Here is a 144,179-nt window from a genome sequence, read left to right as displayed (position 1 = left end):
GTTTTTATTAATTTAAAAAGAATTATTTTAATTAAAAAGTTTATTTTTAATTATTTAATAATCTCGAAAATATTTTATTTTATGATTTGGAAATATTAGGGCATATTATTTTATAAAAAGATAATTTTTAAAGTCAATGGTATTTAAGGAAAGTCAAAATACTGGTTTGACTAGGAAAGGGATCATTAAGGGTAGTAAAGGAATTTTAAGTAGGAGGGATATTGAGAGGGGGTATAACTACCCATCATATGCCTAAGGTGGAGTGCACCCAAAGGTAAACTATCTCTCTCTCCTCTTATTTTATTTTCCCCTTAATTTTTCCCCTTCCCCTTATTTTTAATATATTTTAGCTTCAATCACCACCCACACACCACCACACGCCGTCGGCCACCACCACACGTCGCCGGACCACCGCCATAGCCACCAGCAGGCGCTGGCGACAGTAGTGGCACCACCAGCAGGCGCGGCAACAGTTGGCTATTGTGTCGGTGCTACGGTTTTTCGAAAAAAAAAATTAATTATTCTTTTCGTTTTAATTTAATCTAGCCTTAATCTAATTATTGTTTTTGCGGATTTTTCACCGTATACCATTGAGTTATTTCGTAATTCACCATATACCACACAAAATTTTCTAATACACCAAATACCACTCAATTTAACATAAATGTCACAACATGCCCTTTCCGTTAACTCAATTAGTCATTAACGTTAATTGTGCCACGTGGCAGCTAGTAATTGGTTACCTTTTAAATTATTTAACTTTACAATAATTATTTAATTAATTATCAAAAAATTAAAAAAAAAAACAAGAAAACTCTTATCCCCTACCTGGTCACTGTAACCCCAACCACCACCTCCACCTGCCGCCGGCCGGCTGCGCTTACCCCTCCCTTCACCTACCCAAATGCTGCCCCGCTCTCCCCCCAATCCCCCTGTGCCGATGTTGCGACCCACCTCCACCCCCAAAAATCGACCCAACCACTATTCCAGAACTCCCGATTTTGCGGTGGTCGATTTTTGGAGATTTCGGGGTGGTCAATTTTTGGGGGTTTCAGGGTGGTTGGGTGGTTGGTTTTAGGGGGTCAGGTGAGGATTGGTGGCTGTGGGGGTTGTAGATGGGGGTCCGGTGGTCCTGCCAGGGGAGGGTTTTCGTGGGAGATGCGGGCACGGCGGTTCAGGGTATGGGGATGAGCGTCGGCGGGGGGTTTTGGTCGGATTCCGCACCGACCAGGGGGGTTCTGGTCGGATTCCGTGCCGCCGCGGGGGATGTCGGGATAGGGTGGTTGCTAGCTGGAGGACGTTGGTGGTGGCTGTTTTTTTTTTAATTCTTAATTTAAGTAATTAATTAGATAATATTAATAAGAGCCAATAATTGAAAATCACGTGGCACAATTAATCTTAATTAATAACGGCGTTAACGACAGACTAACGGCAGTTACTAAAAAAAGCATTATGTGTTAATGTACATTAACTTAGTGGTATTTAGTGTATTAGAAAATTTTGTGTGGTATATGGCAAATTACGAAATAATTCAGTGGTATACGGTGAAAAAACCGTTGTTTTTGGGTTTTATGATGATTCTATGATGTTTGATAATAAGTATTTTGTATATAAATTTTCAAATTTGGTTTTGAATTAAAAATCCCCAAATTGAAAACCCTAGGTTTCTAAATTAATGTTTATTGATGGAATTTGATTGTGGTTGATTAAAACTATTGAAATTAATGTTTTTAAACTAAATTACAGCAATTTTATAAGTTTTAATAATGCTGGAATTTTTATATATAAGCTATAATTATGTTTCTTGGAAGGATTTTTAACTACCCATTAATTGGGAATTAAAGTAAGGGTTTTTAATTAAATTTCTGTTTTAGAGGGTTTATGAGTGATTTAAAGAGTGTATATATTGCTGGAAATTTGTGTGGAAGAAGTATTAATACTTCTTTGTAATTTTGGTTTGTAAGAGACTTTCAAGTGAGTGATTTTATTTAGTCGTGGCAATTTTGAAATCATATTCAAGGTACATTCGCGTCGTACTTAGTAATTATTTGAATATGTAGGAGCATGCTAGGATTTGTTTAATTAATTCCAAGTAGTATAATGATAGGTGTTGGTTGAAATTTGTTGATTGGAATGTTGTTGGTAAATGATTTGTGATATGTGAATTATTTATAGTGAATTGGTGATTGGAATGAATTATGTTGGTATGTTGATTATGAACCACACTTTTATTATTAGCATGTTAGAGAGCATGTTTAATTAAACTAAATGCTTAGTTTGGTTTGGTTTATAAAAAGGGAATTTTATTATGGTTCATATAATTTTTATTGATGCTATAAGCATGGAAATTGAGCTATTTAAGTGTCTTAGTACACAGGAATAAATTATATTGCGGTTCTTATATGCACTTAAGGTGTTTTTAACACCGAGGGATAGAATTTGCAACGCATTATGCGTTTAAGGTGTCTTTGACACCAAGGTAGATTAAAAAGGGTTCAACTATTACATTTATGTGGTCACTAATTGTTCAAGAATTAAATTGGTATGTTTGATTGCTTGAATAAATTATAATGTTTGATTGTGCTATGGTTTGAGAGTCATCACCAAGTATAATAATATGTAAAGAAACGTAAAATGAAAGAGATTACACACCAAAACTCTTGGAACATATGTACCTTGAGTATGAACATATGGGGGGAGTTATGGGGTTTTATATTTAACCATGACTTCTACTGAGAGTACAGGACGTTGTATTTTCCTTTTTATTTATCTTATGTGCAGGAAGTCCAGTCACTTCATGTGACATTTGCTTACCCGGTTAGCTCCCGGTGTAGTTTGCCTCAATTTATTTGAGACAGGGATTTGGTTGGAAACTCGTTCGATGTGTAATCAAAATAAATTAAATGAACATTGGTATTGGTCTAGTTAGGTGTTGAATGTTTTGTATGCTTGTAAACAGGTGCAGCACGGTAAGTTGTGTGATGATAGGATGAAAGCATGTTAGTGTGTTTTATTACGCTTATGTACTCAGAATTGCTGATTGTGTGTTTGTATGTTTGTTTAGCCTTGTCTTTACCTTGGCCCTACGACGACCTATTTCTAATGGCGAGTAATGGGACAAGTAAAAAGAAGCTTTTCAGGTGATGAAGCATATTCATGAAGGGCATGAGTGACGAGCGAATCATGCTTAGTTCTCGTAGGAATATGATGTTTTTTACTTGCTTTGAATATTATTTATTTTATTCTGTTCATGAGACTAACGCAAAGGTTCTTTTTTTAAATATTGTTTGGTTTTAAGGGCCTGCAATGGTTCCAAGTTGTAGTTTGACTTTGGTTGACTTAGTTTGATTTTACTTTGGTTTGGTTTGACTTTTTAGGTTGACTTGTTTTTAAATGGTTTTAAAGATAGTCTTCTGCCGTGTGAGTCTTTGATATTTGTCTTAGCCGTTTTCACGGTGGCGGTAATATCTTAGATTTTCCTATTTTGTATTTTTAAAAGGGCAAAATAGGTATTTTAAAAGAAAGGAATTTCTAGGGTGTTACACAAACATATTCCAATTTTGGGTTATGGCAATTCTACCACCTCCTCACCTAATCCACCTTTCCATCTCAAGAATGTCCTCTATGTTCCTAACATAATTAAAAATTTAATTTCCGTTAGAAAATTTGCTTGTGATAATTCTGTGTCTGTTGAGTTTGACCCTCTTGGTTTTTCTGTGAATGACCTTCATTCGAGGACAACTCTAACGAGATACAATAGTGTAAGGGACTTATATTCGTTCTCAAAATCTTCTGCTATATATGGCAATAATCTATCTCTAGCTGTAATTTCTCCTTCAACTTGGCATCATAGACTTGGACACCCCGGCGAACCTGTTTTGATTTTCTTAGGAAAAACAATTTAATTCGTTGTAATAAGAGAAATAGTTCTCAATTTTGCTATTCTTGTCCTTTGGGAAAACATGTATGACTTCCTTTTAATAAGCCCTCTACTTCTATCACTTTTTCACAGTTTAATATTATTCACGCGGATCTTGGACGTCTCCTATTTCTAGCAAATTGAGTCACACGTACTATCTAGTGTTGCTTGATGATTTCTCTCATTTTATTTGGGTGTTTCCTATCAAATATAAATCTCAAGTCTATGATATTCTTCATAATTCGAGCATATGTTAAAAAGTCAATTCGAAAGGGATTAAAACCTTTCAAAGTGACAATGGTCGCGAATTTGATAATTCTCCATTTCGTAATTGTTGTGCGACTAATGGCATGGTCTTTCGCTTTTCTTGCCCGAACATTTGTTCACAAAACGGTAAAGCCGAAAGGATTATTTGCACTATTAACAATATGTCTTAATCACAACATTTTCCTTTTACATCTATTTCAGATTAATTGCAACACTTCATTTTTTTTTTGTAAGTGTTCATCATTGTTTATTAATTTTCTCTTCCATTAGCCCCACCGTCATTTTTTATTATTATTTTTTCTTTATCCCACTAATAATTATATATACCCCACCGACTCTACTTTATATTATACAACCCTCACTTTGTTTCTTACCCTATATTTTTTTAATTAAGTGTCAAGTCAAATGTTGTGTAATAAAAAAATAAATAATAATAATAATAAATATAATAATAATAAAAGGTAAATATAATCCCAATTTTATTTAGGCTATTCGCATTTGGATTATTTTTAAATAATCTCAACTTTAGATTATTTTTAACTAATCCAAACTTTAGGGGTCATCCGCTTTCATAAATAATCGCTCTAGACGTTGCTGGCAATTAGGGTAATAAGGCTATAGGTGGCATTACAGTGGCCGAAATTGTTGGTGGTTATAGTTAGGGTTGTGTTGGTATTGGCATATGTATATTGTATAGTAAGCCTAGGAAAAGAATATGATAAACCCTTGGAGGGAAATACGTGTATGATTTTAGGAGTAAGAGGAGAGGAGAAAACAATAAAACTAATCTAACAAACAATATTAGGTTTCGTTTAGTTTGACTTTAAACATTTTTAATAGAAAATGATTTTTTATGGAAAATTAAACATATTTTCGAGAAAAACCACTACTGCGAAAATGAGGATGGATGAGTGGAAAGTAAAATGGAGGTAAAGAGGATGGAGGGGAATGTAATTTCCCATCTTTTGTAAAGGAAAATGTTTTAAGGACGTCATTTTTCATTATTGGGAAAATTATTTTCTACCCCTCACAAACCTAACAAAGTAAAATGTAAAAAATGAGAAAATAGAAAAAATCATTTACATCAAACTAAACACGCCCTTTAAAGTTTGAGAATTTTTTTGATGTTATTACCCTATCTCGAAACTCCAAACCAAACGCTTCTTATCTTGTGGTGAGGGAAAACTTGGGGTGCTTAAGACATTTTGGTGAATCAAATTCTATATTATGACAAAAATCAGATTAGCCAGCCCATTACGTATAATCGAGTCCACTAAGATAATCTATAATCTATTTTTCATAAAATATGTAGGCCTTTATATCAAACTGCCAACAACTGAGTTAGTAATTGGGAGTTGGGACATAAACCCAACACATATAATGTCCGGAGTAGTCCAGACCTACTTCCACATATTTTTCCTTCAATTTCATGGCCAACATGTCAAAATCAACCCAATTTATTGAATGTAAATGGTACTACTATCTACCCAAGTCCTAATTTGGCGAGTATTTAGCTACTGTATTAACTTTCAAAAACCTTTGACGCCCATTTTTTTTTTAGGTGCTGAAAGCCTGAAACAGAGTTTAATACAAATTGGAAAAAGACATACAAGAAGAAGAAAGTACAATAATTAGATTAGATTCATTATAAAGTATAAACAGAGATGAATTTAACAAAATTCCTTAAAAGTACGAGTTTTATTTTATTAATGTGTGCATAATTTAGTCTTGTCAAAAATAAATTAAATATTAATCATAAGATTTGATTTTTGGAACTAGTAATTACCCGTTATGATCCAAAACTAATTTACGTAGTTTTTAAGCATTAGTAATGATTCAAAATTGATCCAATCCAAACAAAACCAACCTAAAAATGATACGGAGTGCTTTGTAAGGTTAATACTGATTAGTAACACAATAAGCGAACCGAATCAAATAACTCATCATCAATTTGTAATGAAATTTGAACCTAATCTGAACAACCTATTCATCCTCTCTACCTTCTCTATTGTTTCCACATATTTTCCTAAATGTATATTTTTTTTTTCTTCTTCTTCTTCTTCCCTATATATCAAACCTTAGTGCTGCTCAGCTGCTGTCAAAGTAGAAAGGAGTTTGTGGCCAATGAATACCTCAGCCCTCAATAAAACTTAACTACCCAATAGAGTAATAAAAATGGGGGTCAAAGGTACAATAACTAGAATCATCGAAGCCATAACATTACTAGTACAAGTACAATAATTTACATCGACTAGAATTTGTACTGTAACTCTCATTAAGTACAACAACAGAAGTAGAGAACTACTCTTCACGGGTCTCCGACCAGGAACGTGCCTATAATCTATAGATTATGCATATATGGTAAATGAGTTTTGTCGTATAACGATGTTTCTAGTTCTACAGTACTAAATTATTTTTATTAAAACCTCAAACCTAGTACCGTACGAGTATATAGCAAAAATAATTGTAAACAAGTACTCCGAGTGATTAAGTTTGTTGCATCTTGTTCAAATACACCAGTTGTGTGTGTATATATATATATATATATATATATATATATATATATATATATATATATTTATATATATATATATATATATATATATATATATATATATATATATATATACATGTATATATACATGTATATATATATGTATATACATGTATATATATATGTATATACATGTATATATATATATATTTTTGGTGTTTCACCCGATTCACCCTTTAGGTTAATCCGGATTCGAGACTCAGTTCTGGGTGTCTAGGTTCCAGTCCCCTTCCAATTGTTGTTGCGGAGTTACAGGAGATCGAACACGCGATTCTCCTTACCATACCAAATGTAGCCCCAATCACCAGTGCACCAACAGCCAATTGGTATACACCAATTGTATATAAGCTGTTTTGATTCCATACTAGTCGTTTTCATGGAATTCACGCAAATAACAATTCCTCTAGGGCGGACTTAGGCACAAACATACTGTAACATTATTTATCAAATATGACCTTTTAAAATGTTGGAATTTCACCCTGCTTAACTGATTTAGGCAAGATAGGTGGACTTGGATTGGCTTTATTGTTGTTAGGCAACAGATGGAACTTGAGGGATGCCATCAAATGAGCGACATAACTTGGTTAAAAGTTGAAAAACAAGTGCTTAATATTAAGTGAGAAGCAAACTACAGTTCGGTGAGAAGGGTAACAATTCCCCCACCCAACCTCTTCCCTCAACCACCTGTCTACGACCACTCCAACCATCTTCATTCTCGGTATTTTTTAACCCCTTAATTCTTTACAATAAATCAAGTATGGCCAACATGATAGACAACAGATCGTTAGCCCTAAATGATAGACACTAGTATACTTGAAGGTTGAAAAATGGATTCCAAAGTCTTCCAGTAATCCAACAGCAAGAAGCAAACATAGTACTTGTGTGTGTGTGTGTGTGTGTGTGTGTGATACAAAAACACAAATCAAAGATTCAAAGGGAAAGGAAAACAAACAGAAACACAAAGCAAAAGAATAGGAAAAAAAAACTACTACAGAGGAATTAGGCATGGGAACGAAAGAAATAGATTTCAAAAAAAATCATTATTGAAAATGAGTGTTAAACATACCAAGGCTATCAATTGTCAGTCTTTCACTCACCAAATACTAAAACAATTTTTGTTAGCCCTAAATGTGATCAAAGATTTATCCTAACCAATGTAATCCTTCAAATTTTACAGTTTCCTTGCCACAAAGTTAGTGCTGCTATACATGGAATTGGCAGGAGAATAATCTTTAAACCACCTCTGAATCTGTTGATCTGTCTTCCAGTAAAGCTCTCGAGTTAGAAAATGGGGGCGGTGGAGGATCAACTGTCAATGTACCCTCCAAAACATTCACAACCTCACCCATTGATGGCCTCATTCTTTCATCAACTTGCAAACACCAAAATGCGATTCTAAGAGCACGTTCTAGCTCTTCAAAGTCAACATCACCTACAATTCTCTTATCCATAACCCTCCATCCATACCCGCTAACCCATTTGTTGTAAGACCACTCACAACTGTCTTCATGGACTTCTTGGCGCCCACATATGAGATACAGCACCATCTTTCCAAAGTCTTCCACATCTTTCTCAGCAAAAGTATCAATTCCATCTAGTCTCTGTAGGCCAAATTCTGTGACCTTAGCTTCCAAGTTTTCATCCAGAATCACATTCTTACAAGTCAAATTCCCATGGCTTACAAAATCCCTACACTCAGTGTGCAAATACAACATGGCTTTTGCCACACCGAGACAAATCAACATTCTATTTTTCCAAGTAAGCTTTTTGCATGATGCAGGACGATGCATGAAGTCTTCTAGTGAGCCGTTCTTTAGAAACTCATACACTAAAAATCTGTGCCCTGGATCACAACAAAAACCCTCCACCTTCACCAAATGCTTATGATGAATGCTTCCAATCAATGAAACCATTGCTCTAAATTTCCTCTCTTCAATTTGTAATTCTAGCCGCCTGACTAGTGCAAGTTGGTTGTTTTGAAGCACAGCTTTATATGAGTGTGGCCCTAATTGATCCTTGAAGTTCCCAGTTAGCTCCTTGATTTCACCATATGTCCATCTGACCAAGCCAGCAGAAAATAAACCATGAGAAGGCAAACTATTTTGCTTCCTGACATTTGTCACTCTTCTTTTGCAGACCCAAAATCCAACAGCTATCTGAAGCATACAAAACAGACAGAAGCTAACCAAAGCGGCATCAATTACAGAACGAATATGGCTTCTACTTGACTGGTTATTAGAGGGCAAGAAAGAGGGCGGCGGCAGAGAAGCAGCAGCAGGATAGTTAGGCTTGGCGGGTAGGGGATCCTGACATGTCTTGACAAAGGATATGGAACTCAGGGATGGATCTGAATAACCAGTAATATACCGTGTTTTCTTAATCCAACATTGTGCACTTCCGTCTTCCAAGTATGTCACAGCAGTGCAAAGTGGGTCTTTCTGACAAGAATTCCGGCAAAGGTCTAAACTGGTTACACTGACTGTATCGTTTGGCGGATAAATCCCATAAACTGAAGTGTGCATATGTTCCACCATACTAACATTAGTGTCACATATCTGCTGATAGGGAGCCGAACACTTTGAGTTTGACTGCATAGTTGACCCAAATGAGCACTTGCATGTAGGGAGGCTATTATTGGCAAAGGAACAAATTCCATGATCGCCACATGTTGCAAAAACATCACACTGATTCTCAACAGCTTGCCACACTGATCTCCATGATACTGAATCTTCATCCCATGAGTACATTCGAAGATTTCCATCAACATCTAACCTAAGAAACCGGAATGTCACATTGTCATTGTGATCTTCCGCGAATACAGACCAAAAAGCTTCAAATCTTTCATCAAGAAGTTGGAAGGAACCATTTGAGCTAAGGGAAGCCCTAAGTGACCCATTTGAAGGGCTTCCACCTACCCAGTATACAATATCGGTTTCCCACCTCAACTGCAGCTGCCTCGAGTCATTCAAATATAAACTATAGTGACTCGAAACCGAATTTCCACTCAGAGCACGAAGAGTTTTGTGGACAGACAAAAACTGGCCTGGCAAGAGTGTATCAGATGGTGTATCGAAACTTTGCCACACCAAATCCTTGTTTCCATCCAAAACAACCAAATTTCCATCATCCTGCAGGGAGGCAGAAGCAACAGGCTTCCCAGCCGTGTCACTCTTCCATACAACTCCACCATTCGAAGGATCAAATAAAACTAATCCTTCTCTCTGTGTGAGTTGTAGATAGGACTGGTTACTTATTGTGAGTTCTGCACCAGCAACCCAAACTACAGCCTTCTTATCAATAGGTATGGTGTCCGAATCGAACCGAATTCCTAAACTATACTGATTTACATGATCTGAATTATTGAAAAAACCCAAAGCAAAATCCCCATTTGGAGAAACCCACAATCTATTATCAGAAACAGAAAGCTTTGAACCCAGAGAAATTTCTGACACAGCAACAGAAAACAGCAATGACACAAGATATAGGCAAAGCAGTAAAGCTGAACTACCTACAAAAATGCAACGATTGAGCATTTTAGATGGCACAAATTACTCTGAGATTTACAATGGGTGTTGTACACTTAATTTGTACTTCGAGTAAAAGCTTTTCATTAACATAATGTTGAGCAAACTAAGATTGACAAAATCCCAATCAAAACATCGAACCTATGGTTTCAACGGCCATATTTTTCCAAAATGAATTAGGCAATAAGATGTACAATCAATAAGAAAAAGCATACCAGCTAAAGAGGAAAAAGTTTGTACTGGTGAAGAATTTGTGTGCCTGAAAATGACATCTGAACCCAGAAATTTTCAACGGAGTAATTAATTACACAATGCCCACCAAGTGCTTATATAAATTCCTCAATGAGAAAATAGCAAATTTAGAGCAAAAATTGATATACTGAAGCAAAAATCTAGGGTTTTTTCTCCGAATTTTTTCTGGGTTTTTGAAATTTTCATTTGTTGATGGGGTTTGGTATCTGGGGTTTTGGAAATTAATAATGTGGACCCAATAGAAATCAATTGAAAACACGAAAATCTGGGCAATGGGATTTATTTTCAAACCATACAAATTTGACCCAGATGAGAAAAAATAATGAACTATTCAAAAATCCAAGAAAAAATGGCAAAGATTTTGTGGAGAGAATTTGAGAGATGAGAGAAAAGGATGAAGGACGTCGACTTGCATTATTATTCAAGTGTAGTAAAGCAGAGTCTAGTAGAGTAATAGTCTAGTACAGTTCTACTTTTTGATTTTTATTTTTCAAGTTTTAATTTTAAAAAGTAGGCGAGTTATCTTTTGAGGAGTCAGCTGTCAGCTTTGTAAAGTTGGACCCAGGAAGAAGACGAAGACCCACGAGGCCACGAGGGATTTATGACTTTTGTTTTTTTGAAGAATGTTGTCTGTCTTTGAACTAGAGATGACCGAATAATATAGACGATAATCCGTGGTAAAGATGGCATTGGATCGGACTATCTTAAGGGGTAAAAAATTCAATTAGGCTGATCTGATTTGTGTGTTAGCCGATCGAAATTTAGATTTTCTAATTGGATTTATATTTTGATTATTTCAGATTGGATGTTCGGAAATTTTCAGTTTGAATTTGGATTTTTTTTAAGATTTTTTTTTTTGGATAAACATCATATTATTTCATTTTAAAAATTTATTGAGACTAAAGTATTAAACACTTAAGTATTATATAACCCCTTCATAAATTGTCGAATACATGTTTAGGCTAATAGGATCCGAGAAAAGAGGTTTTGCACGACACTTACAAAGTGCACAAGTCTTTCCTAGTTAGAGCACATTGTTGTCCAACACACCATGTCACCAATCGTTGTTTGTGACTTGAAATCAAGAAGTGAAAAAGGGATGATTTTAATGCCCATATCTCTCAATATATAACTGATCTTGAGGTAATTCAAGCTAGAGAAGATAACTTGTTTTGATAGCTTTCAAACAGCTAGTCATATGCCCATTTATGATAAAATGAAAAGGCAATGCTTGATTTAATTTTTTTTGTTTCAGCTTTTGACTTTTTCTCCCGATTTGTTTCTTACAAAGTATTTTTTGGGTATGCTTATGATGTCTACTAATGTTTTCTCTCTGGGCAATAATTTAGAATTTCTTTAGGTTTTCTGTAGGAACCATTATGTATACAACAAAGTGAGCGTATGAGAAGACGTCAAGCTTGTTCATACCAAAGGATGTCACTCTATATTTGAAAAAAAGTTTGTTAGAGGGAAAGAATGTTATATTAACTTAAACTTACTCGGAGCGGTTGGTTTAGTCACTAGGGACCACTTGGGTGACCATTTAGTTAGACGAATCAACTCATGACCTAGGATCCTGCTCAACCTTTCTTGCCGAGGCTATTGCTCTTCGAAATGGCTTTTTTTTTTTAGAGCCAAAAAGCTTTAACATTTCTCATATCTTTATTGAGGGTGATAATTGTATGCAATGATTATCACTTAGTGTTACTCTACATAAATTCCACATAACTTATACTACCTTATCTTATTAGTCCTACATTATTAACTCTAATCATATCTAAACTTATCCATCATTATTTTACAGAAAGTATTTATCTTATCTTATCTTATGTTATATTTTCTTATTTGAACATATCAACCCTTATTATACCTTATATAAGGTGAAGTAAACATACACTAACAATAATAAGGCAAGTTGAGTTGGACATAGATCAAGCTACTAGCATGCTGATCACTTAGCCCAACACGAAATTGGCTCGACTTAGCACAAACCTCATTGTAAGTCTTGCACAAATCGTGGGACGGCGAAGGACTGCGGATTGTGCATGACTAGTATTTTCAAAGTTTGACACAAACACACTGGGTTAAACCACAAACTTGATATGTAGTCCTTAACCCGTTTAGGAATTACACACACATAGACCTGCGTGACCCACCCCTTGCTCAGCTTCCGGGCAAGTAGTACAATAAGATGGGCATACCATATAAATAAATTCCATTGTTAATCGTGTTCACACCCTTGTGAACAATAATATAGTAGGTGTACTAAAAGGAGGCTATAACCTTTTTCCTTTCTTGAGTAGTTTCTTCCTAGAGACTTCTTTGCGAATGGTTTGCATGTTCATTTGAGAATATACCCCATACAATCGGTTGAGAAAAGTTAACAAAATGAAAAAAGTTCTTATTGTGTGTACTTGTAATCTTGTATGATAAATTTTTAGTATAACTATTTATTACTGATTATGGATTTTAATATAAAAGCCACTTTTTTTTTATCATCAAAACAAGAAAAAAATGCTTTAATTTCGTCTTTTCTTTTTTAGTTGAAACTACTAATTGCATGTAAGTTGCACTTGTTCCTAAATGAGATCGATTCTTAGTGTCTAAGATCTACTTGTGCTTTATCATAAGTGGATTTGTCCTCCACTGTCTGAGAATATATCTACCATTAACGAATTATGGTGGTGGTGCTAATTAAGTGGAAAGGTTAACAGGAAATTAAAGCTATTCTTATTAGATAATTTCAACAGTATTTTATGCTATTAATTACTCGTTTCTTTGTTTGTTCCATTACCTTTTATTATTTAAGGGAGAGACCATGTATTTTCATTGGTTGATTGGGTTATAACATAATCATGTTTTGTCTTCTTGATTTGCTTTCAAAATATTAATTTTATTTTTTATATAGTAATTCGTACTTGAAGATATTTATGTTCAAAAATGTTCATTACAGATTGTACAAAAATTATACGAAGTAACAAATAACACGAAGCGGAGGAACCGAGGGAGTGATTTTTTTTTTTTTTTGGAAAAAGAGGGGCAAGCCCTGAGGAGTGATTGTGTATTGAATGTAACTTTTATGGACATGCATCTATTTCACTATTTGACCAGAAGATTGTAAATCACCAGCACAGATATTTGTTAGGTCAGCAAGAATTATGTATATGACCAAGATTAATTGTTTATATACATGAACTCAAGAGAAAACATCTAGGATAGATAAATTAGGTTGCGGAGTATATTACAAACTCTATGGCAATTACAAGGACCAGCTAAGTGTTTCCTGACTTTTCTGGTTTCTGTCTTGGCTAGTTGGTTTGACCTCTGTGTAATTGCATTGACCTTGGTTAGGCGGTATCTCTCGCAACTGCATCACAAATTTTAGATGCTTATTCAAGGTCTTCTTTTGGAGCGCATGAGGGTTGCACAAAACCAAGAACTTGGTATGTAACATGCCCTATTATGAAGAAAAAACTGCCCATTTCAGACGTAAACAATTCAGGCCAGGGCCATAGCATATCTGACTACCACCTTACACTCCACAAGTAAATAAGGCTCTATGCACTCCACCACCCCACCCCCACCCCTGCGGCGATAACATTGTTATAATAACCAATATCCAACATTCAAACCACACTCATCGCATATGTTCATATCTATACACTCCACCCCACTCCCACCCCTGCGTTGACAACATTGTCATCAATAACCAATATCCAACATTCAAACCACATTTGTCACATATGTTGATGTTGTTTTCTCATTCTTCAGAAACACATTTTGTGCCTCTGTCAGAATCAGACCTACTCATCTGCAAGCCGTATCCAGAACTTAAGTTTTTAACAGGTTTCCTTCCTTTCCTGGATTTGTTCATAAGGTAAAGATACCGGTGCCGCATACCCACCAAAGGATGGTTTTCTAGCAGACGATCTTTCCTGAAAGCTTCTCTAAGAACCACTGTCTGTGTCTTAATCTTATTAGAAACATAAAATATCCCCGGATGATGAACAATTGCCTTTTCAAACCTCAGCCCAAAACCTAAATAGTCCCCTAATCTTAAGATATTTCTCATTTTAGTCTTTTTTGAAACCAATAGACTCAGAATTTCATGGAGCACAGCCACAGTCCATTTCTCAGCTTGATCGCTTCGAGGCGCTAAATGAAATGCATCCTCATAAGGTGAAATGTAAGGCAAACATTGCCACTCATCAACCCAATCCTTCACCTTCTTCTGCAAATCAAATCCTGGTGGAAAATTCATTGGAAAATTCACTGTCCTCCCCTTTCTACACCCCATATCATCGTCACACTCCTTCCTCAAAATCATCGGCACCCCCAATTCCTTCCTCCATTTAATCAACTCCAATCCAACTTCAAAACCCCCCAAATTCTCAGTATCACTACCCACATCACCAATTTCCCTACTTTTTAACTTACACAACCTAAAATACTCAGGATAATACGAAACAAAATCGAGAACATAATTATCAGGCAAACACAGATCAAATTTCAAATCATCAATAACACTAACAGGAATTCTACAACTTCGAGCAATCATTAACAATCTCACTAACCTCTGAACAGCGGATTCTTTTTGCAACATTGAATCATGAATCTCCTGCTCTTCCTTGTGAAGGGTAAGAAATTGAGGGGTGAGTTTGACATTGGGAGGAGAAAGAGTGAAAAGAGAAGGGTATCTATGGAAGAAGTAGAGTGCAGTGGTGTGTGAAGGGAGGTTTAAGTGAGGCTTATGGAGGGAGGCGATGGAGATAGGGAGAGAGTAAGAAGGGGAAGAGAGGAGAAGGTTTTTGAGAGAGCAACAATGGCAGAGGTTTTTCTCTAGCTCGACTGCAAAATCAAGAAATGGATCTCGCACCCATTTGATTCTGGCGTCAACAAATGTTCTGTGAAGTGTGAGTCGTGGGAGAAGGTGATGGAGGAAGGAGGAAGTTGATTTTTTGATGATTTTGGAAAAGAGAGAATGGGAAAACATTTTTTTGTACCAAGGGTTTTGTGAGGCATTTACGAGTACAGGGATTAAAACCTGTGCATTGCAATCTGGGCTAAAAGGACATGTGAGGCATTTACAATTACAGGAATTAAAACCTGTGCATTGCAATCTGGGCTAAAAGGACAAGTTAACTCGAAACTAAATCTGAAGCAAGTGACAGAACCCAGAAACATATTTTACTCAAAAACATTGTTGCCCTAATTTCTCCTAGCATATTTCTGTAGAAAATTTCTGCCATCTCCTGCCAAAACAAATGAAATAAATTGAAATAACTATTTCTAAAGATCACCTAAAATGACTGGGTTTCACAAAGAATTTGAAATCCTCTAAATTTGTAGCAAGTTTCAATGTCAGGGAATTGAAGCAAATACAAATCCAAATTCTTGAATTTCCCAAACAAATTAATAAATCCAAATCCAGAATTTGAAATAAAATTCCTACTCCCAAACTGAGTACAAGGTTTACTTTGAGTACAAGAGTAATCTACCCACTTCACAAGTTACAACATTTATGTCATTATGTGTATAGTGTATAATTTATTCTCAAACAATAAGGACTAAAATCAGAATCATTAAGTATTTTGAAGAAAATCAAGAACAAATTATAAAATAAGAATCATAATGTCTGAACTCAAATCAGTAAACTAAACTACCAATTAACAAAACCAAAACATTGATATTAAAGGGTTGTATAAACAAAAACCTAAGCACATTAGCAACAAAATATGAATTAATTAATTATCAAAGTAGACTCCAAAAATCACGTTGAATTGATCGGATAATTAATCAATAATCCGAACCCTATATTAACTACTGACAATTAATTAAACTAACGAAAGTGTGGAGCTGATTGTGATATTGATATTCGCTATATAAACTAAATAAAATCTATCTTACCTCAGAAGCTGCTTGGAGGAGAGCAATGAAGAATTCAGAGTAGTAGAGTACGCTTCAACGGAGGAGAGAGATAGAGGGGGGGGGGGGGGGCGTAAATTTGTTAGGTTGGGTTGGGACTAATTAGGTATTTAGGTCAGGTCTAGTTTATGTTTGAATCATGCTACTTCTCAATTTTATTTATTTATTTATTTTTTAATATAGATTGATTCATAAATAAAAAATCATATGATCTTCTTATAAAATAAATAAATAAATAAATAAATAATACGATCTAATAAATTCATCACAATTGAATCAAATAAAAAACATCCTTTTAGCAGAGATACGATCGTTGTTGCAAATCATACATTCTTCCTGTCCTCTTTCATATTGCTGTGATTTTACAGCCTTTTTCGACGAGGGGGTCTATCGATTTATTGTAGTCGTGAAGAAAATTTTCGTATGATTCATCTTATTGTAAACGAATGATTAACCTCTTTATCAATCCCGCCCAAATCTTTACCCATGAAACAACCTGTGTCATACTAAACTCAAAAAATAAAACTGAAACAAAACCCACCATATTCAAACTCACTATAGGGGTACTTATTGTTTGAAATAGTCTTAAATTGTATGAGCAAAGGTAACATTATCCCACATGGTAAGAAGAGGGAGAATTGTACTGATGTATTCAAGTGCATACTTAAGTGGCTAATTCAATTGGACACTTTGTTTAGAGCTATACTACGTGAGTTAGATATATATAACTACTTATATATCTAAAGTCATAGATTACACTTAGCACTTGGGTACATTAGCATTATCATTAAAAACAGATAAATTACATTTATTTATTTTGAAAATCCGTGAATAAGATAATGTCAGACAGTTTTTATAAAACAAAGAAATAACTGTCATTGTTATCTATAAATATAGATGGCATGGTTTAATTTGGACAGTTAATTTTTTCATACTTTTCCCTTTTCAATATTTTCTCTCTGCTTCAAATATTAAAACGGTCATGGAGATCAAAAAAATTGGTTGTGTTTTTTGTTCTAGAAAACAGGAATATCCTAGGGGTAAATTAGCGGATATCTCCAACGACACTTATAGTGGGGGCTAAGAGTATCCTAAGGACAGTGATTAGTATCACGTCCTATGTTACTGTAATTTTCTTAATTTATTTGTGCAATGTGAAATTTTTTCTCTTTTAATTATTTTGTATACTCTATGTCTACAATCTTAGGATAAAATTAAGTATGGTGGATACCATGAAAATAATTGGTCATGATGCAATCAAACTGGATCGTTTTGATGGAACAAACTTCCTGCGTTGGAAAGAGAAGATGGAATTTCTACTTACTACTCTGAAGATTTTTTCCATTTGGGATCCTAATTTGGCACCGTTACCAGAACCCTCTGAGAAAGACACCGAAGAGATAATTGCAGAGCGCAAAAAACGCACTGAAGATGAAATGATATGTCGTGGATAGATTCTAAATTCGTTGTCAGATCGTCTATATGATCTGTACACTTCAGTTCAGTCTGCAGAAAGACAAGGAGCAGATAAGTTTGTCTCTTTTAAATTCTTTGAATTTACTATGGTTGATAACTTGTCTATTCTTGATCAAGTGCATGAATTTCTGATATTAATTTCAAAGTTTAAGGATTTAAACATTACTATTCCTGAGAAATTGATTGTTGGAGGAATTATTGCCAAATTACCACAATCCTGGAATGATTACTGGAAGAAATTGATGCATACTTTTGAGGAATTCACTTTGGAACAAATACAAAAACACTTACGAATTGAAGAGAAACTCGAAGTCATGAGAAAAGTGTAAATGATGTATCAAGTTCCAAAGTAAATTATGTTACTCTGAACAAGCAGAAGGGTAAGAAAAGGAAGGCAAATAATGACAATAAGTCTGATAATTAGAATTCCAACAAGAAGAATAAGGACATATCTGAAATTACTTGTTACAACTGTGGTAACAAGGGACACATTAGACGAAACTGCAAGAATCCCAAGAAGAAAAATCAGAAGAACGTGGAAGAGAATCAAGGTGCAAATATTGTTGAACAAAAGGAAAATGATATCATAGCAATGGTTTCTAATTTGCACATTGGAATGATCCAAGAGTTGCATATGGTTGCTGTCACTAAGAGTGATGATTGGTGGTATGATTCCGGTGCAATGGCTCACATTTGCAATAATTGTGCTCTCTTCAAGGATTACATTGAGTCAGAAGAAGGTCATGAAATCTTGTTAGGAGATAATCATACTAACAAGGTTCAGGGTACGGGAAGTGTAGAATTACAATTCACTTCTAAAAAGAAAGTAATACTGACAAATGTGTTGTATGTTCTTGAGATTAGAAAGAACTTGGTGTCTGGTTATATGTTACATAAGAAAGGCCTTAAGACAATCATTGAATTTGATAAAATAATATTGTCTAACGCTGGTAGTTTCGTAGGAAAAGGATATGCATCTGATGGTAAGTTTAAACTCAGCATTAATAAAATTGAATTTTCTGCTTATTCTTATGAGTCTTCTTTTGCTTTCAGTTTTAATATTGAATGTTCAAGTTTTAATCTTTGGCATAATCTCTTAGGACACATAAATTACCAAACTATGAAATTCATGAGTAAAAATGGCTTAATAGCTTTTAATGATGAATTTAAAGATAAATGTGAAGTGTGTGTTAAGAAGATGAAAAGAAAGCCTTTCCAAAGGTTGATAGAGTTCCTGATATATTGGAACTTGTACATTCAAATATTTGTGAGTTAAATGGTGTTTTAACTAGAGGTGGACGTAGGCATTTTATTACTTTTATTCATGATTGTTCTAAATTTACCTATGTCTATTTATTGAAATCAAAAGATCAAGCTTATGACATGTTCTTGATTTACAAAGCCATGGTTGAAACACAAAAGGGCAAAAAATTGAAAATCTTGCGAAGTGATAGAGGTGGGGAATATTTTCCTACTGAATTTACTTCATTTTGTGAAGATAATGTAATTGTACATCAAGTTAGTGCACCTTATAGACCTCAACAAAATGGAAAAAATGGAGTTCTAGTTGATATGGTGAATGCCATGATTTTAACTCCAATTTACCTATGAATCTATGGGGTAAGGCTTTGCTAACAGCTTGTCATGTACTTAATAGAATTCCCTCAAAGAAGAAGAAACTATCTCCATACAAAATTTGGAGAGGAAGGAAACCTAACATTAGTTATTTTAGAGTTTGGAAATATCTTGCATATTATAAAGTCCCTGATCCTAAGACAACTAAGTTAGGTCCTAGGGCTTTAAAGAGTGTTTTTGTGGGTTATGCAGAAAATTCAAAGGCATATAGACTTTGGACTTGGATACAAATGTGATAGTGGAATCACGAGATGTAGAGTTTTTTTAAAACAAATTTTGTAGAGATTCCATTATTGACGAATCAATCCAAAGACCACAAGTAACACAATTTCTTGATTGTTCATCTAGCAATACACGAATGAATATTAATGTTCCTAGTGAACCAAGGAGAAGTGTAAGAGCTAAAAAGGAAAAGGATTTGGGTCTAGATTTTATTAATTCTCAAGCTATTTCTTTTCTTGTTGAAGGATATAGAGATATTATTACGAAAAAGATTCATATTACATTGAACATAGAGGATGATCCTAAGACATATCAAGAAGCAATGACTTCTAGGATTGCAGCTTTTTGGAGGGAGGCAATTAATGATGAGATGGAATCTTTGATTGCTAATAAGACTTGGATCTTATCAGATTTACCTCTCGGTTGTAAGGCTGTAGGATGCAAATGGATTTTTAAGGTAAAACGTAACACGGATGGGTCCATAGTCACCTTTAAAGCTAGGCTTGTAGCACAAGGTTGTACACAAAAAGAGAGAATAGACTATTTTGACATTTATGCACTCGTAGTAAGAATTACATCCATTAGAGTTTTGTTGGCTTTAGCCTAAAGTTTTTTATTTGTTTGTGCATCAAATGGATGTAAAGACAGCTTTTCTTAATGGTGATTTAGATGAGGAGGTGTATATGAAACAACCCGAAGGTTTTATACTTCCTGGTAATGAACATAAAGTTTGCAAGTTGCTTAAGTCACTTTATGGTTTAAATTGAAACAAGCTCCTAAGCAATAATGGCATGAGAAATTTGACACTGTTGTCTTATCTCATGGTTTTGTGCATAATACAACAGATAAATGTATTTATTCTAAATTTACAGAGGAGTATGGAGTGATAGTGTGCCTTTAAGTCGATGATATGTTAATCATAGGAACTAACATGAAAGGAATAGATGATACCAAAAGATATTTAAGTGAATGCTTCCAAATGAAAGATTTGAAAGACTTTGATACAATTTTGGGTATCAAAGTTAAGAGAAATAGTGGGGGTTATTCTTTGAGTCAAACTCATTACATTGAGAAAATGCTAGGAAAATCTGAGCATTTGCCATTCAAAGAATATAACACTCCATACGACCCTTCTCGTGAACTGGTAAAGAATAATGGAAGAGTTGTAGCATAGTTAGAATATGCAAGTGCAATTGGTAGTTTAATGTATACAACACATTGTACTAGGCCGGATATTGCATTTGTTGTTTGTAAACTTTCAGGTTTACAAGTAATCCTAGTTTAGAGCACTGGGAAGCAATAGGAAGGATTTTTGGATACTTGAAAAGAACTAGAAATCTGGCATTGCATTGTGGAAATTTCCATGCTGTTCTTGAAGGATTTTCTGATGCTAGTTAGATATTTAGCAGTGATGATGATAGTAAATCTACAAGTGGTTGGATATTTTTTATTGGTGGTGGTGCAGTTTCTTGGGCATCAAAGAAACAAACATGCATCCCTCATTCAACCATGGAGGCCAAGTTTTTGGTTTTGGCTGCAGCAGGCAAAGAGGCAGAATGGTTAAGAAACATGTTGTTAGATATTAAGTTGTGGCCACAGCCGATAACATCCATTTCTTTGCACTGCGATAGTGAGGCAACATTGTCAAGAGCTTATAATAAGGTTTATAACGAGAAATCTAGACATATAAGTATGAGACATGCGTATGTGAGGCAGTTGATATCCGATGGTATAATAACTGTGACTTGCGTAAGGTCTTGTAAAAAAACTTGCAGATCCTTTTACAAAAGGACTTGCAAGGAATTTGGTGTATGAAACAAGTCGTGAAATGGGCTTGAGACCTATTTGAATAGTCAACAACAATGGAAACCAAACCTTTTTCTAAAGTATACCCTTTGTTAAAAGGTTCAATGTGGTAAAAACAAGTTGTTGATAATTGACTTGATGACACTAGTAATTAGTTTTCTAGTTTCATTGTTAGGATGAGTAAAACTCTTAATGGAGTTACTTGGAATTAAAGAATTTCACCTATATAGACATAGAAGTGGTGCCCCATGGCCATAATAGTGCTACAAAGTTTATGAACTTTTAATAAAGTTTTTATTGTGTGTGTGGTTCGTCCAATTCTTACCTAAGGAATTTTGGCTCAAAAGCACTAAGCTGCCATAAATTTCGTTAGAATTTTGAAAACTTACACTAATTGAAAGTTTAAATCGAAAGATACTTTCGTTATGCACAAAATGTTACATTTAAGACTAAGTGGGGGATTGTTGAAGTAATCTTAAATTGTATGAGCAAAGGGAACATTATCCCACATGGTAAGAAGAGGGAACATTATACCCCAAACCCTTGGGCAAGCAGAACACGGGGCCGAAACGGAGAACAAGGGAACACCCAACCGGTAGCAAAGAACACAACGGTAAGTCTTACCATTCATAGTCTAACCCAAACCTGATATTGGGACCGCTCGCAACCAGGCAGAAGTGTGATCCCCCTGCTGGGATTTCCATAAGGCAACCTGACGCGGAGATAAGGAGAAAGTGGATTCTACAGATACAGTGACCTTCGTGAAATATATATCTGCCAATTTCTTCATGAGTTTGGGGGCAGCGATCTCACTAGGATTACGCATAAGGTTAGTCTCCACAGTCCTATTAAAAAGACTAAGAGCACCATCGAAGGTTGGTCCTGGACCAACAATACCAGAATTGCAAAGAAGCGTAGCTTGAAGACTAGAAGACTGCAAACGCGACGCAAGGAAAGCATAGTGCCGAACATCACCCGCTGTATAGACACCCAATCCACCATAAGAAAAAGGTAAGGTGGCAAGTCGCCATTGCCAATCACCAAAACCTGGCCCTCCGAAGCAGTTACAATGCACTCTAAAGTAGCTCGAAGGGCCATATCAAAAGAAATCTGGGCCGCTTAAAAGACGAGGAGGATAAGTGCGCATAGAAAAGTAGAGTTTTGAAACCCCAGTACACGCACGAAGTAGTAACAAGACACATTGGGGATCATCAAGCTTAGTAACAGCATCCATTAGCACAATGGTCTTTGACACTCTCTATGAAAAAAGTTCACCATAGAAAGAGGAATCCGCACTAACAGGATCACCAAGCAACTTAACACCATGTATAGGACGAGAAATATCTGGAGGAAAGACTCCGACCAGACGGCTACGTGGGTCCTCCGTGGGCCAGAAAACTTCCGTTTTCTCTACATTTACATGGAGGCCAAGACGAGGTCCTTCCACCAAAATCAACTCCATAACCTTTCCTACAACTAAGGTGTCACCAATAATAGTGTCGTCATCCAAAAACCAAGCCTGCAAACATAAGTCGAAAGAATCCCTAATTTGGCAAACCAACGGATGGAGCACCAAAGCAAAAAAGCAAAGGGCCAAGAGGATCACCCTGCTGCACTCCTTGACATGACCTTAAGGTATGTTCCCCATAAAACAGTCCGGCTGGAGAAGAGTAACAGAATTCAACCCAACGCGAGATAACTGGACAACGGAGACGGACCTCATGCAGTAAAGTCGTACGATCAACCAAATTAAAGGCATTTTGGAAATCCACCAGCAACATAGAGAGGCCAACATCACCACCACGAGCCTCAACCAAACAATTAACAGCATGAAGAATAGCCTCATCACTCGCCGGCACACCAACACCAAATTGAAGACCTCCTAGATAGCTCCCCAGACGTGGACCAATTAAAGCAACCCCAACCTTTGAAACCAGACGCCTCCAAACGGTACCCATAGAAATAGGCTGAATACCACCACTAGGCTTAACAAGTGGCGTAAGAGGAGCACTAGAAACTTTGAAACCAGACGCCTCCAAACAGTACCTATAGCAATAGGCTGAATACCACCACCAGGCTTAACAAGTGGCGTAAGAGGAGCACTAGCAATGTATTCTTCCAACTCAGCAGGACATTTTTCTGCGAGAAAGAGATTAACCACCTGTGTAATAGAGTCTACCAACTCATCCAAAATAGCAACTGCAGCACCACTCAAGCAATCCATAAGGTGTTGAGCACGCAAGCCGTCTCTACTGCATGACGTACCACGGGGAAAACCCTTAATCTGATCCAAAACAACAACAAGAGAAGCAATAAGGTGCTGATCAACGAGAATATCCGGTTAGATAGGAGCTGGAAAGGAAGGGTTCTTTGCTTGTATATCTACAAGACTAGCATCATTGTAAAGGGCAAGACCAGAAGACGTAAGAACCCTAACCGCAGCAGTGTAATGTCCATAACAATTCTTTCTCTTACATTTCTTAATATTACGCTCAGACAAATCATGCTTATCATCAGCATTCAACAAAGGTGGAGACACATCAGCCAACGTGTCCTGCACAAGATGCACAGAACCACCAGGCTCACACTAAGATCGAATAGCAGCGCCAATACTCTCTTCCTGCCGGTGCCTCCTGACACCCGAAGAACACTCATGACTACTTCTCGGAGAAAAGGTTTTTAGAACACAGAGAGGCAACACAAGAAATTTAACCCAATAAGAGACATCATCAGGCTTGCAAATCACCTTATCAAGCGTACCTTTGAGAACCCGAGAAAAACCCAATCGAAACTTAGGAGGAATAGATTTCACCGAACAAAACCGCTTAGATAGCAAACTATCCAGGAGAGCAACATCGAACGCAAAAAGAGGCTCACGAGGTACACTAGGAACAAGATCAGATACCTCTAAAGATGGACTCAACGGTTTAAGAAAACCATAAAGAACAAACCGAACAACACCATCCCCATTATCAGGTGGGGCCATAATATCATCAGAACCAGGACCATGTCGACACTTCGTACGAAGAGTATGTGTCTTGAAACACTCCCCACAAAGCAAAATGCCCATACGACGAAAGGTTGACTCCGCCTCTAAGAAAATACCCAAATTAGAAGTAAGAGAGTTTCGAGTCATATCGCATCCATACAATAATGACGGTCACGGAGATGAATGATCAAATATGCTTTAGTGAGCCCATTCCCCCCACCATCAAGACACCCATTAAGACCCACAAACAGGCAATGAAAGCGAACAGAAGGAGGCATAAACGTAACCTCAAACAACCGCAAAACCAACTCACTACACCACCACCAAAGGCCGCAACAAACTTGCTACAAACTTATGCTACAAATTACTAAAATCACCCACGAAACTAACAACCAAAACTGCACGAAAAGCAAACCAAAAGCCTTCTTGAAACTAACCAAAAACCAGAAGCCGAACTGCACAGAAGATGACCAAAGCCTTCTTGAAACTAACCAAAAACCAGAAGCCGAACTGCACAGAAGATGACCCGCTGCCGAATAGCAGCCAAAGGCTGCTTGAAAAAAAAAACCCTTTGTTGCTACCGGAAAATAACCAACTTGTATCGGGAAAATGGATGGAAAAAGCACCCAAAGCTGCACCAAAGTCGCACCCAAAACGACCCCCAAAAGACAGAAACTGCAGCCTAAAACGTGCGCAATAGCAGCCTGAAAAGACGCTTGAAAACACACCAAAAACACGCCGGAAAACTCAGCAAAATCACGCTTGAACCCACTTGAAAACGCACCAACTCCACCTAAAAAAACCCCTAAAATACTGATGAAAATGTCACTCTTAGGGGTAGTGTTTAGGTCTTTTTCCTCCTATTTTCTTAGGTTTTTCTACCTCATTTCTCCTCTTATGGCTTCTTTATGTGTTGATGAAAAGTATGCTTATTTGCGCTTATTTTGATAATCTTTATGCATTATTTTATCATCCCCGTGCTCTCGTAATTTTTGCTATCTTTTGTAGGTTCCATGGCGGTCCTAAGCACGGTGGGAGGCCCCTTGGCCAAGCTTGGAGGCATGGACAAAGGCAAGAGGAGCAAAAGGGAAGGAGAGGAAGCAAGAAGAAGAATTGCAAGAGGAGGTGTGGCCGAACCTCTGAAAGGTTCGGTCGAACCAAGGTGTGGTCAAACTTTTCAAAAGTTTGACCGAACTTCCAAGGTGCAAAGGAGGCAGTTTCAAACCAGTTTTCAGCGATTTTGCAAGAGGGGTCGAACCTCAAAAGTTCGACCAAACAAGGATAAGGAGGTTCGACCGAACCTACCTAGAGTTCGACCGAACCTACCTAGAGTCCAACCGAACCTACCCAGAGTTCGGTCTGACCTTTTCCCGATCTCAGCCGACTTTATACAGACTATTTAAGTTCCTTTTTAGAACGTTTTTTAAGAAGGGAGATTAGCTGAGTAGAATAGTTTTAGAAAGAAAAACTTCCTCTTAGTTAGCACCTTAGTTCATTTAATTAGTGGATGATTTAGTTTGGAAACTCTCAAAAAAAAATTTAATCATTGTAGAAGAAAACTTCAAGGTTCATTCTCGGATTTTCAGCATTTATTCAACATTTGAAGCTTCAATAGTAACTTCTTTCACTTGTCACTACTTATTTTTTGATTTTATTTTATTATTTCAAGTCACTTGAATCTCTCTTAGTCTTGATAAATTGTTGTTTCATGTTAGTTTTATCCATAGTGAATCACTTTTCCCCAATTTTAGAATTACTTAGAACACCAACTTGGAACTTTACATGTTAATAACTCACAATGAATTGTGAGTAGTCCCCCTTGCTAGGGGTTGGGTGAAGCTCAACCTAATGGTTAATTAAGTAAACTTGGGAGAAGTATTGATGTTTGATTTGTGATTAAATTGATTGTATGAGATTGCTTGTTAGTTCTACATGATAGGGTTAGCTACCCTTGAATTTGGAGCTTGATGGCATGTTATGCTTAGTTTGACATGGAAATATAGATTAAGTATGTCATTACTTATTGCAATTTGATTATGTATCTCCAATTGCTAAACTAATGAAGGATCTAAGTTTAGGAGTGTGAGCTGTTTTCCTAATTACATGAGGTTGGTCTTACATATAGTCCTTGCTATCTCTTGTCTCTTTTACTCCCAATATGCTTCATTGCCATGGTTGAGTGAATCCCATACCCTAGTGCTTTTAATCACTCGATTTAGAATAATAGTTTGTTTATCTACTTGACGAACCCCCAATCAACATAAGTCTTCGAACTAGCTTGCGTATTAAGATCTTTAGCGATTATATATATCTCGTTCCTTGTGAACCGAACTCTTACTTATCATTGTGCTTGGTTTGTGAGATGTTTGCTTATAAATGTGTTTGAATGAGCGTGGAATGTGCGACCATTCTAACGCCCCATCAAAATGGCGTCGTTGCTAGGGAACGGTGTTGTTTATTGCTAATTGATTTCTTGAGTCTAGTTCACCATTAAAGATAAAAAAAAATACAAAAAGAGTTTGTTTCTTTTTGGCTACACTTGTAGCCTTGTTACTAATTGCAATTGTTGAGTGTGTATGCGCAGAACCCATAGCAGGATTTTGGTGCCTTGTGATCCCGAGATTGAACAAACTTTTAGAAGAAGAAGGAGAAGGAGATCCGGTTCTAGCCGTGAACTACTTCCCCAACTAGAGAGTTCAACTTCGAGGAACAACAAGACCAAATAGGTGATCCACAGCCACCACCTCAAAGACCTTTGAAGGAGTTGAGAACTCTGGGAGCTTGTAGAGCTTCGAGTGGGATTGTTCCCCCAAACACCCCGACTAATGATTTCGAGACTTGGCCCGTAATGATAAATTTGATTGAGAGGAGACAATTTAGTAGAGCAAAGCACGAGAGCCCTCTTGCACATTTGAACGAGTTTGAGAAATATTGCAACACGATCAAGGTAAATGGAGGATGTGTATAGACTATAGACGTCTAAATGCATCCACCAAAAAGGATCACTTTCCCTTCCCTTTTATTAGCCAAATGCTTGAGAGACTAACAAGGCACAAGTACTATTGTTTTCTTGATGGTTATTCGGGTTTCTTTCAAATCCCTAAAAACCCGGATGACCAAGAGAAGACAACTTTTACTTGTCCATATGGTACTTTTGCATATAGGAGGATGCCTTTTGGACTTTGCAATGCACCGGGGACTTTTCAAAGATGTATGATGAGCATTTTTGGTGATATGCTTGAAGTGGAAATGGAAGTGTTCATGGACGATTTTTCGGTAGGAGGCCTTTCATTTGAGGATTGTTTGTCCAACTTGGGCAAATGCTTGGAAAGATGTGAAAAGGTCAACTTGGTTTTGAATTGGGAAAAATGCCATTTCATGGTAGAAGGAGGAATTGTTCTTGGGCACAAAATATCAAACAAGGGGATTGAAGTTGACAAGGCAAAAGTGGAAGTGATAGAGAAGTTGCCACCTCCAATCAATGTAAAGGGAGTGAGATCCTTTTTGGGGCATGCGGGGTTCTATAGGAGGTTCATCAAAGATTTCTCCCTCATTGCTAGACCCCTAAATGCCTTCCTTCAAAAAGAGGTTGATTTTGTCTTTGATGAAAAATGCCTCCGAGCCTTCAACAAGTTGAAAGAAGCTTTGATCTCTTCTCTTATAGTGCAAGGGCCAAGATGGGATTTGCCCTTTGAGCTTATGTGTGATGCTAGTGATGTAGCTATTGGGGGTATTCTTGGACAAAGAGTTGAAAAAAGACTTCACGTGATCTACTACATGTCCAAGACCTTGAATGAAGCCCAACGCAATTACACCACAACGGAAAAGGAGTTTCTTGCCTGGTACATGCTTTTGAGAAGTTTGGGAACTACCTCATTGGTTCCAAAACTATTGTCTACACCGATCATGCGGCTATTAGGTACCTTGTGGCAAAGAAAGAGTCCAAGCCTCGTCTTCTTCGTTGGGTCCTGTCACTCCAACAATTTGATATTGAAATTCGTGACAAGAAAGGGGCAGAGAATGCAGTTGTGGACCATCTCTCCCATTTAGAGAATGTGCAAGCTAGTGATGATGAGGTCCCCATATGTGATGAATTTAGAGATGATGTGCTTTATGTCTTAAATGAAAAAAATCTTCCATGGTTTGCGGATTTGGTGAACTATTTGGCTTGTGGGGAGTTTCCTCCCGATGCTTCAAGGAATTAAAGGAAGAAGTTAAAAAAGGAAGCAAGGCACTACATATGGGATGATCCGATCCTTTTCAAAAGAGGAGTTGACGACCTACTCCGAAGATGTGTGCCCAATGATGAAGTGTTTTAAAGATGTGTCACTCCGATCCTTGTGGAGGTCACATGGGTGCCAACAAAACAGCCGTGAAAATGCTACAAAGTGGGTTCTGGTGGCCTCATATCTTCAAGGATTCATGGGGTTTTGTGAAAACATGTGACTCTTGCCAAAGAAGCGGTAATATATCAAAGAGAAATGAAAATCCCCAACAACCGATTCTTGAGCTTGAGGTGTTTGATGTGTGGGGTATTGATTTCATGGGACCTTTTCCTTCATCTAATGGGAACCAATATATACTTGTGGCGGTCGATTATGTTTCAAAGTGGGTGGAAGCAATTGCCTCCCCAACAAATGACCACAAAGTTGTGATGAAATTGTTCAAAAAGGTCATATTTCCTAGATTTGGGGTCCCAAGAGCGGTTGTAAGTGACAATGGTTCTCATTTTGTCCATAATGTGTTTCAAAAGATGTTGAGAAAGAATGGGTTTCATCAACGCTTCGGTTCGACTTATCACCCACAAACAAGTGGGCAAGCGGAGGTTTCCAATCGCCAAATCAAGGTGATTCTTGAGAAAACAGTGGCTAGAAATAGAAGAGATTGGTCGGACAAGCTTGATGATTCCCTATGGGCTTATAGAACCGCTTTCAAAACCCCATCGGCACTACCCCCTACCGGCTTGTATATGGTAAGTCTTGTCACCTTCCGGTTGAACTTGAACACCGTGCTCAATGGGCTATCAAAAAGATCAAATTTGATTTGGCGAGTGCGGGTGAACAAAGGTGGCTAGATTTGCATGAGTTAGAGGAACTAAGGATGGATGCATATGATTGTGTAAGCTTATACAAAGCCCAGTCAAAGGAGTGGCATGACTGGCAAATTGAAAAGAAGACCTTCAATGTTGGTGATAAGGTGTTGCTTTACAATTCAAGGATGAAATTATTTCCTGGTAAACTCGTGTCTAGATGGAGTGGACCTTTCACCATAAAAGAGGTCTTTCCCCATGGAGCCGTGGTGCTCAATGATTTGGATGGAATGAGGTCATTTAAAGTCAATGGGCATCGCCTCAAGCATTACTACGAGGGTGCTCATGTTGGTTTGATTGAGTTGGTTCAATATAATCTTACCTCCTGAGTGAGGAGGTTGTCAAGCTATTGACGTTAAAGAAGCACTTCCGGGAGGCAACCCGAGTTTTTAACCCTCCTCTTTTATCTTGATGTTTTTCATTCTTTTTTCTACAACTTTGGATTGATGGTTTAGTGCATATTTGGTTTGTGTTGGTATTCTTGTTTGTCTTGCCTTCAAAGGGAATGCATCTTCCATGTTCTTTTGGCATGATTGTGTGGTATTTTAGTGTGTCTTGAGGAGAAGTTTTGTGCAAATTTTTCAGAATTGAGGATTTTGGGGTAGTTCGACCGAACTCCATATAGGTTTGGCCGAACTTTTCAAAAGTTTGACCGAACCCACAAGGAGTCAGCCACTCCTGCTCTAAAACTGAAGTTGGGTTGCAATCTGCCAGATTCTGGGGAAATTTGGAAGTTCGACCGAACTTTTCAAAAGTTTGGCCGAACCTCTTCTGATCGACCGAACCCCCCCAAGAGTTCGGCCGCTCCTGTTCTGGAAGTCAAATTGGGTTGCAATCTGCCAGAATCTGGGTAATTCAGAAGTTCGATCGAACTTTTCAAAAGTTTGGTCGAACCTCTGCTGGTCCGACCGAACTTCTTCATGGTTCGGTCGAACCTCTTTCGAGCATGCTCCCAAAATTAAAAAAAAAAGGGAGGGCCGCAGCTTTCTCTTTCCTCCTTCATATTTTCGGATCTCTCTCTCTCTCTTCTCTTCTCCTTCTCACTCTAAAACTCCATTGTCACCCCTCCTCTAACCTCAAATCTCCATAAAAAAATCGCTCCAATCTCTTTTCTTTCTCACTTCTTTTTAATCCACTACTCAATTCCTACAATCTCTTCAATTTTTCCCCAATTTTTCCCCAATTTCTAGGGTTTGAGTGACTTGAAACTTTTGGATTTCTACTTGCTTCCAATCAATTGTGGTATGGCTATTCTAGCTTTTGTAAGTTCATTTCTTCAATTTCTCTTAGTTTTACCATGTTTTACATGTTCAAGTATGAATAGTGGTATAATTGAAATTGTTAGTCATGGCTTGTTTGATTTATGTGGTTCTTGGGATTTCCTTGTTGTAATTGGTTGGTTGTTGATAGTAGAATTTGTTTCGTGATGAATATGCATGTATGCCTTGATTTTTCATGATTTCAAATCCTTTGCTTGAATATGTTGATTTTTCACTAGGTTGTTCATGCTACATTTTGATAGAGAAATTCTTGAGTTGGATGTAATTTTGTGATTATTACTCATTGTTCTTGGTTTAATTTTAATGAGTTTTGAGTGATTTTCATGAATTTTAGGGGATGTCATGCCCAATTTCACCTAGGCTTTCTTAGGATTTGCATTTGATTGCCATAGGACATTTAGCTCATGCCTTGGTTTATAAGTGTCCATTAGTGCCTTGAATTGTATTGTTGTTATCATCTACATCTATTTCATAACTCATGGCTTTTACTCTCATTGCATACACTTTTTATCTTGGCAAGCTTCTTGTGTCTCCTCTTGGCTTGGATCTTCCTAATGTTAGTTCTTGGTGATTTTTTATATTCACAATGCATCTTTTTGGCAAAGGCAAGGACGGGTGAATCTTCATCACCGACTTTCCCACCTCCACCCGGCATCAATGATCATGGCATCATCGCTCCGAATAAGCACTTTTGGGATGTCTATAAGACCCTCATAGATCGTCCTATACGATCGACAAGGTTCTTCTGCGATAACACCTTAAGAAAGCTTGGCATCATGGATGAAGTAGTCCGACTCGCACAAAATTTTGGTTGGGGCGAGTTCATCGACCTCCACGCTCACACCTATAAGCGCGACACATTGGAGTTCCTTGCTTCCCTACCGCAAGGAAGTCATTGAAGAAGATGATGAAGGGAATGAATCTCTAATTATTCTTCACTTTCGCATGTTCAACGAAGATCATTCCCTAACCGAGAGTGAGCTCAACGACATCTTCCATTGGCAAGCAACCGGGTTATATCGACCCTCCGATATGACCTCAATGTGTCGCATCCCCTATAATGAAAAATAATGGTGGCGGAGCATCTCCGCCAAGCTCGTTTTTTGCATTAACACCGCAAAGGTCAACAACATCATTCATATTGCTTTGAGATACTTTGCCCGGCTCCTTCAATATGCCGTATTCTTCAAGGAAAACCTCGGCTCTATGGTGAAAGATGAGGTAGCTTGCCTCTACTTGGCCGACAATCCTCAACGCTTGAAGTTCCAATGCTCCACCACCTTTATCTTGAGATTGTTGGACACTCGTGATGGGCGACTTGGTGATGAGATACACATGGGGGGGATGATCACTCTCATTGCCCTTTCTTTGAAAGGTGGAGCTTACAAGGACCAAATTGATTTGCTCCCCCATGTGTTCCAAAACAAAGAAGAAGAAGAGGTCGTCGGCTATCCTCCATATGCCCTCTCTGTTGTTGCACTCCGCAACCAACGCTTCATCAACTACACCACCCAAAATCGCAAATTTATCCTCTTGGTCGATAATGGAGAAGAATGGTGTGTCCTCCCGGATCCCCCTTACACTTCGGTAGATCCTTCTAACCCGCTAAGATGGAAGATTGAGCGAAAATTCATCCCCGATGAATTAAGGAAGAATCAAGTCCGGGGTGCAATTCCACACCCTCAACCGGTCTACCAAATGGAGCAGCCCATCCCTCCCCTAGTGGGGGAGGTGAGACATCTTCTTCTTCTTCCTCTTCTCCTTTTGATATGAGTACCCTCCGTAGTACCCTCGATGGTATTCGTCATGATAATCAAGCTTCTATTGAACAATGGGGGTACTGCGGAAGGATGAACTATGATAATCTTGTGCAAGCGGGCGTTCAAACGCCCTATGTTAACTATCCCTACCACCCGCCTTAAGAGGGTCCGGTTCCACATTGGAACCCCTATGACCCTAACAACCCCACCCCCAACACCTATGCTTATTGGGAAGGTCCTATCGACCCGTCCCAACGTGTTGGTACCCCACCATACAACCCATATCGGCCGAGTGGGTGTGACTACGCCTATGATCCAGCATGTCCATCAACCCCGAATCCTTTTGATGGTGGTTGGGGTACTCAAGGGTGGCCCTATGAGCACTTTAACCAACCCTTCCATCCATTCATGGATTGCTCCGGGTTTTATTTCATTAACCCTCCTAAGGAACGGGAGGATAGATACCCCCAATGAGGGTTCTCCCCCTTTCTCCCCACCGAATTTCCATGTCTTTCAATTTTTCTCGAGACGTGCAAAAGACTAGCGTGGGGGAGGATGTTCCTTTTGGTTGAAGTGTACATAGGAGGGTAGTGTGGTAGGATGGTAGCTTGTGCATTTGGAGAACCATTGAGGATAGTAAATTTGTTGTAGTTAGTGATGATTTTTGGTTGGTTATATTTTTATTTTTTTTATGATGATGATGATTCTTATGATGATGATGTTATGGTGTGAAAAAAAAATTTGAATAAGTTGTTGTTCCCTCTTCTCTCTTGGTCTAATGAACAAATTTTCAATCCAAATCCCATAATCCAAATCCCTTAATCCAAATTTTGTAGATAGCTTTTTGTCAGTCATTTTCTTTTGTTTATAATTCTAGTCTTTTTCTTTTGTTCACTAACTTTTCTTTGTATAGTTGTAGTGTCTTTTCTTTAGGCTCACTTTCCTTGTATCTTGAAAATGGAAACACAAAAAGATGGAATAAGGAGCAACTCAAGCTCCGGAAACCTTGGTGAGATCGCAATATTTGTCTTGTCTTCTAATTCAAGCGGCATTTGGTGAGATATTTCCCTACTTTCCTTTATTTTCCTTTGTGTGCATAGTTAGTTTAGACTAGGATGGAGTTGATTGTTCAAGGTTGTTTGCATTTGATTCCACGGAATCTGGTGATCGTTGATATTGATGCTGAACGATCTTTGTTTGTCGATTGGGAATTATATGTTTACTTGCCTCTTATCTATCTTGTACTCCTTCCTTTTGAGAAAAAAAAGGAATCGAAAAATGTGAAAATGGAAAAGATTTTCTTTTTTTTCTTTTTTTTTTTGTTCAAGGCAAACCACAGAAAGCTTAGTTGTTTCATTTTCATTTCGAGCATAATAAAGTTGACTTGTGCGTTTGAATGCTTTGCTTCTTGAGTGTTATAAGTTTGCATGACTTTTCCTTCAATAAACCTTCGGCATCCCCTTGCATGCTCACTTCTACTACTCAGAAAGTTTGGCATTCATTCATGTTTGTTATCTCTAAAAGCTTGACTTGACTATGATTTGCGTTGGATTTGTTGTCGTTCTTTCCCTTGTTTTTGGTTTGTCTTGAACACAATTTTGTAAAAGTTGTGGGGTATGCTCTTTGGAAACCCTCACAAGATCACAGCTTGTCCTCATCGGCGACCTTGAGGTTTAAATGGCTTGTTGCTTTTGCTAAAAGCAATTTCGGCTTTTCTTTTGTTCTTTTCTTGTTTGAATAACTTAATCTTTCTCCCTTGTTCATCTTCTTCTGCTTTGCTCGAGGGCGAGCAAAGGCTTAGCGTGGGGGAGTTTGATGAGTGCCATTTATGTCACTCTTAGGGGTAGTGTTTAGGTCTTTTTCCTCCTATTTTCTTAGGTTTTTCTACCTCATTTCTCCTCTTATGGCTTCTTTATGTGTTGATGAAAAGTATGCTTATTTGCACTTGTTTTGATAATCTTTATGCATTATTTTTATCATTCCCATTCTCTCGTAATTTTTGCTATCTTTTGTAGGTTCCATGGCGGTCCTAAGCACGGTGGGAGGCCCCTTGGCCAAGCTTGGAGGCATGGACAAAGGCAAGAGGAGAAAAAGGAAAGGAGAGGAAGCAAGAAGAAGAAGTGAAAGAGGAGGTGTGGTCGAACCTTTGAAAGGTTCGGTCGAACCAAGGTGTGGTCAAACTTTTCAAAAGTTTGACCAAACTTCCAAGGTGCAAAGGAGGCAGTTTCAAATCAGTTTTCAGCGATTTTGCAGGAGGGGTCAAATCTCAAAAGTTCGACCAAACAAGGATCAGGGAGATTCGGCCGAACCTACCCAGATTCCGACCGAACCTACCCAAAGTTCGGTCGGACCTTTTCCCAATCTTAGCCGACTTTATACGAACTATTTAAGTTCCTTTTTAGAACGTTTTTGAAGAAGGGAGATTAGCTGAGTATAATAGTTTTAGAAAGAAAAACTTCCTCTTAGTTAGCACCTTAGTTCATTTAATTAGTGGATGATTTAGTTTGGAAACTCTCCAAAAAAAAATCTAATCATTGTAGAAGAAAACTTCAAGGTTCATTCTCGGATTTTCAGCATTTATTCAACATTTGAAGCTTCAATAGTAACTTCTTTCACTTGTAACTACTTATTTTCTGATTTTAATTTGTTATTTCAAGTCACTTGAATCTCTCTTAGTCTTGATAAATTGTTGTTGCATGTTAGTTTTATCCATAGTGAATCACTTTTCCCCAAACACCAACTTGGAACTTTGCATGTTACTCACAATGAATTGTGAGTAGTACCCCTTGCTAGGGGTTGAGTGAAGCTCAACCTAATGGTTAATTAAGTAAACTTGGGAGAAGTATTGATGTTTGATTTGTGATTAAATTGATTGTATGAGATTGCTTGTTAGTTCTACATGATAGGATTAGCTACCCTTAAATTTGGAGCTTGATGGCATGTTATACTTAGTTTGACATGGAAATATAGATTAAGTATGTCATTACTTATTGCAATTTGATTATGTATCTCCAATTGCTAAACTAATGAGGGATCTAAGTTTAGGAGTGTGAGTTGTTTTCCTAATTGCATGAGGTTAGTCTTACATATAGTCCTTGCTATCTCATGTCTCTTTTACTCCCAATATGCTTCATTTCCATGGTTGAGTGGATCTCATTCCCTAGTGATTTTAATCACTCGATTTAGAACAATAGTTTGTTTGTCTACTTGACGAACTCCCAATCAACATAAGTCTTCGAACTAGCTTGCGTATTAAGATCTTTAGCGATTATATCTCGTTCCTTGTGGACCGAACTCTTACTTATCATTGTGCTTGGTTTGTGAGATGTTTGCTTATAAATGTGTTTGGATGAGTGTGGATTGTGGGACCATTCTAACGCCCATCAAATACGCACCAACACTGAACCTAAACTGCTTGAGATCAAATGGCCAGAAAAAACCTTAACAAACCGTTGGAAATACCCGACCAGATTGCCGGAAAAGAGCCTGACACCAAGCACGCTGAATCTAAATTAGAAACCCGATGAAGTGAGCGTTACGCTACAGCCTGTACACCCTAAAACCGCACGAAAGAAACCTGAATTTCGCCTGAATTCTACCTGTAAACCGCTCCTTGAACAACCAGTAACCGGAGACCTGACCTAAACACCCCTAATCGGCGGAAAATATGCCGGAAAATGGACGTGGAAAGCCTACCCTACCCGTCCCTAATCGCCCCTAAACGAGAGGAAAAAAAACCTCTTTTTTTTCCTAATCAGGTGAGATTATTAAATATTAATTATTATTTTTAAGCTGAGCAAAGCAAAGCAGCTCAAAAGAACATGGCCTAAATTAACTTTGGAAATGAGAATATTTGCATTGAGAATAGGTAAGATAAGGTTATGTTTAGTCATTGGGATTATGCAAATATTTTGATAAATGGGGATAGTTGCATGGAAAGTATGCATGTATGAGGGAAATGTGTAAAAAAAATACGTAGTAGAGAGTACTTATCTTAATCTAAGATAATTGAAACGTAATTTTTTTTTTTTTAAAAGTAAGATACATAGGAGATTAGGTACGTCTTCTCAAAATACCGTGACCTAAACTATAAAAAAAATAAGCAAATTTACTATCTAAAAACAAATCTATATCTTGATGAGTCAAAGTAGAGTAGCCGAGAACATAGTTTGCTGCCCAATTTCCTTCTCAATAGATGTGTCTTGCCTGAAAGCTCGAAAAATAATCCAAAATAGCCTTGACATCTGTCATAAGAAGCTGAAGTTTACATGGACAGCTGAAATGACCCTGTAAAATATTAATATAACAGCAAGATTATTTCCTTCAATAAAAATATTCAAAAAATTAGATTCCTTAGCAAGAAGGAGGCCATTGCGAAAAGCAATAGCTTCTGCAAGGAAGGTCGGACAAGATCTTAAATTATAAGTACGACTAACCACATGATTAGTGAGGTGGTTCCGAATGACCACACCTGCGGTAGCAGAATTATGATTGGCATAACCATCAAAATTAAGTTTACAAAAACCGAATGGGGGAGGAGACCACAATTTTGTTATTTGAAAATTATTGAAGGGGAACGCCTAAAATGACAAACGTCAATACCTTTTTATACCCGGCTACACATAGAGGTAGGTGCAACTAAGATTAATTTTTTGCTCATTTGATATATTTTTGCTCATTATAATAAGGAAAAATACACTTTAATAATCCCAACTATGGGCGATTTACTTCTAATAATCCCAACTAAGGTTTATTTTTTAATAATCCCAACTATGCTATGCGTTTGCCTCCAATGGTCCCAATCGGTCAACACCAAGTCAACGACCTGTTATAACAGTTTATCATGACACATGTCATCACGTGATTGGTTCAAAAAAATTTTAAAAAATTAAAAATAAAAAATTTCCCAACCACCCTCACCCCACCCCCTAAGTCCCTAACCTCACCGGAAACCCTAACTTCAACCTCTAACATTGCCGGAAACTGCTGGGCACCCTCCCTTAACCACAGAAAGGTTGGCCGACCGACCCTCTACTAACCATGCGACCCACCCCCGACCCTCGAAACCACCTACCCAGCCACCCCAATATTTTTCAACCTTGAAAACCCCAACATTTGTCCCCTGCTCTATTTTTTTTTTTGCTTTTTGGTGGCCAGAATTTGCGTGGTTGCTGCTGTAAATTGGTGTTGTGGTTGAGATACGGCAGCTGAGGTAATTTGGTGGTCGATGTGGGCTGCTGGAGGTATTATTGTTGTTGTTTGCGAGTTGTAGTAGGGGTTGTGGAGGAGCTGTGTTAGCGGCTCGGGGCTGGAGTTGTTGTGGTTTCCATGGGTCGAGTTGGTGATTTTTGGGGTCAGGGGTGGGTCAGATGGGGCGGTGGAGGACCGGCCAGCCAGTTTTGGTGGTTAAGGTGGGTAGCCGGCCGATTTTCGGTGAGTTTAGGGGAGGGGTTAGGGTTTGGCGGTGGGGGGGAAGATGGCTGGGTAATTTTTTTTTTTAGTTTTTATTTTTTATTTTTTGTTTAAATTTTTATGTTTTAATTTTTTTTTTAATTTTAGACCAATCACGTGTTGACACATGGCTATTAACCCCCCCCCCCCAAAAAAAAAAAAAAAAAAAAAAACCTCTTTTAGTAGGTTATCGGTCATTGTAACCATTAGAGGCAAACGCATAACATAGTTAGGATTATTAAAAAATAAACCTTAGTTGTGACTATTAGAAGTAAATCGCCCATAGTTGAGATTATTAAAGTGTATTTTTCCTAATAATAATTTAAAATAAGCAAAAAAATATATATATCAAATGAGCAAAAAAAATACCCTTAGATGCACCTTGTACCCGCGATATATAATTTTTTTTGGGCAAACATAAACCTCTTTCATAAATAGATGGAGTAGTCTAGAGAAAAGGGACAATATAATTAATGTCACAATTGAAAAAAGAAAATAGTGATTAAAAATTAGAATTATCATGCATGGAGAAGTAAAATTGTACTTGTAATAAATATTAACGCATTCACCAAATAAATAGAGGAACATTGATGGAAAATTATAAACTACTCATATGAACAATTTTCGTATGAGAAAAACTTTTCAACCCTCTCAGTCGAAAACAATAAGAACAATAATTAAGATCGAAAGAAGTCGATAGTTGTGTCTATGTAATTCAAACTTTGGATTGAGTCAATTAGTATTTTTGATATCTCTAATTTTATAATTTATAATGGTTCATACAAAATTTGAACCTATAACTGCCAGTTTACTAACTAGAGAATTATACAATAAGCTATGTTATACAAGTATTAGAGTACATGACTTTATTTCATAACAAGATCTAACAAATGACATTTGAAAATGGAAAATGAAGAGTATATTTATAGGGAATTTTTCAAACTTATCTTTGAATCCTAATGTGATTCATGCTTTTAAGCATGGCGGTGTTCCAAGGAAAAGAAGATAGAGATAAAAGAGTCGCCAACAAGTTTTAGGAACTTGTAAACCGTTCACGGGTATGAAGGCACCCCATTCACGATCACGGAGATCGCTAACTCCATAGTGGTCCAAAACCATGACTGGATAATCAGGGATGATGGTACGAATCCAACCTAAAAGAAATTGAACCCGCCCTAAATAGGCCTCTACTAAATTCTTATGATATTCATGTGCGCTTTTCGATCAACATACACACATCAAGTTAATCTTAAACTTGTTTAATCTACATTGGTTGATTATTAATGCACAATCAAATCTATTATTGGTGACCACTTGAATTAAAATCATATTAGCCTAAATCCAAATTATTAATTATCTTTATTATGCGTGATTTCAAGTACAAATTCCCTTTAAACCTGCAAAAAGGGTGTGATCAAGCAATTACAATAAATCATGAATAATCAAGCAACATATGATTAACACAACAATTATCATCATAAGAACATCATCAAGACATCGTTAATAGTACACACGTTAGTAAACCATCATAAACATAATTTTTACTCCAAAATCAAAAGAATATTTAAAGGGACAATTAAATTACTCACTTTGATGCCTCAACCTTCTTGCTATTAAAACAATACACACGTTAGTAAACTTCAAAAAAGTTAAAATAATTAAAGTAAATAAATCAAATATTAATTTAAATATAGATTTTGGACCAAACCCTCAGAACTATCAACCTTTCACGTCGAGGTCGAAGGCAACGTCGAGTATGGCTTAGAGTATTCGGATCTCGTGAATAAGGTATGGTATTTGATTGGGATGTATTAAGGATGTGTTTAGGCTAAGAACATGATGATTGATAAGGATTGATGATGATTGGAGCTAGGTGATTATAGCTAATTGTAGCTTATGATTGATGGTTCAACCTGATTTCAAAACAGGGAAAACGACCTCTATTTATAAGGAAAAAAAGAGTCTGGACAATCAGAAAAGATCAGAATTGTAAACGGAATAAAACAGGTTTCATCGCGGGGCGATAGACCTATCGCGGCACGATGGGACTAATGCAGTGCGGCAGTGTCCATCGCGTCGCGATAGGACTATCGTCGTGCCTTGGTTCTGTTGTCCTGCGATGATTTTGAAGATATCAAAGTTGTACGTAATTTGATTTTTATAGAATTAGATCAACGAAATACATGCATCTGGACGTCTTTGAATTTTATCGGGATAAGGACTATAAAAAGAGAAGTTTTACTCGGGTTCGAACTCTTTTGATCTTTATCTTTTCGGAAAGGATAAACTAGAACCATCTAGAAATTTTTAGAAGCTCCAAAGGTATCCTAGTTGGTTTAGGATTAGGAATAAGGTATTTGGACCCTCACATCATTGGGTCGTAGGTAAGGTGAACCTAGGTCCTGTTTGGGCTCGGTTTAGTATTTTGGCCACAACTTATTCGTTTTAAGTCGGATTTGGGCTTATAATATATCGTTGGAAAGCTCTTTTCAAACCCCATCCAACTAAACAATAATTGGATCAGGAATCTGGACCAAAATAATATGGCTTGGACGTTTTTGTGATTTGGACACGAAATGAATAATTTTGGGTTTAAAGACACGAAATGTATGATTTTGGATTAAAACATTTTAGGTAAGGTTAGAAGTATGGTCAAGGCTTAAGGAAACTTCACGAGACTTTTCAATTCTTTACCGAACTCGTTAATCAAAGACGTGAAAGGTACTCATCGCAGGGTTAGATTTTTAGGGAGATACAATCAGGTGTCTACAATATCTCATACAACAAATTTTGTGTGTGGCCAGCTAACACACAAGTAACCCATGACCGAGTAATCCCTAACCGACCTAGTAACCCCTGACCAAGTAACCCCTCCGACCTAGTAACCCCTGACCTACCTAGTAACCCCTGACCAAGTAACCCCTGATCGACCTAGTATCCCCTTCGACCTAGTAACTCTTGACCTAGTAACCCCTGACCGACCTAGTAACCTTTGACCAAATAACCCCTGACCAAGTAATTAACCCCTCCGACCTAGTAACCCTTGACAAACCAGTAAGACCTAATCCTACCCCACCTCAAAGCCTTAAACTCCACCACACCATCAACTGTTGCACCTCACTCATCACACAACCCAGACCCCTACTGCTACACATTCACTCCCGTACCCACTGCCCCACGCCACCACCAACTCCCGTACCCACTGCCCCACGCCACCAGCCCCAGCCCGAATACGCAACGCCACCAGCCCCAGTCCCGATACGCCACGCCACCACCACATTTCACCAAACGCACAACTAAACCCAGATCCGACCAAAACGGCAACAACAACTAGATCCCCACCTAACCTTTTTCCCACCACAACAGCAACCAAAACCCTACCCACCTCCAGATCCCCACCCAACCAGACCCACCCAAACCAAACCTAAACCACACCCAACCAACCCACCATGATAGCACAACAAAAACAACACAAAACAAACGGAAAAAAAATTAAACACCTTAAAAAAATGAAAACGAATAAATACCTTAAAAATCAGCAATGGCTTCAAATTTCACGTTAAATATGGCTGTAAAGGCCAAATTCGACCATGAAAACTCTAGTTCATGGCTAAATTTGGCCTTAAAGACCTCTAACTTGTTTTAAAAAAAACCACGACAACACAATTTCCCAGCGACGGAGTACGAGGAGAGAGATGTACGGAGTACGAGCACAATTCTCCGATGACGGTTAGAGAGAGAAAATTAGAACGAGAAAATGAGAGGAGAGATTTGAGAGGAGAGGAGAGACAAAGAATTTTACAAATAAATAAAAAATTGTGGCTCCACCACATATGAAAGTTTGTGTTTCTCATAATATAAGGCATCACTCGGACTCAAAACTGACTATTAATCTATCTTAATCATGCTGTCAAAAAAAAAAAAAAAAAAAAAAAAATAACTATCTTAATCGTACGCATGAATGCGACAAGTGATTGGTACAAACTCAGAATGTAGACATAATCACATTAGATTTACACCAGAAAAGAAAACAATAATTAAAAAATAGGAAGTAATTCACATTAGATTTAATGCAAGAAAGCGACGACGACAAATTGCATACGTGCTTAAACAAATTTTTATTTATTTATATAAACTTATAAACTATCATGTCTTCTAATTCTATTGGACAGACTTAGACCATTTATTCAACTTTAAATTAAACAAAAGAACTTTTGGCCTCTTAAAAAACTGTTGTTTGTACTAACCTTTTTTTTTTTTTTTTTTTTTTTTTTTTTTTATTATGGTTACATACATTCCAATCAAACGGCTCGACCAAGCTATTTAACTAAACCATAAAATGACTACGAGTAGTATTTACCGACTTCTTCTTTTATTGTTTTTATTGTTAAATTAGTTTTGTGCCTGAACGATGTTCAGATGGTTGATAAAATTTAGGATAAACGGTTAGCATGAATATTATATACAATCATACAATTTCTTTTGATAATTTATATATTAGTGTACTTTTTGTAGTTTTGTTTGTAAATAGATATCTATGTTATTATTGACTTGAAATTATTTTACTGAACTGAAAGTATTTTTAGCAAACAAAAATTATTTAACTGATTAAAACGTATTTTAAATATTCTCTATTTTTTTGAATAAATTAAATACATCTATGTTATAGTTAACTTGAAATTATTTTTATTGAACCTAAATTGCTTTTACTGAATTGAAAATATTTTTACCAATATTCACTATTAATTTTTAAAATAAATTAATGTATTATAAATGGATCAGGATTTTTATTAAAAGTTATGATTAATTTTGTATATATGAAATATTAGAAATGTATCGACAATAAACCTCTATACAACAATTTTATCTTAAAAAATCTATCCAAAATTTGCTTACTTAGCATCATATGTGTCACAATAATACCTTGTTTTGCCAACTTGGCGTGACACTTGACAAATAATTGGAATGTCAAGTGTTGCTGTCTCATGGTCTGGCTGCGAGACCGACTTTATTTATTAGTGATATAATAGTTGGATATTGTTTAGTTGTTTGAACTTTTGGAGTAAAAAATTTCCAAATTTTGGAATTAATTATTCTACCTTAAATATTCTTTATTTTATGTGCTTTGTGCTTTGTGCTATGTGCCTATATCTACATCAAACAAAAACCGATTTTTTTTTTTTCAAAATTTTGCTACTCCCTCCATATCAGGTTAAATGTGATATTTTAATGGTTATATTTATCAAAATACAACTTTGATAATGTGTTTTAAAGGTAAAATACAAAACCATTAAGAACCCTTTCTTTCAAGGGGTATTCTAATGTAAACTTTGATAATTAAAACTTTCTTTGTCTCTATTTTTTTAACTCATTACAAATAATTAGATCAAACTTTATAAACTTTGACCGTAAAATTTCATTAATCAATAAGAGATAATATAGTTAAGTGGGGTTTTATTGGATTCATCTGAATCATCTCATTGTATATTTTATTAATATCAAATTTTTATATTTTTTATGCATATAAAAATAGAGTTATATACTTCCTCCGTTCCAAATTAGATGACACGTTTCCTTTATTACGTTTGTCAATGCAAAAGTTTAATCGAATATCTTTGATTATATTATTGTAAAAAATACTAAGGGTGCGTTCTATTCACCTGATTTTCACTCATCTGAATTTATCTTATTTTACCAGTTTTTATTAGCCCTTACAAAAACTTATTTTACTTATAATTTGTACTGTAACCCTTATTACATCTGAAATAAGTGAAAATAAGGTGATCAGAACAGGCCTAGACATTGAATTTTAATTAAGTACACATTAAATTGAATTGAACAAGATCTCACATGACTATTTTTTTTTTTACCTATAAATCCCAAATGTTAATCAAAGCAAAGTTAATGAATAGTGTCAAAAGTTAAAACGTGTCATCTAATTTGGAACGGAAAAAGTATGTTTTAAGACGCGTCTTGGAAATCAAAAAAAGTGAAATGAGGTGAAAAAAAATAGGGAAAGAGGGAGTATCACTAATAATATGTTGGTTGAAACTATAAAAAGTTACGAAGTAATACAGAATATTGTAAAAATAAACATTGTGACACTTCTTCTATATACTACCTTTGTTTCTTTTTAAGTATTTGCCTTTTTTCTGCACAAATTTCAATGCAAAATACTGAAATTTGAATATCTCAATATTCTTATTACAAAAAAAAAATATAAAAATTAAAAATCAACATGTATCCAACAAAATCTTAGTGGCAATGGTTTGATCGAAATACATATTTAGCCTAAAAGTATTAGATACTCCTCCATTCGTTCCCTTTTGTTCTTTACGTTTAGAATTTTGCTCGGTTATTTTGAAAAATTAATAAAGTGAGTACATTCAATTATTTTTGTCATCATAATTCATTGGGAGATGGTTATTTTTAAATTCGTGTTTGAATTAAAAGGATTAAAAAATTCCATAGTTTTGGTTATTTCAAAACTTGGCCATCAGATTTCCCCACTTAATTCATTCTCTTGTTATAATAACAAACATACAAATTAATTAATCAAAATAGAGTAGGTATTTCGTGCAGCAGGCTGGCTGATATATTTTACTTGTTGGCTGATATGGTTTTTGTGTTGGCTAATATATTCCTTTTGTTGGTTGATATGTTTTTGTATTAATTTTTGATATGTTCCTTTGGTTGGCTGCTATCAGACATTAGTCGGCTGATGTATTTCTTTGGTTGACTGATATCTTTATTTTGTTGGCTGATATGTATATTTTAATTGTTGGCTTATATGTTTCATTTTGTTGGCTGATGTGTTTATTTTGTTGGCTTACCTGTTGCTTTTGTTTGCTAATTTCATCTTTTTGTTGGCTGATGTGCTTCATTTGTTGGCTGATATATTCTTTCTGTTGGCTAATAAGTACCTTTTGTTGGCTTATATATTCCTCTTGTTGGCCGACATGTACCTTTTGTTGGCTGATAGGTTCCTTTTGTTGGCTGATACGTTTATATTGATGTTTGATATGTCCCTAATGTTGACTGATATTAGACATCAACTGGCTGATATGTTACTTTTATTGGCTTGTATGCATCATTTGTTATCTAATATGATTAACAACCAACAATCTTTTTTTTACTTGATTCTCTCTCCTCTTTCCCCCTTTTGCAACTTACAATTCCTCACACCACAAATTAGCATCACCAAATCCTCACGCCACCTCCACAAATCCTCACGCCCTCCAAAATCGCAGCGCCACCGTCCACAAACCGCCACCAGCAGCGTCCAACCACCGTCCACAAACCACCACCACCAGCGTCCACAATATTGCAGCACCACCTCCAACCACCGTCCACAACACGCGCAAAATCACCCATCCATTGCGACACCACCTCCACATCTACCTTAAGCCGAAGCTGCACCACCACCACCTCTACCTTAAGCCGATGCTGCGCCATTAGCACCTCCAATTGTAAGTTTTTTTTGCTTTTTCTCGATTTAGGGTTATTTATTTATTTTAATTTGTGATTTGTTTTGATTTTGGGGATTTCGTTATTTCTTAGTATTATTTGGGGATTTTGGGGATGTAGATCTAGATTGTGGTTCAATGTGTTTGATTTTGCAGGTGGTGGAAGGCTGCCGCTGCCGCTACCGCCCCGCCGCACGAACTATTGGGTGCGGACTGCCGCACCCAATAGTTTGTGATCAAAATATACCTACCAAATTATACGTAAACCTTATTATATAAATTTAAGTTTATGATTACTACTTTAACCAATAATCGAAGAAAATGATAAACTTCAAAAATTAGCGCGTTTTCAGTGTGACTGGACACATCATATGTCTGTTTGTAAAAAAATGGAGAAACCCCTACAACACTAACAGAGTAACTCATATTACACTGACGAAGTAACCCATATAACCCTAACACAAGTACTCATATAACACTAGCAAATTGAGTAAACCCATGATGGTTGGCCACATCATGTGATCAGCCACATATAAAAAGTTTTCGTTTAAAAATTATCTTTTTATCCTTTTCTCTTTCCTAATTTTCAAGATTTGACAATATTATATCTTATTGTTGCCTAAATTGGTTTTCAAAGCCAAACAATCAATTGTCAATGGAGTTCAATTCCTCTATTTTGGTCGATGTTCATAAATCATTGTTTGTTTTTTTTTTAATTGATTAAATCATTTTAAGCATTTTTTTTAACAATAAAATAAAGTGAAGGAGGGATGATTTTGGTAGTCTACAATTTGGATATCAACTGTTTAGGTCATGTTCACTTCACCTTAAAAAAAAATATTCTGTAAAAATAATTTCAATTCAGTAAAAATTAGTAAGTTTAAAGAAGAAATAATACAGAGAATCAGTAAAAATAATTTCAGTTTAGCAAAACTAATACTAGTTCAGTAAAAATAATTTCAATTCAGCAAAAATAAGGTGAAGTGAACAAGACCACTCCTCCCTCCCTTCTTCACTTATACTCCGTATATTAGTAATCATGTTAATAAAATAAATCCTACTTCCGTTTTAAATTGTTTGAAACGATTGAATATTATCTATTTATGTTTTAAATCAAATCGTTACAAATAATTTGAAACGGAGATAATACTTTTCATACGTAATAAAATTTTACAAAATAATTGAAGTGTTGTAATTAATAAGAATCCGATAATGTATTATTCTGGTACAAAATACTTGTAAAAATTTTAATTTAAAAAAAGCCCTTGTTTATAGGAAATGGTGAAACGAAGAGAAGAGAAAAAGAAAAGACGCACTCTTCTCTCTTTCTCGGTTTTTTTTTACTCACACCTTTTTCATTTTCCTTCTTCTTCTACTGCTTCCCTCTTCTCTTTCTCTCTCTTCTTTCTACTACTACTACTAGATCTCTCAACTCTTCTTTCTCTCTCTACTTTCTCTCTCTACTTCTACTAGATCTCTCAACTCCCTTCTTCCTCTCTCTCTCTCTACTCATATGCGATCTCTCTCTTTGCTGCAGTAGCTTCACATAAACTTAATTAATAAATAAAGGTAACTTTTTTGTCTTCCTTTGATTTTTCCCCCATTTTTTTAAAATCAAATTTATCATCCCTTTGATCATTGGTTTTTCTAATTGGATAGTTTATTTCAGTTGTTTACTTGGACGTTTGCTTGTCTAATTTTATTATACTTGACCATTTTTTTCTGGGTTTTATTTGAATTAATGGGTTTGATTTGTTCTTTGCCCAACTTGCATGTATTTGATTTTTTATTGTTTATACTTGCTTTTTGTAATTTCCCCAATTAATTAATTTCTGCTAATTTATTTTTTTCTGTTTTTTTTTGTGTTGGATTAATTTATTAAAATATGATGTGGGGTTTTATGGTTTTCCCTGTTTTTTCTCTAATCTTTTGACTTTGGTCCTGTTTTTGTGAAAATCAGAAGTTTCTGTTACTTTTGTGATGTTCACAAGTATTTCAACTTTTTTTGGGATAATTTATTAGAACCCCATTTCATTATTTGGCCAATAAGCTTTGTTTTATTGCATGTTCATCCCAATTTGAGTGTTGAAGTATGCTTGTATTTGTGGCAAAAAACCCTTAAATTTTATTTTCCGCTTTTTGGTTGATAAACAGATTTAGGCATAGTGTTTTGGATTTGGTATTTGCTTTAAGTTTTAGGGCTGATGAATTTTTCTGATTATAGAATTTGGTCACATGCCTACGAATTTATCAAATTTGAATGGTTAATGAATAGTACAGATTCAGTAGGAATTATTGCATGTGACCCACTGTCTGAAATGAGTGTAATTGATAAGAAGATGAGGTGAAACCCTTAACTAGAAAAGCTATTGGTTTTGCTGCAAAGTTTGCCTTTTGCTTTCTTTTTGAATGTTTTATGTTCATGATTGTAGATCAATTTGTTGTTGCCTGCATATATGGAGGGGGAGAAGGGGGGCAGGGTTGCTTTTGATTGTTGATTAATCATTCGGGTTTTTTGTTGTACTAATTGGAAGCTGTTCTTTGTTTCGAAAACAAAATTTTTTGCTGTTATTAACAGGAACTTGGTCCCATGGGTTTGTTGGATCTAAACTTCTTTTGACTGTTGCTGAATGTTGATTATCCATCTGCTCTTGTTCTTACATGTATCTATGTACATGACTTGTGAGAGATTTTTGTGGGATAAAGTTTATTCCTGAGATAATTCTTGAAATTCATTGTTTTGGCGATGTTTCATAATCTTCATATGTGGATAAAAATAGGCTCATTCGCTTGTAGCACTCGTTGTCTTTTATATGTTTCCCTCCATGCTTCCGAGTACTAGGGTTTGATGTTTAATTATGGCTGTGGTTTATATTGTTGCAGATGGAAGTCTAGATAGTCATATCATGCGCTGTAAAGTTGGGTGATTGGAACCTGTTGAATTCTGGCCTGCATTTCCTTCTCTTTGTTAGTTGCCTTCTGTCAAAGACATGAATAACTTGACTGTTGAGACCGTAGATGCATTTTCAAGCTTGCTTGAAGTCTCTGCAAATAATGATGTGGAAGCATTTAAAAGGTTGATTGAAGAAGATCCGTCTGGAATTGATGAGCCTGGGTTGTGGTATGTCCGGAAAAAAGGCTCCAAACAGATGGTCTATGAGCATAGAACTCCTTTGATGGTTGCTTCAATTTACGGCAGTATGGATGTTCTGAAATTGATTCTTTCTCTCTCCATCACTGATGTAAACCGGTCATGTGGTGAGGATAAAAGCACTGCACTACACTGTGCTGCATCTGGTGGTTCTATGAATGCTGTTGATGCTGTGAGGCTGCTTCTGGAGGCAGGTGCTGATCATAATGCACTTGATGCCAATGGACATCGGCCTTTTGATGTTATTATGGTCTCACCAAGGCAAAATGATGTTAAAATTGCTCTTGAAGAACTCCTTGCCGGTCATGGTTCTATTAGTGAGCGCATTTTGAGGCTGTCAAGCACCACTTCTAATTCAAACTCACCACCACTCTCATCTTCACCAGTGAACGGATCTCCATCGTCTTACTCAGACTCACCACCTTCACCAATTAACTCAAAGTTTGATGATATCCAAGCTACATCATACACATCTGAGAAGAAAGAATACCCCATTGATCCATCCATACCTGATATTAAGAACAGCATTTATGCAACTGATGAATTCCGTATGTACTCCTTCAAGATTCGTCCTTGTTCTCGTGCCTATTCTCATGATTGGACAGAATGCCCTTTTGTTCATCCAGGTGAAAATGCTAGGAGGAGAGATCCGCGGAAGTACCATTACAGCTGTGTTCCTTGCCCTGATTTTAGAAAAGGAGCTTGTAGGAGAGGGGATATGTGTGAATATGCTCATGGGGTTTTTGAGTGTTGGCTCCATCCAGCTCAATATAGGACACGTCTCTGCAAGGATGGCCCAAGTTGCGCTAGAAGAGTTTGTTTCTTTGCTCATATACCTGAGGAACTGAGACCACTTTATGTGTCTACTGGTTCTGCTGTTCCCTCTCCCCGCTCAAGCGCTTCTAGTTCTATGGATTTTGCTGCTGCTATGAACTTTATGCCAGGATCTCCCTCATCTCTTATGTCTCCTTCTGCTTTCACTCCACCAATGTCACCTTCAGCTGCTAATGGAATTTCTCATTCTTCCTTGGCTTGGCCACAGCCAAATGTTCCGTCTTTGCGTCTTCCAGGCAGCAATCTTCAGTCCAGTAGGTTGAGGTCATCTCTTAATGCAAGAGATATTGCAGCTGAAGAGTTTGAAATGCTGCAAGATTATGACTTGCAACAACAGCTCCTGAGTGAATTTTCTTGCCTTTCTATGAACCCTAATTCTTTAAACCGCTCTAACCGCTCAAAAACTCTGAACCCTTCTAACCTGGATGATCTTTTTTCTGCTGAAAGCTTGTCTCCGCGGTACAATGATCCAGGACTGGGTTCATGTCTTTACTCGCCTACTCATAAATCTGCTGTTTTCAACCAGTTTCAACAACAGCAGCAAGGCATGCTCTCTCCAATCAACACAAATTTCTCGCCTAAGGGTGTAGCTGACCATCCATTACTGTCAGGAAGAATGTCTCCTCGAAGTGTGGAACCCATCTCCCCAATGAGTGCTCGGGCTTCTATGCTTGCTCAACGGGAGCAACAACTTCATCAGTTCCGCAGTCTCAGCTCTCGGGATCTTGGAACCAGCTTGGGTGCCATTGTGGGTTCTCCTGTTCATTCTTGGTCAAGATGGGGTTCCTCCAACGGTAAGCCAGACTGGGGTACAAACACAGATGAATTGGGTAAACTCAGGAGATCTTCGTCTTTTGAGCTTGGCAACAATGGTGAAGAGCCTGATCTTTCTTGGGTTCAGTCACTTGTCAAAGAATCACCTACTGACATTAAAGAGAAGGTTGGAGGTTCTGTTTCATCAGTGGTTGACAGTTCTTATTCGAACGCACAAGCTGAAGTAGTGGATATGGCAGAAAGATATTAAATAATGATAATATTACTTGTCCTTTGCTTTCTGGATTTTGATTGGTAGCAACGAGGCAAGATATAGGTAGCAGAAAGAATGGAGCAAGGTAAGCAGATAGAAGTATGCTATTTTTTTTTCTGTTTTGTTAGTTGAATGATATTCATTCTGACTATTCTTGCTAATGTAGTTAGAAAGGGTAAAATCTTGTTGCACCATGTTTCTTATGAACCATGGTGCTTCTCGGCCATTATTTTGAAAGGCTTGGCCTTGGCCTAGTCAATTTTGCTTTGTATGCTTAGCAATATGTTTCATTAAAGAAACTATATATCTCATGTATCTTCCATCTCTTTTCCATTGAATTCATTGCCTCATTCTGTAAACCATTAACATGGTGCTATTTTTGTACATCTTCAAAGCTATTGATTTCTTCCCTATTGGCAGATTAATTTTTTCTTTTGGTTATACTTCGTATAATTTGGTTATCTTGTAAACTAAATGCCTTCTCTCATATTTCTTTTGGTCAAACAATTTCTAATCCCGGTTAAATTTAAGGTGGATTGAGTAGAAAAAAAAAAAAGCAAATCACAAAATCTCATTAACTTGGTAATCTAATCTTTCAACCGGTAATAACATGAAGTACTATATTGTTTAGGATTTATCATTTCAGTTTAGTCATGGCTTCTTTGATGAAATTGGGTTTGTTGTATGTTGGGATGTTGTATAGTGTTTGTATCTAAATTTTTCGATGAGGTTCCATACGCGGTCAAATAGATAAACTCCGAGATAGGTGGTGCTTTTTGTTGTTGCCTTTGTACAATCACTTTGGTAATGGATAGCATAGTTAGATGCTGAGAATTTAGCGAGGTGATAGTTGTTCACTATTTAGTTGAAATTATTCTACTTCTATCTTACCTTGTACCTTTATAAAAAGGGATATGAAAAAAGAAGGGTAGAAAAACTTTGGCTCTAAATCGTTCTCTTGTCTCATTACTTCATTCCCTTTGTGAAAAGAAACCACTAATTTTAGAGTATCATTGCATCTATTTCAACTCTTTTACTTTCGGTGCTGGAATGTTTTCCTCATGGCAATTTTCTTTGTTTATACGTAGTATTAATTTTTGGATAAAAACGAACCTTTTTTCAGTTTTGACATGTACCAACATTTTACTGTCTTCCAGTTTTGTAGTACTATATTTTCCAAAGTACTATCCCACCCCCCCCCCCCCCCCCGCGCAAGTTTTTATTTTTTTAATTTTTTAAATTGACATTTTTTTTTAATCACACAAGTTTCACAATTACTCGAAATATTTATAATTATCAATAAGTGAATGTGTAACCGTGTAAGAGTAGATATTATGAAAATATAATTGACACGTTATAACAAAATTCGGCATAATTATTTTTTGTCGTAAATATACATTATTAGTGCTAGTCAAGGAAATTTTTTGAACAGTGTTAAAAGTCAAAGTGTACTGACTAAAAAAAATTGAAAATAGTACAGGACGAGTACGACTTTTTATGTTTGAAGGCCATCATTCTCGTTCTCTTAATAATTATCTGTTATATAAACATATGGTATCTAGCATTTGGTGCACCCAATATTATATTATGATCATTTCTAATAGAGGCGAAGAAATTAGCCTACACGAGCTACATTCCGCTTTAGAAAGGATTTTACATAATTTTAAAATAGAACATCCACAAATAATATAATTATATCATTATATTTTTGTAGGGAAAAAAAAAAACAAAAATTTATGCTAAATGCACGGTCAAAGCTCAGGCTATGTTTAAGAGTATTAGGACTAAATTTCTTATTTTAAACAATATCAGGAAAAATATTATCGTTTTATGTGCAATTTTTTTTTTTTTTTTTGCTAATTATCTATAATTCGGTAATAAAAAAATATTATAAAGTTTTCACATTTGAAAATACACATAATACAAATTTAATAAGACCCCATTTGATTTTCTTTAAAAAAAAAAAAAACCCCATTTGATATTTTTCATAAAGTATATATACATCAATACATGCACAAGTATATTTGTAAAAATTATCACAATTTATCTAGTTGATTTAGAAATTAATGTTTTGGTTGAAGAATTCTAACACGCCCATGCTTTTGGATGAGGAAGTTTCCTCCATCACGCGATCCTGTTGCAATATCCTTCAATGATGCTCGAAGATGCTGCTTCAAACGATTTTGGATCCATGAACTAGGAGATGCTATGAAACCCTAAGTCCTTAACCCACTCAAAATTACAAGAGATGAGTAGGTGAATTCACCAATATGTTAAAATCAATGGTTAAATTTCATAAAATGATATCAAAATCAGAAGAGAAAGGGGAAACCAAGCGTGTTAGAGTTGAAGTGGCTGCTGAGGCAAGAGCCTTAGAGCCTATGTAAAATGGATATTAGGATTTTTGAGAATCAGTATATTACAATTACAAGTTTATAAGATTTCCTAGTTGTATAATTAGATTAATTGCAATAAACAATCAATCATTGAATTTCGATCACTTTAGGATGGGGATTCCCTAACCCTTACCATCGGTATCCATTACTAGGAGTACATCCATTACTAGGAGTACAGAAGGAACAACAGATTTCCATATTGCAGCGTCTAGTTCTTTACATGTTTATAGAAATGGTTATGTTGTCAACTTGTCATAACTCATAAGGGCTGTAATTTTTGGTGGACATTTCGTGAACTTCCTGTAAAGATTTGATTGCAGTTAATCTTTTCTATTGGCAGCAATGCAGGCACAATGGTTAGTGGTGCTTTGTATATGAATGTTTAATTAAAACAACTCCACAATTGTTCGTTGAAACATTGTTATAGATGTATGTGGTGAGTGAAAAAAATCTATACAACAAATGTCACGTTTGCTGCCACAAAAATACAATTACCAGTAGTCTCCACATGAGCATTTCCCATCCTCAAACCTATGGAATCTGTTATTGTCTCTCACAATAATTATTCTTCGAGTGCACTTTGACATAAACTTGATTGCAGTGTGACAATCGCCACATACACGCAAATTTTTCATAATCCGGATAGGCCTGTCGGGTGGGAAGCTGATCAACGCATAAGCAATTGCTAACCTCTCACTGTGATACCTAATTGTTTGTTTTTTGATATCATCATCCACTTGTTGCAATACAAAACTAGTGTCAGCTATATAGCCAGCTCGCTCCAATTCCTCCCCTATTTCTTCCAATTTCTGATATATCTCCTGGGATTTCGGATGACATCTGTCCCCGGCAGCAAATGTGTGAACCTTGTTGCCTTCCTCAAGCCAACTTAAACCTGTTTCCTTCTTAATACCACTATCCCTTAGCATCATCCTAACTTTGGCTGCATCTTGGAGTCTCCCAGCTGCTGCATAGGCATTACATAACAGTACAAATAGGCCAGAACCCACATTACCTAACTCAAAAACCTTGTCTGCAGCATATGCTGCTAATTCAGTGTTGCCGTGTAGTCGGCAGCCAGTCAATAAAGCACCCCAAACAGACTCAGTTGGTTGAATGGGCATCTCCTTAATAACTGAAAGCGCCTCCTGCAACTTTCCTGCACGGCCTAGCAAATCCACTAAGGTGGCGTAATGCTGATGCCCTGGTTCAATGCCATACTTCTTCATCCGATGAAAGTAAAATTGGCCCTCCTTAACCAATCCTGCATGACTACAAGCATAAAGCAAAGACAAAAAGGTGATAAAGTTCGGCTTTGTTCCTTCACTTTCCATACTACGAAACAAATCCAATACCTTCGAAGAATGAGCGTGTTGAGCACAAGAAATCAACATAGAATTCCATAATCCAACATTCTTTGTCTTCACCTCATCGAATACACGATATGCGCCTTCTATGATCCCACACTTTGAGTACAACGAGATCAAACCACTCCCAACAAACCCCGACGAATCATAACTCTTCTTCAAGCACATGCCATGAATTTGCTTCCCTAGTTCCAAAAGGGTTGAATTACCACAAACGTGAACCGCACTCGAGAACGTAAAATCATTAACATCTACACCCTCCACTACAGCATACTTAAACAACTTGAGTGCCTCCTCATTTTCACCCAACTGAGCATACCCAAAAATCATTCCAGTCCAAGACACTACATTTCTCTCAGGCATTTTATCAAACACCTTCCGTGCATCCCAAATTTCTCCACATTTAGCATACATATCCACCATAGAACTCCCCACAAACACATCCTCCTCATACCCAGTCTTGATCACAACCCCATGAACCAATCTCCCCACATCAACCCTCCCCAAAATCGCGCACGACTTCATCGCACTTGGGTACGTATGATCATCAGGCCGAAACCCAGTTCCAATCATCCTACAAAAGAACTCAAGAGCAGTACAAGGAAGCTCATTCTGAGCAAAAGAAGATATAACCGAGCTCCAGGTAGTAGAAACCTTAAAAGGGGCTTCATCAAAAATTTGGCGGGAAAAGGCAGGAAACTGGGTTTTTGAATAAAAATTGATCAAATGGTGGGAAACAAGAGGGATGGATTGGAAGCCTAATTTGAGAACGTGGGCATGGATTTGGAGACCTTTCGGAAGTGCCCGAGAGCGGGTAAAGGTGAGGAGAAGGTCGCAGAGATGGCGGTAGTGTTGCTCGAAGTTTAATTGGTTTGGGATTTTGGGTAAAAATGGTGGTGAAGAGCAGTGTGGAGAGAGAGGTTGCAGCATTACTAACAAAGTTTTCAGATAATTTTTTAAAAAAATTTCTGTATTTTAGGTTGGATTAATTTATAAAATAGGAAAATTTAACAAGAATAATCCTACCTTTTCTCTATTCTCCCAAAACAATCCACCTTTGAATTATTCTTGAATAATCCAATACTACCTATTTTCTCCTAACAAGCCTACGTGACCGGTTACCGATCATGTAAGTTTTTTTTTTTCGTTTTTTTTTCCCCTTTTAATCTCTCCTCCTCCTATCTCCTTACTGACATCAATGGATGACACTCATGGCAGCCCCAACCATAACAATGGCTTCCCCTCTTTATCTTCCTCCCTTTCTTCAATGCCTTTCTACCTTCAAACACAACCATCCATCTTCTTCTTCCCTCGACCCCACAACCACAATCAATCCCTTTCCAACTTTTCCTCCGACCACCTGCAACCCACCCCCGTCGCTGCCCTATTTGGCCTAAAACCACCTCAAAACCCCAACTAATTGCAATACTAATGATAGTAGTGAAACCCAAACCCCTACAATTTGAATTTTTTTATATGAATTGAGAGTGAAAATTCCAAAATTGATTTCTGATTTTTTGGTTTTGTTTTTGAATTTTTTATTGATTTTTTTTTTGATTGATGTGATTAATGTTGGATTAAGATATTGGATTTTTTTTCCTTATTTGAACAAGGTGGGTGATTGTTTACTGGATTAGTTTCATTATTGTTGTTTGTGTTAATTGGGAAGTTGATGTTAGTGATTTGATGTTGGTTTGTGGTGCAAAGAAACGTGGTTGTGGGTTGGTGGTGCAACGAAGCGGGGTATGGGATTTTCTGATTTGGTGAGGTGGTGTGGGTAAGGTGCTGCTGGCTTTGGTGTTTGGTGGCGGTGGGTCATGGTGGTAGTTAGGGTGGGCTTTTTTCCTATCTGGGTGGTGGAAGTAGGGTGTGGTGGATGGTGTTAATGGTGACCATGGAAGTGGACAATAGCGACAACAAGATTGAAGCAAAGGGTGGTGGTTATGTGGGGTTTTAAGGTTTGTGGTGGTGAGGATGGGGTGGCGCACGCATGCTTAGGTGGTAGAAGGGGTGGTTTTTAAACAGCATCGGTTGTGAGGTTTGTGCTTAATTAGTTAGTTGTTATTGGAGGTGGTATTTAGAGATTCATGGTGGCTAGAGATACATGGTGGTTGGAAGTTCGTGGTGGCTGGAGGTTTGTGGTGGCTGAAGGAGTTGTTGGTGGTGCTGGCTAGAGGTGTTGTTATTGGTGGGTAAGTTAAAGGGGAGGTGAAGTGGTAATGAAGGAAGGCCATGGAAGGGGAAGGGGAAGGAGAGAGATAAAAGGAAGGTGGCAGCTGGTGGGTTTGGTGACTATGGTGGTAATGGGGGAAGAGAGAGAAAGAAGAAAGAAGATGATGGTGGTTTTTTTTTTTAACAACTCAAAATAAAAATAAAAAGGTAAATTATAAAAAAAAGCAAAAAACCAATCATAAAGTGTCATGTCAGCATTCTAACCGGTTATAACGGTCAGGACCTACAAGGGTTGCTGTGAGAAAAAAGGGGGCAAAGGTTGGATTAATGAGGAATAATCAAAACGTGGGATTAATATGGGAGAACGGACAAAAGGTTGGATTATTCCTGTTAAATTTTTCTATAAAATATAATGAAGGGTTTTATGGTTTTTCTGTTTTTCTCTAAGCTTCTGGCTTTGTCGTTTTATGAAAATCAGAAGTTAGTTGCTTTTTGTGATGTTTGCAGAGGGTTTCAACTTGTTTTTTTTGGCCAATAAGCTTTGTTTTATTGCATGTTTATCCCAATTTGAGTATTGAAATATGCTTGTGTTTGTGACAAAAAACCCTTGCTTAAATTTTATTTTTCCGTTTTTGGTTCACAAACAGATTTAAGTGTAGTGTTTTGGGTATCATTCAAAAAAAAAAAAGTAGTGTTTTGGATTTGGTGTCGGTTATAATTTTTAGGGCATATGAATTTTCTGATTATAGAATTTGGTCACATGCCTATAAATTTATCAAATTTGAATGGTTAATGAATTGTACAGCTGCACAGATACACTGGGAATTATTGGTAAGAAGATGGGGTGAAACGAACCCTAAACTAGAAAAGCTATTGGGTTTGCTGCAAAGTTTGCCTTTTGCTTTCTTTTAAATGTTTTATGTTTATGATTTTAGATTAATTTTTCGGGTGAAATTCATTGTAAGTTACCTCCTTTCAAAGACATGAATAACTTGGCTGTTGAGACCGTAGATACATTCAAGCCTGCTTGAAAGGCTCGAAACAGATAGTCTGTGAGCATAGAACTCCCTTGATGGTTGCTTCAATTTACGGCAGTATGGATGTTCTGAAATTGATTCATTCTCTCCATCACTGATGTTAACCGGTCATGTGGTGACAATAAAAGCACTTCATTACTGTGCTGCATCTGGTGGTTTTGTTAATGTTGTTGATGCTGTGAGGTTGCTTCTGGAGGCAGGTGCTTAACATTATGCACTTGATGCCAATGGACATCGGCCTTTCAATGTTATTAATCTATTATGGTCATGGTTCTATTAGTGAGCGCATTTTGAGGTTGTCAAGCACCAGTTCTAATTCAAACTCGCCACCACTCTCATCTTCACCAGTAAACGGATCTCCTTCGTCTTACTCAGACTCGCCACCTTCACCAATTACTCAAAGTTTGATGATATCCAAGCTACATCTTATTAACAGGAACTTGGTCCCATGGGTTTGTTGGAATTAAACTTCTTTTGACTGTCTTTATGTTCATGGTTATAGATTAATTTGTTGATGCCTGCATATTTGGAAGGGCAGGGGTGAAGGAGTGCCCTCGATCAAGTACAACAATTACTAAATATAATATAGGATTAATTAAGGAGATTATTTATTCGGTTATTTTAGGAATTGTAATGTTTTGCTAGAAACCAGCTACGATTTGTAGGCCTAATATTTAATGGACTTGCTGCTAAATGTAATCGGGTCATTTGAGGTCACACATAAAAGAACGAGATGAAAAGGCACACCAAGCCTAATAAAGGATAAGCAGGCGGTTATTTGAGGAGTCATTATATATACAATTACAGAGAATAGAAATACAATAATACTTCTCATATTAAAACTGTATCCCTAAAAAGTGAGAAGAGAGAAAAGTTTCTTCCTCCTTCTTCCGTACTAGCATACGTGGGATTCATCTCGGGTTTTATGGATCAAGTAGAGGAATCACAATTGAGGTTCTGGATCTCCGAAGGAGGATAATCTAAAGCTAACAAGGAGTACACGCATTAAAGGTATATCTAACTATTGTATGTGATTCGTATTATTTATATGCATGAGATCCTGTTTTAGATGTTTAGGAAGTGTTCCTGAAATTCCGCTATCGCAATGTTCCTACAGTGGTATCAGTTTGCCTCTTGCGTATAATAATATGATCATAATTAATTCGATCAATTTGATGCGTATAATGCTAATTTTAATTTCATTAAAGGGAGGTATTGTATTATTGAAAATAAAATTAAAAACCCCAAACTAATTAGAATGGAGATTTTGATTAATATGTTATATAGGGTTTTTTAATCAGACTAAACCTATTTAAAGATCACCGATTAGTTTTACAAAAGTTGTAAAATTAATTAACTCAAAAAAAAAAAAAAGTAAGTGTTTCGGGGTTTTCTGATGTCCTGCGGGAGAGTTACAATTCCGAGACTGGAACCGGACGCCTGTACCTGCAAAATAACGGAGACTCCTGAGAGCTCCGCCTCCAACGGTCAAGTTAGTACCCGATTAAGGAGTAATCAATACAGAAATTAAAGTAATGAGATCTCTCTAGGTGAGAGTGCTTAGTGTTGGTAATCTGCGTTGTTAGCGAGATTAGCCGGTTGTTAATAACTCTGCTTTTCTCTGCTTGATCTCTTGATTATTCGATTCTTTTGATTAATGAGGATTAATCGAGTATTTATAGCCTTGGGAAGCGTGCAACTCTCTAGGTTTAAGGTAAACCTAGGGCTGACCGGGCCTCTAGACTGGACTGGGCCTTGATGGCCGGTTTTCCCATTTGGCATGGGCGGACACGTGGCGTGTCTTAAGTGGTCCGTGGAGGACGTATCTGTGATTGACACGTGGCAGGTTCCTGTTGGACTTCGTGAAGAACACGTGGCGGAACCTGGTTGGTCCACTTGTCAGACGGTGATTGGTGGATAAAAATCCCCTAATCATTTGCCCCTCACAGGTGGCACGCGACTGGTCACGTGTCGCCTGTGACAGGTGTCGCACGGTGACAGGCGACGGCCTGTTACAGGTGTCACCTTGCAGACGGCCGAGAGATTTTCCCGCCCAAATTTTGAATTTGGAAGCGACCCTTCGCCTTCTCACTTTGCCTATAAAAGGAAGTGCTGACTTCGGTCATTTTCACATTTGAGAACTTTTGCGAGAACATTCGGACCCCTGAACTTGCTCTGACATTTCGGACTTTTTCTGCCTACCGCCTGTTCTGACAAGCCGACTGACCCGAACTTTCAGGACTTCATCAACCGTCACTCGTTCAGGTAACTCAGTTCTCTTACTCTTAATTTTCTTTTTATTTTTTGAAATGGCACCATGGAAGCACACGACACGCCCTAAGTTAGTGATCAGCCGGTCACCGGGGACGGCTGAATCTAGGACTAGGAGTGCCGCCTGCCCTTTTCTGGACCCATCTTTGCCCTTTATACAAAGTCCGACTGTATCTGTGTCTATGCAGAACGTGATGGCCAGAACAAAAAAGACTGCTATGATATCAAACTCAGACGGCTCCTCCCAAAGGGTGCTCCTTAGTGAAACATCTGACCAGGCGCCAGATGTAGAACGAGGCGACTGTCAAGCTGACAGTTCTGAGAGAGGGACCAAGGTGTTCCCTTCCCATCTTACCGTGGACATGTCTAATTTTCCTTCTGCTCCTTCTAAGGGAGAGGAGGCGGGCCCCTCTAGGAGAGGGGAGGAGTCGTCCTCTTCGGACTCGTCAGGGGACGAGTCCGAATCCAGCTCTTCTGGCCACAGTTCTTCTGGCTCAGAAGAAAAACATAGCCGCCTACAAGAGGCGAGACGTTCTCATGCAGTTGAGAAGGGGGATAATTGGGCAGAGCCGTCCGCCTCTTACAGAGAGGAAAACGCCCCCTACTACTGCAGGGTACCCCGGGGCCGGATTGCAACCATGCGAGACAACGTGGCGAGCTTTATTGCTAACCACAAAATGGGCCCGGAGTTTTTACTGTTTGTGCCGGATCCAGAAGATACTGTCGTCTGGCCGGCTGGTACCAGCTATGGTGACGGCTGCTTTGGCTGCTATGTGGCGGCCATCAAAGCTGGACTGCGCTTCCCATTACATCCGGCTGTTCAGCGGATTTTAGATGGGTATGATCTGGGGTTATGGCAGTTAGCCCCCAACTCTTGGGTAAACGTACTCGGCTATGTGGCCGGGTGCGAAATGTACGGGGTGGAGCCAAGCTTTGAGGCTTTCGCCCATATGAACTATCTCAGCCGGACCCCTAAGTCGGGAGGTACCGGCTGGTACCAACTAACAAGCCATAGGGGTTACCTTATGACAAAAGGTAAGGCGAACAAATGGAAGGATTGGAGGAACACCTTCCTTATTATCGAGGGTTCAGACACGGAGCTGAACAAACGTTTTAACAAGTGGAATAGGGATCCGCCTCTTCTCGCAGGCGGCCGCAGCATGCCGCCTGTTCCCCCAAAGGCTAAAAAAGAGATCCTAGACAAAGGACTCTTCAAAGTAGAGACTAGGGTGAACTCTACTTCAGGGGTACGAGAGCAAGTACCCCTAAACTGCGTCCCGAGCTTCAAGTGGCTCTATGACGAGTACTTCTTGGCCGCCTGTGGCCTCAGCAGTCGGTGCTCTAGAGGTAGCCGGCCTGACGAATACTCTGTTTTTTTCACGCCTTGTTTACTTGGGATTTTTACTAACTTTGCTGTTTATTTCTTGCAGTTGACGCCATGAGTAAAATAACAGCATCCAAGACTGCAACGGCCATATTGCGGGCCTCGCTCATGAAACAGACGTATGCCGACTCCCCTAACAAGGAGGCACCCTTGGTAAGCTTCGAAAACTCTTCCTCTTTTAGTTGTCTTATGCATATACTAACTCTTTTTGTTTTCAGTCTGGCACTCCAAGGGCTTCTTCCTCGCAACAGCCGGACCCCAAGGCCCGGAGAACGACTGTTGCAAGCTCTCCTGGGTCTTCCAGGAAAACAGTGGCGGCTGAGAAGCAGCCGGCCACTTCTTCAAAAACCCAGGCGGGGCCGCCTAGATGTATGGACACTTGCTTGTTAAAACTCACCCTTGCTTCCTTATTGATTAGGCCTAACTTGTTTTTTCCTTTCGCTTAATGCAGCCGGCCCCCAGGGACTTGACTTGGTTGAGGTAGCCAAGTCAATGGTTAAAGTAGTTCCTCCATCTGACAGGGAGGCGGTCAAGGGTGCCGGCACCCTTGACCTTGATGGAATTTCAGGGGTCCTTGCTGAGGTATACTTAGTATATTTTTGAGCTTTTTGAGTTCTAGGACGCCTGTTAACTTTTTATCTGGAAACTGACGCCTGTTTTTCTTTGTACTTAGGCCCTGCTCCGAGTCAACAGCCTACGCAAGCCGATTGATCGGAAAAACAAAGAGGTAAAGGCCGCAAAGGCTATGGCCGCCTCCAGCTGTGATAAGGGAATGTTTCAAATTGCCCAAAATGAAGTACTGACCATTGATCTTCTTTATTATCAGGCGCAGGCGACCGCCGCTGTTCGGGCTCAGCTAGAGGCGGCCCAAAAGAAGGTTGACGAGCTGGAGGGGACCGTCACCAACCTTAAAGCCGAGCTGAAACCCCTTCGCCAAAAAATGCACTCTTACGAAGCCATGGAGAAATCTTTGGCTAACGTAAAAGAACGCCTGGTGAACCAGGAGAAGAGTCTTACCCAAGAGCTCTCGGATAAGGCCGAGCAAGAGAAACAAGAGCTCGTCCGGGAGATGGTGGAAGACTCCGCTCAAATCCAACGCATGACCTGGGAACGACTGTTCCCCAGTGCCGACTTTGCCTCGTGGGAAAGAACGTACCGCCAGTGTTCGGAAATATATAATCAACAGATCCTGGCGGCTGCTGAAGAAGAGGCGTTGGACGGTGCGTTGGAGGAGGAAGAGCCGGTTGTGGCGCTTGTGCCACTTGGGGGTAAGGCATCAAAAGATGGTGCAGCTAAGGCCGAGTCCAGCAAGAAGAGTGCTGACCAGGCGGCTGCTGCTGATACTGAACTGCCCCCTTCTTAAGCTTTAAGTATTTTTTCTTTTCACGGCCTGCGTGCCGTTTGCTTTGTAATTACCCGGCCAGGGGGCCGGGGTTTTGAATATTCTGCTGGTCTTTTATGGCCAGCTCATTTTTAATCAAATTTTTTGTTTTGGTTCAAATTTGTCTAAGTATTTGAAATTTGCTCACTAGACCGACTGTTGTGTATGGCCGAACGTTAAGACAGGTACAAATAGTAAGTATGCCGCCTATGCCCCTGGACGACTGGTTGTCTGTTTCCAGGATAGATGATCAGTCGGCCATTTAATCAATCGGTATTCGAACTCTTTCTTCAATTTGACCAAGTAAATAGAATTACCTAGTAGCCAAGGAATTAAGTGGGAAAACAAGCGGCGGGTACCGGTTGTTTCCCTTTATTGCCAATGTTGGCTTTTAATTCGTTATTTGTTAACCTAGCAAGAGTATTGGTTGAGAGCCTTTGTTTATTAAAAACAGGTGGACGACTCATACCTTTTAGGCTCCATACTAAGTTTGAGTGACTATTAAGTTAACATAGGAGTTACTTAGTCTTTGTCACAATCTTGATTGAGTAGTAGAGGTATCAGGCGGCGTAGGCCGGCTAGACCCCTTGATTCACCAATGTTTGTTGGCTATTAACTCAATAGGTTATCCAGTAGGAATAGGGGTTCGAGTGCCCTTGTTTGTTTAAAACAGGCGGACGACTCAAACTTTTTAGATTCCATACCAAATTTGAAGGAGTGACTATGAGTTAACTTTGGAGTTACTCAGTCGCCATCACTTTTGTTTGAGAAGTAGAGGTACCAGGCGGCGTAGGCCGGCTAGACCCCTTGATTCGCCAATGTTTGTTGGCTATTAACTCAATAGGTACCCCCTGCATTTATCCCAAGTAATACAGGCGGTCATCTGACTCAGATGTCAACTGCTACCACTGGTTTGGTTAGTGATAGAGTTATCCTTGTCTCAAAAACGGCTACGTGGTTGCCCCTGGGGACAGTCGTATAGGTGCCGTGTAATTAGTTTATAGAACAATGTTCCACCCAAAAGGGAGCTGCTCTCTGCGACGAATTTCATCCGGAGGGATGCCGTCGGACGCCTGCTATGATGTTGGGACAGGTCGAATTAGTTTTGTAGTTTTAATCAGGTGGCTTGGCGCCTGGTCTGATCATTCGGCCGGTGGCCTTGGTAAGTTCTTGGTGAACGTAGGTGCTAAGTAAAAGAAGGGTAGCCGCCTGTTAGTTACAGGATCGGCCAGGCCCTAATCTTTTTAGCTAAGTATTGTGAGTAAAATACTCGATGGAGAGTAGCCGACTGTAAAGGAACAGACGGCATGCCCCTCTAAAGATAAAGAGTGAAACTCAATGGAGAGTAGCCGACTGTAAAGGTACAGACGGCATGCCCCTCTGGAGATAGAGTAAAAAAACTCAATGGAGAGTAGCCGACTGTAAAGGTACAGACGGCATGCCCCTCGTAATACAAAATTGAATAGTAAGTGCAAACTTTATTAAGTCGCTCTTTACTTTACATCATTCAGAAAAAATATTTTTTAAGGTTATCTACATTCCAGGTTCGAGGCAACGGTTGTCCGTCTGGTGTTTCCAGACGGTAGGTACCGTCCCTGACTTCCGCATAGATTCGGTAGGGTCCTTCCCAGTTGGGAGTTAGTTTGCCAGACTCATTAGCCCTACCAACTGCTTCCATTTTTCTAAGTACAAAATCCCCTACTTTGAGTGGACGCCTGTGTACTTTTTTGTTGTATGATCTAGTCATTCTCAGGCGATAGATCTCATGGCGCAAAACAGCATTGCCCCTCTTTTCAGGAAGTGAGTCTAATGCCAGGCGCATAGCTTCCCAGTTTGCCTCTTCGTCATATAGCATTACTCGAAGAGTCGGCTCGTAGTGTTCTATTGGAAGAACAGCTTCTGCACCATAAGTTAGGAGGAAGGGAGTTTCTCCAGTCGCCCCTTTTTCAGTCGTCCTAATGGCCCAAAGAACATGTGGTAGTTCATCTGCCCATAGGCCGCCTGCTCGTTCAATCTTTTTCTTGAGACCGTCTGAGATGATTTTATTAAAGGCTTCTACCTGGCCGTTTGCTTGTGGACGGCCGATAGATGCAAAGTAATGTGCAATTCCTTGGTCTCCCAACCAGCTTTTGAGAACAGGCGTCTCAAATTGGGGACCATTATCAAAAACCATAGACATGGGAACCCCGAACCGAGTGATGACGTTTTTCCAAATGAATGAAATTACATCTTTCGTCTTGATTCCCTTTACAGCCTCCGCCTCTACCCATTTAGTGAAGTAGTCAACGGAAACAAGTATATACCTTCTGCCGCCTGTAGCAGGCGTATATGGACCCAGAATGTCCATGCCCCACTTAGCAAACGGTAGAGGGCTGTGAATGGTAGTGAGGTCAGTAGCCGGACGGTGAATTAATTTGCCAAACCTTTGGCACTTGTCACATTTTTTCACCATCTCCATTGCATCTGCTTCCAAAGTAGGCCAAAAGTAGCCCTGCCGCCTTGCCCTTTGAGCAAGCATCCTACCACCTATATGGGAAGCACAGAAACCAGAGTGAAGATCATCTAGTATCTCTCGTCCCTTTTCAGGAGTAACACACTTTAAGAAGGGTTGAAGGTGCCCCCTCTTGTGAAGTTCTCCCTGTATCATTTCAAAACAGGAGGCTCGTTTTTTCAGTGCTGCCGCCTGTTGAGGATCATCCGGTAGTGTACCGTTTGTCAGATATGCCCTGATTGAATCCATCCAGGTTGAGCTTCTGTCTAGAATTCCAATAGGATTTTCCTCGATGCTTCTCTTCTCCATTACTTCCCAAAACACAGTTCGAGGAGTATCGGAGGAGGCGGATGATGCTAATTTCGAAAGTGCATCTGCCTGGTTGTTTTCTGATCTCGGCACTTGGATCAGATGGAAATCCTCAAGGGAGCCGACTGCTTGTCGGACCGCCTGTAAATACTTGATCATGGCCGGATGTGTTGCTTCGTATTCGCCATTGTACTGACTCACTATCAGTTGTGAATCAGAACAGGCGTCTATTTTCCTTGCCCCTGCCGCCTTACACATGCGGATCCCGGCTAGTAAAGCTTCATATTCTGCCTCATTGTTTGAAGCCTGGAAACTGAAGCGTAGAGCATACTCGAACCTGTCGCCCTCTGGAGATTGACATACGACGCCTGCTCCACAACCGTTTGAAGTAGAGCTTCCGTCCACATATACCTTCCAGACTTGGTCTGGAACTTGAGAGTCAGGAGGACGAGTCATCTCTACAATAAAGTCAGCAAAGGCTTGCCCCTTCACTGCTTTTCTAGGCTCGAAAGTAACTTCGAGACTCTGCATTTCTATGGCCCATTTGATCATTCGTCCGGAGGACTCCATGGTGGTAAGGGGCCGCTTGATCGGTTGGTCGGTATACACGACGACTGCATGTGCCAGAAAGTAGGGCTTCAATTTTTTAACAGCCATGAAGAGTGCAAGACCAAATTTCTCCACTAGGGGATACCTCAACTCGGCATTTTTCAGTACGTGACTGACAAAGTAGACCGGAAGTTGACAGCCGTCCCTTTCAGCAAGGAGCACCGCGCTTAACGCATGATCAGAGACGGCCAGGTACATGTAGAGATTTTCTTTGGGCAAAGGGCTGACCAGCCTCGGCAAGGAATGCAAGTGAACCTTTAATTTCTGGAAGGCGGCCTCAGCATCCGGCCCCCATTCAAACCTTGCCTTTTTCTTAATTGCCTGGAAAAAGTATAGGCATTTGTCGCCTGATCGGCTTAGGAATCTTCCCAAGGCCGCCAGACAACCTGTTAACTTCTGAACCTCTCGGACGGTACGAGGCGACTGCATGTCAATGACCGCCTGTACCTTCTCAGGGTTCGCCTCTATTCCTCTCTGGTTGATAAGGAATCCGAGAAATTTCCCAGACTCAACTCCAAATACACATTTCTTGGGATTGAGCATGACATGGTGCCGCCTGAGTGTGGCGAAAGTTTCTCGGAGGTCCGTCAGATGATCTTCCTGAAGTTTAGTCTTGAAAATCATATCATCAATGTATGCCTCGACGTTTCTCCCAATCTGATCAAAGAACACTGTGTTTATCATTCGTTGGAAGGTAGCCGGGGCATTCTTAAGACCAAACGGCATGACCGTGTAACAGTATAATCCCTGATCAGTGACGAAGGCCGTCTTCTCCTGATCTTTCTTCCATAAAGGAATTTGATGAAAACCAGAATAGGCGTCCATAAAACTCATCAAGGCATGGCCGGCTGTTGAGTCGACCAGGTTATCAATTTTAGGCAGAGGGTAACTGTCTTTGGGGCACGCCTTGTTCAGGTCTGTGTAGTCTACACACATTCGCCAGGTGCCATTCGGCTTTTTAACAAGCACCACATTTGCAACCCAATCTGGGAAGTAACATTGCCGAATGAACCCTACATCAAGTAATTTTTTGACTTCGGCGGCTGCCGCCTGACCTCTTTCTTCACCATGGTTCCGCTTCTTTTGTCGTACCGGCTTCTTTTTCGGATCCACAGCGAGTTTGTGTACTGCCAGATCAGGACTAATGCCTGGCATTTCATGGACTTCAAATGCAAAGATGTCCTTGTATTCTTTCAACAGGTTGTGAAAGTCGTCACCAAGGTTTCTCAGAGCAGTCGTCCCTACTTTGACTGTTCGGTCAGGATGGGAGTCGTCTAATATCAGGTTCGCATGCTCACCAGCCGGCTGAGGGCGGAACTCATCCGGCCGGTCCTCTGCCAATGATTGCTATTTTCCTGCCTTTCTTGCGGACTCTGTCTGGGACGCCTTTCTTTTTCTGTCGCCTGTTTCTTGAACAGGCGCACTTTCCTTGACATTGTCAAGGTCTGTTTTTTCTCCACTTGACCCAGTGGCCATAACAGTGGGCTTGACATCCGAGAGATAGCACTCTCGGGCCATCCTCTGATCTCCCCTTAGGGAGCCGACTGTTCCATTATCCCTTTCAAACTTAAGCAGCATAAGTGACGGGATTATAACAGCCTTGGAATTATTCAGGGTTGGTCGACCCAGAATCATGTTGTAGGCCGAGAGTTCCTCTACCACTAGGAACCGGACTACCATGTGTCGTCCTTCCCCTTTTTCGCCCAGGCGAATGGGTAGATCCACTCGTCCCAGTGGGTGGACGACTCCTCCTCCAAAACCTATTAAAGGGTGGGAGGCCGGATGTATGCAGTCCGTCTGATATTTCAGTTTTGACAGACATTTGCTGCTGATGAGATCTGAAGAGCTCCCGGTATCTATGAGGATTCGGCCAACTCTCTGGTTGGCCACTTTACATTCAATAACGAGAGGATCGTCATGCGGTCCCCTTATTCCTCCTAGATCCTCTTCAGTGATGACAATCTCAGGAAATGTATATTTGGACGGCCGTTCTTGGTGAACGGAATTTACATCTAACCGCCTTATATTATCTTTGTTGCCCCTAATAGTGGGGCCGCCTCCTGAGAAGCCGCCTGCAATGGTGTAGACGACTGCATCATCTGTATCAGAACTGTCGGCCTGTTGATTCTTTTTGGCCGACTGCTTTTTTGAGGAAGTATTCCCCGTAGATTTCTTGACATAAGTGTCAAGATCACCTTGATCAGCCAAGTGGTCTAGGTACCGCATGAGACTGATGCAGTCATTGGTGTGATGACCAATGTCATCATGATAAGCACAGATTTTGTCTTGGTTCCGGTTGCTCGCAGAACCCTTCATGGGGAGCGGCTTCTCAATTGAGAGCCGTCCCTTTATTTCTTTTAGGATAAACTGGTTATCCTTGTTAAACACATACTTTGGGGAGTATGGTTTGAATTCTTTTTTCTTTTTCTGGGCCGGCTGTTTAGAGGAATCAGCCGCCCAGACCTCTTTTCTTTTTTCATCTTTGTTGGACGACTGTTTCTGTCGTCCCTCTCTTTTGTCGAACCTCTTCCCGTCCGACTGTTTCATCGTACACAGATCAGTCGCCTGTATATAGGCTTCTGCTTCAATCAAGGCCTCTTGAAGAGTCGCCACCCTTTTTCGAACTAAATCAAATTTGAAGGTAGACCCGTCTTTGAGACCTCTAAAAAAGTCAGTATAAGCTACCTCATCCGGTAACCCCTGAATCTGTATTCTCATCAGGTTGAACCGCCTGATGTAGGAACGAAGCCCCTCTTTCTCGCCCTGCTGAATTGTTCCCAAATCAAGGGTCGTTTTCTTCGCAGGGATGTTCATTGCGAAGTTGGAGGCAAATAAGTAAGCAAGCGTCCTGAAGCTGTTTACACAACCAGTCGGCAGGTTGCCGAACCATTGCTGTGCAATTCCCTTGAGAGTCGCTGGGAAACACTTGCACCAAGTGGGATCATCCAACCCTTGAAGGTACATCAGGTTGGTGAATGCCATCAGATGGTCTTCTGGGTTAGTAGTGCCGTCATAGGCGCCTACTAGAACATTTTTTACTTTGGCCGGCTGAGCGGCTTCAGTAATTTCCTTGGAGAAGGCCGACGGCTGTTCACCAAGTCTAAGCAGCCGTAGCTGCCAGTCCATAGGTTGGACGTTTTTTGCTGCAGGTCCACCAAATGGAGGTGGCTGCATAAAATATTGTTGTTGCGGCACAAATGGTAAGTTTGGTACCGCCTGGGCACTATGAAAGCCGGACTGACGGGAGGTGCCGCCTGACTGACTCTCATGGTACGACTGAGTATGCCTCATTGAGGCATTTCGCAAACTGTCCTGAAGATTTGAAGTAGAAGCCGACTCTGATAATCGGTCACTCTTCTTCTGCTCTAGCAGGTGCCGAGCATCTGTGAACGTTTGCTTTGACCCGTCCGCCTGAATATGACGAACCGGTTTCCTATTTCCCGTAGGATAACGAAGCTTTGTGAAATCAAGAGCAGACGGCTCCCGCTTCTTGGATTTAGGATGGGGAGTCGCCTCTCGCCCTTGAACTGGCTTCCTCTTCAGTGAAGTGGAAGGTTTCTTGGCCGACTGCTCTTTGACTGAAGCAGACGGTTTTTTGTTGATCAACTCTTGGATCTCTCCCTTGAAGTCCCTCATGAAGGTCATGAGTTCGTTCCTTGTGATGGGAGCAGACCCATCAGTCGGCTGTTGCCGAGCAAGCGTTGCGCCTGCTGGCTCGCTTCCTGTTTGAGGATACTCCCGTTCCCTCATTTCGGTATGACGGGTACGTCGGGCCCTTAGGGTCCCGTCTGGAGCTGTATGAGTTTCAACTTCAAATTCACTTTCGGTATCATGGTCCGACTGAACTTGAGGGTCGTCTAGGGGACGCCTCTCTTCTGGAGTCGGTACAGACTTGGATGCCATCTCTGAAGTACTCTCCCCACAGACGGCGCCAAATGTTTCGGGGTTTTCTGATGTCCTGCGGGAGAGTTACAATTCCGAGACTGGAACCGGACGCCTGTACCTGCAAAATAACGGAGACTCCTGAGAGCTCCGCCTCCAACGGTCAAGTTAGTACCCGATTAAGGAGTAATCAATACAGAAATTAAAGTAATGAGATCTCTCTAGGTGAGAGTGCTTAGTGTTGGTAATCTGCGTTGTTAGCGAGATTAGCCGGTTGTTAATAACTCTGCTCTTCTCTGCTTGATCTCTTGATTATTCGATTCTTTTGATTAATGAGGATTAATCGAGTATTTATAGCCTTGGGAAGCGTGCAACTCTCTAGGTTTAAGGTAAACCTAGGGCTGACCGGGCCTCTAGACTGGACTGGGCCTTGATGGCCGGTTTTCCCATTTGGCATGGGCGGACACGTGGCGTGTCTTAAGTGGTCCGTGGAGGACGTATCTGTGATTGACACGTGGCAGGTTCCTGTTGGACTTCGTGAAGAACACGTGGCGGAACCTGGTTGGTCCACTTGTCAGACGGTGATTGGTGGATAAAAATCCCCTAATCAGTAAGGGTTTGAGTGGGAGCAACCACGGCTGGTGGCGGAACCATCTTAGATGGGCCACGGTCGCTGCTCCGCTGGTCAAGGAGTAATCTCCGGCGATGAAGGAATACTAGTCGTGTGTTGCATAAAGCCTTTGATCATAAGTAATAGGTTCCGCCAAAGCGGGGTGTTGCATATAATCTCGGGAATATAGGGTAATATTTATGAAATTTACATGTCACTGTTTGGTTTTGCTCAACAAGATTATCAAAAGACAAAGTTTTGGGTCTTGAAACATAGAGATGGAAACAAAAGTTGTTATCTATCAACCAAGAATTATATGAGATATAATTAGTAAAGGTTGTTTGCTTACCAATAAAACATTAGATTTTATACATAGGGCCAAAGTCTGCTTAAAATTTTTTGTTTTAAAGGATCTTGGTATTCACATTAATTATACGGGACAAACTTTAAAGTGTGATAAGTAGCTTTGAATTGTTCAAATATTGTATTCTACTATGATAAACATAAAATTAACTTTGCTATATTTCTGTTGTAGATATCATATCTAGTAACAACAACAACAACAACAACAGTCCTAACTTGCATTCATACCTTGAGAAGGACAAATTGAACAACACTAACTTCCTTGATTGGGAAAGGAACCTAAGAATTGTTCTTAGGGCTGAAGGAAGAGAGGATGTCCTTGACACCCCTGTCCCAGTTCTGACAGCCACAACATCAGATGCTGAAAAGGCAAGTCAAAAGGTTGTTAAAGATAAATCAGTGTTTGTCACATGTCTTATGCTAGCTTCCATGGAACCAAACCTTCAAAAGAAGTTTGATGGTACGGATGCTCATAGCATTATCCAGCAACTGAAAAAGATGTTTCAGAAGCAAGCAAGGATAGAGAGATACGAGACTCATAGAGAGTTGCTCGGATGTCGACAAAAGGTCGATGAACCAGTGGGAGAACATGTTTTCAAGATGATGGAATTGTTCCAAAAAATGTCTAAACTGGGAATGACCTATACCACTGAAATGGCCACTGACATAATCATGATGTCATTGCATGATGGGTTTCAGCAATTCAGGCAAAACTTTAACATGCACAATAAAGTGCAAACCTTAGAAGAATTGCACGGAATGCTCGTCACTGCTGAGATGGACATTCCAAAACCAAAGAAAGAAGTTCTTATGGTACAAAAGGGTAAGGGGTTCAAGAGGAATGAGAAGGGAAAAATGGTTGTCAAAGGAAAGGGCAAGCAAGTTGCTCAGACTAAGACATCCAATAAGCCCAAGGGCGATCAAAAGCGGATGCCAAGTGTTTCTATTGTGATGGAATAAGCCATTGGAATTGCCGAAATTATTTGGAAGATAAGAAGACAGACTCTTCAGGTATCTATGTTATAGAAGTTAATTTAACAACTTCTACTTCTTGGGTATTTGATATCGGTCGTGGTACTCAAATTGTTTCGGATGTGCAGGGACTAAAAAGAAGTAGAAAGCTGGCTAAAGGAGAGGTAGAACTGCGCGTTGGAAAATGGAGCAAGAGTTGCTGCTTTGGCAGTTGGAACATATAGTCTACCTTTACCTTCTGGATTAGTTTTAGAGTTAAATAATTGTTATTTTGTTCCTTCTATTACTAAAAACATCATTTTAGTTTCCGTGTTAGACACCAAAGGTTTTAGTTTTGAAATAAAGAACAATAGTTGTTCGGTTTATTTTAAAGAGATGTTTTATGCTAGTGCTAAATTAATAAATGGTTTGTATGTATTAGATTTTGACAAACATATCTATAACGTAGACTGCAAGAAAAACAAATCAAGCGATTCGAACCCTACTTATTTATGGCACTGTCGTTTAGGACACATCAACCCAAAACGTATTCAGAAATTGCAAACGGATGGCATTTTGACATCGTTTGATTATGAATCATATGATATATGTGAAGGGTGTTTGATGGGTTAAATGACTAAGTCACCTTTTACAGGAAACGGTGAAAGAGCAAGTGATCTTTTGGGACTCATACATACAGATGTCTGTGGACCAATGAGCACTATGGCCAGGGAAGGGTTTAGTTACTTTATAACTTTTACTGATGATTTAAGTAGATATGGATATATTTACTTAATGAAGCATAAGTCTAAATCATTTGAAAAGTTCAAGCAATTTCAGAATGAAGTACAGAATCAACTTGGCAAAACAATAAAAACACTACGATCAGATCGTGTTGAAGAATATTTAAGCTAAGAATTTGATGATCATCTAAAGGGTTGTGGAATACTTTCCCAACTAACTCCACCAGAAACACCTCAGTTAAATGGTGTATCCGAAAGGAGGAATCGCACCTTACTTGATATGGTTCGATCAATGATGAGTCTTGCAAATCTTCCAATATCCTTTTGGGGACATGCCCTCAAAGCCACTGTTTTTACACTAAACAGGACTCCGTCAAAGGCAGTAGAAAAGACACCATATGAATTATGGACAAGAAGAGTTCCAAAATTATATTTTCTACGAATTTGGGGTTGTGAAGCTTGTGTAAAACGTTTACTCTCAGATAAGCTGTCTCCCAAATCTGACAAATGTTTCTTCATAGGTTATCCTAAAGAAACAAAGGGCTACTACTTTTACACCCGAAATGCGAACAAAGTGTTTGTTGCTCGAGATGGTGTCTTTCTGGAAAAGGGTTTTATTTCCAAAAAGACAAGTAGGAGTAGTATCTATCTCGAAGAAATTCGAGAGGAGCAACAAATGGATGTGGATAAAACCACGTCATAGACGCGATCACAGGGCTATTTTTTACCGATTAGGCCATTAGTAAATGAGGAAGAGCTAGTGCTTGAAACGCACGATCCTTTCCTCAATACTAACAATGTGATGGAGGAATTGCATTCAACGCAAGAACCTCCTATCGTCCCACTCGAATTAAATTCTTGCGAAAATTCTCAAATAGTTAAGAAGAACATTTCTCCTGTTGCTCAGCCCGTACGTAGATTTAGTAGACCAACAAGACCACCTAAGAGGTTTGTTGAACTTCTGTTAACGGAAAACTCTGAAATTATGATTTTGGACCGGGAAGATCCTACTAGTTAAACAAGCCTTGACGAGTCCAGACTCCAAAAAATGGCTTGGAGCCATGTAATTTGAAATGGAATCCATGTCAGAGAACCAAGTATGGAATTTGGTTGATTTGTCAAATGGGGTAACACCTATTGATGCAAATGGGTTTTCAAATTGAAAACCGACAAGGATGGAAATGTAACTATTTTCAAAGCTCGACTGGTTGCTAAAGGTTTCAAGCAAATCCATGGTATTGACTATGATGAAACTTTTTCACCGGTAGCGATGCTTAAATCTGTTCGGATACTTCTAGCGATTGCTACATTTTATGACTATGAAATATGGCAGATGGATGTGAAAACCGCCTTCTTGAATGGTTTCTTGCAGGAGGATGTGTACATGACACAACCAGAAGGTTTTATAGATCCAGATAATCCTACGAAGGTATGCAAGCTTAAGAAGTCTAATTATGGGCTAAAGCAAGCTTTTAGGAGTTGGAATCTTTGATTTGATGAGGCAATCAAAAAGTTTGATTTTCTCAGAAGCGAAGAAGAATCTTGTGTTTACAAGAAAGAAAGTGGGAACAACATAGTCTTCTTGGTATTGTATGTGGATGACGTACTTCTCATAGGAAATAACATACCAATGCTTGAATATGTCAAGGAGTGGTTGAAAAGTTGTTTCTCTATGAAAGACCTAGGAGAGGAAGAATACATTTTGGGAATCAAAATCCATAGAGATAGGTGTCGAAGGATGATTGGACTAAGTCAAGAAACTTATATAGATAAGTTCTTACAAAGTTCAATATGGAAAACTGTAACACCCCAATAGTTCTCTCTTTAAAACCTGTAAATACCTTTATCAATTTGCAAGAGAAAAACTGACGTGCTACCGCCACGTGTTCAAACGTTAAGGCTAGTTCAGAATTTAGCAGCGGAAAAACTAACTCAGTTATCAATAAGTTTCCAAAACCAATAACCAAAACCAAATTTAGTCTTACAAGTCGGAACCATTAAGGCTCTTATTCAAAACCCAATAAAAGTACTATATAATTAAATCAGATCAGAGTTAAAATAAATCCAACTTAAGAGTTGCAATAAACTGTGAAAATATCCAACACTCCACTCAAAATCCCACCACCTTGATGCAAGTTCTGATTGTGTAAAAACCTGTGATTAGTCTGCTCCCCAATATTACAAGTGTAAAAATAGGATTATTATAGGGTCATTGAAAGGCGAAGGCCATGACCAGGAAAAGAGACACACAAAAGCACGCAATCAGCAACGCTGAGTACATACAAGCTACGAATTATAACAAAGAATCCCTAACAGGTTACTAAAATTAATCAGCACACACAATCTAATTATTGACTCAAACACACACGCATCAACTATTAACATTACTAAGACCTCACTAATTACTAACAATAATTCATTTCATTCATTGGTTGGATTAAGCAATAGACCAAGTTGTCTCCCCATGATCCAATTCGGAACATCAATAAAAGAAAAACCCTATGCCTCATTTCGGAAACATTAATAAACATCCAATGGCAGACGGGCGCGACTCCGTGGCCATAGCTAGTATGAGATCTCATCTAACTCCTTATAGTTTTAAAAAACATTTGTAAACAAGAGACTCGTAGATCAGACGGCCTTTAGAAAGTACACGGCTAATACCCCGTGAACCCTAACCCCTGATTGTCAATACTCTAGATGTGCACAAATCCAGAGTTTTATTGCTCATCCATCTTGCACTTTACGTGATTTATAAGTTTAAACTTGGTGATGACTCAATGCAAAACAATACAACCAATCATACATCAATCATTCAAACAATTGAAATTTCCAATTCAATTCTTGATTTATTAGTGACAAACAATATTTAGTATTGAATCCTTTAACTACCTCGGTGTATAAACACCTTAAGTGCATAAGGCACCTTGATCCTCAACCTCGTCTTATAAGACTTTAATTCTCCCTGTACTCGTTCCACTTCAATAATCATGAACGAGTAATATATTAATTCATTCCACATATTCACGTACCTTTGCCTCTAAGCTCATCTTGCAAGTTAATGCATAAATAATAATTACAAGATAAATTAATACGCATTTCTCGTACATGAAACTAAACCAACCATCACATTATTCACCAATCAAACTTACTACCTTACAATTCCAACCAATCCACAAGTTTCCTAACATGATTCTAAGTCTTCCAAGCCCTTAAACATGCTTCTAGAGTCAAGCTTTTCGTATCCTTGTACGTACCTTGAGTAAACGAGTTGGTTGACCACTTTAGGAACTAAAAATCGCCTTCTACAATGTCCTCTCCTAAATCAAACAATAATAATTCAATCAATACCCAAGCAATATAATTTACAGCAATACTAACTTACTTTAAAACCCCTTAAACCATTGAAATAATGCTTTTAAATTACTCGCAATAGTCAAAGTTAATAATTCAATAGTTCAACTATAAGTCTATATGTTAAAATCATGAAAATATAGCTTATAACATAAAATTCCAGCAACTTTAAAGTAAGGATTATACTCTGAAAATTTAGTTTAAGAATATAAAACAACCTCATAAACATCTCTACTTGAAATAATCATTATCTAGTAGGTTAGTATGTTAAAAACCTAAAAATCCATCATAAAACCATGATTTAAAACCTTTAAAACCAAGATTAAAAATCTGAAAATTTACTTTAATAGTAGCATGTATGAATGCAACAATCTAAACTTGAAATATATAATTAGAATTCAATTAGTTTCATAAAAACTCAATCAAACCTTCAAAATTCAATATACAACACTTTAAAACCTTCCTTTTTGCTAGAATTAAAAGCTTATATATTATTCTTAAAATTTCCTACATAAAAACATTAAAATACATACTTATTCATAAAATTACAGCAAGTTTAAAGCTTTATAAAAATCTGAAAATTTATTTTAAACATTAAATCTTCGTTAAAAATCAAAAACTATCTGAAATCCAAACGTCGTTTACACACGAAAAACACTATTTTTTTTGTAAAAATCGGACGAGTTAGAATCTAAATGTGATTAAACGTGATAAAAAAAATTAAGAACGGAGATCAAAGTTGATTACGGAAAACTGAAAATTTGTTTTTATGCTTAATTAATCATTAGAAATTCAATAGGAACAAAAGCCCCAAATTAATTGATCATTAGAACCCTAAAATCCCAATTTAACTAAATTAAAACCCTAGGTTTAAAATTACAAAATTTGAAAATTCAAACAAGTTTTAAACATCAAAAACATGATTTTGATACTAAATAAACTAATTTCAAGCAATAAAAACCAAAACCCAAAAATCAATTGCATAAGCTTTATGAAAATAATAAGAAAAAAGGAGGAAGAAAATAAGAATAACCTTTTTGTGTGGGGGAAAATTTGGGGATTCATGGGGTATTTATAGAAGAGAATTTTAGGGTAGAATTGGGCCTCATGAAAATAATGGGTCAGTTAAATAAACAAATGGGTTAGAATTTGTTTTTATGATACTGGATTGTAGGATATAGGTTCATAAAATAATTTAGCCTAAAATAATTTTTGACCTAAATTAATAATTTGAAACTTTTAAAATTAAATTCTGGAAAAATACAAATAAATATTATACATAAAATAAAATTTCATTTATAAAATATTTAAAAATACGGGGGATTACAAAAACTCTAAAAGAGGATTTATTCCCATGCAACATGGCATATCGCTAAACAAGAATCAGTGTCCAAAGACATCTGATGAGACTAAGCGAATGAGAAATGTTCCTTATCCATCTGCTATAGGCCCAATTATGTATGTTATGATTTGTACAAGGCCAGATGTCTCATATGCCTTGAGCTTATGTAGCAGATTCCAATCAAATCCGGGTAACGCACACTGGAGTGAAGCTAAGAACATCCTTAAGTACTTAAGAAGGACTAAGGATAGTTTCCTAGTGTATGGAGGTGAGAGTGACTTAGTTGTTAAAGGTTACACGGATGCAAGTTTCCAAACCGACAAAGATGACTTCTAATCACAGTCTGGTTTCATTTTTTTGTCTAAATGGAGGTGCAGTCAGCTGGAAAAGTTCAAAGCAGAGCACTGTAGCAGATTCTACAACAGAAGTTGAATATTTGGTAGTAGTTGAAGCAGCCAAAGAAGCCGTTTGGATTAAGAAATTTCTCATTGAGTTGGGAGTTGTGCCTACCATTGTGAATGGAGTTGACTTGTACTGTGATAATAATGGTGCAATTACTTAGGCAAAAGAACCAAGATCACATCACAAATCTAAGCATGTGGAAAGGAAATTCCATTTAATCCGAGAAATTGTTGCTAGGAAAGATGTCAGAGTTTGCAAAGTTCATACGGATGAGAATGTCGCTGATCCATTGACTAAACCCCTACCACAGCCAAAGCATGAAAGTCACGCTAGAGCTATAGGAATCAAGTGTGTTGGAGAATGGCTTTAGATTATGTAATCGATTTTCATAATTGTAAAGACATTGAATCGTGTAATATTTATGTTTATCAATAAATTATTCTTATTTAATTGTGGTTTAGAATTAAATAAAATGTTCAAATTAATTGTAATTTTATAGGTTGTCATATGCGTAATTTGACAAATGAAACCCTATTAGGAGACATAAATTATAAATTACTAGTGTTCCTAGTCTGAGACATTAATGGACATAAATGGCTCAATAAAAAGACTAGTATGTGGATCGATTGATAGCTCAGTTTCATGAGCTATAGGGACATAGAGATGTTTAGTCGACTACATAGATATGCATTGTGATGTGTATGGAACAGACCAAAATTGAAATAAGATTTCAAACTTATATTTAGTGGATTCCTCATAAATGAGAACAACATTCTTCCATGAGATAATTGGTATATCCTTGATGATGTCAAACGCCGTGCCGTAAAAGGAGGTAATAAAGGCAGCAATCAAGAGTGCTAAAAGTTTAATGGGAGTATTGGTTGGACAGGAATGGATAAGTCCTCTTATTTTAAATGGGATTGGTGTCTTGGCCTCTTGAAGAGTTAGAACTGAAAATGCATGGCCATGCTCAAGTGGATTATTAAAGGTTTAATCACTTGTTTCTACAGTTCTTAACTCAGATTTCAAGAAACAATTTGAATCTTAATATGGATGACATAAGATGTTATCATATTATCAAATTGGACATTCAGAGACTTAAGAGAATTCAAGATTGCTCCACTTGTTCTCGGACAAGTGGGAGATTGAAGGAGTGTCCTCGATCAAGTACAACAATCACTAAATTTAATATAGGATTAATTAAGGAGATTATTTATTCGGTTATTTTAGGAATCGTAATGTTTTGCTAGAAACCAACTACGATTTGCAGGCCTATTATTTAATGGGCTTGCTGCTAAATGTAATTGAATCCTATGAGGTCACACATAAAAGCACGAGATGAAAAAGCACACCAAGACTAATAAAGGTTAAGTGGGCGGTTATTTGAGGAGTCATTATATATACAATTACAGAGAATAGAAATATAATAATACTTCTCATAAAAAAATTGTATCCATAAAAAGTGAGAAGAGAGAAAAGTTTCTTTCTCCTTCTTCCGTAATAGCATACGTGGGATTCATCTCGGGTTTTGTGGACCAAGTAGAGGAATCACAATTGAGGTTTTGGATCTCCGAAGAAGAACAATCTAAGGCTAACGAGGAGTACACGCATTACAGGTATATCTTACTACTTTATGTGATTCGTATTATTTATATGCATGAGATCCTGTTTTAGATGTTTAGGAAGTGTTCCTGAAATTCTGCTATCGCATCTAATATGTTCCTACAAGGGGGTGGGGGGAAGGAAGGGGGCAAGGTGGCTTTTGATTGTTGATTGATTTTTCGGGTTTTTGCATTGTACTAACTAGAAGCTGTGCTATGTTTCGAAAACAAAATCTTTTGCTCCTATTAACAGGAACTTGGTCCTATGGGCTCGTTGGATCTAAAATTCTTTTGAATGTTGCTGAATGTTAATAATCCATCTGCTCTTGTTCTTACATGTATGTACATGACTTGTAAGATTCTTGTGGGACAAATTTGTTCCTGAAATAATTCGTAGAATCCATTGTTTTGGGTTTCATAATCTTCATATGTGGATAAAAAATAGGCTCATTTGCTTGTATCACTCGTTGTCTTTTACTTTTCCTTTATGTTTCCCTCCATGCTTCCGAGTACATGAACAAGATTCGCCCTTGTTCTCGTGCCTATTCTCATGATTGGACAGAATGCCCTTTTGTTCATCCAGGTGAAAATGTTAGGAGGAGAGATCCGCGGAAGTACCATTACAGCTGTGTTCTTGCCCTGATTTTAGAAAAGGAGCTTGTAGGAGAGGGGATATGTGCTGTGAATATGCTCATGGGGTTTTTTTAGTATTGGAGTTCAATATAGGACACGTCTCTGCAAGGACGGCCCAAGTTGCGCTAGAAGAGTTTGATTCTTTGCTCATATACCTGAGGAACTGAGACCACTTTATGTGTCTACTGGTTCTGTTGTTCCCTCTCCCCGCTCAAGCGCTTCTAGTTCTATAGATATTGCTGCTGCTATGAACTTTATGCCAGGATCTCCCTCATCTCTTATGTCTCCTTCTGCTTTCACTCCACCAATGTCACCTTCAGCTGCTAATGGAATTTCTCATTCTTCCTTGGCTTGGCCACAGCCAAATGTTCCGTCTTTGCGTCTTCCAGGCAGCAATCTTCAGTCCAGTAGGTTGAGGTCATCTCTTAATGCAAGAGATATTGCAGTTGAAGAGTTTGAAATGCTGCAAGATTATGACTTGCAACAACAGCTCCTGAGTGAATTTTCTTGCCTTTCTATGAACCCTAATTCTTTAAACCGCTCTAACCGCTCAAAAACTCTGAACCCTTCTAACCTGGATGATCTTTTTTCTGCTAAAAGCTTGTATCCACGGCATAATGATCCAAGACTGGGTTCATGTCTTTACTCGCCTACTCATAAATTTGCTGTTTTCAACCAGTTTCAACAGCAGCAGCAAGGCATGCTCTCTCCAATCAACACAAATTTCTCGCCTAAGGGTGTAGCTGACCATCCATTACTGTCAGGAAGAATGTCTCTTCAAAGTGTGGAACCCATCTCCCCAATGAGTGCTCGGGCTTCTTTGCTTGCTCAACGGGAGCAACAACTTCATCACTTCCGCAGTCTCAGCTCTCGGGATCTTGGAACCAGCTTGGGTGCCATTGTGGGTTCTCCTGTTCATTCTTGGTCAAGATGGGGTTCCTCCAACGGTAAGCCAGACTGGGGTACAAACACGGATGAATTGGGTAAACTCGGGAGATCTTCGTCTTTTGAGCTTGGCAACAATGGTGAAGAGCCTGATCTTTCTTGGATTCAGTCACTTGTCAAAGAATCACCTACTGACATTAAAGAGAAGGTTGGAGGTTCTGTTTCATCAGCAGTTGACAGTTCTTATTCTAAAGTAGTGGATTTGGTAGAAAGATATTAATTAATGAATAATATTACTTGTCCTTTGCTTTCTGGATTTTGATTGGTAGCAACGAGGCAAGATATAGGTAGCAGAAAGAATGGAGCAAGGTAAGCAGATAAAAGTATGCTATTTTTTTTCTATTTTGTTAGTTGAATGATTTTCATTCCGACTATTCTTGCTAATGTAGTTAGAAAGGGTAAAATCTTGTTACACCATGTTTCTTATGAACCATGGTGCTTCTCGGCTATTATTTTGAAAGGCTTAGCCTTGGCCTAGTCAATTTTGCTTTGAATGCTTAGAAATATGTTTCATTAAAGAAACTATATATCTCATGTATCTTCCATCTCTTTTCCATTGAATTCATTGCCTCATTCTGTAAACCATTAACATGGTGTTATTATTTGCACATCCTCAATGCAATTGTTTTCTTCTCTATCGGCGGATAAAAATTTTCTTTTGTATACACTTAGTATAATTTGGTTATCTTGTGAATTAAATGTCTTCTCTCATATTTCTTTTGGTCAAACAATTTCTAATCCAAATTAAATTAAGGGTGGATTGGATAGAAAAAAAAAAGCAAATTACAAAATCTCCAAAATGTCGTTGAGGAGGAGTAATATGAAACGAAAGCAGTTCATTATTAAATAAGTAGCGTATCCATACCAACTCAAATATAATTATTCCACTTCTAAATCTAACTACCACACTAAAATGAGGATAGCGACGTTGTTGGAGTTATTCCAGAAAATCTATTACCCATATTCGACCCCAAGCCATCATACCAACTATAGTAGATTCTTGTATATGCTATACCAACAAAGATAAGACCTATCTTCGTCGGTTCATTCACTAATACTATCCATGTTATGGAACTGTCTACGTTAAACGCTGTTATGCTTGCCCAAGTGTATTATGTCATTAACAACAAAAGGCATCTTCGTTTCCATATAATTAAAGTAATAACTTCTTTGGCATCATCCTGTAACAATGCACCAATTATAACCTGGGGTACCAAAGTTATTTGTTGGAATGCCAGAGGGATGAACCGGCCATCCTTTATATGTCATCTGTATGCAATCCATACGGTGTTCATAATAACTAAGGCCAGATTCCGCAGAGAGGATCTAATGCATAAGTGTATTCATGTATCCCATATAGTTTGAATACAAGATCTACGGACCTAAAGGTTGTCCTGGGGGTGTTGTCATTTCATTGGCAACCATCCAAAATAAGTCATACTTGAATACGCATTAGACACTAACTCCGGTTTTGAAATTTAAAGGAGGAGTTCGAATTTTAAAAACCGTAATTGACTTAGACTGAAATTGGTAACATTCATTGAAATTTAGCGAAACATAATTTGTTTTTGGATAATATACTACTAACAATTGAATTAGAGTATACCTACAAGAGTAACAATTGGTCACGTTACTGTGCTGGATAATTATGAACATGATATATCATCTTAGGATTACGTGGTATTAATGTGATATACCATCAAAGGATATATTGGTATTTACATCATGTACCATTTCAAGTTAAACCGGCACTAATTAGAGTTGATCATATGCAGCCAGGCCCGATTTTAGGCAGGTTTTGGGCAGCCTTTTCCAGCCTGAAATTGGGTTGGGCCAGACCTGATTTTTCGAAAAATTTCAGCGGGCTTGGGAAAGCATTTTTATGCCAATTTAGTTGATTTTTTTGGCCCGGCTCGAAAAGCTTGCACGGTCCGACCATTTTGGACGGGTTTGGGCACGAACTTGTCGGCCCAAAGCTTGGCCCGGCCCGGTTCAATAAATGGGCAGAAATTTTATGCCTTGGCCCGACCCGCCCAATGATCACCTCTAATATTAATAGATATACCATTTTAGAATACGTTGGTAGTAATAAAACATACCAGCATATTTACTGTTGGTGTTACTATGGCAAACCATCAACAATATTCTTAGTTTTAATATAAACTAAAACGTCAGAACTTGTTATGATTAAAAATAAGACATACATTATCAAAACTACTAAATTACTACATTGCCCAACACCATTTAACAAGCTAAGTACATATTCAGCCATGGCTGCCATAGTTGAAGAAGTCATCGAGTCCCATGTTCAGAACATGCCCACCATAATGAGTTGTGCTCTTGGATCATCGTAATGGACTTGGATGAGGCACCAAGGGGACATTCCTCAACGGAGTCACAAACACTCCATCATCACCTTTCTCTACAACCTGATTTAAGTCAATCCCATCACGCCCTACATGATTCAAGTCAATACCATCATCCCCTGCATTATTTAAGTCTATACCATCACCCCCTGCATGATCAGAAACATCACTTTCTCCCAAACTTTCATCATTAGAACTAGAATATGATCTACCATTTTCCTCTTCATCTCGATCCATGGGCGTTTCCTCACCAACAACATAATTGTCCTGGACAATTTAAGACTTATATTCAAACACAATATCAAACCAATAAAATGCTATGATCTAAACAAACTCTTATATTAACTCACAATATCAATAAAATTAACTCTGGTATATCTCTTAATTTAACTCACAATATCATCAACAACAATTTCACTCTTTTATTAACTGACAATATCAACAACAACAAATTCACTTTTCACATACCCCATGTATAAACAATTTAACAATCATACACAAAACATCACAACAGTACAGTACAATTCAGTTCGTAGTTGGTATTAATATCAAATACTCCCTTCATTTTTAATTACTTGCTCCACTTTCCATTTCTGGCCAATACTTGCTCCATTTCCTTATTTGGAAGCTTTTACAATATTTAATTCATTTCTCTCAACTAGTGGACCCAACATAAATTATATTTTATTAATTTCATGTTCTCCTTTCTCCAATTCTCTCAACTACATTTGCTTTTTACAATTTTTAATTTTTTCACCTACCCCACTACCTCCATATTTTATTACTTTATCCAATTTCTCCTAAAACTCCATGTGTGGAGAAATGGAGTAAGTATTTAAAAACAGAGGGAGTACCATCTAATCTTTAATTGGTATTTCATGCTACACAATAAAATATCAACGTCACCATGATCCCAATTTCATACTACAATAGAACATCCTCCATACTTATAAATTGCAACAGAAGCTATATTCCCAATTTCATACTTCAATAGAAACCATGCCGTAACAACAAATAACTACAAACTTATAATTCATGCTAACATATCAATAACAATAATTCCACAATATCAATACCAAAAATTCCACAATAGAACTTAACAGTATTTAATGTTATCATCACTACCATTAATGCCACAAGTTCTTATTAAACAACAATACTAATTAATGCAATTATAACTACCAATTAAGGCAATTATCCATGAGCATTCCACATTCCGCTACTTTATATCAAAAATTACAGTTGCAAAATTATTACAAATAAAGTGTGCACTAACCTCGGCACTCCGACTACCACCAACATCGCTCCATCCATCAACACAATGCATCTTCAATCAATTTCAGATAACGCAGAACCAATTCACCAATTTCAACTTCCAGATGTGGAACAATAATTATCCAACCACACAACAAATCGAAGGCCCAACAAATTTCGCAAGATTAGTTTACAAAACACAAAAACATGAATTACAAGAAATTGGTAAATGATTAAATTGATTCTTGTAATTTATTGTGTGCAAAAAAGAATAAAGATTGGAGATAAGTTTGAAAATAAAGAATTTTGTGAATTAGGGGGAAGAATGTGAATATTCCCGCTATGAATGAATTTTGGCAGATATATATATATATATATAAGAACCCTTCTCTATATAAGAACCCAATTTTATATAAGAACCAATCTCAGCCGTATATTAGTTTTGATCCAACCATCTAAAATGATCCTTTAGTAATGGCATTTCTGTAATTCTTCTTTTATGTTCTAATTTTTTTCTCCACTCCTATGTTCTAAATTTAGTTTACTTATGTTCTAATTTTTTTTTCCTATGTTCTAAATTTAGTCTACTTATGTTCTAAAGTTTTTTTTCCCTATGTTCTAAAGTTTTTTTTTTCTATGTTCTAAATATTCTTTTACCTATGTTCTAAATATTCTTTTACCTATGTTCTAAATTCTTTTGCCTATGTTCTAAATTTAGTCTATTTATGTTCTAAAGTTTTTTTTCCTATGTTCTAAATTTTTATTACCTATGTTCTAAAGTATTTTTTTCCTACGTTCTAAATATTTTTTTTTACATATGTTCTAAATTTAGTCTACTTATGTTCTAAAGTTTTTTTTCCTATGTTTTAAATCTAGTCTACTTATTTACTGCTCATATAACTTAGTGCTAATTTAATTTGTTTTATTGGATTTTTTTTTTTAAAAAATAAAACATTTGAAGTTTTTTTAGTTATTTATAAAGATAACCTATGTAGGAATTGAACCTACATCCTCTATGCATTTGCATAGTGCTCTTCCAATTGAGCTAATAGGTTTTATCATATGTTCTAAGTATTATTTGCATATGTTTTAAAATTTATTGCTTAAGCTCTAACTTTTTCAATCTAAGCTTTAAATATATGTATGTTCTAAACTATTTTCCTATGTTCTACATTTTATTGTTTATGTTCTAAATTTTTCTGTCCATGTTCTAAATATATATCCTATATTCAAATTTTTTTGTCTATGTTCTAAATTTATTTCCTATGTTCTAAACCTATGTTCTAAATTTTTTCCGTATGCTCTAAATTTTATCCTATGTTCAATGTTCTGAATTTTTTCTACCTATTTTCTAATTTTTTTTCCATACGTTCTAAATTTTTTCTATCTATGCTCTAACTTTATCCTATGTTCTAAATTTTTTCACCTTATGTTCTAAATTTTTTCACCCTATGTTCTAAACTTATTTTCTATGCTCTTATTTTTTTTTTCCAATATTCTAATTTTTCAATTTTTTTTCCTATAATCTAATTTTTTTTTTCAATGTTCTAATTTTCTATGTTCTAAATTTTTACTATGTTGCAAATTATTTTCTTATGTTCCAAATTTTTCCTATGTTCTAAAGTTGTTCGTATATTCTACTCATATGTTCTAAAGTTGAGAATAAGAAATTAAATAGCATTACATTGTGTAGCTAACTCTAATACATACTTGTATGTCTATACAATGTATCCAAGACTCAAATGCTCAACTTTCTACAACTGAAGCTGTCTATATAAACTGATGTTATCAGGTTAAGGCTGGCTGCAAGGGTTGTAGATAGAGTATGTCTAGCCGCTAACGCTTTGCTATCACCACTTTGTCATTGTCTGACATTGTTAAGCATGTTGCTTCCATAATATCTCCGACTGGGTCACGCATATATAACTCCTCCAAATTATGACTTATTTTTTTAGTTATATTTAAAGATAACCTATGTAGGAATCGAACCTACATCCTCTATGCATTTGCATAGTGCTCTACCAATTGAGCTAATAGTTTTGGCGCGTACACCAATAGGTTTTGACGCGTACACCTAACAATTAAATAGCATAATCCAACCTAAATAACGTAATCCAACCTGAAATCTAACCATTACAATAGCCCTATATTCTAAATATATGTTTTAAGTTCTTTTCATATGTTCTAAACTCTTTCTACCTATGCTCTAAATTTTCCTCCCTATTTTTCTATTTTTTTTTCATGTGTTCTAGATTTTTTTTCCTATGTTTTTTTGTATGTTCTAACATTTTTTCATATGTTCAAAACCAATGTTCTAACTTTGTTCATATGTTGAAACTTTTTTTTTCCAATGTTCTAAACTTATGTTCTCATCTTTTTCCCTATGTTCTAAACTTTTTCCCTATATTCTAAAATTTTTCCCCTATATTCTAATTTTATCAATCTATGTACTAAATTTTTTCCCCTATGTTCTAAATTTAGCAATCTATGTTCTAAATTGTTTTTCATATTTAAATTTTTTTTCCTTATGTTCTAAATATTTTTTTATGTTCTAAAATTTTTGTCTATGTTCTAAATTTTTTTCCCTATGTTCTACTGTTTTGCATATGTTCAAAATTTTTGTCTGTGTTCTAAATTTATTTCCCTACGTTCTAAAATTTGTTTTCTATGTTCTAAAATTTTCTGTCTAAGTTATAATTTTTTTTCCTATGTTCCAAATTTTTTTCCCTATGTTCTAAATTAAAATGTCTATGTTTAAAGAAAATTTTCCTTCTATTCTAAATATTTTTCCTTGTGTTCCAAAATTTTATCCTTTATTCTAGATTTTTTCTAGCTATGTTCTAAAAATTATATTTAAAAATTTCCCTCATGTTCTAATGTTTTTTTCTATAATCTAAACTTTCCTGTCGATGTTCTAAATTTTTCTGCCTATGTTCTAAATTTTATCTCCTTACATTTCAATTATTTTCCTATGTTCTAATCATATAATGATCTCCCACGTAACTTTGTTTTTTACTTATATTCTAACCTATTTTCTAATTCTTTTTCTTTTTCTTCCTATGTTAAATTTTTTTCCTAAGTTTCAAATTTTTGAACATCATATCTAAGACGAAGTATCATATACTGATAATTGAACATAAGAAAACCATTATAGCTTTGTGAATGCCAAATTGGGTTTATTATTTTTATATATGATCCACCTTCTGCTGTAAGTTGCTTAACTCCTAAAGCTAAACTCAAATTTTGAATTCCCAAGGCTTTCTTCTCAGCTTATTATATCAGAATAATACTACAAGTAATTAAAAAACAATGATAAAAGTTGGAAGTTAAAATATCAAGCAAACATAATTCAAAAAAAATCTACTCCACAAAATAACACTAGAGATAAATACGAACAAGTATTTACCATTATATGAGCAGCCAAAAGTGCCAATTCTAGTAGTCCCAAAGTCGTGAATTATGTAATTGAAAGTACGACGAAAATTGGCTGATAAAAATCGAAAATTCTTGAAAAAAAATAAATGAATTTATTAGAATAAAATTGATGAACAAAAAATCGCTGATGAAAATCGATGTATAATAAAAATCGCACATTATAATCGCTCATAAAAATCGAACATGATAATGTACAATAAAAATCGCTCATAAAAATCGAATATGATAAAAATTGCTGAAAAATAGAACAAATATACTTTAAATCGCTGAAAATCCGTTCAAAATGCTCACAAAATGAATTTTTTTGGGAATTTGAAGAGAGAGAAAGTTTGAGGAGAGAGAAAATGTCGACTATTTTTTTGGAGGAGAGAGAAAATTAGGGTTTATATACCAAGAGTGGTTTGTTCTATTATCTTATTACTTGATTTCCTTTAATCTTGACCGTGTAATTCAATATAATCTTACGGTTGAGATTTATTCTTATATAAGATTGAGTTCTTATACAGAGGATGGTTCTTACCGGATCCCTCCCCTATATATATATATATATATATATATATATATATAAAGGGGATTTTTTTTTCGAGTTTTTAGAGAGCCACGTAGGATTTTAATTTAAAAAATTTATCAGAGCGCCACATAGGATTAATATTTTTAAAACGTTACAATAGGATTATGCCATGTAAGATTAGGTTTTTTTTAAAGCAATACATAGGATTTTAATAAAAAATAAAAATTACTTTGTGAAATAAAATATTATATTTTTATATTAGGAATTTTATCTAAATAGATAAACAAAATTAATAATTCATTTTATAATAAAAAAAATTGAAGTAGTAAGCAAGTGAATATCACAAAGTTTTAGAAAAGTTATATATTTAGTAAAATATTTCATTTCAAAAAAATACAAACAAGTTGTGCATCGCACGTGCTTCATCTAGTAACAATTAATTTGGAGAAATTCCAAGTTTCTCAACAAGAGAAACAAACTATGTTTCTCAAATGGCAAAAACATAAATAAAAGCACTTATTTTTTTACTGTTCATTGGCAATATCGCTTCAAGTAGCGGTTTTGCCATAAACTGCTACTTGAAGTGGCGGTTTTGCCCATAAACCGTTACTTAAAGTAACAGTTTTACCTGTAATTGTACAAATTTAGCCTCTTAAGAAACAAATTTTATTTCTCATGTTGAGTAAATGAGGCGACCTCATTAATTTTAGACAAATTATGACAAAAAAGACCCGCAATGCTGTCCCTTTTTTTTTTTTTTTTTTTTTTTTTTTTTTTTTTTTTTAACATTTGCTTTTTATTTAAATGCTATTTAATTGTTGACTGTTGTACAAATAAGGACTGGTACTCCTCAACATCTTCTTCTTTCTTCAACCTTCCCCTTCTTCCAATCTCCAGAAATTTCCTTCGCTGCTTTCAAATTCAGCACTATCAGTATAATTAGGGTTCCATATTCTAACCTTTGATTTCTGCTACCTGCTTTTCAATGGAAGACGAACCAGTTATATGGCAATCAGAATCCAATTCAATAACCTCTTCAATGGTTGGTCGAGTGATGAACACGCTGCTTACCTCTCGACCGAAGAAGCTTGAAGACGCCATTTTTAAACTCGGCGAAGCTCCAAAATCAACTTTTGCTGGTAATATTAATAGAATTTATTTATTTATTTCATTTTTTCGGGAATTTTGTATGAAATTTGATGATTTGGTTGTTATTTTCTGTTGCAGTTACACTAGATGAATCTCTGCGCGTTTTGAATAAGTATGTGAGAGACGCTGTTGATGAAGAAAAGCAATTAGACGAAGTTCTTATTCCTATGATTGAAAATGTAATGGATTTTATATCTCTATAGTTTAATGTTTGCATTTTAATTCTCCTTTTGGTTATTCTTGAATTGATTGAAAATTGTGATTCGTGTTGCGGAATTGGTGTCATATGGATGGTAGAAAGTAATATGATTACTATAGTTATGAAAATAAAGATTGTTATGTTTGATTATCAAGCTGATGATCGCCTAGTGATTGTCCTGCTAAGGGTTGTGTTTGGCGAGTTTAGGAGTGGTTTGGAAATGAACGGGAAATGTTGCAGACTTGCAGAAAGAGGCTAATCAGTTTTAAAATGAAAATGATAGATTATTGTTGTGAGAAAGAGATGTTTTGTATATGTATGCCTGTATCTGTCAATTTTGAATGCTATGTTAGAAGAATATTGGAATATTGAGTTAGAAGGTTATTAGAGTGTGGCTTGTGTAAGTTGTTACGGAGTTGATCCTCACACCGAATTTTAAGTGCTGGAAGTTCGATTGACTGACTTTCTCTATAGTCCTCTTCACTAATGAAATGCTCACTTGGTTTGTAAGGAGGTGATTCTGCTGGTGCATTATAAATGACATATTCATTCTTCATTTTCCGATTGTTATGTTGGCAGTCCTTAGGCTCTCAATTTTTTATTGGGCTAGTTGCAATTTGCTGAGCCTGTGATCAATAACTGACCTATTATGAACTATGATTTGTTGGTTCTGGTTGAGTATACGTTTCGTACTTTTGTGTTTGTTCTAGTAACAAACTTGTTCCAAAAATTTAAGCTTTTACACATATGTTGTGGGCTTTAGAAATGTTTCTTTGATTCATCTTTACCCTATTTTACGTGCAGCTTTTGAGGTGCAAGGAGTCGAAGCATCCCAATCAGACAATGATTCTCTTGAACTGGCTCTTTCAAGATGAAGCTCTTTTTTTGCCACTTGCAAAGGATTTTGTCAATATTATATCAAGGAGGGAAGATCGATATATTGCACTTGGCTGGTGCAAGCTTGTACGCTCGCTTGTAATGTATGATACAAAAATGACAAGCTTTTCAAAGAATGGTTAGTCTTTTTTTACATAAAAAAAAGTGATATTAGTTTATGCCAGCTTACCGAGTGAATTGAATTATTAAATTTATACTTTTATAGTAGAGATGTTGAGTTGTATGATAACTTACTTTTGATGACAATAGCGCTGCATTTCCTAGATCCTTTTTCTATTATGTGCTAATTAAAATGTTAATACATTTACTCCCTCCGTTCCATAATAATTGACACATTTTGACTTTTTTTTCACTATTCATATTCCAACTTTAACTATAGCTTTTGAGTAATGTATGAAAATCGATCAATTAGTTGAGACATTTAGGCTACATTCCCCAATTTGTCATTCTTCTCTGCCTTTATGTCATTCCCACAGGGGAGTTGGAGAGGGGGGGGGGGGGGGGGAAGCTGATGCATTCTTGGCCCATCAAAGAAATATATTGAAGTGTGACTTTGCATCTTTTCATAACTGTCTTTATGGTGTTTAATGTAATTTACTATTGGCTATAGTTAGGGTTGTTAAAAAGCTGGATAGTGGACTTAGGCTTAATATGAAGAGTATTAGCCTTTTTTACTTGGGCTTAATATGAAATAGATGAGCTTGAGCTCAACCGAGATTTATGTTGGCTCGTTTAGGTATTAAGTTTTTCAAGCTTAGCTCACGAGTAGCTCGTTTAATTCGAGATAGAGCTTGAGCCAAGCTACAATCATATATACTAGCTTTTAATAAATGAGCCTTGGTGAACGAGTAAGATCAAATTAATCGGGCATTTATAATCATGTTTTTTTTTTCCTTGCAAAAATAATATTAAAAATAACTAATTCCGATAATATGTAATTAGTTAGTTACTCTATTCTTTTTTTGTTCTATTCGCTTTTCATTTTAGTGCATTTCATTTTGTTTTACTCACTTTGCTTTATTCTATTTTAAGCCTACCCCTTTTACTATCTTGCCCCGTTTGCCCCACAACAATTGCACCGTTTCATACCCTCTTTTTCATTTTATTCATCTTTCTCTTACACGCACATACCTTTTTACTTTTTCTCTTACCTTTATCTTACACCCACTGAACTTTTTCAATATTTTCTTAATTGTGTATTTATAATAGCTGAGTAGAAGTATATTCTAGTTATCTTTTGTGATATTTACCGCTACCTTTGTTCCTTAGTTTTATAACACTTACTATTTTAGCAGTCCGTTTTTAAAAGTTCTTTACACTTTTACTTTATTCCAATTTTGGATACATCTTTCCACTCATTCTCTTATACCTTTTCCAACTTACACACCACCACAACAATCAATAACTAAACAATAACTAAAACTACGAGCCCTTATGAGTTTCAAAACTAATCTGGACAGAGGGAGTAATTCATATAACGCAATTTGAATGAGTTTTAAAAGAGCTATTTGCGAGCCTAAATGTAGTGAGTACTTATTTGTTCAACCTAGACTTGTTTACTAATAATGAACAAGCTTTGTCAGAGAGCATCAGTTCATTGACATCCCTAGCTCTAGCTGTAGATACATCACCTTCATTTAGAAAGTCTAAAGTACTCTATATTGAATTATATTTTTCTAAGCGTAGAGGATGAAATTAATGTGTGATTTTGTATTAGTGTCTTTAGTGAGATTTTTGGCTTGATCATGGCTTACTTATTATAGATTAGCTAATTGGAAAATTAATACCACATCCGTTTCACAATAGAGCATTGTTTTGACTTTTGTATTATATTGTGAAACCGATGAAAATTGAAATGTAAATTATGCGCTTAAAATCCTTCTCATTCTTCCACGCACATAAAATCCTTCTCATCCTTCTTACTATAGAGAAGTTTCTTAAGATGAGAAGGATTTTATTTACAACTAATTTTTACTAAATGTGCAAAATAATTTTGACTCAAATTCAATGTGCATATATTTTGAAAAAAAATTAACTTGTAAGTCAATTTTGTACATTTAATGGAAAAAAATGCATAATCAGTGAAAAACTTTGCACATGTATCCATCTCATCCTTTTTAAGAAACTTCTCATTAGTGTAGTCAAAGTTAATAAATGAATATTGCAAAACTCAAAACGTTGCATCTATTGTGAATTGGAGGTATTATGTAGTAGGAGTTGTATTTTGCTTAACTTTAATATATTTACTTATTTATGTTCTCCATCCCAGGTTTCAAATTTAACCATCAAGCTTTATTGAAGATCCTTTCATCAAGTATTGGACATCTTTCAGTAATGGTAAAAAACGGTAGGTATGTTGTTCACCATTGCATATTGTGGATTAAATGTACTGCTGGTGTCATAATTTACATATCAGTTTTCATTTGATGAATGGAAAGTCTATCTCTGTCGGGCACAGATTGGTGTAGCCTTCGGATTTCTCCAATTTAACTACAACAGTTTTCTATATGCATCTGCCCAGTGTATTAAAAAGCGTGCCTTAGGCACAAGGCGATGAGGGGTATGCGCTTAACTTGGTCTAGGCGAGGCGTTTTTGGTTAGGCACACAAAAAGCGCACGAGGCGCACCATAAGTGCACAAGGCGCACATGAACCAAACTTCAGCCAAAATGTTTTAACTGGCCATATAGTGCGCCTCACTTCAAAGAGGCGCAGGAGCACCTAGGTGCTGCAGAACCCCTCTCTCTTCAGTGCGCCTTGAGCATTTTATATTTTGCATCTGCCTCATTTTATATGTGGACTGCTAAGAGCTTTCCAAAGTTAAGGGATGACACTTAACCTCCCTTGTTCCATTAAACTGTAGTCCTTCGAATTTGATGGTGTTAGTTGTTTTAATCTTTATATAAAACAATAGTGTATTTTTGTATACATATTGTGTCACTAAACTATACCACCTTTAGTGTGTTGCAGGATGGTTTTGAACTGCCAACTCGGCTTTCAGCAGCTGCTGCAGATTGTATATTAGTTCTCACTGAAGCGTTGACCCAAAAACTATTGGAGTCTGGCAATTTAAATGAAAAAGGAGCATTTAAACCTAATAAGCCAATCAGCATTTTTGAAGAGAAGCAGGTGGAACAAAATAATATGTCATTTGAAGCCTCCATCAGCATTGATGGAAGATTGTTGCTCTGGCAGAATTTGGATCAACTCATTGTTCTTGTTCAGAAACTTCAGTCAGTATGTTTACAACTCAGCCTTGTATTCTTTTTACTAAATTTGTTTCAATTGGAAGAAATTGTTGTACTGCAATCAACAATTTTTGCCATCTGTTGCTGCAAGTAATTAGTTCAAAAAAAAGAAAAAAAAAAGTGATAAACAGAGATGAATTTTGTGATTGAACATGCCATCTGTAAAAATGTCATTATTTTTTCATACAATTGGGTAACGGTATAGTGTTGATAAAATTTGGATGGTGACGTTTGCAGTCTGACTTAAGTAACTAGTCTCTCTTTTATATTCGTGAAGTAAAATCACTCAATGGTTATTTAAGCTTAAAGCTACCAACCATGATATATCTTGTGAAGAAAAATTAAATGTGTAGCCTTAGGATAGTATAACTGCACTATGGTATTAGTTTGAGCTGTGGTTAGGAAGACCTACCTTAGATAAATAGATAATTGTTTGGGTAAATAAGGTGCTATGACTTAAAATTAGACTGCTTTGTACTGCTGTAGAGATTGATTGTTGATGTTAGCTCAGTTGTACTTTGATTCCGAATGTACTAGCTACTAGGCGGTGATGGTAGTGGCTATCAGCTGTCATCTACAAAAAGCACTATTTTTTAAGCACTATGTGAAGTGTGGACTCCTTTATGCTACTCGTGTCTTAAATTCATTCTTTTCTCCATTGAAAATTAAAGTATCATGGGGAAAATATTCTCCGGTTATAGGAAAGTAGTGCTGGTATTACAACCCAAATGCACCCAGCACATTCCATGTACATTTTTCTTCCTGGACTTCTGGAGTACTGCAAACAGTTGTTAATTATTAGACCTTGATCCAAATATTTCATTATCCACTATTTGGGATTCCCTTAATTTTAAGGAAATCATTAAACTGGTTGGAGCCAAAGCAAGCTTGTATCTGATTATTGCTTGCTCCTCCTATCCTTTGGATCACTAATTGCATCGTTTGTGCCTCCTCCTATGTGGTTGTTTGTGAAACTGTCTCAAAATTGGTACTATCAGTTTTATTTCTACTTCTTAAAGAGCAAACCATACTCCGGCAATAGATTTCAATGATCTAGGAGCATTGAAATGATCTTGTAAGATTATAACAAAAAAGATCTTGTTGTTTATTAGGAGGGTTTGATTACTAATTAGGTCCGAGTCTTATTCCGTGTGTGAGAAACACATAATTAGGGTGTTATAAATTCCCCTAAAATGCGACATTCCCATTGCAGCCATAGATTCATACTTAAACTTTGTGAATGGCTCCACACTCTCCATTTGGTTAGGCTTTGGTATCGTTCGTAAGTATGTAGCATAATGTTTCACTCCTGGGTTTTTTTAATAATTTTTTGTTCAAAGCCCAATTTAGTTTGGTCCTTTTTGGGGTCATTTTTGGCCGGGTAAAAGCTTGCTAGGTTTAACATTTTGCTACAAGCCCTCTCCCCTCCCTGAAATCTCACCAGATAATTTTGGTTAAGCAACTTATCGTAGAAGTATAATTGTTTAAGTAATATTGGGTGCTTTTGACAATGCAATTGCATTGTCGAAAGGCCTTATATCTTTTGTTCATTCCTTGCCAACATATCTTATTTGGCTAATTATGATGCCTTTTTGTAAAAGGAATGGGGCATCCATAGAGAAGAGGGAGGTTGGGAATATGCTAGGGTGGAAAAGGGAGGATAGTGGGTTCTTTGACTATTGATGATGTGAGTTGTTATGATAGATTCAAGCTCACAATTGAGATTTATCAAAGAAGTAAGAAGAGTTAGGAAAAAAGATCGAGTCTTTTATTACAAGGCAAAAGATTTCTTACAACGGTAGCTTTAGGCTGCCACTCTCCATATAGTGATTTGAGGTCACAACTCTTATAGGAATAAAATCATGATCTTCTTGCCTAATCCTTTCTCATATCTCTCTATATATGTACATGTTTCCAATTTCTAATATGATTCTGGAATGAGCTTTTGTCTCATGTGCACATGTGGCATCTCTTGGTTCATTGCATATTTTCCTTTATTTATACTACATTTGATGACTACTAACAATACTAAGGTAGTGATTGGTAGCTTGTGGGTACCATTCTCCAAGTTAGTGGCTTCAGGTAACAAGACTCCTAAAACTCTTTCACCAATTGCCTACCTAATCCTTTCTCATCTCTCTCTATTTATGTGAATGGTTTCAAGCCCTAGGATGATTCTAGAATGAGCTTTTGTCTCATGTGCACAAGTGGCATCTCTTGGTTTGTTGCATATATTCCCTTATTTATATTACATTTGATGACTACTAACAATACTAAACTACCCATAATGCCCCTCCCCTAAGTTGGTTCATAACAATTGTGAAAGAGCAAATTCAAGTTTATAACAATGAGAAACATGGCCTGTTTATCAAGGGGCAGTGTTGTACATTCATCTAGAAAAGTAAAGGCAATGGTGACATTTTCTCTCTCCTCCTTTAATTTCTCTTTCCTCCTCTCTCCTTTAATTTCTCTCTTCTCCTCTCTCCTTTAATCACCATTAGAGCCAATTGGAGGTGGGCAACTACTTGAGAACTCGAACCATTGGAGTGGTGCAATTACTAGAGAACTTGAACCTTGGAGGTGGAGAAGTCGAACCTTAGTAATCGACCTTTGGAGCTGATTGAATCAGAGCACTCAACAATTGAAGGTGGGCAATTACCATTCAACTGATAGTTGGGTAGCAAGACGCAACCCTTTCCACTTAGGGCAAACCATACCATTCTTTTCACCCTTTATAATTAGGGTTTTCGTTTCGACGCCGAAAGTGTGGTGGTGAAAGTGGTGTTCATGAGCTACTACAATGAAGGAGCAGTAAAGCAAGAAGAAGGTGGAGGAGGAAGAAGTTAGAGGATGAAGGAGGTGGAATAGGAAAAAGAAAAGGACAAAAAAAAAAACCAAGCTGATGGTGGAGCAATCGTTCGCCGGCCGCTGGATTGCTGCTGCATTTATGAAGAAGATGGAGTATTAGTTTTTGTCAGACTTTTTTTTATATATTTTTTTTACGCTCTCTTCTAAAAAAAGTAACTCAATTAACTTCTAGACGTTAAATTGGCGTTAAACAGGGGTCCCTCATTGCATGTGACAACAGAGCCAAAAAGTATTTTTTAAAGCCATTTTGCGGAAAACGAAGCAAAATATATACTGAATTGCCATTTGATAAACATAAAACGTTTATCAAAGTGTGTAACCTGGGCTCCCTCAGTTGTGAAATACAATCTTAGCATGCAGCATATAGGTATCATCGTTCTGACATTAAATTGTGGGATTCACCTTTTATTGAACATTATTGTGGTCATACACTCATAATGACTTTTTTTAAATACAAGTTTACAGTTTCGTTTATTACTGCAGTCATTTAGTCCAATATTCGTGTTGATAGATAATTAGATATTCATGATTTGATGCCTTTTGTTGATGCAAACATGCAATGCTGTTTATTTATATGTGCAGTGGAGCCAAAAGAGTCGGACATTACATGCGAAAGGATTAGGGAAAGTTCTTAAGTGGTTGCAGCAGATAGATGGTAATAGCACTCGACTGGAGGATCATGAGTCAGGTCTGGTGTACCATCTCTGCTTTCAAACCCTTTACAATATATTTTTTTAACTACACATTTTGTATTTGTCTTTTTTCTTTTCTTTTCTTTTTTTTTTTTGGTATCTGATTCTAAGTCTGTTAAATGTAAACAGCCTCTCAATTTCAAACAACTGGAGTACTACTTCTCTCCTCTTGCTGGAAACATTACAGTATGCTATCTCTTCTAGAAGACATTCAGTTTTACCAACGTGTCAATGAGTTAGTAGAACAGTATTTATCTGGAATCGAGGTTTGTTTATTGTTTCTTGACTTTTTTCATTTTGCTGCAAATCAAAGGTTATGCTGATATGACTGTTCCAGCTGAACTTAGTATTCTGAAATACTAATCTAAACGAGTAGGAAGCTTTGCTTGGTTATAATAGCTCAATTAGTGTATGGTTGTGTGATGGGTCTTTAATTGATAATTGAGATCATTTATGTTATCAAAGATCAGTTTTGGATTTGTAAACTTTTTTAATATGTGTTGATGTCGTCAAGCTCTTCATGAACTTACATATATCCAAGTGTTTAATTTTGGCAATGATATTATTGTTTATTTACAAATTTTCCAATATTGAACACAGCTAATTTAGGTCTTAGATCTCTTCTAATCCTTCCTGGATCTGTTCTCATAGTGTACTCACATAGGGACTTATTCTCATTGGATCTCTCTCAAATACATTGCGGATACAATGATAATACACTATAAATACATCAAAACTAGATGGAAAAAACATCAAAATCCTGTAGAGGTGTAGAGATGAGAAGGGTGAGAAAGAATTATCATTAGTATTACTCAAAATAAATAATTTTACGAAGGGTATAACCAAGTAACCAACAACGTCCTACACTCAAAATTAATTTTAATGTGATTCCAACCTAATTGTAACCATTGTTGTCAAAATCGCGATCCGGATCGTAGGATCGTACGATCCTACGATCCCATTTTAGCTAAACGATTCGGATCGGATTCAGAATGCAAATGCAAATACTCTGTAGAATATAACATTATAGTTCCTTGTGCACATGGTTTTTGTGGGTAAATCACATGATTTTGTGGCCTTTCTTGGATTTCACGAAGGTAGTGTCATATTGTGTAGTCTAAGTTGTTGTTTGAAATGTTAAATTGTGGATTTCTCCTATTTATTAACATAGTTGCAAATCTAAGTATACAAACGTAAAAATACGAAAAGACAATAATTTCTTCTGTACTCATAAATTCCTAGAAGTTTGAGTAGGCTTGTAAAGTTGTAAGATATCATAATACAAAATTATATGAAAAATTGCTACCAAAATTTAATAACATACTCACTCTATTTTTTTAAATGCATCAGTTTAACCAACACCCACATTTGACGAGACGTAATTTTGACCAATAATATTTGTAATTCTCTATTAGTAAAATTTGTAACAAAATTAAATTATGAAAATAGACAATGTGACTAATCTAATGATGTATTATATAATAACATTTACTTATTTTATAATAGTAAAAATATAAAGTCAAACATTGTATATGACTAGTGCAAAAGTCAAAGTGATGCATTTTTAAAAATCGGAGGGAGTATCTAGTTTATACACATACAAAGAATACAAAATTTGATTTGAGTGTTTGTCAAATATGATGGTTAATGTTTGGTCAAGTGGTTTAAATATTTTAACGTGATAGTTAATTTGGTTTCTTCATTAAATTTCATGTAATAATTTATAATTGAGAAACAAAATGAATGATTAGCCAATTAAACTAAGTTGCAAAGTCTTTACAAAGGAAGAATATAATTTTTTTGCTAGAATTTTGAGAAATATAATTATCGATTTTAATACTTCCTCCGTTCTTTTATTATTGAACCATAGGGGTTGGGCACAAGTTTTTTGGTAGTGGAAAAGATATGGGAGAGTGGTATAAGTACAAAATTTCTCATGTGATTGTATACATAACTAAAAAATCGAGTGTTGAAAAGTAAGGTTAAATTAGGGATGTGCAGTGTGAACATAAATATTTCTTTTCCTAAAATGGATATGGTGTAATATTTGTGAAATTTCCTTAAAAGGCAAGTGGTGCAATATTAAAAAATTGGAGGAAGTAACAATAATTGAAATTACATTACGACTGAAGTAATACTAAAATTTTAAGCTTGAAACTAAATACATTTTCGATTTTAAGATATTTATTTGCTTTCATATCAATAATTGTAATCATGATTTTTATTTCTGAATTATGTCTATTATCTGGAAATTCGAAAGGATTCGTCGTGAATAAATCTCGACTTTTTTTTTTTTTTTTTTTTTCCCAACATTAACCTATCCCTTTGGCTTATATAATAGAGATATTTGTATATATGTGTGTGTGGATTTTACCTCAAGAAATTGTCGATTAAATAAAATACCCTGTTGTTTCTTAAAGCATCCACTTTCCTACATAATTTTGAACTGTTATGGGACGGAGGGAGTGCTTGGTAATGTAAATTAGATAACAATTAATTAGTCAAAATAAAAATGAAAAGGTCAACACATGTATGCAAAGTTAAAATGACAAGTCTGAGCATCACAACAGAACATAGTATATACACTCTTTCTCCTGTAAATGGTGCACCCTCTTCCTTAAGCTGCATGCATGTTGTGCGCATGCAATTAACATATAATGACTTCATGATCTGCACAATGTCATAATCTTGTTTCCACGTGTGAGTCTCAGAGACTATGACATTGTGCAGATCATGAAGTCATTATATACAGAACCAGGATGTAGAATATACCGTAAATCTGCTTGGAGAAAATATCCTCTTTAACTTTTTATTTATCATGCTTCAGTTAGTCCTTCTGGGCTTTGTCCTACCTGTAGTAGTAATATTAGGCTGTTTGACATGGTTTATGCAGTTTTACTCAGAGAACAATCTGAAGGATTATGTGGAAAACAAAGATAGCTGTGTAGAGACAATGAAGTTTTTCTTAAATTGTTTGGCCCTTTTATTGGGTCGTTTGGACCAAAAATTTCGGGAAAGTACAACATCTTTGTATGGACAACGGATTTCTCGTGCTCTTTTATCACTGGTAAGATATATTCTTGTAGACCCTATATTTGTGAGAGGTATTTCAATTTGTTGCTTCAATTCCTATATGGCTATATCCTTTCCCTTTTCGCTTTTCCTCTATCTTATAATACCTCTGTTCTTTGAAGTTTTTTTTTTTCATAAAGTTCTCAACACTATTAGGGAGCGTTTGGTTAGCACGGGGTAGTGGGAATGGAATCAAGAAAGGGATAGGGAAGGAAAGGAAAGAAAAACCCTTTGATAGAGTTGTTTGATAGTGTTTGGCCATTCACCTCTTTCTTTCTCGCACTACCACCTTTTCGCCTATTCTTATGGTGATGCCTTGCTTTGCCACCGCCGCCTTCGGCCTCTCCGTTGCCGCCTCCTGGCCACCTCTTTCTTCTCCTTCTTTTTTGTTGTTTCATAACCATCATTTAAGCTGAAATTTGAGGTTTTAATGCTTAAATTCGTCCATGAAAAATATGGTCAAATTTAGTCGTCCAAAGCCACAAATGACGATTAAAAAAAGGTAATTTCCTATTAATAATCTCTTTTCCTTTTTTTTTTTTTTTCTTTCAAAATTTAGGGTTGTGGGTTTGGGTGGTGGTTGTGATTCTTCAGTGGAAGGGGGAGGTCTTTCCAGTGGGTGGGTGGGGGTGGCTTTGGGATGGGTAGGTTGTTTTGAGAGAGTGGGATGTGGTTATGGGTGGTTGGGATGGGTGGCTATGGAGTGGCAAGGTGGTTGGGGTGTGGTTTTTATGGAGGTTTATTTTATTATGAGTGGCTTCTAGGTACAAGTGGTGGTTGTGAGGGTGGCGGTGGCGGTGGCAGGGTGGAGCTGGTGAAGGTGGTGGTGGTGGTTAGACGGTTGTGGTTGGTATGGTGCTAGTAGGGAAGTGGTGGTGGGTGTGGTGATATGTGGTTGGTGTGCTGTTGTATGGGTGACTTAAGAAATGGAATGAAATTACTATGGGGGGTGGGGTGATTAAGTGACACAATAGCTTCTACAATTTTATGACAATTGTATTTGGTGCTTAAAATTTTATGGTAGTGGGGTATATTAGAGATTTGATAGTAAACTTAAAATATTATGATAGTGGGTTCAATAGATTATTTAATACTTTCTCTGCTCCAAATTAGATGACAAGCCCTTCCATTTTTGACAAGCCCCTTTTACTAACTCACCCCCTGTTATAGATAACCTTTATACTCATTATCTCTTACTTCATCTATTTTTTTCTTATGTCTGCCTACCTTTTTACCATCTTTCTTTCTCTCTACGTAACGTTTTCTTACATCCACTCACTACACCATCACCCTCTTTCCAAATGCCTTATTTTTAAATAGTTTGTGTTTAAAACTTTCGGTGACGGAGGTAGTATATGTTTGGTATGATGTCTATTAGGTATTAGGCATTATAAAGCATCACTCAAACTTCTCTTTCCTTTTCTTTCACCCTTCTAATGGGCCCTTTATTGTTCTAATCAATTAAGGCTCCATGATTCCCAACCTATTTTTGTCAAACTTTTTATTTATTTTGCTTAGCTTAACATTTCCTTTTTCTTACTTAAGTAACCTTTTATTTATTTATTTTTTTTTTCTGTGTGTCGAGCTTAGACTTATTTATTCCGAACTACACTTATTATTGCTAGATTAACTTAATCCTTATGAGTATTTTTTTTTTGTACCCACTTTTATTTAGGTTTTTTTTATTTTATCCTACCCACTATTTGTTTTGAGGTGTTTTTCTCTTGTTTTAACCACTTTTTGTTTTGAAGGGTTTTCTCTACCTCATTTGGAGGCGTTTTTTTTATTTTTAATTTTATTTTATTCTACCCATTTTACTAAGTTTCATTTTACCATGCTACTTAATATATATATTTTCTACTAAGAGTGCAAATTTAATTTTCGACTTACTTTTTTCTAATTTTTTGGAAAAACGAAAATTTATGTACGTTATGCACAAAAAAATATGCACACTGAATTTCAGTTAAATGTTTTTTAACATTTAGTTAAAAATATATGCACATTCATTACAAAATATTTGCACATAAAATCCTTCTCATTTTAAGTAACTTCTCATTGTATATATAATGACATGTTTATAAATTCGTGCTAGAAGTTTCGTTTTAGTAGCTAGAGGGAGTCTTGTGAAGATGTGAAGTTTGAGTTTTTGGAGAGCGACTAGGATATTGTGTAGTCATAATATACCCTTAAGGATTACGGGAAATTTTGTTGGACGACTTGTAGACCAGTGATGTATTTGGGTCGGAATGTTGTGTTGCTAGGAGATATCATATTAAGATGTGAGTAGCAAAAATGGATATGGTGAGATAAATGTGTGGGAACACCTTAAGGGATTATATTAGGAATGTAAATATTTGGAGGAAAGTTAGAGTTCTGGACTGTGAGGATAAAATAACGGAGAACCGATTGCATTGGTTTGGGCAGAAGATGCACTGGTAAGGAAAGTAGGGAGTTGGGATCTTAGAAGATGCCAAGGGAGATCAAAGGTGACTTGGATGGAGAGGGAGTTGGAAATGATATAAACAAATTGGGCTGGAAGGGCATGGAGAGAGATGATCTTCGCTGAAGCCTACGAGATATTAATTCTTTGTTCATTTAGCTAACCCCAGCATTGGGATCAAGGCTCTGATTTTGTTTGTAACTCTAATAAATTTATGTTACCATGACATTGGCATGAGATTTTCATACTTAACTACATTATCATTACAACCGTTTGCTACCAAATAGGTTTCTAATGGCCCTAAGAGTAAAACTAGTGTGTTGCAAGTTGATCCACATATATGACTACTGAGAATTCTGGTTGATCTTGTTTTGTTATTCCCATTAATTGTCTAGTTATGGCTTTTGAAAATTGAAATTGGTAGTTTTGGGTAAATTATGGCACTTTGCAAGTCTTCACTCTCACCCAGCTCTCTATTACCTAGTGTTTTTAAATTAGTTTTTGAAATTCTCTGCTTCTTGAAGCTTCACTGTGCAGATGAAGATGTGGTAAATGTTGCAGTTTGCATCTTTAGGTTTGTTATCCTTAAGATTGCTGGAAGTAGTTTCAATGATCCAATAGATTGCAAGGAGTTCTTAATGCCACTGCTGGGCCTTCTGGATGAGCGCGATGGTGCTTCCAGAGCTGTCACTGCTCTCATTGCTGATTTTTGCTCAATGTAATAATCTCATCTATTTCGTTTTATTTGTATCATCATTCTTTTACATTGTCTATTTCCAACTTTACCACCACATCTATGTTGTAAAGTGTTGTGTTGATGAGTTTCCAGAAGTTCAGATGATTGGTGCCTTAATGAAGTCCTTAAACGGTTAGCTTCTGGAAGCATAGCTCAGAGGAGTAATGCTGCTGATGTCATCTCCGAACTCATCCGCTTGTCATCAAACTCGACAAAAGTGACTGCCAGTTCATTCTGGTATGCCAATATGTTTTATTAGTAATGCATTTTTTATATATTTTTTTTATGGATATTTATGCATTTATTTTGGTTAAACGCAATTTCTGTTTTAGGCCAGACATAGCAAACCAACTTTTGGATTGCCTCGGAGATGAAGATAATTTAATACGCTCCAAGGCAACAAGTTTGCTTCCACTTATAGGTTGGTGTCAATTTCATGAACTCCTAGTTTTCTTAGTTGAATTTGAAGGGTTCTTTTGCACAACATGACGAAACTTTCCAGGAGATGCTTGCAAAAATAAACTTTTTCATTAAATACCAATTTTCTCATACTACCTCCGGGTTTTTATTTTATTTTATTTTATTTTATTTTTATTTTTTAGTTTTTTAGTTATTTATTTATTTTATTATTATTATTGAATTACTTTAGATATGCAGGTATTATATCATATGTAAAATTTCAGTGGTTGTAAGAAAAAGGTGGATAAAGTAAGAGTGTAAGAAAAAGGTGGATAAAGTAAGAGTGATGGAGTAAATATGTGGGTGGGTGCCGAAATAGGTGGAGAGAGAGAGAGAGTAAAGATAATTTGCCAAATATTGAATATAGTAGAAGTGAGGAGAATTAAAAAAAAAAAAAAAAAAAAGACCTATATTAAATTATTTAGAACAATTTTATGCAATAGCTTTGCCTTTTGACTTTTGCATTTCCTTTAGGTGCTGATTAGTGTGATTTACATTGATGAGGACTGTATCAATTCTGTTACAGCTCTTGAAACCCAACATCCGATGTCAATTTTCCTCGACTAAGATTACATCTAGGCATCTACTGTAGCAGCATATGTAAGGGTAAAAAGTATCTGCATCCAAGGAACTTTTGCTTGACTTTCAAAACCTGGATTAGTGTGGGAAAAGGGTCCCTGTAGGTGTTCCTGCTATTGGCGATGTACGTTACCATTCTTTTGAATTGAAACATAATATTTATTATATGGCCTGTCAGTGGGTGAGATCGACAGTGTGATAATGAAAGTTGATTTTGGGTTTCACTTTCTTATATTATTTTTTTTGAAAATGATTTTGGGTTTCACTTTTTTATATTATTTAGTTTTGAAACCGATAGTGCCTCTATTTTGAACTGTAAGAATGAACTAAATTAATTTGATCATGTAAGAGGCATTTGTAATGCAAAGGGTATATGGTGTAAAATTGGAATTACACATAGTTCTATCTACTTTTGTAGATTTGTTCACATAAGGTTTGAGGTCATGATTTACATACCTTGCCTTTTGTTTTCAAAGACCCCATAAAAGAAGAGGCAAAAGGTAAGAAATATAAAAAGGTTCTCTAAACATTAAGTTAATAACAGTAATGGAAGCAAAAGTACGCCATAAATGTAAAATAAATTTACTACCTATTATAATCGTACAGCATCAGAATCCAAAAAGAACTCAACAAGCCAATAGGCCATAGGGGATCTACCTGTGTGAGTACTTTTTCTTTTAGAAGGAGAGAGAGGGGTTTATTAAATTAATATGGATCCAAAAAGTGGGGTAGGAGATGATAAAAAAAGTGGATAATAGGTTGCCATAAACGAAATAAGTAAAACCCTGAACAACAAATGAGATCAGAGATGTACAATTATGCTCTAGAGTGTGTATCCTCTTTAAAAATCTAGTGCTGATGCAGCTTGTCTATGGTGTAGATATTTTTATTTTTGTTTTTAGTTTCATTAAGGTGTTTCGTATTTGGTAAAGGTTTCTTGACTTTTGCCTAACTTGCCTTCAGCTTTAGTTGCATTTTGGTCTGTTTTATTATTCTGGGACCCTACTGAGATTGTTGTCATTGTTCAAAAACCGGATCCTTGGTTAACTCTGTCTCTTTTGCAGATCCATCTTTGGTGTTGCCTGCACTAGTCCGCATTATTTCTACGACTGATGGGACTATGAAATCAGCCGCAATCAATGCATTTGCCCAAGTTCTTAGGCTTTACAACACAAAGTTTGAGGTTATCAGGATGCTGCTCGACTCTTTATGGTAATTTAGAACTGAGACAGTCACGGGATGTTTATTTGTGACTCTAGATTATGTTGAAAGCAGTGTTCAAATGATATGCAGCTAAATAGCGTGACATTATGATTGATTTATTGATGAACCTTGAAATGGCGATATCGTTTTGTCACTTGTTATTGGTTTTATTGTAATGGTTAATGTGTACGCTTTAATTGTGTCTCATACCTGGAAAATTTTCCCTTTTTCAGCGACCTCAACAATAGATACAATCATCAAGAGGGTTCTGGAGGCGTAAAGGAAGGTATTCCTGCTGTTCGTAATTCATGTATTGGCAAATTTGTAAAAATAGCATTTTGAAAACATATATTGTAAAAATTGTGTGATCATGTAATGAACTGCCTTAGGAGAGGGGTAATATGGGTAGTTTAGTACGTTAGTAGTCATCAAATGTAGTACATAAGGGAAAATATGCAATGAAGCAAGTGATGCCACCTGTGCACATGAGACAAATGCTCAGTCTAGAATCATCCTAGGGATGGAGAATGTAAATACAAAAATAGAAGAGAGATATTGAGAGGGTAGCCAAAAATTTGAATTGGGAAAGCTTAGAGAGTTATGGCCTCAAGGCATTGTTAGAGAGTTATAGCCTAAAGCTATTAAACCTATCATTTTGTAACCCTTTTGCCTGTGGGGGTGTGGTATGAAAACCTAGTGCTATTTTGAAAGTGATAGCCTAAAGCTATTAAACCTATCATTTTTTAACCATTTTGTGGGGGTGTGGTATGAAAACCTAGTGCTAAATATAGAGACCCCAACTACAAATTAGGAATGTTATTTAGATTTGGCACTGTTTTAACTAGCTTATCTGCAAGCAGCTCACTTACTGTTATATCCTATATTTTGTTCCACTATGATCATACCTTAATTCCTTGTTTCTAACCCTTGATGCATAACTTTTTTTCTTTTTTTGGGTCCTGTTTAAATGCTTTTCAGAAGTTTTCCTTTTGACGTTCACACATTTGTCAATCTTGCAGAATCATCAAAATATGACCCTGATGAAGTATTCAGGCTAATTCCGGAGTGGTCAAAAGCCGTAAGTTTTCACTGATAGTGGACATCCTATTTATATAAAAATCATGCTTGGTTGTCTGGAAAAACTTAACAGCTCACAATGTATAAACAGATTGTCTTAGTTTCCATGTTTATTACCATAATAGACTGCTTTCCCTCTCCACCCCCCACCCCCTTCACTGGAATAACAAACAACCTTGAGTGGTGGCTGTACGGCTTGTTCCTGAATTATCACAGGGAAGTAGACGACGGAGCCGCGGTGGTTTGAGTGGCGGCAGCTATAATTTTGGGGCTTTTGATTGATTTTAATCTGCTTTGATTTCTTAATTAGTTGATTGCAATGTTATTAAAATCGCGATTCGGATCGTAGAATCGTACGATTGTACGATCCCAAACCACCTAAATGATGTAAATCGTCAATAGAATCGCTATGCTGTAGAATCGCTCGTAGAATCGGTAGAATCGGTTAGAATCGGTGGAATCGGACCGATTCTACGATTCTATACCGATTCCATTCCTGCAAAAAGTCTGATTTTCCGAAACCCGTAACTTTTGATTGCGAAGTCGGAATTGGGCTTATAATATATCGTTGGAAAGCTCTTGAGGTCTACTTTCTAATTTAATTGGTCCCGTACCTAAATCATTTATGTATATTATGTTATAGCCTAAAGAGTGTAAGGGTGTCATAGTTGAGTCTAACTTTAGTCAATGACTTATATATTATTCAATATAAATCATAATAAAGCTTATGAACATCAATTTAAAGAACTTTTAAAATTCTGTATAACATGAGTTTTATGCACTCAACTTTGGGCAAAACACTTTTATAACATGAGTTTGTTGTAGTTGTCATACTTTAGCTATCTCGTTAAAATGAACTATTTTGACACTTAATATTCTATTATCATCGAATTTTTATTAGGGGAAACAATTCTACGAGTCAACAACGTTATTTTTTTCATAATTTAATTAACAACAATTGTCTCGTACTCTCGTGGTTAAGAATGTGTACCAATATTACAACTTTATAGTGTACTGTTTGAGTTATGCGCGTGCGAAATTACTTCTAAAACTATTTTATGTTTGCATTGTCGATATTATGTTATCAACAATATAATGTTATTATCATTCTCATTGGTTGAAAATTATGTATGTAGTCACTAGTTACAATTAGAAGCCCAATTTTACAATTTTGTAGAATCGTACGATTCTACGATTCGATTTTACCGATTCGATTCTACCCCACTCACCGATCCAAGTTAGAATCCTGATTCTGATAACTATGGTTGATTGGGTTCATGAATAAGCTTTCTTGACTGACCATCATGTTGTTTCCTGATGGAGGAGGATGTGCAAAGCTTTGCTGTGATGGTTGTTGCGAAGTTGAGGGTTGGATTTTGTGGAAGGTGTGTGGGGTGGTTGCACCACATTTTTTTTTTTAACAAAAAAATAAAATTGATGGGTTGTGGTGTGCTTCCAGCAGCAATGCAGAGGTGGTTATGTGGGTAGTGATGGTGGATTGGTGGTGGTGGCTATGGTGGACAGTTGTAGTGAGGGAAAATCACTCAATTGGTGAATTAGGGTAGAAGGAAGAGTTTTATTTTTTATTTTTTTTTATTTAAATTTTTTTTAAAGGAAAGATATATTAAAAATAACAAATTAGATTTATAAAAAGAAGAAAAAAAAAGCAAGTCACTAAAAACTTGACATATAGCCTTTTTAACTTGTTTAACAGGTAAGCATTAAAAGGAGGTTGTTTTGAGAAAGGTGCTCATATGGTTGGGATAATTCATAGTTAAATTGTAATTGGGAATAAAATGAGAAGAAGGATTATTCTTATTAATCTTTTCTCTATTAAATCGCCAACAAATTCAAAGAATTTGTTATTCATTATATTTCTTAATTTTTGTTTTCTTTTGGCGGAAGATAATTTGTTCTATGCATGTGTATATAATGTACTTCGTATAATTGTTTGAGACATCAATTGAAAACCTTTTCTGTTTTCTTTGTTTTTATTTCTTAATTCTTTTATGGAGATAGGTTCAAGATTGGAACTTGTTGGTAGGGCCACTTGTAGACAAGATGTTTTCTGAGCCAACAAATGCAATTCTTGTTAGATTCTTAAGTTGTGTAAGTGAGCATCTGGCAGACGCTGCAGACCTTGTCCTTGGGCGAATTCTTGTACAAGTGCAGAAACAAGAAGAGTAAGTACTCCATATTCATATATATTTAGCTGTCTTCATCCTCAATTCCTCATTTTAAGGATTACTTTCTGTCGCTACTGTTGGTTGTAAGCTAAAACTCAAACAGCATCAATATGAATGCTATTATCTTTTAATACTCTTGTAGATACCACCATAACCTGACAGATTAATAAAAAAAAGCTTAGTAAGTATACACGGCTTTCAGTGCTATCCTACCACATCTTCTGGTAATTTTATTAGGGCTGATTGAAAAATCAATTAATGATGCTGGATGTACTCTATTGGTGATCTGTTTTCTTGTGCTGAAAGTCTACTAGAGGTGATTTTGTGGATTTCAATATCATTTATGAATTCCTCTTGGTTGGTCTTTGACTGGGTTTGTTCAGCCTAGAGGGGAAATGGAAGAAGAAGGAATTTTCAAATGTCTTTAAATACATATTGGACATGTAAAGGTATATTCCAAACTTGTGATATGCAATATTTGCACAGCACCAGGGACAATCAAACTTGTATAGAAATATTGTAGCCAAAAAATTGCTTGTATGAAATGTATCTGCAGGCTCCATCTAGAGTCATTACACAAGCATTTCTCTGTTGATATATATATATATATATATATATATATTATTTTATTTTTTTTTAAATTCTCCAAATGCGGGGTGGGGAAAAATTTATCTGTAATTGTGTTCTCTTTTGAAAAATGCTTTCCATCCATCGAATCAACAGAATCTTAATAGCAAATGTTTCGTACTAGCTTCAATTTTTGTGGTTTTGTGAACATATTTTATGATTCACCACTGCTGTACAATGATTGGCTTATTAGTTCTGCAAGACAGTTGTATTAAATATTCATAAGGTGGTATGTTTTAGGAAAATATTGAACATAGCCGTTAGGGATTTGTCTAATTGATAGACATTTTCCCACAGTAGAGATAGCAAACATTTAATTACACCTATTGATTCTTGATTTTATCAATAAATTCCTTAAGGAAAATGTTTCTGATGCTTAAATCCTCAACGACTATGCTTAACAATCCATATCTTTATAACGTTTAAGTGTGTTGTATTCTCAAGGTTTTGATACTTTGGAATGGTTGCCAGAAAGTGACATTATTGTTTGGTGCATTCTGGGATCTATTGTCTTTTTTTGAGGTTTTCTGATAGATTTTTGTTTTGCTCCCCAACAGGATGATTGGATCAATACATGCTACAGTAGATAAAAAGACCTGTAAGAATGATGGCTCAGATATAGTGGAAAACATGCTGTTTGATCGCCTCTGCCCATTACTTATAATTAAAGTGCTTCCTCTGCGGGTTTTCGATGACTTCAACTGTATGACTATGTATGGTCAGGCTTTAAAACAATGTGTTGCAAATGGTAAGTTTTCAATTCTTAGTTTTCTAGACAACAAGAAAAGGCAATTAGAGTTTAATTAAGCTGATAAAGGTGGTTAGGGTTATTTTCGATTCTGCTTTAGGATCTGATTGTGGTTATGTACCTGTAAATGTGAGTATGAAGGCAGGGACAGTGATCTATGATTTATTTTTCCCTCTTTCTTTTGTAATTTCTTGTATACTTATATTTTAGGCTTTAGGAAAGTAGTGCCAAAAAATATTGCACTCGTGGGAAATTGGTTGTGGTATTTTTCTCGTGATTCTCAGTCCTTTTGCCATTGATTTATCAAGAGCAAATACGGGTTGCACCAATATAGATGGGATGCAAAAGTGGCAACTATAGTGACACATCTTTGTCCTTGGTGTTCAATTTATTCTCCAGTTTAGTGAGGTTCAAGGTAGGGGATGACCGTCATATCCTTTTTTCGGGGTGCTGTTTGGAGAGTAGACCACTGAATGATAGAGAGTTAGAGAAGCTCACTCTTTGACCTAGAGTTGTTGGATTTTCAGTTAGGTGAATTGGATGATGTGTGGACAAGTGATTTACCTGAGACGTTCTCTTGCAATTTTTTTTTTCTCAATTATTTGAATCAACCCCCTCTGTTTCCAGTTTTGTCAGTATCAAACTTCTTTTGAAAAGCCAGGGTGCTTCTTAAGGTAAGAGCTTTTGTGGCAACTTTGGCATTAGGGAGATTAACACTAATGACTTGCTTTGTTCTGCCAATAGTGAGTCTTAGGCTACGCTCTTCCACCTTATTTTAGGAACTTAATACCTGTTATAAACAGGTCACAAAAATTTTAGACTAGACTTTATCTTCTTATTTGCGCTTACATATTGCCAAATATTTGGAATTTCCTACTAATATGAAAATTAAGTATTTATAAAATACCCATTACGAGAAATCTGACAAGACTCTACTTCATAGTGTTTTTACTTATACGATCGAAGTTTGGTCAATTCAGGAGAAATTATCAAACCAGATTAGACAGATGAGGAATTGTGGGTTTGTGGCTTTAGAGAAGGGTCATAACTCCTGGGTCTTTTCACACGTATATTTGGCTTTTGAATTGTTGTGGGGCGAAGTCACTTGTTTGTCCTCTTTTGCTTGTACCCCTTTATCTGTGCTGTTAATATAAAAAAATTTCTTATCAAATTTAAATAAATTATGTCCTGCAAAAAGCTTTATGTTTCTGTTTGGCCTGACAATAACAGTTATGGGTCCATCCATATTTTGTGAGAGTTGATAGGAATTAGATTGTTTATTGCCATATCTCCCATTTGAATAATTGCTGAATCTAGTAGGAAGGGTCAGTAAGGCCTTGGGTTGCATTTCTTTTGTGATTGAACTGCAAACAAAAAGTAACTAACTAGAATTACTAGATAGGGTGTAGCTTTGTACCATAAAAGTCACTAATAGCTTTGGACATAATGATTTCCTGGCCTTGAATAGAAATGACGTTGAGCTGCTGAAGCATGTAGTGTCATTAACATATGGGTGTGTTTTGAGGTGTTCAATAGAAATTATTTGGGATCATTGTTTATCTGCAACGTGGTCTATTTTTTAAACATGATTCTCTCTGCTTATTTGTACTACCTCCGTTACATGTTTTGTGCAACTTTGGAGTGGTTTACGGAAACCAAGGCGAAATTTGAGGGGCAAAGATTAGGAAAAGTAATGGAGAGTAATTAAATCAGAGGAGAGAGAATATGGGACCCAACCAGACCTTCCGACGGAACCCCCCACCCTCACGAACACCGTACTCACCCACCTCCACGACCACCCACCCACCAGAATCCAGACCGGCAGATCCACAAACATCGTACCCAACCACCTTCACGAACATCGTACCCACTCACCTCCACAAACACCCACAAACCAGAACCTAGACTCACGAAAACCCCCACCCCCGTGAACACCTACCCACTATAACCACCCACGAAACCGCACAACCCCAACGAAAACCCATCCAACCCACCGACAACAACCTTAATCGTATTCTTCTTCGTAGTACCAGATTTGAAATGAGTTTGGAGGAGGAGAGAGAGTTAATGGGAAAGACGATGAAGGTGAAGAATTTGGGTATGAATGTGGAGATATTTGATAATTTTTAGCAGAAAAGATGAAGTAATTTGGTTGATTTCAATGAGATATTGGGGGAGATGAAATAAATTTGATAGGAATAGTTAGATTAATTAGGTTAGATTAATAATTAATTATTTTATTTTTAAGAATTTAAGTGAGGTTATAAATTTTTAAGTAAGGGTGTTTTTGTAATTTTGTTAAAAAATTTTTACCAAAAATGGAAATATTTGGGAAAGTTGCACATAATGTTTAGCGTCCGTTTTTGGCAAAAGTTGCACAAAACATTTAATGGAGGTAGTATTTGGCTACATTTATCGTGTCAAGAGGTGAAAATTCTCAAAGAGGACGATTTAAGAGTTTTGAATTTGATATTGGATTTTGTGACAACACCACTCTTTTTATTTGGATTTGTGATATTATAATAATACAGTTAATTCTTTGTTTGAATTCTATTTACTGGCATTTATAAATTATTAAGCCCATTTCTTGCTTCTAGTTGACATGACTAACATTTGTGGGGTACCAGGTACAGATAGTATTGATGTCTTTGATTATGAGTGTGTTGCCACTTTCCTCTTTAACAGGTCAGTCAAAGATCAGTACTGCTTTGCTATTGCTCGTGGCTCTCTCTTTCCAATATTTAGGGATCGCTGCTTTTTAATTTAACATTTATTATTTTTCTGTCAGGGCTTTTAGTCAGTCTGAATATGAAGATGTGAGAAAACTTGCTGCTGAACTCTGCGGTCGCATTCATCCCCAAGTATGTAAATGTCATATGCTTACCTTATTTTATTTTATTGTTAATTTTCTTAAATAAGTTTTTTTTAGTACAAGAGATGTCTTCACCCTACTACCCTAGTTTTTGCCCCCCTGCTGAACTCTGGTACCCACTGCTTTGTATATCTCCAGATTCTCTTTCCTGTCGCTCAATCTTATTTGCAACGCACTGCTGAAAGTAAGGATGCCATGCAGATAAAATCTTGTCTGTTTGCTGTTTGCACCTCACTGTCGGTAAATATCTCTCAACCTTTTAATGTTTTGTGAATTTTATGTGCTAATCATCTTTGAGGCTTTTATTTGCCTTTCAATGTTGCTCTTATGCTCTACTTAGTTTTCACGTATGTATAGCTACTCAAATAGGAAGTATACTTTAGCCCTCTGTTCATTTGTGCATTTTATGTGTACCTTATCATTTTGTTGTAATATATGACCAAGTTCCCCCTAACAGTACTCTTTGATTCACTTTTTATAAGTGGGGGTGATGATGGGGTAGAATGTGTAATTGATGTTTCCTTCCTGCCGAATCTTGGTATGCTTTGAGCTAACAGTTCATCCTGCTTATTTGGTAGATTAGAGGGTGGGACTCAGCTTCTCATCCCGACGTAAGCAAGATAATAAGAACACTGCGAGCTGTTCTATTGTGGCCTTCTGTGGATGGGGATGAAGGTAGGCACTTTCTTCCTTATGTTTCTACATGCTTTGACGTGAGTTTAAGATTCCAACCTTTCTGCAGTTTCCAAAGTACAACATGGGTGCATCGACTGTCTAGCCCTAATTATATGCGCGGAATTGCAAGCTCCAAAAACAGTGAGAGGCCCAGCTGAGAAGTCTGATGCCCAGAACGGTAATTAAGATTAATAAAAACTTTGGGATGAAGATCATTTTGACCCTTTGAATTTCAGCCTTATTGGCTTTTGTGCTTTTGCAGCCTTAATAATCCAAACTTCTGGAGCTCTTATCTCTGGAAGCTCTGTCCTTTCGTTTGTCATTGATAATTTGACTAAGGATAATTATGAAGCTGGTCTCCGCTCCAAACTAATTGAAGATACTGCACACGAGACTTGCATATCCATCTCATTTCGTTTGTGCATGGCTAATGTCGTCATTAGTGCTTGCCAAAAAATGCCAGAATCTGTCAAAAACGCTTTTGCACGAAAGACCCTTCCACGTCTCATTTCTTCAACTCAGGTTTGCTAGTTTGTATGATGTATTAGTTGATCCTCTTGTCAATTTATTTGTTGAACTTGTATTGTGGGGAAGTGGTAAAAACTTCTCTGGTACAAATTATTACAGGACATAGAGAATGCAGAGATCAGAGCTGCTTGTGTTCAGGTCTTGTTTTCTGCTGCATGTCATTTAAAATTGGGAATTGTTCCTTATGCACATGATCTTCTCAAGGTCTCACTCAGTTCTCTTAGAAAAGAATCTGAACAGGTAACTAGTCTATTTCTTCTCAAAGATATTTGAAGATGGTTCATTATATTTTGTAATCAGCAGTGTACAAAGAACTTATTCTCTGGTCATTTGTCTCAGAACAAACATTATAATAACCACAGATTATCCTCGGATGGGATAAAAAAGTGGAAGTGTGAGAGAAACAAACATTAAATTTTTCCATGCCCCTTTCCAGTGTCTACTGCTAATGATTTTATGCTGCTGCCTGCTTGTTTGTTTGCGTCTGCTTCACTTCTTAACCTCTTTAAAGTACATATATATATATATATATATATATATATATATATATCCTGGTAGAAATTCTTCTTGCATTCTATTTTTTCTCTGAAAGAGGTATATGGGACGGGTTACCTGAAAGCCCAAAAACTCTTCAGCAATTGATGAACATTACAGAACGGGCGCTGGCTATTCAAATGAAAAACTAAACTACTTTTTAATGACTAGAATTTTTTTACATGAATTCAGTTTTCATTTTTACTTGTTAATTAAGAACTCTTATGCTTGTATGATTTGATTCTCAGGAAAAAATGGCAGGAGCCAAGCTGATGGCATCCCTTATGGCCAGTGATGATGCGGTGATCGAAAGAATTTCAGGGCAATTGCTTGAGGCAAGATCCATTTTGCTACATGTATCTACTTCTGATCCTTCACCCCAGTTGAGACAAGTATGCCAGAAACTTCTTGTATGCTTGACTTCTCAATAGAAAAATTGCATGATATGGAGTCTTTTTTCAGTAGTCCATTCCTATGCTGTTGCAATACACCTGTAAATATCTTTTATGTATGAAGTTAAGGTTATTGTCACTTTTTCCCTCTGTGTAGACATGTAGTATCTCGCCGAAATGACAGGTAGGATGTGTAAGCAAATCTATTCACCGAGACGTAAACCCTGTAATTTTACAAGTTTTTGGCTCTGGAGGTGTCCGCCACCTATGCCTCCACCAGTTGGTGATCACTGCAGGTTATCCACTCATCCCTGACAATACAACTCTAACCCACCTTCCCTTTACTGTTCATATAGGCTATTTAACTCTGAAAAGAAAAAAAGGGAAAGAGACTTACTGCTGTCATTAGGCCTTCTTGGACACCCACCATTTAATCTCACCACTGCCTTAGCCGCAACCTTCCAACCTCGTCAAACACTAGGTCGTCACTCGTCGGTGGTCATTATGGGTTCCATTTCAGATTACCCTTTAATCAATGGCTCTACTCCCTGCATCCTCATCTGGGTAAAGAGTTGATACTTGATAAAGGCATAATATGCCTAACGAACAGTTGCTGGTGTCTTGATAAATCATTGAAGTTTGATTGGTTGCACCATGTCGCTATGTCAGCATGGCAATTTGCATGCGACTTTGAGGAGATAGAGAGGCAGACAAAACAATGTCATGTTTTGTTCATTGTTTTTAAGAACAATACAAAAGAGTTCGGGTGATGATGAGCTGAGCTCAATCTTGGTGTATCTTTGGCTTTAGCTTGCACAAACTCACGCTCAAGGTTGAATTTGTCGGACTAAATATTCTAAGCTCGGTTTGGCTCTTAATTCACATCAGATGGGAAGTTTTGAGTCAGGTGTGCTTGTTCTGAGTTTCTGACTGATGTAATAGTTGAAAATTAAGCTCGACTCTTAACTTACTAATCATACTTGGATAGGTGGATGGTTTGGATAAACCAGGTGTAGAATTTGGTTCCTTGTTCTCGTATATATTTTTTTGGTGCTTATCAATTTACGAATTAGCGATATAATCTTTATAACAATAATATTCCCAAATTACTGTGTATGAAGAAGAAAAAACCAAAGGTAGAACAAAGATAATTTAGTGCTCAGCTCAAGGCTTCTTTTTGGTTTGGAATCGTCTATAGGTATGACAATATGCCGTTTCTAAAAGTTCTTTCCATTTTGCATATTTTGACCATATATCACTTCAATTACATATAAATAAAAATATATAATAATTGAATATTAATTATCTTCTCATTAAGACGAATCAAATAAAACCTAACTATTATATATTGTGAGTAATTTATAAGATTATTTCATTTTATGAATAGTGTCAAGAGTTTAAATAGAATAAACTTTTAGGAACGTAGGGTATGTAAAATTTTCTTGGAATCTCTATTTGAAATATTTACCTTTTAAGACGTGTTTTAGCGACTATGTCTAAAGTGAAGATTTTATAATTTTTGCAGAAACAAAGATTTGAGATATTTACATTTTAAGACGTGGTTAGACGATTGTGTCTAAAGTAAAATTCTGCCAAACAATACACTAAAAGTGTGTTTTAAAAAATAAATACAATAACCTATCGATTCTGAATCCACGTGGATCTCACCACAACCTAGGATGAAGTAAGTGTATTGGATAGTAAGAAGATTACAATAATTGAGCTAAGCCAAAGTAGCAAGGGGAAGTCTCAAGGATGAAGGACGAGCAGATGAGAATTGAACGCCATGAACTCGGAAGCCTTGGCCAAGTGGTTGGAACCACCTACTCTACTTGTGATTACTCTTTATGTCAAAAATAATACTAGTAGAGTAGTATAACAGGCTAATAGCAACATTTTATAAATGGAGCAAGTTTGAGTAACCACTACTGTTGTTCTAGCTGCCCCATTACCTAACTTGCCACCATCAAACAAAAAAACTAACCCATTAACAAATATCAACTATATATTTCTCCATTGTACTCCCTTCTTCCATAAGCAATTTACTCACATTTCTCATCTTCATCTTTCACATAATTTCCGAAGTTTACATTATATCCATAATCCAACCCAAGAAGAACAGCAGAAAATGTCGCACCACGAATCATCAACCATCCACATCCAAGAGCCAAAGTCGGAGCCAAGAGGAAAGTCTGGGGCCATGAAAGCTGTTAAAGTTATGGGATCAGGAGGGGGAGCTGTGAATAGAGGGCTCGCTGTTTTCGACTTCATTCTAAGGCTGGCTGCTTTAGCTGCTGCTCTTGGTGCCGCTATTGCAATGGGAACCAGTGATCAAACTCTTAATTTCTTCACTCAATTCTTCCAGTTTCATGCTAGATACGACGATCTCCCTGCTTTCTCGTAAGTGCATTCTAGTAACCATCTATGATACACCCTTTCCACAACATTTATAGTCACATATACTATTTAAGAATGTCCAAAATATTTACTTCTACTGTATAGCGTGTAATAATATCGTATGGTGAACACTGCAGATTTTTTGTGGCTGCAAATGCAGTGGCAAGTGCATACCTTGTTCTCTCCCTGCCATTTTCCATTGTCAGCATAGTGAGACCACAGGCTTCAGGGGTGAGGATGCTACTCATCATCTTCGACACGGTAAATACATAAACCATTTCATTTAAACAAGTTTCTTGGCGAAGTAACAAAATTACAGATTTAAATCATTACCGAAGTATATATGGATACTATTAAACGATATTGAAGTGTGACACCTGAGACCCTGCATAATGTTTCTGTTTCAGATAGCAGTAGCACTGATATCCGCAGGTGCAGGAGCTGCAGCAGCCATAGTATACTTGGCACACAAGGGTAACAACAAGATCAACTGGGGGGCTATCTGCCAACAATTTGGCAGCTTCTGTGAGCGCGTTAGTGGAGCTGTTGTTGCTTCATTCATTGCTGCTTTTCTCTTCATCGTACTCGTGTTGATCTCTGCTGCCTCCCTCAGAAGAAACTAAGTATTTCTTAAGGATGGATTTTATCAGTGTGACAAATTAAATGTATTTATCATATCTTAGCTTGTTAATACCGCCTTTTCTTTCTTTTCTTAACAGTCGATTTGGACTTGTAGACATTTGTAAGACTATGAATTTGAGTTTGAAATGGATTAATTTGAATTTGTATGAAGTATACAATCCTGTTTACATGCAAGTTCTTTGTCAAACACAAAGATTGCACTATTAAAGTCTAAACTAGCATGGCAAAAGGTTCTTGTAACAAGTGATATAGAAAAGACGAAAATTTAGCCAATGACAAAAACCTCTTGCTACGTGATTATCATATTGACTTCCCTAATGAGACTCATATGGACTGCATATACAAATCGCATGCACTGTATTCCTAAGTAGTTTGTGATAACCAAGTTAATATTGATCTAATAGCAAGCTAAGGGATCGAGTTGGTGACTTGAAGGTCACGAGTTTGATTCTCACCGGAAGCACTAGCTTGGGTGGAAGTTCATCAAAAATCCTCCCACACAAAAGTGGATATTACTCTATTTGTTTCAAAATACTTGTAACAATTTGAATGACGAATAAATCAACATGTTTAATCATTAATATATGCAACTTTGTATCAGTAAAAATTATTTAAAAATATAGATTGAGACTTACAACATATAAAACAATATCATTTGAATTTTTATACACTAGTTTTATTAATCATACATAATCAAAGTTAACGTCTGAATAGTGAAATAGTCAAAATATTGCAAATATTTTTATACGGGAATCATGTGCGCTCGCAATTTTAGTTTTAATATACTCCTTTATAGTACTATATAGTCAAATGTTGATTTTGGATATAAAAGACTCTTAATTATAAAACTTGAGTAAAGGATATACACATTTAACTATGTAACCACATAATCTTGTAATAACTAATATAACCACATAAACTTGTAAAAAACATATGTAGCTTTCTATCCAATTGTTAGATGGAGTAAATCCGTGTTGACTGAATCATCATTTTTTAACACAACACTACTATTTTCAAAAGTTGGCTAACTATACGGTAATAGAATATTCAAGAAAAGGACTTTTATGTATCTGATTTTATAGCTTAATCCGCTTAATTTGGATGCATTGAAGCTATTTAATAAGCTAACAACTTTCAATTTACAATTTGTTAAACTCATTTTAAAAATCTTTCCCTTAGGATACTTTAGGGAAAGTCCAACCCTTAAAGGCAGTATCGTAGGATAGGCCCAGGATAATCAAGCCTATGAACCAACGCCTTGGTATAAGCCCAAAACTCCATGACTCAAGTTCGAAAGCAACTCCATTTTGGTGCCAAAATATGTTCTTCAAAGTTGAAAGCATAGTTTTGACTTTTGAGGATATTGCTATTGTCTTGATTTTTATTTTCCAAATATGTATTTTAATAAGTTTTCTTGATGCATTCTTAGAGATATGTATATTGCATTGCGTTAAAAAAAACACGGCAAATAAAATAATACAAAAGGGTGTACAAACTTATACAAGTAATTTAGGAAATTAAAATACTTAGCTATTAGAATTGAGCTACTAAAAATTTAAGGTTTAAACAATAGAAGCAAAAAAAAATTACAAAGTACATATCATTTTTCACTTTAGCAAAGTCACCGTTGTTATAATATATGCAACAACATTGTGATAGTAGTCATATTTTTGTAGGGTAAAACTCCAATCTCTTTTTCTTTATCTTTTTCCTTCTTAATATATATAGATGATATTTAAATTTTAAAATTGTAGGAAGATAATATATTTCGTATATACAACGTGAAGAGCATAACCACAATTAAAATTAGGAGATTGAAATCTTCAAGAGAAATTGAACCAAAAATTTAGAGCTTGTAAGAATTGTTCAAAGTAGCTAGTTTTATGAAACAACATTGGTGCTTTGAAATTATAACGATCTCTTTTTTATCTTTTGAATAATATTTATAATAATCTCTTAATATATCATGAAATTAAAAAAAAAAAAAAAAAAAAAAAAAAAAAAAAAAAAAAAAAAACACTAGTCAAATTATGTTAATTGACATCACTAGGTGCTAGAAGTGACCAATTAAGTGCACTAGTCACATCAAAATTAAACCAAGTATATACCACGTATTAAGTTTATGAGAGTATATTATTTAATATGTCAATTAATAAAAGGACTAGAGTTCTTAATACTCCCTCTGTGTCACTTTGTTAGTCTCATATACTATTATGGGCGTTTCAAAATGATATACATATATTGAATATTTCCAAACATTATTATAGGGTGAATAATTTTCATAATCCGTGAATAATTAATCTAATTGGGTGTTTAAATAGTCAAGTAATTCGGATTGGTTAATATATGTGCTAGTGGATTGCTGACATGGCAAATCTTTCTATCAAAATTTATTATAGGTGATTTAATTATAGTCAATTTCCATAAATAAAACAAGAAAAGACAAAACATTAATTACAAAGTTGCAATCAAATTTCAAATTATTAGGATTCCTTATTTTCTTATTTCGGCTATTTCACCAAATGCCATTGAGTAATTTCGAAATTCACCAAATGCCATCGAACTTTTCAAAATTCACCAAATGCCACCGAGTTTTAACAAAATTCACCAAGTGTCATTAATGACTGACAACCGTTAGTTGACCGTTAGTGGACCCCACCACTTGCCACGTGTCACTTTATGATTGGTCCGTTTTTAAAAAAAAATTAAAAATTAAAAAAAAAAAAACAGAAACCTTGAACCGCCCCAGCCACCACCACGAAACCCTGCTCCTTCCCTTATATTGCCGGAAAACGGCTGCCACCTTTGTAATCAACAAAAATCGGCCGGCCGACCCTTTAGCACCTCACCTGATCCACCGTCGACCCCCAAAACCACCCACACAGCCAGCCTCGACCCCAAAAACCGCCGCCGAGATCTCCTCCACCAATCTCGCACCATTCGCATCAATGGCCACAAACTCCTCCACCAATCTCGCACCAATCACGAAGTTGTTGGGGAAGGGGATGGGTTTTGGGTTGCCGGAAATCAGAGAGGGAAAAGGAGGGTGGGGTTTCGGGGTGGTGGAGGAAGGGGGGTGGGGTTTTGCGGGTTAAGGGGTTGCGACGGGGTTGGGGAGAGGTCGCAGGAGGCCAGCGCGCCTTCCGGTGCTAGCGCTGGCGGCAGGGGTGGTGGTGGCTAGGGTTTTGGGGTGGGTAGTCAGGGAGAAGGTGGTGGTGGCTAGGGTTTTGGGGTGGGAAGTCACAGAGGAGGTGGTGGCTGCCACCTCTTAATTTCTTTTTTTTTGTAATTTTTATTTATTTTAATTTTTTTTTTTACTATTTTTAAAAGTTTTTAATTTTTATTTTTGTTATTTTTTTAATTTTTTTAAATATATATATATATATATTTTTAAAACGGACCAATTAGAAGGTGACACGTGGCAAGTGGTGGGGTCTAACTAACGGTCAACTAACGGACATTGACGGTCAACTAACGGAAATGACATTTGGTGAATTTTGTTAAAACTCGGTGGCATTTGGTGAATTTTGAAAAGTTCGATGGCATTTGGTGAATTTCGAAATTACTCAGTGGCATTTGGTGAAATAGTCGTTCTTATTTTAAGTGATTGATTCCAAAGGGGACTATCAAAGTGAAACGAAGGGAGTATTTGTTAATTATCAAATTTTGACTTGTCGTAAAGTACTGGTGGAGTATTTCTTCATAGCTGTGATTTTCATTGGAAAATTTCTTTCCATCGCTTATATGAAATATGACTCTTCACCTTGTAGATGGGGGATGAATGGAAATTTTCTTTGCATAATATGTCTATCATTTAATTGGCCCTTACTAATAATTAAATAATAACATCCATGAGACCAGGAACGCATTGAGATAAAAAAACGAATAACATACTTTATCAAAACAATCATAAATCAATAATAGCACCCTCTAAAACAAAATATATATGTAAATAAAAAAAGAAAAGGATAGGGATCTTTCTAGTACACCCCCCAAAAAGCCGAAATAGGGTGTTTTTCATTCACCTTATTTTTACTTATGTGGACGTATAATTATAGTGGTGAATTAAATTTCAATAAATCATATTAAAATGATCAAGTCTAAATTTATTTAACCTAAATCATCTCATCTGGACTTATCTAAGTTAATTAATAGTGAAATAATTCAAGTGAATAGACACAATTAAAAACCACAACTCTGGATAATAATAAAATGATCCAAAATTTTAAGAGGGATACTACATTTTAAAGATAATGTTAAAATGAGTAATGGTTTTATTAGATTTAAGAAATTGCTTTCTTTGTAGTACAAATACAAAGTAATAAGTTTCCATAAATTTAATGCACAAGTATAATAAGTTTTGGTAAGTCAAATTTTGTTGAAAATAACTTTCTAATTTTATAGATCTTTTTTTTTTTCAATTCACTAATAGTTGACTACTTGACTAGTACCCTTCATTTCTTGAAGTTCTTCTTGCTTTTGTTCTATACCTTTCATGAAATTCTTCAAGTTTCACTAGCTTTAGGCATGTTGCTACATATGTTCCATTGGTCCTACACACATATTTTCAATCTCAAGTTTGGTACAAATGAGATTTAGATCATTCACAAATTCGTTCACGATGTATGGCCATGGCACACTATATTATTAATGATTTGAGTGACATGAATGAGGCTATTGGCAATTTATGTGGAGTTATATACCGCATAAATTAGGTTACTGATAAGCAATAAACTAATAAAGGTACTGATTCATCTGAGATTAGTGAAAACGTATATATCATGTTACTAATTGAAGTATTGATTATGAATAGCTAAGATTACTGACAAGAGTATTAATAAATTGATGGATTTACCAATAAGGTTCACCATCATGTGGAGTTACATACGATGCAATGATACATGCATAAATTACTCCATTGGTTATTGATTAAGTGATAAACAATAAGCTAATAAAACTATAAAAGTACCGATTCAAATAAGATAAGTGTTAATGCATATAACAAGTTTCTAATTGAGCTTGATCATGAATAGCTACACTTACTAATAAATTTTTTAATAAATCATAAGATTATCAATAAAATTCATGCAATCAATTTAGCGTGTGACGAATCACATTAAAAATTGTAATATTAAAGACTCAAAAGTAAAGTTATTCTTATTTACCTAGTCTTGTAAAAGTTTTCGTACAACCAAATAGTTGGAATCTTTTTCCCTCTATACTTTCCAAAAAACCAATTATAGAACCACTCAACTCAAAAATCCCAAAACAAATTCCCTATAAAACCCTTTATCCCACCACATTTCCCACATTGCTGAAACCCCAAAAAGAGAGTAAAAAACCAAATTCAAAAAGTTTGGGAAAAAAAAAAACCCCCAAAAAAATTAAAAATTCCAAAAATCCCCCAAAATTTGTAGCCGACCAAATAATATCAATCGGAATCCAATAAATTTTGCAATCCAAATTCAACCCATTAAAATTCTCTCTCCTATCTTCCCAACTGGCAGAATCATACCCAGAAAAAGACGACGACGAAGAAGACGAAGACGACGATTTATACATGATTTGGAGTATAACAACAATTATATCCCGCCATTTTTAAACAACCCACAAAATTTTGCTGATTTTTTGTTGTTGTTGTTTGTATAAAAGATCATACAAAAATGTTACAAGTATTTTTCGCGGTTGCATTTTCAGCTGTGCCATTGACGCTATACATCCCACCGGTGAGAAGCCTCAATCTTTTCGTCGACACCGTCGAAGAGGCTGTTCGACAAACGGGAAGTTATGCGGTAAGAGCTTACCCTCGTATTCACAGAGCATTTCAACGCCTTTTTACTCTTCTTTTAAGGCGTCTTCGAGCCTGAGCCATAACACAATATGACACGACACGACACAATTAATGATGTAGGCGGGACTTGATCCCAGGTCCTGGGTACCACCACACCCCGAGACTTTGACCAACTAAATAAATTAGTTGGCATCCACACCACCAACTGTAAATATTATCTAATCCTAGCTTATGATTTTTGACTGTTTTTTTTTTTTTTTTATTTTTTTTTAATTTTTTTTTTTATTGAGTTACCCAATTTTGGGGAGTTGTTTGGATTCATGGATTGTGTTTGATGGATTGAATTTTGGTGGAGAGAAATTAGATGGTGGTAAAAGGGTGTTGAGATTCTCTCTTGTATAACCATACATTCTTTGTAAATTCTCCCTCTCTTTTTTTTAATTATTATTATCCTAAATTATTGAATATGGAGCTGACTTGAATCATAAGCTGTTTTTTTTTTAACTTTTTGTAAATGAATATGACCTATACTGGCTATATACTGTATTTCTTGTTTTTTTTGACAATGGTTTTTTTTTAATGTGATATACTTCATTTGTTGGGTACATTTTTTTTCCTTGCTTTGGCCGGTAAAAATAAGATTTGATCTCATGTGTTATCTTGTGTGTAGATTAAAACTTGTTCTAGTCAATTAGCTGTATGGTTTTTATTACTCCCACAACATTTTCCAAATTATTTAAATCGTAATATTTGTGGAAAAAGTATAGTGTGTACAAATATAAAGTATATTTTCTTATTTTGTAATATATATTTCGTAGGTGATTAGATGGATTGGTTGATTAGAGCTCAATATTGAGTCTAAGTTGTGCGATAAGGAGAAAATTAATGGACATTAATCTGTTTGAAATTTATTGTTATATTGTTGTAATGAATTTCTAAAGATAATAGTGGTGCTTGGTATTTATTTGACCTAACCAATTTAAATCGCTACTTGTACTTGTTACATTTATACCATTTCCATTTACAATACTAATTGAAACTTCAATGCTTTCCCTTTCAAATAGAGAAACTTCCAAACTATTCATGATGTGCACTACTTGTTCTAGTTTATTTAATGGGATGTACTTTGTCAAGTGAACGTGTAAACAACAGTTTAAACAAGTCAAGTGAACGAGTTAGCAACTAATCATCTAATATGTCAAGTGAACAAGTCAAGAAAAAAATAAAAAATAAAAAAATAAATATTAAAAAGATTCAAGCCATAATAGAGTTTAACAAGAATGTATAAACTATAAATACAGCTAAATACTGCACACTTTTATTAATTTCAAGAATTGACACCTTTCTTTCTTAGGCAAAACAAACTTCAAAATCCACGTTATTGCTGTGATGTTGTCTGGTTAATTGTCTCACCTAAAAACAAAGTTAGCTTTCATCTTAACCCCTAGAGAAACGTTAACTACCAACTAAGCTAATTTAACTAAAATTTGCCAAACTTGGCAAACCTATCTATTTTTTATGATTATGATTTGTAAAAGCTAATTAATACAGTAGTTTGGTACCAATTGACACTCGGCACTTGCTCATCAAACGAGTGCAAAACCTAAACAAAAGTAAAAAAAATGTGGAAAATTTGATTGAGACAAAACAATTTTGGTGGTGGGTCAATGATGTCATGAATAAACCTGGACCTGTTACCTGTAGATCGATTTTTTCTTGGACGAATCACAAGTAGCCATCTTGTGGAACATTTTTCTAAGGTTTTTAATCATGGGGAAGTAGTAATGTAGGAATGTTATGTATTTGTAAATACATAATATTGATTAAAATATTTTAAAAATACATAGTAGAGACAGAAAAGTGGAGAAAGATAGGAAAAGAGACGTCTGTAGGTGGACTCCACCTATTTTTGGTTAGATTGTCTCACATGATGGGAGATCACATGATGTTTGTTCCACTGGAAACTTATATAGTACCATTGCATCTTCAGTGGTACTATTTATGCATAAATTTAATACAACTGAATGTAAATATAATATCACTATATGCATATATAGTATCACTGTATGTTCAATGGTATTATTTGATCATTCAATGATGCCAGAATATGCATTCGTTTGTACATATGTGTAATTACATGAATTCCCCTTTTTATGCATTTCTACGCACATAACATTCCTCCCTTTAAAATCCCTCTTTAACCATTGTCTCCCCTTCTATGTTTGCCTTATTGGAAAGTACTGATGTGTTGAGTCATTATGGTATTTTTTTTTAGTGTTGTTTTTGGTATGGAAATTTTGTGAGTTTTATGGATGTATAAAATATTTTTTTAAAAAAATGAAACCTTCATTTTAAGATAATATTGCAACTAATAAATTTAAATTAAGTGATCATTTGTTAAGATGAGATAAGAGATAATCTAATATCATATATCACTAATATATAAAGCCGGTCTCGCAGCCAGACCACGAGACATCGACACTTGGCATTCCAATTTTTCGCCAAGTGTTGCGCCACGTAGGCAAAAAAATAGATATTATTATGACACATTGACACGTATGATACTAAGCAAGCGATTTTTGGATAGTTTTTTTTTAAATAAAAATGTTGTATAGAGTTTTATTATCAATATATTTCTAATATTTCATATATACAAAATTAATCTAACTTTTAATAAATATCCTATAACTCAGTTCTATTTCCATCATACAATTCGTTTTAAAAAGTTCTTTAAAATAAGATCCATTTATAATATATTTAATTTATTTAAAAAAAATAGAGAATCAATAAAAAAAAAGTTTAAATTCAATAAAAATAATTTCAAGTCAATAATAACGTAGATACCTATTCACAAACAAAACTACAAAAAGTACACTATTATTTAATTAAATAAGCAATATGACATCGTATGTCTAAATATACTACATTATCAAAAAGGATTGTAGGACCGTATTTAACATTCAAGCAAAATAGTTTATACGAAATTTTATCAACAATCTGGGCATCGCTACGCACTATACCATATATTAAAAGGCGTTACTAATTAAGGATACACACCACGTGTTACCCCTCTCTTCCACCAAGAGAATGTCACATCACCAAATTAGCTAGAAATATGAATGCTACGCGTCAATTAAAAAAATGCTTTTGTCAAGAATTGAACTTAGGTCCGTTGGAAAATGAATAACAAGTCACACCAACTTTGCTATCTAATAAATTAGTTGACTTATTCTTCTTAAATATAGTTAATGTAGACCATGAAAGTGTGTTTCTTTGTACTTTTATATGACAAATTATTTTCTTAGACTAAATTTAAAATAAAAGTATTTAACATTATTATGTACATAAAAAATATTAAAAGTAAAATTCATTTACATAAAATATAATAAATGAAAGCTATAATACAATAATATTTAATGTATCGACTCGGGGCACCGCCTGGGCTAAATACATAAAGCTAAACTTTTAGTCAAGCCACGAGACAACGACATTTGGCGTTTCAACTTTTCGCCAAGTGTCGCACCATGTAGGCGACAATTATATGACACGTAGGATTTATTTGAATATTTTTTTTTGTAGAATAGGATAAAAAAAAAGTTGGATAGATTCAGTAGGATAAAAAAGTTGTTTTAGTGTTTTACTTTCAATAAAATTTGGATGACTTAGTAGGATAAAAAAGTTATTTCTATTTTCAATAAAATTTTTGGTTTAGAATTTTATTTTCAATAAAATACCAATATTTTTATACAAATGACGGATCCATACAAAAGGAAAAAACAAAAAATCAAAGAGACTGTTATTATATACGGTATAATCGTTCTCTTAAGTCTTAATATTTAACCAACCTTTCCTTAGATATTCAAAGAAAATGAAAAGAGATCATAGCTTTAGACAACCGTTCTTTTTGGTTGTACATTATTATTTCTAATTTTTTTAGATTGTCAAGTGATTATTAATTCATGAGTAGAAAATTCAAATAACAAGTTTTATTTTAAATTTCAATAAATAACCCGGGCATCTCGCATGGGCACAAAACTAGTATATATATAAAGGGGGTTTTTTCCCAAGATTTTAAAGAGCCACGTAGAATTTTAAATTTTTAAAAATTATTAGAGCGCCATGTAGGATTAGTATTTTTAGAGCGTTACGTATAAAATTATGCCACGTAGGATTATTATTTTAAAGCGCCACGTAGGACTAAAATTAAATTAAGGTTTAAATTTATTATAAAAATAAAGTTTTATCTTTTAAAATTGAAAATTTTATCTAAGAGAAAAGAAACTATTTATTTTATTTCGTATATCTACAAAAATACTATTAAACTTAAAAAATAAAATTCACATTCAATTGATTTTTTTTAAAAAAATTGGATTAGTTAAAAAAAATAATGAAATGAGAAGTGATTATAATAAAATATTTTTTTCAAAAATACTAATAAAAAAAATGTGAAATCACGTTCAATTATAAAAAATAAGAAAAAAAATCATTGAAACTAAAAATATATCCTTGCTCTTTTTCCAGCAAAAAAAAATGTTTATCATTTATCATTTATTACAGCTAAAAGATTAAGTTCTACGTTAATAAAATTTAACATATCTATTAAACTTTATCACCGCTTTAAATCCAATATTTTTTTTCAATCCTATATAATCTAATATTCCACACAAATAAACGTAAAATTTTTGCAGGTAAAGAAGCATGTTTTAGAATTTGAACACCGTGAAATTCTCGAATGCGATGAACAGTGATCATAATTAAGAAGTCAGTCATAACTCATAAGTGTTAATTTTGAAATTCAAGAGGGTGGGTTTAATTACGCAACTAATCAACTGGTACGATCAACGATTGATTTACAAAGGATAATGGAAGCCTGGAAAATTTAAAATTTGTTTGTATATGTGTGAACCTTAATTGTATAAGATTAAAAAAATAGTAATATCATGTATTAATATTTTGTTATTTCGATTAAATATTAAATGTTAGGTTTAACTATGAATAAAACTCGTGCATCGCACGGGTTTAAATCTAGTATAATTAGAAGTACCAATAAGATTTAACAAACTCTAATAATTTTAAGTCTAATAATAAGTTCTAATAAGGTTTACTCAATATTAATAAAGTTTAAGAAGATAAGATAAAATAAGATTTACATGTAAAAAGTTTTATATGACATAAAAAAAAAAAAAAAAAAGGAACACTACCTAAAAATTAGAGAGGTTGTGATACCATGTTAAACTCAAGAAAGATTGGAGAAAATGTCTTAACTTCTATTGATTTTCACAAACATATATATAGTACAATTAATAGACAACCCTAACTTGCCTAAAACTCCTAAATGGTTATATACATACCAAAAGATAACTATACAAGGAATATTAACATAACCGAAAGTCTAATCCTAGACTTTCTAATATATTAATTGATTTATATATTAATAGAGTAGGAACAACATAAATACATAATAATCCATTGCACCCTTGATTTTACTCCTTTTTTTTTTTTTTTTTTTTTGGTGTGTTACCCTTAATTTTACTTGCATGTCTTTTAATTATCTTCACGCGAATGTAACATGCACCTACGTATTACAAATGTGTCGAGATGTGGTACTTATGCAACGAAATTTTGACCTATAAAAGAATGACATGCATAATGTTATTATATAAATGGGAGTTGTTACAACTAGCAATATTAAAGTTTGAGATGGGGGCTGACAACACTTTTTGTAACACCATCATCCCTCTTTTAGTAGTCACTTGGGTCGTCTTTAGTGTAGGATCTTTGTTTAATTTGATCAACAATGGAAGATAAGATTGTGTATTTGTGTTTGTAGACCAAAAATATCTGGATTTTGCATGGCCTACTACATGATAAAATATACCATACTCATCATTATTAAAGTTTGTATAGTATAAAAGAATTGGAAGTTGGAGGAATAGTTGATTAATAAAGTAATAAGGGGATGACCCATACTTGTGGATAAGATGCTGAGTAGTGTAATGGTTAGTTGCAAAAATGACCCAAAATATTCAATTTACACTCTCTCTCTCTCTTCCAAATCAATTTTCATATTTTGGTTGAGTAAGTTAATCAAATTCATTTTTAACTATACATACTTCCTCTGTTCTTTTAATATTACACCATAGAGTTGGATACAATCACATAAATATTTTGACAATGAGAAAAAAAAGAGAGAGAAAGGTAGAAGTATAAAACCGCTATTAAATAAATGCTATAAAAAGCATTTTTTGTACAAGTATGATTGTAAACATAAACTAAAAAATCAAGTGTTTAAAGGTAAGGGTATATAGGATATTTGTAGAGTGAACTCAAATATTTTCTTTCCTAAAATGGATATGCATGGTGCAATATTTGTAAAACTTCCATAAAAGACAAGTGGTGCAATATTTTAAAAAGGAGGAAATATATTTTTGTACAATAGAAGAATGCATTTAATTAGACAAAGCTAAACAAATACAACATAAGACAACTGAAGCTATCAGGGATAGGTAACCCCCTAACGTACATAAGTTACAAACCATTTTAAAAACAAAATAAAAATAACCATAAAGGTAGTAAATTCTTTTTCAGTTGACCTTTGATTGTTGAAGTAACCTTGCATACATTCTAGAGATAGTACGTGTGCCACCATAGTTGGCAGTGATTTTCGAATTGCAAATGGAGTTGAAGCTGGGGTAGTAAACACAAAAAGTATTCCTTAAAACCATGTGAAACTCGAGGAAGAAAGAAGCGTGGAAGATAATGCTTCATAAGTCAAAATCCAAAAAATGTCAAGTGTGGTTGTACGGAGAGAAGTGCTTAGAAAGTATGCATTGGTGATAATGTGCACTAACAAAATTGTGTAGGTGTTTAGGCGATAAGATGTGCATGTATCACAAAATGTTGTGAAATTTAACAATAAATATGTCGAATCAAGGAAAAAAAAAAGGAGATTTTGGCAAATTAATTGTGCTTTTAGGCCAAATTAGAAAATAACACCTACAAAAAAAACCCGATTTTGATTATAACACCAAAACATTTTGAAATTTTATTATAACACCTACAAAAATCCCAAAATTTTGGTTTCACCACCCTCTAACGGACTTTTGGATGGAAACCGTTAGTGGGACCTACTAGGAACACGTGTTAGTTGTTTATTGGCTTAAAAATAAAAATTAATAAACATTAAAATTAAAATTAAAAAAAGGCCAAATTAGAAAATAACACCTGCAAAAAAACCCGATTTTGATTATAACACCAAAACATTTTGAAATTTTATTATAACACCTACAAAAATCCCAAAATTTTGGTTTCACCACCCTCTAACGGACTTTTGGATGGAAACCATTAGTGAGACCCACTAGGAACACTTGTCAGTTGTTTATTGGCTTAAAAATAAATATTAATAAAAATTTAAATTAAAATTAAAAAAAAATTAAAAATTAAAAAAAAAGAAAAACCCCTAAACTCTAACCCAGCCACCAGCCCCACCACCGCCGACCGTCACTACATCGCCAGAGACCCCAACTGCCGTCGGATTCCCTTCCTTCACCGGCGAAACCACCGGCCGTCACCCCCACCAACATCAGCCCCCCCCGTAAATCCCTTTCCCCCTTCCTTCTCCCCGAAAAATTACCCCCACCCACCACAACCCTCCGCGAAAACGCCTGCAATTGACGGTTTCCTGAGCAGCGAAATCGCCGGAACTTCACCAACGAAACTCACCGGATTCTGCAGGATTTCAGCTGGTTTCTTGAGCCACGAAATCTTCCAGACAACCACCTGCGAATTGACGGAGAACCACCTGCGAATCTGCTGAATTTCGCAGCGATTTCAGCCGGTTTTTGCGCAGCAACACCACTGGAATCTGCTGAGGTTGGGTTCTTGGTGAGGCTAGGGGAGGGGTTCGGTTTCTGGCGGGAGGAGAAAGAGGGTGGTTTCAGGTGAGGGGCTAGGTTAGGGTGGTGCTGGCGGTAGGGCTGGGTTGGGGCTGGTTTCGCCAGATTATGCGAGGGCAGGTGATGCCGGCAGCTGGGCAGGTGGCGCAGGTGGTGGGGCTGGTTGGGTTAGGGGGTTAGGTTTTTTTTTTTTTTTTAAATTTTCTTTTTTTTTAAAACCAATACACAGTTGACACGTGTACATGGCAGACCCCACTAACGGCTTCCATCCAAAAGTCCGTTAGCGGGTGGTGAAACCAAAATTTTGGGATTTTTGTAGGTGTTATAATAAAATTTCGAAATTTTTTGGTGTTATAATCAAAATCGGGTTTTTTTGCAGGTGTTATTTTCTAATTTGGCCTTAAAAAAAAAAAAAACCCTAAACTCCAACCCAGCCACCAGCCCCACCACCGCCGACTGTCACTACACCGCCGGAGACCCCCACTGCTGTCGGATTCCCGTCCTTCACCGGCGAAACCACCGGCCGTCACCCCCACCAACATCAGCCCCCCCCCCCCCCGTATATCCCCTTCCCCCTTCCTTCTCCCCGAAAAATCACCTCCACCCACCACAACCCTCTGCGAAAACCGCCTAGCCCTTTCACCTCCTTCAGACCCACAACCAAACCCCGCGACCCGACGTGGACCACCACTCCTCCTCCTACCCACGACCCTCATTTTCTATCTCCTCTGAATCTTCGAATCAGAAAGGCGGGTGGGGGTGATTTTTCGGGGAGAAGGAAGGGGGAAGGGGATTTACGGGGGGGTTGATGTTGGTGGGGGTGACGGTCGGTGGTTTCGCCGGTGAAGGAAGGGAATCCGACGGCAGTGGGGGTCTCCAGCGGTGTAGTGACGGTCGGCGGTGGTAGGGCTGGTGGCTGGGTTAGAGTTTAGGGGTTTTTCTTTTTTTTTTTTTAATTTTTATTTTTTTTTAATTTTTATTTTTAAGCCAATAAACAACTGACACGTGTTCCTAGTAGGTCCCACTAATGGTTTCCATCCAAAAATCCGTTAGTGGGTGGTGAAACCAAAATTTTGGGAATTTTAAGCGGTGTTATAATAAAATTTCGAAATGTTTTGGTGTTATAATCAAAATTAGATTTTTTTACAGGTGTTATTTTCTAATTTGGCCATATTTTTATTATGGAAGGAGATCAAGCTCTTTGCGGTGTTCAAAATTTGATATTTTGATCAAGTTAAAAATATTTAAAAGTCAAAAAAATTGAAGCAAGGGAGCTTGTTGAATGTAGTGCTTCAAATTATGACTGTTAGTGGAAGATGAATAGATGATACTAGTAGTTTCTTATATGAGTTACTATTATTGCATATATTAAGTTAGAGTGATATGGACTAGTGGAGACAAGGAAATAGTAGTGTACTAGCTAGGTGAAACGCTAAACATCGCCCACAAATTACCACATAAAGCCCACAAATATGTTATGATTTGACCATTATGCCCTTTTGCTAAAATTGAGATAATCTCGGTGTAAAAAATGTGGAGCCGTATTGGCTCGTCGGGGGAGACCGGATGGCAGGCCGGAGATGCGGGGGACGCCGGAGGTACGTCGTCGTCGACGGAAAACGAGGTAAGTGACCGCTAAAATTCACGATTTACCGTCGTAGTGGCTACGGCGCCTAGGGTGGACGCCCAAACCGTAGCCTGGACGTCCAAGCCGGACGCCAGAACCACCAGAGTGGCGTCCAGGCTAGACGCCCAGACCACCAGAGTGGCGTCCAGCCCAGACGCCCAGACCACCAGACTGGCGTCCTGGGCAGACGCCACTCCACTGGGTGAGGCGGCCCTGCCAGGCGCCAGTCCAGTGGGTGTGGCAGCCCTGGCAGACGCCACCTTTAATAATTAAATTTTATTTTTTCCTTTTTGATTTTGTTGTTGTTTTTTATTTAATTTTTTTGGGAAAATAAAAAATCGAAAATGATTTTTTAAAAAAATTCGAAATGGGTTTTTTGTTTGTAAATTAAATTTGAAAATTCGAAATAGGTTTTTTTAAAATTAAATTTGAAAATTCGAAATGGTATATTTTTAAATTTAGTTTGAAAATTCGAATTGGGTTTTTATAAAAATTAAGTTTGATTATATATAATTATGTTTTTTTTTGTGTTAATTATGTGGAAATATAGAAATTAAATGTATTATCCGTTAAATGTATTTATTGTAATATATAATTGATGCAGGAATATGGTGGAGACGGAAATGATTACAGTGGGATATTTGGACATGATGGTCCATTCGAAGAAGCTCAACAGGCGATTGATTGGGCAAAACAGGTTGCAATTGCAGCTGGATTTTGCTTGGTAGTAGCAACTCATAAATCTCAACGGGATGGTAGAATGGATCGCATTTTGAGATGTGACCGTTATCGCAAAAGAGAAGAAAGAGATTTTCGTACAGCCACTCGGTTTGACACAAAGCGGAAAGGTTGTGGGTGTGAGTTCAGAGTAAAGGTTCGACAACTACGGAGTCGTGACGGTTGGGAAGTGATAGGTTACTCTAAATGGGGGTATCACAACCATGAGATGATAGTATATGAAGAGGGTCATCGACAACTGAGCGGCTTAAGTCCTGCTGCGAAACTAGTTGTGAAAGAAATGAGTGATGCTCAAGTGAAGCCTGCTAAAATATTAGCATCTGTGTTAGAGAAATTTCCAGAAGACCATCCAAACCGAAGACACATCTACAACGTCAGACAGCAACTCAGGTTTGAACGGTCAGAGGGAAGGAACCCTATACAGCAGCTGCTACACCAGGCACAATCACGTGGTTACCTGTTCTGGTTTGATTCTGATGAAGATACAGCGGAGGTGACTCATCTTTTCCTTGTGCATCCTGATTGTGCTGATATGATCAAGTCTTGGCCATTTGTGATTTTGATCGACTCAACGTACAAGACAAACAAGTACAAGTTCCCTCTGGTTGAGATGGTTGGGATGGCTCCAACGAACCAGAACTTTCTGATTGGTCATGCAATCATCAGGGATGAGACGGCTCCAAGTTATTATTGGGTTTTGGAGAAGCTGAGAAACTACATCGGGCCTAATGTTCATCCAGCAGCCATCGTCAGCGACTGTGAGGGAGGTCTCTTTGCCCCCATAGCAGAGCTGTTTCCCGAATCGAACCACTTATTGTGCACATGGCACATCAACAACTGCGTGAAAGTGAAAGCCTACAACCTTTTCAAGAAGAATTTGGAAATGGCAGAGAGATTGGTGAATGGTAAGTGGCGGAAGATCCTACAGGCTACCACAGAGGAAGCGTATGAGCGAGCATTGGCTAACTTCAGGGATTCGTACCAGTGGTGTCCGGCACTGGTGGACTATGTGATGCATCAATGGGTCCCTCATAGGGAAAAGTTTGTCAAATATTTGACAAACCAGGTACTTCATTTTGGGAACACTACAACATGTAGAGTTGAGAGCGCTCATAGAGCTACCAAGGACTGGATTGATTCATCGACCGCTGCTTTGGATACACTGTTCGCTAGACTGAACAAGTCAATTGAAACTCAGAAGAACGACATCAGGAACTCTCTAGAGGACTCCAGACGACGACATGGTACGATGTATAGCCATTTTATATTTAAGATTCTCCATGGTCGTGTGTCGCACTACTGCTTGGGGTTGATTCTCACTGAGCTGAACAGGGTGAGGGACTTGGCTGACGAAGTGTATACTCGGTGTGGGTGTACTATTTCAGTAACTCATGGATTACCTTGCGCATGCACCATTCATCGCGTTATTACAGAAGAAAGGGCGTCGTTACATGTTGATCAGGTCCATTCATTCTGGAGGACGCTTGTTATTGGTGAGCATGCAGACAATCAAACGGCCGACCGTGAACAGGAAGAGTTGGAGCAGTTCCGTTCGATGTACGACCGAGTGTCCTCCAGCCATTCTTCTATTATTCGTGACGCTACTCATGTGCTTCATGACATGTTCCACCCGTCTAACTTAGATTATGAGGAACCCGAAGGAGTTGACCGTCCTCGAGGTCGACAGCGGCGGAACAGGAGTGCGTTTGAGTATATCCGTGGTCATGGTCGTGGTCGTTCTCGTGGTCGGACATCGTCATCTAGTCGTAGTCAATCTTCATCGTCTGTGAATATGCCCCTGAGAACTGGTACGTTTTGGTTGTTTTTATTGTACATAGTTTTAAAGTGTTACTCCTGTCTTCTTAACTGTCTATAATTAATTATTTGGTGAATAGGAAGAAACGATGTTGATCAGTTTCCGTACAAGGAAAGGATACCTGCGATCATCATGTCGTACGTGGAAGGGTGGAATGATGTAATCGGAGATGGTAACTGCGGATTCCGGGTCGTGGCTGATGTTTTTCAAATGGGCGAAGACAACTACGGTTTGGTGCGTGAGTTGATGTACAGCGAAATTGCCTCTAACCGAAATGTTTATCGTCATGTGTACGAGGATGACTTGGATGGCGCTCTCCGACGTATCCGGTGGGGAGGTGGACCTTGCGGCGAAAATCATTATTTTGACGCGCCCCTAGATCTGTTTGCCGTTGCAAACATTTACAAATGCGCAGTCATGCATTTCGGCCTGAGAGTGCATAGTCAAGCTTATTATCCTTGTACCACGGTTCTCCCTTGGCGGTCGCGTGAGACTGTCACCACACCGGTCAGAGAGCTAGCTATTGCGTTTCTTGGGTCGTCATACAGACATTTCATCCGACTAGACATGTCAACCGATTTTCCGGTGCCACCGATTATACCTCGGTGGTACAACATTCGCACAGCGAGCGTAGAGGGTTGGGATGCGCTATATAATGACCGGATCCACGAATGGAACACCCTAGCTGCATTTTAGTTTTTCTTGTTTACATTCTTTATTTGTAATCTTATTTGTACGTTGCTCTTTTAATGAGAACATTAATATTTTATATTGTATTGCTTACTGCATTCTATATGTTGCATGGGTAAGTTGCGCAGATCCACGAACGGTTATATCAAAATTTAAAAACAGCACTGATAATATGTTTAAGTTGGAAGCTAAAAGAACAATCTAAAATGTTACAATTTTACAACATAATGTCCAACATAATGTTCTATAAATAAAATACAATAACCATCCGAGGAGTACATCCGCCGCTCTTATCCGGAAACAAGGTACATCCGAGGAGTAGAAAAACATAAGCACTCAGCTGTGCGTCGGGCGTCCTACGTGCACTCGGGTACAAACACCGCTGCAACACAGATGCGATCTTCACACCTCCGTGTTCCCAAACACCTAGCGCCTCGGTGTACAGTGCAGCCCTGTCCACCGCCAACAACTCCGCCAGCGAATCTGCCTGATCCGCATCAGCCACAGCACAAAGTCGTTTACCCTCAACACGAATCCCCAGAATGGCCTCGACGTCATGTAACATGATCGTCATCTCACCGAACGGAAGGTGAAAAGAGTTTGTATCCGGCTGCCATCGCTCAATGAAAGCCGTGATCAGCGTACTGTCAATCTTATCGTGCATGGTGGCAGGAACGTGCTTCACCCCAGTGCCCTCAAGTCGCTCGAACATCTCGCTCTCCGCCGGCCAGGCCTCAGCCCATGTACGCAAAAAACTACAAGTCTTTTCCCGGGTATGACATTTCAACAACCCCGTAACTGAAGGCCTCTCCTGGTCCTCCCAAATACGGGCAGCTATGTGTCCTAGAAAGCTAGGAATCACACTCCCGTCAACAGGCCCACCGGGCACCTCACTCCTAACAACCCAAGAATCATTACCCGCCCTCGACCGTTTCCTGCTTGCCCCAGAGACAGTGGACGCAGATGATGTGCCAGATCTACTAACAAACCTACCACCCCTACCCTTACGCACCTCCACCATATGCGTCTCGTACATGTCATCAACCCTCTGACTGAATGGACCGTAATCATCACGGTCCACTGCCATCGTCCACATCCTCATCCTCATCTGCGCCCTCCTCCTGCTCCTCCTCCTGGTCACCCTCCTCAGCATCATCATCGTCATCGTCATCCTCATCCCGACGGTGGATCCGTTCTCTACGAACTGAGGCCGAAATACCACGGGATCTGACATGTCTATGCCCCGACCTCTCCACTGAATAACTTCTACTAAGAAGCTCTATATTCTTCCCCCCACCATGACGACCCTACACAAAATTTTAAAATATATAAACATACAAAAATTTATACGATAAATAATCATCATCGCAAATCAAATACACTAAAAACAAACAAATAATAGTAAACAAAATATAAACGTAGAAAAAATACAACGAAATTGAAAAAATTTATAAAAATAAACAACAAAATATAAAAACAATTCAAAATTATATTACAAAAAAAAAAAAAAAAAAAAAAATTAAAAACAATTTTTTAAAAAAATTAAAAAAAAAAAAAAAGGGGGGGGGGGGGGGGGGCGCCCTGGCTGGACGCCCAGCCGGCGGTGGTGGCGCCAGATGCAGACGCCGCCACCAGTTGGCTGGCGTTTGGGCTGGACGCCACAGCCACGGTTGCGGCGCTTAGACTAAACGCCACAACCGTGGCGGTGGCGTCCAGCCCAGGCGCCAGCCAACTGGTGGCGGCGTCTGCATCTGGCGCCACCACCGCCGGCTGGGCGTCCAGCCAGGGCGCCCCACCGCGTTCACGGCGGTTTTCCCCTTTTTTTTTTTTTTTAAACAAAATATACCTTTCCACCTTGGGACATCCTTCCCTCCGCCGCCGCCGCCACTTCCTTGCCTTGCCGCCTCGACATTGCCGTTATTTTGAATTTTTTTTTTTTAGAGAGGTTGAAAGAAGATGAGCAATGAGAGTGTGAGTGATGAGAGTGTGAGTGTTTTTTTTTTTAAAGGTCAAGGGCAATTTAGGGAAACCAAGTGAATTTTGTGGGCTTTATGTAGTAATTTGTGGGCGATGTTTAACAAATCCCCTAGCTAGTGGGGACTGGGGAGTAGAATCTTATTTTTCTCGTGTTCGTGTTTGAAGTTAAACGGATCGAAGGAGCTCAATATTAACCTGACCCATTTAATAAACGTGTTATGTCGTATTGTCTTGTTTAACTAATTGTATCGGAAACCCTTAACAATAACCGTCTTTATTTTGTTTGGTTTGTTTCTTGTTGTCGTGTTATAAGTAAAAAATTTAGCCCTATTCAAAGTATTTATCATAAATTTCATAAAAAAAATGGTTATTTTTCTTAAGCAGGTTGATTCGTGGTCGAATTCTCAACACTAACAGTTTAATTAAACATGTTGTGTCCTATTTAATTAAACGTGTCTTAAACCCTTGACACTAACTCGATTTTTCGTGTCTGATTCATGTCGTGTCAGCTTTTGCCAGCCGTAGTGGGGAGTTACCTAATAATAGTATAGTTGATTATTTGTAGGATATTATTAGCTTCATTACGTTAGTTACTATTGCTATTTAAGGCTAGTTTTAATCATTTATAAGTTGGATTGGTTACATGAAAGTTATTAGGGTTCGAATCTTACTACGAGGGAGGTTGAAATCTTGAAATCCCCTAACCCTACTTCCGAGTATTTAACCTGTTTATTAAGGACAAATTTTTTTTGAGAAATTCTAAGTTTCTCAACATGAGAAACAAGCTATGCTTCTCAAATGGCAAAGTTGTAAATAAATGCTTTATTATTTTACTATTCATCGGCAAAACTAAATAGCGGTTTTACCCTATAACCACTTGTTTAGGGTAAAAAAAACCCTTCGCGTGGCCCAATGCAAGGGTGACATGTGTCCCAATAGGAAGGTGACACGTGGCAAAGCATAAGAGCACCTGAATAAGAGAAAGCCTCCTTACATCAAGAGGTCCAATTCCCGAAATATGTGCATGAAAACGGCGCCCTCTAGGACACGTGTCCTACTATGATTGCGCCGCCAATCAGCACCCACCATTCTAGGTCAACAAACCCTAGATTGCACACATTCCCACCGCTATAAATACCCCAATCATTGATGATGGGAGGGGTGGATTGAGACATATCATTTATTGCATAGTAAATTGCTCCAACTTCTCTCTACTTTCTCTCTCTAAATGTTCTCGTTTTTCGGTCACTAACTTGATCGTCGGAGGTGAATATTCCGTCAAACAGAATATTCGTTGTTTATAAGGTGTCTGTGGCTGTCCGGCTATATTCACGACCTGTATCCCGGGGGATTCCAATAAACCCCAAATATTTGGCGCCGTCTATGGGGATACACGTCTGAAATGGCTAAAGACGGTCAGACACCAGGTCCTGGTCAGGACGGACATGTAGAGAATCTTGAGGTTACTATCAACAACAATGATCCTCTGATCGCCTCGTTCCATGAGGTCGAGTACCCGCCTGTAACAGCCGGCTCCTTGCAGGCTGCTTTGGTTAAGCTCCGAAAGGAGTTTGAGGGCATGATACCCTCTTCTTCTAGACAGCCGCTTAGGAAAGAAGGAGTGGGCACCAAAAATAAACCCCATTCCAAGGCGGCCAATACTGAAGATGCGGGAGTTACTCTGTTTAGGAGGCAGCTAAGGTCACCGAGGGTGCCCTGGATGAACTGGTCGAGACTACTTGAGAAATCGAAGTTGTCTAAGGGGCAGACTAGGCAGCCTCTGAGACAGGAAAACGAGCCATCCCAACGCTTCAAGGATGCTAGAGACTATCTTCGACATAAGCGGCAGGAACGGGCCCAATCCTACTACTCGGGCACCGCTTCCACCCCCACAATGCCGGATTAAATGTCAAACCATACCATCTCCAAGCATACCAGCTCGGCCAGGACCAGCAGGAGTCAAGCTCATTGTACTCAAACTTCAATTCCTTTATCTCAACCAGCTCAGTTTCAAATGTCCTATAATTATGGTCCAATTCTGTCGCCTACTCCCCCTGTGTACGGGAAGTACGGGCAAAATAGTCAGTCGTACGACCATGGAGCTTACCTGGTCGGATCGGCCGCTCAACCTCAGCCTATTAATTGGAAAATGCGCTTGTTGACTCTTGGTGACAAACCGCCTCCGTTTTCTCAAGAAATTCTTAACTCCCCCTATCCAGCTAAGGTGAAAAGTGTACTAGTGGGTGCCTATGATAGTACAGGTAACCCTGAAGAGCATATCTCCTTATACTGAAATCTGATGTACTTGCAAAATATGGATGATGCCACTTGGTGCAAATGCTTCCCAGCCACCCTCAATTTATGGCTCAAGACTGGTTCAACAGTCTGCTAGACGCATCAATTGTTTCACAACTCTCAGCTTGTTGTTCGTTGGAAACTTCTCCTACAATATACCACCCCGGAAGACTAGTCTTAACTTGGCGACCATTGTCTAAGGGAAGAAAGAGGGGTTGCGTTCGTACGTTCAAAGGTTTAACATGGAGAAAGCACAAATTTAGAACCTGCCGGATGAAATGGCCTACTCGGAGTTTCTTTGAGGATTAAGGCATAATGGTTTCCAGTTTGACTTGATCAGAAAAAAGATTCGGATCGAACATACGCAGGTGTTCTACGGGAGGCCGAATCATATATAGAGGCAGCTGATTTCTGTTCACTAACAAGAGTAGAAGAGCCGGCCAAGGGCGCTGATAGGATCTAGTCGTATCACCAAATCAAAAATAATTCTTAATTCCTCTGACTAAAGTAAATAGGGTAGTAGGGTCGAATCAACAGGGAAACAGTGTCTTTCTATTCCTAATAAATTAATATAATCTAAATTATCAAGTAACCAAGTTGTTTTTGTGAGAATTAAACTAAGGAGAATAAATAAACTAAAGCGGATAAAATTAAGGGGAATAACAATAAATTAAGCCTAGGGTATAGGTTCACCAATAAATAATATTCCAAGGTAAAGCACAACAATCAATTATCTATGCATCAATCAATCAAATCATAAAAGGGCTTTCTCTACATATTACAATCACAGAATTAACTTAGTGGTATTAAATTGTAATCCCCCCGTATTTATAAATATTTTATTAATAAAATTTCATTTTATTTATTATATTTATTTGTATTTTTTCATAATTTAATTTTAAAAGTGTCAAATTATTAATTGGGTCAAAAATTATTTTAGGCTAAATTATTTTATGAACGTATATCCTACAACCCATTATCATAAAAGCAAAGCCTAACCCATTTGTTTATTTAATTAGCCCATTATTTTCATGAGGCCTAATTCTACCCTATAATTCTCTCCTATAAATACCCCATGAATCCCCAAATTTCCCCCCACACAAAAGGTTAGTCTTTATTTTTTTTCCTTTATTTTATTTATTTTATTTTCCCTTCATTTTTTTTAATTTTTTAATTTTCCTTTTCTTCTTCTTCTCTATTTCTTTCTTCCTTCCATCTTATTTTTTCCCTAATCCTTCATTGTTTTGATAATTATTTTTATGATATTGTTAATTGATTTTAATGGTTTAATCATATGATAATTAATCTTAAATTATGAGTTTTATGAATCTTATTATACACATTAAAATTCAGGAATTTTTTTCATAAAATTATGGCTTAAAAATGTTAGTTTTCATGTTTTGGGGTTTTAAACTGTGTTCTACAAGTTATTTAAATTAAGCATGATTATATTGTAATTCTACTATGATCATGATGATGTTTAATTCAAAAACAAATTATCAGTTTTCTGTAACCAACTTTGATCTCCGTTCTTAATTTTTTTTAATCACGTTTAGATTCTAACTCGTCCGTTTGGTAGTGAGCACCACCCTCTCATGGCAAAATTCAGCATTTAAATATGGTTTTCGAGCAGTTTTTGATTTTTAACGAAGGTTTAATGTTTAAAATAAATTTCCAGATTTTTATAAAGCTCTAAACTTGCTGTAATTTCATGAGTAAGTATGTATTTTAAGGTTTTTATGTAGGAAACTAAAGAACAATATATAAGCTTTTAACTCTAGCAAAAAGGAAGGTTTTAAATTGTTGTTTAATTGAATTTTGAAGGTTTGATTGAGTTTTTATGAAACTAATTGAATTCTAATTATATATTTCAAGTTTAAATTATTGCATTCATACATTCTACTATTAAATTAAATTTTCAGATTTTTAATCTTGGTTTTAAAGGTTTTAAATCATGGTTTTATGATGGATTTTTTGGTTTTTAACATACTAACCTACTATAATGATTATTTCAAGTAGAGATGTCTATAAGGTTGTTTTATAATTTTAAACTAAATTTTCAGATTATATTCCTTACTTTAAAGTTGTTGGAATTTCATGTTATAAGCTATATTTTCATGATTTTAACATATAAACTTATAGTTGAATTATTGAATTATTAACTTTGACTATTGTGAGTAATTTAAAAGCATTATTTTGATGGTTTAAGGGGTTTTAAAGTAAGTTAGTATTGCTGTAAATTATATTGCTTGGGTGTTGATTGAATTATTATTGTTCGGTTTAGGAGAGGACTTTGTAGAAGGCGATTTCTAGTTCCTAAAGTGGCCAACCAACTCGTTTACTCAAGGTACGTACAAGAACACGAAAACCTTGACTTTAGAAGCATGTTTAAGGACTTGGAAAACCTTAGTATCATGTTAGGGAAACTTGTAGATTGGATGAAATTGTTTGGTAGTGAGTTTTATTGAAGATTAATGTGATGATTGGTTTGATTCAGGTATGAGAAATGTGTATTGATTTTTCTTGTAAGTGTTATTTATGCAATAACTTGTAAGATGAGCTAAGTAGTTAAGGTACACAAATATGTGGAATGAATTATCTTATTACTCGTTCATGCTTATGAATTGGAATGAGTAAAGGGAGAATTAAAGTCTTATGAGACGAGGTTGATGATTTGAGGTGCCTTATGCATTTA

At 36.7% G+C, this 144,179-nt stretch overlaps 6 protein-coding genes and 1 pseudogene across 7 annotated transcripts; 4 read left to right on the top strand and 3 right to left on the bottom strand.

The window, feature by feature from the left end:
* Positions 1–7,725: 7,725 nt before the first annotated feature.
* On the bottom strand, positions 7,726–11,567 carry LOC110707251 (G-type lectin S-receptor-like serine/threonine-protein kinase SD3-1). The gene has a single exon (XM_021885268.1). It carries the CDS (start codon positions 10,271–10,273, stop codon positions 7,973–7,975), a length of 2,301 nt encoding a protein of 766 aa, XP_021740960.1. The 5' UTR covers positions 10,274–11,567; the 3' UTR covers positions 7,726–7,972.
* Positions 11,568–13,528: 1,961 nt separating this feature from the next.
* Positions 13,529–16,614, bottom strand: LOC110707250 (protein ROOT PRIMORDIUM DEFECTIVE 1-like). 2 transcript variants are annotated; one of them, XM_021885267.1, is made up of 3 exons: positions 16,424–16,614; positions 15,091–15,768; positions 13,529–14,958 (listed from the first exon to the last, which is right to left on the bottom strand). In XM_021885267.1, exons 2-3 carry the CDS (start codon positions 15,507–15,509, stop codon positions 14,277–14,279), a joined length of 1,101 nt encoding a protein of 366 aa, XP_021740959.1. In that variant the 5' UTR covers positions 15,510–15,768; positions 16,424–16,614; the 3' UTR covers positions 13,529–14,276. The 2 variants fall into 2 exon arrangements, with proteins under 2 accessions (XP_021740959.1, XP_021740958.1); XM_021885266.1 differs by having other exon boundaries at positions 13,529–15,768.
* A 30,419-nt stretch (positions 16,615–47,033) lies between these two features.
* LOC110707248 (zinc finger CCCH domain-containing protein 30-like) lies at positions 47,034–51,038 on the top strand. Its single transcript, XM_021885265.1, has 2 exons — positions 47,034–47,184; positions 48,499–51,038. The coding sequence occupies exon 2, from the start codon at positions 48,606–48,608 to the stop codon at positions 50,622–50,624; it is 2,019 nt and encodes a 672-aa protein (XP_021740957.1). The 5' UTR covers positions 47,034–47,184; positions 48,499–48,605; the 3' UTR covers positions 50,625–51,038.
* A 2,360-nt stretch (positions 51,039–53,398) lies between these two features.
* On the bottom strand, positions 53,399–56,121 carry LOC110707247 (putative pentatricopeptide repeat-containing protein At5g52630). Its single transcript, XM_021885264.1, has one exon. It carries the CDS (start codon positions 55,318–55,320, stop codon positions 53,515–53,517), a length of 1,806 nt encoding a protein of 601 aa, XP_021740956.1. The 5' UTR covers positions 55,321–56,121; the 3' UTR covers positions 53,399–53,514.
* A 356-nt stretch (positions 56,122–56,477) lies between these two features.
* LOC110707156 lies at positions 56,478–81,466 on the top strand (annotated as a pseudogene).
* A 7,597-nt stretch (positions 81,467–89,063) lies between these two features.
* On the top strand, positions 89,064–116,622 carry LOC110707246. Its single transcript, XM_021885263.1, has 24 exons — positions 89,064–89,575; positions 89,664–89,764; positions 90,589–90,799; positions 92,951–93,032; positions 93,641–93,917; positions 97,379–97,484; positions 97,618–97,754; positions 100,382–100,555; positions 103,525–103,718; positions 103,830–103,973; positions 104,069–104,157; positions 105,839–105,986; positions 106,211–106,263; positions 106,997–107,055; positions 109,074–109,237; positions 110,425–110,615; positions 113,243–113,300; positions 113,404–113,476; positions 113,626–113,727; positions 114,066–114,162; positions 114,230–114,340; positions 114,425–114,684; positions 114,790–114,930; positions 115,473–116,622. Exons 1-24 carry the CDS (start codon positions 89,422–89,424, stop codon positions 115,653–115,655), a joined length of 3,309 nt encoding a protein of 1,102 aa, XP_021740955.1. The 5' UTR covers positions 89,064–89,421; the 3' UTR covers positions 115,656–116,622.
* Positions 116,623–117,511: 889 nt separating this feature from the next.
* Positions 117,512–118,808, top strand: LOC110707117 (casparian strip membrane protein 2-like). Its single transcript, XM_021885132.1, has 3 exons — positions 117,512–118,016; positions 118,151–118,274; positions 118,421–118,808. The coding sequence occupies exons 1-3, from the start codon at positions 117,745–117,747 to the stop codon at positions 118,634–118,636; spliced, it is 612 nt and encodes a 203-aa protein (XP_021740824.1). The 5' UTR covers positions 117,512–117,744; the 3' UTR covers positions 118,637–118,808.
* Positions 118,809–144,179: the final 25,371 nt, after the last annotated feature.

The sequence above is a fragment of the Chenopodium quinoa genome, unplaced genomic scaffold, assembly GCF_001683475.1.
Source record: "Chenopodium quinoa cultivar QQ74 unplaced genomic scaffold, ASM168347v1, whole genome shotgun sequence".
Lineage (NCBI taxonomy): Eukaryota > Viridiplantae > Streptophyta > Magnoliopsida > Caryophyllales > Amaranthaceae > Chenopodium > Chenopodium quinoa.
The sequence above is the reverse complement of the archived record's forward strand: the minus strand, read 5'-3'. Positions and strand labels throughout refer to the sequence as shown.

Bases quoted from the DNA above. Each gene is read 5' to 3' on its own strand.
- LOC110707251 (XM_021885268.1), bottom strand. From the start codon at position 10,273: ATGCTCAATCGTTGCATTTTTGTAGGTAGTTCAGCTTTACTGCTTTGC.
- LOC110707250 (XM_021885266.1), bottom strand. From the start codon at position 15,509: ATGTTTTCCCATTCTCTCTTTTCCAAAATCATCAAAAAATCAACTTCC.
- LOC110707248 (XM_021885265.1), top strand. From the start codon at position 48,606: ATGAATAACTTGACTGTTGAGACCGTAGATGCATTTTCAAGCTTGCTT.
- LOC110707247 (XM_021885264.1), bottom strand. From the start codon at position 55,320: ATGCTGCAACCTCTCTCTCCACACTGCTCTTCACCACCATTTTTACCC.
- LOC110707246 (XM_021885263.1), top strand. From the start codon at position 89,422: ATGGAAGACGAACCAGTTATATGGCAATCAGAATCCAATTCAATAACC. The intron at 89,765-90,588 runs GTAATGGATTTT...TTTTACGTGCAG, and splicing joins TTATTCCTATGATTGAAAAT to CTTTTGAGGTGCAAGGAGTC. The intron at 105,987-106,210 runs GTAATTTAGAAC...TCCCTTTTTCAG, and splicing joins ATGCTGCTCGACTCTTTATG to CGACCTCAACAATAGATACA.
- LOC110707117 (XM_021885132.1), top strand. From the start codon at position 117,745: ATGTCGCACCACGAATCATCAACCATCCACATCCAAGAGCCAAAGTCG. The intron at 118,017-118,150 runs GTAAGTGCATTC...TGAACACTGCAG, and splicing joins GACGATCTCCCTGCTTTCTC to ATTTTTTGTGGCTGCAAATG. The intron at 118,275-118,420 runs GTAAATACATAA...TTTCTGTTTCAG, and splicing joins TACTCATCATCTTCGACACG to ATAGCAGTAGCACTGATATC.